Source organism: Xiphias gladius, chromosome 6 (assembly GCF_016859285.1).
Source record: "Xiphias gladius isolate SHS-SW01 ecotype Sanya breed wild chromosome 6, ASM1685928v1, whole genome shotgun sequence".
Lineage (NCBI taxonomy): Eukaryota > Metazoa > Chordata > Actinopteri > Istiophoriformes > Xiphiidae > Xiphias > Xiphias gladius.
The window spans coordinates 29,070,402-29,214,580 of record NC_053405.1 but is presented as its reverse complement, the minus strand read 5'-3'; the positions used below and the strand labels follow the sequence as shown (position 1 = coordinate 29,214,580).

At 39.9% G+C, this 144,179-nt stretch overlaps 4 protein-coding genes across 6 annotated transcripts; 2 read left to right on the top strand and 2 right to left on the bottom strand.

Annotated features, from left to right (window-relative positions):
- Positions 1-6,000: 6,000 nt before the first annotated feature.
- On the top strand, positions 6,001-17,809 carry LOC120791146 (leucine-rich repeat-containing protein 24-like). The gene is made up of 7 exons (XM_040129347.1): positions 6,001-6,168; positions 6,398-6,484; positions 11,524-11,715; positions 11,881-12,049; positions 13,179-13,441; positions 15,362-15,940; positions 17,399-17,809. The coding sequence occupies exons 1-7, from the start codon at positions 6,001-6,003 to the stop codon at positions 17,807-17,809; spliced, it is 1,869 nt and encodes a 622-aa protein (XP_039985281.1).
- Positions 17,810-26,785: 8,976 nt separating this feature from the next.
- ahsg1 (alpha-2-HS-glycoprotein 1) lies at positions 26,786-35,845 on the top strand. 2 transcript variants are annotated; one of them, XM_040128638.1, is made up of 8 exons: positions 26,786-26,861; positions 27,176-27,401; positions 28,368-28,478; positions 28,641-28,725; positions 29,882-30,051; positions 30,301-30,417; positions 34,283-34,360; positions 34,591-35,845. In XM_040128638.1, the coding sequence occupies exons 1-8, from the start codon at positions 26,848-26,850 to the stop codon at positions 35,134-35,136; spliced, it is 1,347 nt and encodes a 448-aa protein (XP_039984572.1). In that variant the 5' UTR covers positions 26,786-26,847; the 3' UTR covers positions 35,137-35,845. The 2 variants fall into 2 exon arrangements, with proteins under 2 accessions (XP_039984572.1, XP_039984571.1); XM_040128637.1 differs by having other exon boundaries at positions 34,588-35,845.
- On the bottom strand, positions 35,814-55,252 carry sass6 (SAS-6 centriolar assembly protein). The gene is made up of 16 exons (XM_040128636.1): positions 54,919-55,252; positions 53,563-53,623; positions 53,400-53,479; positions 53,171-53,275; positions 52,642-52,810; positions 51,323-51,400; positions 48,283-48,402; positions 47,367-47,558; positions 42,476-42,670; positions 39,974-40,063; positions 39,209-39,388; positions 38,352-38,433; positions 37,631-37,740; positions 37,301-37,404; positions 36,911-37,002; positions 35,814-36,202 (listed from the first exon to the last, which is right to left on the bottom strand). Exons 1-16 carry the CDS (start codon positions 54,978-54,980, stop codon positions 36,150-36,152), a joined length of 1,773 nt encoding a protein of 590 aa, XP_039984570.1. The 5' UTR covers positions 54,981-55,252; the 3' UTR covers positions 35,814-36,149.
- A 21,778-nt stretch (positions 55,253-77,030) lies between these two features.
- On the bottom strand, positions 77,031-142,812 carry nfic (nuclear factor I/C). 2 transcript variants are annotated; one of them, XM_040128822.1, is made up of 13 exons: positions 142,663-142,812; positions 104,416-104,586; positions 103,961-104,137; positions 101,744-101,927; positions 90,441-90,515; positions 89,548-89,622; positions 88,179-88,323; positions 86,256-86,377; positions 82,930-83,043; positions 82,683-82,840; positions 81,337-81,520; positions 79,782-79,870; positions 77,031-77,168 (listed from the first exon to the last, which is right to left on the bottom strand). In XM_040128822.1, exons 1-13 carry the CDS (start codon positions 142,663-142,665, stop codon positions 77,148-77,150), a joined length of 1,518 nt encoding a protein of 505 aa, XP_039984756.1. In that variant the 5' UTR covers positions 142,666-142,812; the 3' UTR covers positions 77,031-77,147. The 2 variants fall into 2 exon arrangements, with proteins under 2 accessions (XP_039984756.1, XP_039984757.1); XM_040128823.1 differs by having other exon boundaries at positions 104,416-104,547.
- Between the last annotated feature and the right edge of the window lie 1,367 nt (positions 142,813-144,179).

Below are 144,179 nucleotides of genomic sequence, written 5' to 3'. Positions count from 1 at the left end.
AATAGGGGCCAGTCCCAGTCTGGGAGGTCCCAGATCCTGTTCCTGCAGCACATATTAAGCCCCGGGTTAATTATTTTGTGATTTCAAGATAACTAAGCTTTCTTCTCTCGAGATAACGAGATAAATTCAATCATTATAACGAGAAAACGAGATTGTTATCTCGAGATAACAAAATAATATTGAGATATAGCATTAATTGAGATAACAGCATAAAAGAAATAATTGTAAGTACAGCCGTTCTCGGCTTCCATATTACTGTATATATTTACTGTAAAAATACACATATAGCATCAACACCTCTCAATTTCATAAATTATCAGCTATATGTAGTCTGCAGCTTAATCTTTTGGGAGAGTTTTGCTTCCAATCATGTTAGTATGTCCTGCATTCTTCTGGCCTTAAAGGTGAGCAACACCAAATACTTGAAAACTGGAAATCCTTGATATATGTATAGGTCCACACCCAGTATCTACTGAGGGAAAAAAAAAATGACTGACCCGAAATATAGTGCTGTGTGGGTTGGCCAATGGGGTGGCCAGCCCCCCCAGTGAGGTAACTTTTTGTTGCTGAATGCTGATTAAACAGGAGTGACAGCGTTGGGTCCTACAGCGCACCGGGTTTGTGTAAGGCAACCTCTAGTCTCCTGGGGTTTGCTGTGTGATCCATAGGCTGGAAATCTAGGGGTGGTCTTTGAGTCCGAGCGGAATTTCTTCCTTAGCTATATTAGGTGCAGTCATGAATCGGTTGAGTGGCTGTTTACATGATATGAACTGCAGCGAATTTTGTGCAAATGTGGGTTTGAGACGCAATTTAGATTTTCGTGCTAAAGGCTTTTATTCTGAATTATTCGGGGCGGAAGTGTTTTTTCTCGTTGCTGCTGGCGGAACATAGTTGACTTGACTGTGGTCCTCAGGGGCAGCAAAGTGGGAGAATTGGATGAGGGGGTCCACTGGAAGACAGGAGTGAGTGAAGCTCTGGATTTCGGGTTTAAAAAAAGACACCTGACCGGTGACATCCGTCTCTCACCGGTTTACACGCAGTGCTACGGAACCTAACGTTCGGGCCTAACGTCGCTTGACCCCCCCCCCCCCCGTCTGTTTTCATCGCTTCCTCTGTTTGGAGGATGCGACGGGCCCGCGGTGCTCAGCTCACCGTGAAAACATCCATCAGCTGCTGCTTGGCGCTCATCCTCAGCACCGAGGACCCATCTGAATAATCGGGAGCAGACAGGTAAGCGGGCATAAGAAAGGCGTCGTTCAGGGCAGACATCGCCGGCGGAGTCTCATCCATCCTTCCTCGGCGAGGGATGAAACAGCAATAAAACGCTGCTGGGGTTCTTTCTCCTCCTCTGCTGCTACAGGCACATGTGGAAGGTTGTTCTGCCCTACATTCTGCTGGTTTTTCTCCACTGAGGTCATGTACGCACTCATGGGCATGTACAGTGCATCGATCCGATATTGCTTAGCCTTCCTCTGTGTGTGTAGGTGGCCTGCAGCATCGCTGGATATTCAGCCGCCTCAGGTTGCAGCGTTACATTTGCTGTGACTGTAGCAACTGCTTTCTAACTTCGACCAGGAGACACATGCCTTTATTGTGCCGTATAACCATAGGAGTCAATGGGAGTGATTGCTGGGAACATGGTCTACCTGCAGGGCTGCACCTAGCCTTTAAAGGGCCCCAGCCAGAATTGTAATTTGAAACACTTGAATAAACTGTATATGAATGCCAAAATATAAACAGTATAGAGACATAGGATAATATTACTTATGTAAATGCTGGAATCATGACAAAATTGAGCAGATGATCCCAAACATCATGTGATACAGTAATTGTGTCAGTTTACTCCAAATTTAAATGACATTGAAACTAAATATGCCACATACACTCATTGGCCACTTTATTAGTTGAACCTGTACAGTCATAGTTACAGGTAGTGTTGTACTGGACTACTTTTCATATGGAGGTGTTTCAATCTTTTGTGTCTTACCTATTTACATGGATGAGGGAGGCAGAATGTTAGAAATGCCGCTCAATAAAATGCAGTCCAAGTACAGCACCGCTACCAGCTGTGACCTCGATGCTAAAACGTGTACTTGAATGTACAGGTCGGTGGGTATTACGGGCATCGTAACAGTAGAATTTAGGGCATAAAAAATAATTACAGGATAAAGTGGCCACTGGGTATATTTAATATGCATATAAAGAATACGATCAAAATAAGAAAAATAAAACTAGTACTAATGAAATGATGAGAAAATCATTCACTATCTTTTGTTCTTCATGCTATTACTTGCCTGCTCTTCAGTCTTTTTATTCTAGATACACTGATCAGCCCAAACATTAAAACCAGTTACCGAGTTGAATGTTTTGGCTGATCTGTGACTGGAGGCGGCATGTTTTCAGGGTGTCCCTCCATCCCATTCTCGTGAATGCGATATATATCAGGAACGACCTCAGGGAATTTTCTTCAAATTTGGCACAAACGTTCACTTGGACTCAAGGATGATTAGAATTTGGTGGTCAAAGGGTCAAAAATTCATACGCTAATTGTGACAAAATTTCACATAGATGTCTAATAGGATAAAATGATGAAGTGATTTCCTTTCATATCCAAAAGGTCAAAGGTCAACTTCACTGTGACATCGTAATGTTCAGCGAATACACTTTTCGGGCTGTAACTCAGGAAAAGGAATGGAGATTGCGACCATAGTTCACGTTTGGTCAGATACTGAATTGCTGACACTAATCTTGGGCGCCCACCTCGAAACTGTGGTGATTGTATAGGTCTTCTGTGCTGCCAGGTTGAAGCTTTGTCTGAAACATCCACGTCTCAGAATTGATAACTTCTTTGCAGCATCAACACCCATATTTGAAGCATTGTCTACTGACATGGCTTCTACTTTGTGTCCTATCAGAATCAGCTTTACGTATTGGCCAAGCATGTGAACACGTACCAGGAATCTGACTCTGTTTGTTGTTTCTCTCAACGAACTTACACACTAATATAGTAGACATACAGCAGGACAAGAACAGAGCTTAACAAAGCCAAATCAATTTTATTTATATATCCCTATACCATAAATCTTAAAAATACACTTAATACATTTTATTAAATTCTTTCAAAGTCTTCACTACACAAATTATATGAGTCTAGACAGACATGGATGTAAACTGCAACTTGACTGGTTGGAGGAGGTGTACAACCGTGGGGCAGTAATTCTAATTTTGTATATTTCTATTATATTCTCATAGGATATGCTTTTCAAGTTAGACCCTACCTCTGCTGTTGTTGTTGTAATTACGGGATGATTTACTTCCAACAGTTTTAAAGGCGCTGTATCTCATATCCCTTTTTGTCAACTAGCTTTATGTTGTTTTTGTAGGTTACATCCTGTTAGGATTTACTGCAGCATTTACAGTTAAGCTTTTAGCCTATGTCAGATATTTGAAATAACTGAAAGTAATCAAATGTCATTGCTTTGTTGATATTATTTTGTTGGTTTAAGGGATAGGAATTGTTAAGATTTTATTGATATCAATGCCATTATCAATTCCTGTCTGATTCTTTATCGATTCCCTTAATGATTCCTGATCAATTTTATGTGTGGAAAAGAAGTACGCCTACAGATATTTTCAGCGTCAGTGCAACTGTTTTATTATCTCTATATCTGAACAAACACAGTAAGAAAAGGTCATGCATGTGACTGTGCAAAAGCTCCTCTGTCTAACTGCTGTTTTCATTAGTCAAAGAAAGAATCTGCTAAGCCTGCCCAGGTGGTGCTAATGTTATTAAAATGACCATTTTAAAGACATTTCAACCAGCAATTTCTTCATCTTCCTTCACATTGGGCCGCTTCTTCCTATCCACCATGACTCCTTCTTGTTGCAAATTTCCAACAGCGTAGACTCATGAGTTTGACTTTATTGTTTTGTAATGTGCAAGTGTCATAAAAACATGCTGGTACAAATAAAAAGAATTGATACGCCCAAAGACATACAATTCTGAAGGTTCGGACAATTTGGAGCCAGTTCTCAACTGGAACCGGTTCTCAATTCCCATCCCTAAGTTTAAGCATTCACTTTAATCAAGTAATATAACAGCAGTCCACAGAGAAATATCTCTCAGGAAAACAGCAGCAGCGCCCTTCATTGAAAGATGCTTTGCAGGCATCCAGCCCCAAGACAAAGTGAGAAAAGGCCTTGATGATGGACCCTTGGATGTTTCCAATGTTGACAGTGATTCACAAAATGAGATGAATATCCAAAAGAGCTTTCATTTGTAGTGGTGTTATCAGTGCCCAGATTGTTCCAATGACTTTTCCCCCTCTATAATGACATAATCTCCCATGGAGCTGCTGTTATAACACTCTTTACTTCTGGCTTGATAGGATTCAGTCTTTCACAGTCAGGGAGCTATTTTCTGCACATTGACACTAAAATCAAACACATTGACAGTATGTGCCAAATCTTGAGCTCTGTCAGACCTGTAGTTTCTTTAGGGTTTCCAGGGCCTTATTTTACATGTATTAGTGAAAATCTCCATACGTTTCCATGAATATGTCTAAAGTAGTTGGGTCGGGGACTGGGAGTTCGGATCATTTATAATGCACTACTTAAAAGAAATGCACAGTTTAGTTCAACCCTTGGCATTGGTTCATTCAGTAATAACAACATTGTACTTAACAAGTTCATAGCTGAGATCTGGGAAAACAGTAACATAAGACGTCAGACGAGTCAAGGAACACGTGTAGTCAGATGATTAGACAGATTGCTAACGAACCAATTGGTTTCTCTTCCAATTTATCTGAAAGAAAAAATGAGGGGGAACAGTAAAATGATTACTCAAAAACTGTCTATTGCAAACATCCGTCACAGTTTACAGACCTACTTTAACGCTGACCTCCAGTACTTAATGCAGTTGTGTGCATACCGTTTACTTGTTTCCACCCTACCGTATCGTCTGTCTGCTTGTGTTTCCAGACCTGTCTGCATTCTTTTTAGTGACAGAACCTGCAGGTTGTATGTAGCACTGGGTGTTACTGGACTGTATTTCTGCTGTCAAACATATAATTCTCGTGTGACAGAAGCACAGCCTTTCAGTGTAAACAGTGTGATCTCAAGAGGCCAGGCTGAATTTGGCTGTGAAACAGAAACCGGAGGAAACTGACCACTGAAATCTATAAGAATACAACAGAAATCCCATTGAGACTGAAAGAGAAAGCTAAATGTATGACAGGGGGACATGACATGAATCAAACATTAGATCTGAGGTACAGTAGCTGCATGTATCAACAGCATGCCCATTAAATCTTAGATTTCACACATAACCTCTTCTCATAATAAGTCAGTATGGACGTAAGTGTGTGGTTTTAAGGGGCTGCTTCCCCTTCTTTCTTTCTGCCAGATCTCATACCTTACATTTCACTGAGTCTGAGTTTGGCTGCAATTCATTCTAGTTTCCCTGAGCAGGTACAAACCATTGCCACTGAAAACATTTTTGATATTTTGAATAGTTAATGACAATGACATAAAGGATTTTAGCACTAGAGCAGCAGTTTGGAAATGTCTAGGAAGTGGCTGCTGGTTAACATGTCATCTTAATGGGCCACGTTATAGTCTCTATTTTATACTTGTTCCTTTGTCTGACAACAGAAACAGAATAACATGTAAATGAGAGCAGCTTTATGTGAACTCAGCTGTATTAAAGTACTGTGTATGTGAGCACAGAGAGGAAGAGAGAAGCAAACAGATAAAGGACGGTTCAGTCATTGACTATGTTTTGCCCAATACTTTTATGTTTCCCACTTGAGCTGCTACACTAATACTTGGTTTCATGTTTTTTGTTTGTTTGTTTGTTTGTTTTATTGATGGACCAATCTGCTTGTTGCTTGGCTAAAAACAATCAAAAATCTGAGCTCAGTTGCTAATGCCGAGTGTTGTTCATGATTGACCTGATGGTTCACTTTTCTCTTCTCACTCCTAGTCGTGTCTGTCAGTGTGATGGCTGTGATGTTGGCGCTTCTTCTCTCCATGCTGCTGGTGTCCACCCACACTCCTAGTCTAGCGTCTCCTTCCTGCCCTGTGAGCTGTCGCTGCTACAGCCTCACTGTGGAGTGTGGCTCCACCGGCCTGAGGGACATTCCCAAACACATCCCTCCATCAACACAGGTAGGTTCAGTTTACTGAAAGAGAACATTCACTGACATTACTACAGCTATTACTTCGATCTTGACTGATAGTATGAAAGAACTAAAGAAATTTCAATAACAAAACAAAAGTCATGCATATGGAATTGTGAGATACAGTTTTACCATACATCATAATTCTTTGACACATTCACCAGTACCGACCAAAAGTCTCACCTTGTCCCTCTACATCTTGTCTTCTCTTCATCCAGACCATCTTCCTCCAGGACAATTTGATTGGTCAGATCCGTCGACAGGACCTCATTCTGCTGAAGCACCTGCACTACTTGTATCTGCAGGTAATGAACACACACAAACACCTACAGGGTTGGGTATAAAGGACTAGTTCTGAATTGGAACCAGGGATTATTAATTCCTTCATGCAAAGTTTGGAGCTCCTGAGCTTTTGTCTACATCGTCACTTAAACCTGGTATGTACGGTATTTGTATATTCTATGTATTTATACTTTGCGCGTACAAGTGAGGCTAAGCTTCATAGTAGTGATATAATACAGTGAATACAGTAAATGTAGTTACTGCCCAAAAATGTTTTGAAGTCTTTCTGAGATGAAAAATCATGAATGTAAAAATGCAGTATGTTTGATGTCTCACACACCTAATGCCCCCGAATCAACTAATGCTAGAACCTAACAATATTAATATTATTAATATAATGGTATTTATACCATTAAGAATATCTATTCACTTTTCTTTTTTTAAAAACAAAATCTCAAAATGCAGTGTCAATTATGACAAAAAACTGTTAATGATGGCCTAAATCTCCTGGAAATAAAGATGTTTTCTGCTCTCAAAATATTTTGCCTTCTGTTCTTACTTAAATAACATCACAAGAACTGAATACAAGAAAGAATTAAGCTGTATTATTACAAAAACGTGACTCAAAAATGCTATAATTTTGAGAAATTGCAGTTTTACAAAATATAACTTGATATAACAGAAAAAAAGAAAAATCTGAACAGTTCATCCTAATGAAAAAGTCTGAAGAAGAACTCCCACTCAAACTGAAACACAAATTTTATGAAACATTGATGGTTTGTCCTTGAGCTAGTAGGTCATAGCTTTCAAAGGCATGAGTTCTCTTATACTTTGATACCACTGCAAACAGCTTGGAGGTTTATCAAAAATCCACTGATGTAAAATTCAATTCAATTAAATTCAATTCGATTCCGTTTTATTTATATAGCACCAAATCATAACAGAAGTTATCTCAGGGCACTTTTCATGTAGAGCAGGTCTAGACCAGACTCTTTATAGGTATATGTACAGAGACCCAACATTCCCCCATGAGCAAGCACTTGGTGACAGTGGCAAGGAAAAACTCCCTTTTAACAGGTAGAAACCTTGAACAGAACCCGGCTCATGGGGGGGTATCTGCCTCGGCTGGCTGGGTTGAGATAGAAAGGGGGTACAACATAAATATGTATAACAATAATGAGACTAATAATAAAAGTAATAATTATAATAATAGGGTGAATAATAGTACTAATAAAACGAAATATAATAATAATAATGATTTGAAGCAGTGGGTGTTGAGCAGGATAATGGGGGCAGTAGTTGGTTTGCAGTCACAGATCCTGACTCTGTAGCACCAGGGGTAAAAATACCTGCAGAAAGCAGGAAGAGAGTTAAGAGAGACAAGAAAGCACAAAGCTACAGGAGAGAGAAGAAGCTGAGTTAGTAATGAGCATTCATGGGATATGAATGTGTACAGATGGAAAGGAAGAGGAGGAGGGAGGAGCTTGGTGCATTATGGGAAGTCCCCCGGTCTTCATCCCAGACCAAAACTGGAATCTGGTTCCACAGTAGAGGAGCTTGATAACTGAAGGCTCTGCCTCCAATTTTACTTTTGGAGACTCCAGGAACCACAAGGAAGCCTGCGTTCTGGGAGTGCAGTGTTCTAGTAGGGTTAACAGGTACTATGAGCTCATTAACATATGATGGTGCCTGACCATTAAGGACTTTGTAGGTGAGGAGGAGGATTTTAAATTCTATTCTGGATTTTACAGGGAGCCAATGCAGAGTAGCTAACACAGGAGAAATGTGATCTAATTTCCTAGTTCTTGTCAGTACTGGCGCTGCAGCATTCTGGATCAGCTGGAGAGTCTTTATTGACTTGTTGGGACAGCCTGATAATAAGGTATTACAATAATCCAGCCTAGAAGAAACAAAAGCATGATCTAGTTTTTCAGCATCTTTTTGAGACATGATGTGCCTGATTGTTACAATGTTACATAGGTGAAAAAAGGCAGTCCTTGAAGTTTGTTTTATGTGGGAGTTAAAGGACGTATCCTGATCAAAGCGCTTCCTGACAGTGGCGCTGGAGGCCAGGGCAAAACCATCTGGAGTAACTATCTCTTTAGATAATGTGTTTCTGAGGTGTTGTGGGCAAAATACAATAACTTCAGTTTTGTCTGAGTTAAACAGAAGAAAGTTCCTGGTCATCCAGGTCTTAATGTCCTTAAGGCATGCTTGAAGCTAGCTAAGTGATTGGTTTCATCAGGCTTTATTGACAAATACAATTGGGTATCATCTGCATAACAATGGAACTATATGGAGTGTTTCCTAATATGTTGCCAACTGAATCATATATAAGGTGAATAGAACGTTTCCAAGCACAGAACCTTGTGGAACTCTGTGACTAGTTTTTGAGTATATGGAGGATTTATCGTTAACATGAACAAACTGAAATTGATCTGATAAATAGGACTTAAACCAGCTGAGAGTGGTTCCTTTAATACCAATTAAATGTTTCAGTATCTGTAATAGGATCTGATGGTCAGTAGTGTCAAATGCAGCACTAAAATCTAACAAGACAAGTATAGAGACAATTCCTTTGTCAGATGCAATTAGAAGATCATTTGTCACTTTCACCAGTTCTGTCTCTCTGCTATGATGCACATTAAATCCTGACTGAAAATCTTCAAAGAAACTATTATCATGTAAAAAGTCACGCAACTGGTTGGCGACAGCTTTGGATCAAGTGTAGGCTTTTTAAGAAGAGATTTAAATACAGTTGTTTTAAAGGACTTCGGTACATAGCCTGTTAATAAAGACATATTGATTATACCTAATAAAGAGGTGCTAGCTGGTGAAGGTCGATGGGAGAAAAACAATCTAAATCAGGTTTTACAGCTGTTTCTAAGGTTGCTGTGTTTGAAGATAAATTGGTGCCAGTTGAGGGTTGGAGGTGATGAATTTTGTCTCTAATAGTTAGAATTTTATCATTAAAGAAGCTCATGAAGTCGTTACTATTGAGAACTATAGGAATATATGGATCAGTGGAGCTATGACTCTCTGTCAGCCTGGTTACAGTGCTGAAAATAAACCTAGGGTTGTTTTTATTTTCCTCTATCAAAGATGAGTAATAGGCAGCTCTGGCTTTACAGAGGACCTTCCTATATGTTATGAGACTATCCTGCCGGGCTAAATGGGATTCTTCCAGTTTGATAGAACACCATATCCTTTCAAGTTTTCACCTTGTTTGCTTTAATATGCGGGTTTGGGAGTTAAACCATGGAGCTAACCTCCTTTGTTTTATTATATTCTTTCTTAGAGGGGCAACAGAGTCGAGTGTCATTCACACTGAGGAACTGAAGTTAGCATAGGAGTTCTCTGTTACATTGTATAATGGCAGTGAATTAAGTGCTGATGGAATCAGTTCCTTAAATTTAGCTACAGCACTATCAGATAGACATCTAGAAAAGCTTAAAATAGTGAGTGGGTTTATTTACACTCTGAGTGAAGCCAGTTGATTCTAATAATGAGATAAACGCAGTTTTGAGGCTCATTATCAAAATCCACATGAATATTGAAATCACCTACTAAAAGTACTTCATCTGTACCAAAGCATAGACTTGATAAAAACTCTGAGAATACAGATAACAATTCAGAATTTGGGCCAGGAGCGTGGTACACTATAACACATAGACCAGGCTTTAACGTTTTCCATGATGGATGTGTAAGACTAAGAACCAGGCTTTCAAATGAGTTATAATTGAGTTTAGGTTTAGGCTTGATTATTAGGCTTGAGTCAAAAATGGCTGCAACTCCACCTCCTCGGCCGGTGCCTGGAGGAATGTGAGTATTAATATGACTGGGTGGAGTGGATTCATTTAGGCTTACATATTCATCATGACACAGCCAGGTTTCAGCTAGACTAAATAAATGAATATAATGATCTGATATTAGATCATTTACTAATACGGCTTTGGATTGGAGCAACCAAATGTTTAAGAGTCCATTTATTTCTCCTATTTTGTTGTACTTCTGCAGTGTTGGTCTTAATTTTTATTAAATTTCTGTGTACAACTCCTCTTCCGTTTATTTCTGAGTTAATTCATTTAGGTGGTCGGGGGGCAGACACAGTCTCTGTGGAGGTTTGGGTGGGTGACTGCTGTAATGGAAGTGCAGAGAAGTGTGTAGGACTGCAACACACGTCCTAGCACCGAACAAAAGAACATCAAGCAGCTTTAACATGTGGGGTTTACAAATGTTTGTGTTTTGATGTTTGTGCACTTCAAGCTTTTCATGTATGAAACAATCCTCATTCAATGGAATCTCAACATCTTGTCCAGTGTCAATCTCACAAATGAGTACTTATAACACAGTAGAACAATAACATATTTTCCTGATTTTTTTTTTTTCAGAATTCCTAGTGTGAATGCACCAGCATATATACTCTGTTCTGGTCCAAGTTTGAGGAACACCACCACTTACTATTCTACTGAGAAATTGATGCTACCAGTCATTTTCATAATGGTCTCACAATAGTCTCATTTGTTTATGCTGATTATCCCATGGTTTTACATGACTGTGATGTAATACCTTTAAAAGACACCTCCATCAATTTAGCATTACACTTCTATAACATTGTCGGACAATTAATGGAAAAAGAAAAGATCAAAATCGATGCAGCTGAAGCAGAGATATTATCTTTTTTATTTACACAGATAAATAAAAAAGTTTGCTCTTGAGATAACTTTTTTCACATATGCAGTAGTAGTCCCCACCTGGAAACCGACTTTGTGTGGAAATTTCGTGGAGTTCATGGATGTTCAAATTCACTGGTATCTACAGTATAGTATATGATGTATGGATGGACCAACAGACAGACAGATGAGTCCCACTTCATATTTTACTTACTTTGCTTTATTTTAAAAATGAAATTCTAACCAGGTCAGATGGCTGTTCCAGCAGGAAACGATCAAAACAGAAGAAACAGCACCAGCAGTAAATGGATGTAGTAGAAGCTGCACTTCCTGAGCAAAAACCAGCAGCAAAGGGTTTTGTCTGAACACTGGTGTTCCTCCTCCTCCAGAACAACACCATCTCAGCAGTGGAGCCTGGCTCTTTCCAGAACCAGGGTCAGTTGTTGGAGCTGGCTCTGAATGGGAACCGGATCCATCTGGTGACAGCTGACATGTTTCAGGGACTCGAACACCTGCGCATTCTTTACCTGGCAGGAAATGATATCACACGCCTGCAGGACTACACCTTCCGTGGATTACAGGTAAACCATTTAACAGCATGTGTATAGTGTCTACTACATTTTAATTTTATAAATTTTAATGATAAACCCAATACAGAGCTATGAAAGATACCTTCTCAGTTTCTGTCTCAGCCTACTGTATATTAAGCTCAATGGATCATATGCACCATTCTCTCCATGTGGCAGCGTCTGCAGGAGCTCCATTTGCAGCACAACAGTATAGACATGTTAGCGGACCAGGCTCTAGCTGGCTTGACTTCTCTGGCTCTATTGGACTTGAGCAGGAATAATCTTCACACCATTGGCCCTGCGTCCCTGCAACCTCTTGTGAGCCTGCAGGTGCTGCGCATCACAGGTGAGGTGGGATTACAGACATACAGTACATGTCAATGTAAATAGATTAGGGGGGGTCCTTAAGAAAACTTGGTTAGAGACACCTGACAATCACATTGGTCTTTTTACTTGTACCAATTGCTGTTTTTGCATAATTGCATAAATTGAGTTGTAAGACAGCAACTGGGAATAAGGAGCTAATTACCATCGTAACCACCATGTCCTACAAATTTAAGGGTTAAATTAAAGCCATGTGGTTCATATAGACTGAACCAAGCAGGCAGACCCCTCTTGACTGAAGACTGGTTATTTACAAACCAAAACAAGTTTCTTTTCAGCATGGAAGTTAGCTCTTGACTTTTGGGAGCAAAATACAGTGGCAAGAAAAAGTCCCTCTGGACCCTCTGGAAGGACTTGTTTGTTTTTTCTGCTTTCATCGATTATAAAATGTGATCTGATCTTCATCTAAGTCGCAAGTATAGACAAATACAATATGCTCAAACTGATAACACACAAACAATTATAATCTTTAGTGTCTTCACTGAACGCACCCAAAAAACATTTACAAGTAAGTGAGCCCTTGGATTTAATAACTGGTTGAACCTCCTTTGGCAGCAATAACCTCAAACCAGCGCTTCCTGTAGCTGCAGATCAGACCTGCACAATGTACAGGGGGAATGTTGGAGCTCATTCCAAAGCATCTTTGGGCATTTCCTGGAAGTGAACCCTGCACTCTGTTGTCAGTCCTTCGCTTTGTTTGTTTAAACCATCTCCCCTGACCTCCTCTCTATGATTCCTGTGCATTATGAACACACTATCTATAAAAGCAGGGTTACCTGTTTTATTACTCCTTCCAGAACTGTACTGAATCAGTTTATGTAACACTGCAGTTATTCTGTGTCTAGTCAATGCATATCTCTCTCTTTCTACAGTTATTCTCAAGCTTTCAATTCATTCTGTACAGTTTCCTTGTTTTCCTGAGGTCAGTCCAAAACCATACATAGACAGTACACCCTAGTCACTCATCTCAAAACATGTCTTTCAGTATACTGACATGTCTTCATCCTAACACAACAACAAGTGACTAGGACCTCAGCAGTTTCAGCATCAAGAGGTTCAAACTTAACCTTGCATCCTTTGCTCTGCTGTAGACAACCCATGGCGCTGTGACTGTGCTCTCCACTGGCTGAGGAGCTGGATTGATGAGGCGGGGCAGCGGCTGCTCAGCTCTGCAGAACGTCGGCTGGTCTGCACTGAGCCGCCACGTCTCTCCCACCTCAGCCTGGTGGAGGTTCCCCTCAACAGCCTGGTGTGCATCCCTCCGCTGGTGCAGCTGGAGCCCAGGAGGCTAGCTGTGCGCCTGGGAGAGAGCCTAAGGGTGTCCTGCCATGCCTCTGGTTACCCTCGGCCCCAGGTAAGGATACTTAAAATAAATAGGTACTGTATAACTTCCAGTAGATTCCACAATACTGGTTTTCTTCACCATTCAAAGTAGTCTAGCAGCAGTTTGCATGTCATCACCTGAAGATTACTCACTCTGTGTCCTTTAGGATTTGATGTCTGTGAAAGGTCTAAAGTGTGCCTGAATCTTTTATTAAAGAATAATGATTTTGAAAACGTTAAAAAAGTTTTGTTAAGACTCCATTACTGTCACCAAAGAATGGCTGGGGGACAAATAAAAGTAAACCCCACATAATGCGTGTGTAGGTAAGGTGTTGCTCCACCATGTGCCTCCAGAGCAGCTTTAGTGCTCCTCATCAAAAAAACCTCCAAGTCTCTGGACTCCACTGGAGGGAGGAACAGCATTATTCCAACAGATGCTCCATCATGTGGTGTTTTGATGATAGTGGTGGAGATTGCTGTCTAACACGTCGGTCCAAAATCTCCCATCGTTCTTCAACCGGGTTGAGATCTGGTGACTGTGAGGGCCATCGCACAGTCACATCTATCGTTTAAAATAAACTTACTTGACTCCAGTCTTTCATTAGAGGATCAAGTGACCAAGGTTTTTCAGTCATGCTCTCTCAAGATAAGGACCTTAACCAATAATCATTTTTAACTTTCACGGATTTGAGACAAGTGTCTGTGACGTGATCTCTTCTTGCCAGCTTATAAACAAAGTGAATTGTAGAACTGATTGAAGATTCTGATGATAACATTTGAGGTTTTGCATGGCCTGGCTCCCAGTTATTTTAAACATGTTGATCGCCTAAGACACACAATGCAGCCTGAGATCTTTGGGCAGGAACTCAAGGGGGTTCTCTGACTTCCATCCAGACCATCCTCTTCTGCTCCTGTAACTGTACAAAAGTGCAGTCATATAGCTTGATTTCTTTTTTTTTCTTAAAAAAGCGGCAGATGTGTCTTAATGCCATTAAGGACAAAACGGCTTCCCTTCCTCTACACCTATCTCTTTCCCTGGAGTTTTGCTGAGCTCATGCTGTGTCTACATGTTGCTTTACATTGTACTCAAAGGCAGTTTTCACCTCACTTTCTCTGGAGTGAACTGGAGCGAAGAGTGAAAAAGCTGCTGAGGCCAGAGTGAATACAGTGCTTTTAGTGAGGAGCACAAACTACTGCTCCACACTCACTGCTGCTCAGGATTTTTACCAGAATGAAATTTCACTGCAAAACCTGAGTTCACAAAGATTTGGGCTGGCTTTCAATGGCTTGTTATGGTCAAGGAAGCAACGTGGAGTTTGATAGTGACCCTGTACGGTATAAATGTATGTACAGCAACTAAGCAACTGTTTCAGATTTGTTAAGTTGATGATGATGTTTAGTTAGTGCGCTTAAACATGATCAGATCTCTGTCAAGACAACTTAAGTTTAGCAAAGAGCAAGCAGCGCTAACCTCTATTGTTTTTCCTCTACAGGGACCCAACCTCACGCCTCGCAGCATCTTTAGGTTAAAACAAATAGTCAAAAGGTGAACAAATGGTTTAATAAAACCAGAGATCTGTTAGGATGCTCTAATAAAGTGCTAGAATTATGTTTTTCTTTTCAAAGCTTGCAAAACCCTGCCAAATCACAGCAAGTGTAAGTTGCAAGTACAACAAAGAGTGGGCACAACAAACACGGCTACCTCTGCTTGACATAAAAAAAGAAAACATACAAAAGCGAAGGGGTCAGAATACTTTCAGCTTTGGAAAAATGTTAAGGTTTTCTTCAGTTTAATTAAAAAAATGGAAGGAGATTGTCTGACAGTAAAACCACAGTTACAATTCAGGTTGATAGCAGATGTTACATGATTCAGATTTTTTTTTTAATTATTTAATTGAAACTTCCGTTAACCTTAAGGCCACTGATCAGAAAACACTGAATACTTTTGCAGGTGACCTGGAGGAAGGCATCCCAGGGTAAAGTGGTGCTTTCTCCCAGAGGCCTGGTTCAGGAGCTGGGTGCTGGAGGAGGTGGAGTGGGCAGAGCAGAGGATCCCTCAGAAGAAGGCAGAGTCAGTCTGCACAAGACTGACGCTGAGCGCTTTGACCCCGACACTGGCAGTGGCATGCTGTTTCTCAGTAATGTGACTGTGGCTCACGCAGGTTTCTATGAATGTGAAGCCTGGAATGCAGGGGGTGTGGCCAGGGTGACCTTTCAGCTCGCCATCAACTCATCCACTTCCTCCTCCTCCTCCTCTTCCTCGTCCATCTGGGCCTCCTGGTCCCAAGTGTCCTCTCCATACTCCCCCGCTTGGCCCCGGCTGAGGAACCACGGCCCTGCTTTGGGCTCAGATGTGAGCCGCGAACCCCTGTACGCTCTGGGCAACATGGCCTTCAGCGCTCTGGGAGCTGCCACTCAGACTGCCATTGCTGTGGGCATCTCCCTGCTGGCTCTGACCGCTCTGCTACTGGTCGCCATGATCTACAGCCGACATCAGCAACGAGATAAGGAGGCCGATGGAGCTGAGAAAGTGTGTGTCTGTGTAAATAGCCTATTTTTAAAATTAGCCACCAAAAATATGTAAATCTCCAAAGTAATATTTTTTAGTTGGCAAGTGGCAATGGCTTAGGCTAGATTTTGGAATTTTGGCACAACAAAAAATATTATATACAGTATATACCAAACAATTATTTTCTGATACATTGAAATGTATCAGAAAGCACTTTATTCACAGTTTGCATTGATAATGTTAAAATTTAAACCTCTCCTTTGGTTCTGATGTAATATCTATGATCTGACAATAAACTGCTGTTAAGTGGAGTCACACATACTAAAGAAAAAACCTTACATATTTCCAAAAACAATCAGTGATATTGACCCTTTAGTAACATCTAATGGCAGCCAGTACAAACTACCAGCCCCGTATGTAGTAGTAAGTAATTAAGTGTGTAAAACTTTCAAAACCAAAGTTACAAATTGTATCAGTCACAGAAACACACAATAAAAGCAGAACAGAATAATATGCATCTGAATAAAAATTCAGCAAGAAGAAGAATAAGCAAGAATTAAAAAAAAAAAAAAAAAAGAGCAAATCAGGGCGAGGAAGCATCTATGAAATGCCTCTCATTATAAACATGTCTTAGTAAAACACTGGACAGTGTTGGTGCCCTGACCCTAAGAGGGAGAGTGCTCCAATAACTTCGACCCAGGACAGCAAAACTTTGGTCACCATGACTCACCATGAGTGAGGCAAAACCAGAAGCCCTTGCTTTGAAGGCTCGAGAGGTCCGGTAGACCTGTCTAGCATCACCACTTCACTGATATAGGGTGAGCCAAATTGTGTAAAAGTTAGATTTAGTTCTGTGAAATTTTGAAAAGTCTGATTTTAAACATAAGACCCTCTGTTTTAGTGTGATTTAAGTGTAGGGAATGATGAGACATACAGGCATTGGGCTCATTATAGCCAAATTTGAAAGAGAAAGAGAAAGAAAAGAGAGAGGGAGAGAGGGAGATCAGGATGAAAGAGAACATAGCACAATAATAATAATAAGACTAATGACAGAAGAAGAAGAAAATAATAGGACTATTGATAATGATAGGCCAAAGTAAACATAAACAAGTACATGCAAGTAGTTGGAAAATGGATATAGAACAATAGAAATACAAAAACAAAATGACAACAACATACAGCACAGTGTCTATATACAGGTCAGTTTGTTTTTGTAACATGTGTGTACAGAGTAACAGAGTAAGAATGCTGGAATAAGTAATGGATGGATAGTGAAATAAGTTACTTTATGTACATATTATATTACTACCTACAAAACTCTTCATGGATTAGCACCTTCCTAACTGGCTCAATAATATTGGACCAACATCTTACCTCTACTGATTCAGCACAGTTGTAAAATATTAAAACCTCAAATGTTTCCATTATATTGTGTATTAGTGTTCCCCAAAAGTTATGGATGTAAATTTTAACCTGCAGGAGGAGAGCATCCTGTACGTGAACGACTACTCTGACGGCCCCACCACCTTCGCCCAGCTGGAGGAGTACCGTGACGAGCGTGGCCATGAGATGTACGTCCTCAACAGGGCCAAGCCTGTGCTGCCTCCTGCTCCACCCACAGCTGTCTCCACCACTAACTTAGGTTGCCCCGCTCCGTCTGACACCTCCAGCCACACCCTCTCCTCGGGGCCTGGTCAGACCCTGACTCCCACTCTGGTCCCCAACAAACAGCAGCAACAGCAGCAGGAGGGTGACATACGGACCATGAGGAGAATGGCTGGTGAGGGGGGGGAGGCTGAGCCTGTGATCACATCAGAGGCTGAAGGGATGTTTCTTAACCACACAGGCCTGTTCATGGACTCTCAGATCGCCTACGAGATCCACTGCTGAAGGGCCAAGAGAATCCACTGCAACTGTGTGTGAGACAGTGTTTTACAGCAAAGCCTATCACATCTTGCCACTGCTGAACTGTACCAGTAAGGGACAGAAGTACTCATTCCTGTGGAAGGATTTAGTTTCTACAAGACTAATCCACAGTAATGAACTATTATTGGCGAAGGTTTATATACCTGACAGAGCTCACAGTCTGGTTTTTATCAATAGCACTGAGGCTTTTCAATGGACATACTGTGACCATGCATGTCAAAACATCAGTGGCCCTACACTCAAAGACAATGTTAAGTGGACTCAGGTATACAGTATACTGAGCTGCACAAAACTACATGAACATCTGGGTCAGCATTTATCAGAACTACTTTCTAACAGATCCCTTTCACCGTCATTGCTGTACAAGTGTTAACATCTGTCCTCTCAAGAACTCAGACAGAGCTCTTTGGTTATTTGCAGGGTGAGTATAATAAAGGGGGAAGTTATGAAATCTTCCAGTACATGAGCATGTGGGAAGCCTTGCGTGTTTTGTAACTGTTGTTAATGTCTTAATTTAATTTTCAGACAGTACAGTGATGTTGGGACAGCAGCAGCTGAATTTTATTACTATTTATTTAAAAGTGTGGGAACGTGTTAATCATCACAGAGAAATGATTTAAGGAACATTCTCGTTACTTTCAATCTTAGTCTTAATCTCGCAACGTGTGTCATTCTGATCAGTTCTGAATAATGTCCTATCCAGTTCCAGACAACAACATTGAAACTCTTGTGTCTGTATCACAAGGTGTGTTCAACTTTAAGCTGGCTCTTTTTGGCTCTCTTTACCTGGCTTCACTGATCCTAACATTGGTGACTGTGGATAACTGGTATCATGAAGTAGGTTATCAAATAGGTCAGTTACCCCTGGGTTTTTTAGTCCAGATATGAGCAGGTTCACATGAAAGAGGCAGAGTTCTTAATTAGAGGCCAATTGCATGCAACATCAACAGAGCAAGAGCAGAGTATTTCATATTAGATAACAGGACTGTTATACACAACTGCTAATTCAGTGGGGAAATTAGGCTTTTCGGCAAAGTAAACAACATAGAATAAAATGAAACATCTAAAATACAGTGACTTCAGAAAGTATTCAGACCCCTTCAGTTTTTGCACACTTTATTGTGTTGTAGATTGAATTTTAAATGGATACAACTGCAATTTTTGCCCATCAATCTACACTCAATAATCCATAATGTCAAAGTGAAAACATGTTTTTTATACAAAATTTAGCAAATGTATTAAAATTAAAAAAAATAAATCTCTCATTTACTACCTGTTACTCAATTGTACAATAAATACCTTTTTGTCATTTATTTACAAATATATACATATATGTATATCTAAGGACTTTGGTTGGCTTCAAGGAAGTTCTGGCCAACTGTCAGACAATTCAAATGACTCAGGAAGGGAAAGCGGGGCTTGGCCCAGACTTTTCAACAGGGGAGGATAACTGCAGACCCTGACTGATTAGGTTGGGTGGTGGCGAGAGCACTTTGAGGAACACCTGACCCCAACCAACAAGTTTTCTGTGGACGAAATAGAATCTGAAGACTCAGGACAAGCCTCACCCATATTCCTGGCAGATGTTTTTGATATAGTGAGAAGTTCCTCAGCAGCGAGGCACCAGGTGCGGATGAGATTTGCCCTGAGATGAAGTCAGTGGACATTGTTGGGCTGTCTTCACAATGTCACGTGGAGGTTGGGGGACGTGTCTGTGGCCTGGCAGATTGGGTTGGTGGTTCCCATTTTTTTAAAAGAGGGACCAGAAGGTGTGCTCCAATCAGGGTATCACACGGCTCAATCTCCATGGGAAAGCTTATGCCAGGTTGCTGGAAAGGAGGCTCCAACCAATTGGCAGACGTTGGATCCAGGAGGAACAAGGCAGATTTCATCCTGATCATGGAACAGTGGACCAGCTTTTCAGGTTGCTAGAGGGGTCACGGGAGTTTGCCCAACCAGTTTACATTTATTTTGTGTCTTTGGGAAGGCTTACGATCGTGTCCCTCGGGAAGCCTTGTGGGGATGCTGTGGGAGTATGGAGTATCTTGGCCTTTGAAAAGCAAAGCTTTTGATTTACCAGTCATCATAGGTTCCGACCCTCACCTATTGTCATGAGCTTTGGGTAATGACAGAGAGAATGAGATCGTGGATACAATCAGCTGAAATTAATTTCATCCGCAGGGTGGCTAGGCTCAGCTTTAGAGGTGGGGTAAGGAGGTCAGACATCCAAAGGGTGGTCAGACTAGAGCCTTTGCGCCTTCAGAGCCAGTTGAGGTGATTCGGGCATCTGATCAAGTGTCTCCTGGGCGCCTTTCATCTGTGGTTTTCCAGGCACAACCAAATGGTAGGAGGCCCCGGGGTAGACCCGGAACACACTGGAGAAAATATATATCTCCTCTGGACACCTCGGATCCCCCATGAAGAGCTGGAAAATGCTGCTGAGGAGAGGGACGTCTGAACTACCTTGCTGCTGCATGGCAACCTGACACTGGATAAGCAGTAGAAAATGCATGAATGGATGGCTGGATATATATAGTAAACACATAGACATACATACATATGTCCACATATACTTTAAGAGAAAAAGTTATTGAACTATGTGGATATATCATATTTAACAAAAATATTATATGTTTCATTGCCTAGTTTTTCTCATATCTAATATAGGTGCCGTGTTCAGATAGCTCATGACAAAGTGTCCAAAGTTTCTGATTTGAGTCAGTCCGTTTCTTCTAAGTTGTACAAAGAAAATAAACTCTTTGTCCATCTAATTGTCTTCAAAACAAAAAGGATGTATTTTTCTGCTAGATGAATCGTTTGTTCAGTCTTCCTCCTTATATAATGTTCAGTGTCCATCCAGAATATTTTTGTATAAATACAATGAAAAAACAGATGGCAAGTTTATTTTTCTAAACCACAGAAATCACAAGATTATTCAATATCCAGTCTAAACCTCTCGTTTTACTAGACGGTATATCAATGCACAAGATCCTAAAAGACACCTCTTTTACTGTATTATTTACACAATATTTATCACCAGTTAACCATATTTTATGTCAGTTCAATTCTCTATTAAGGGATGCCCCAAAACATTTCCCCAGAGAAAGAGCCAACCCCTGTATAATATTCCTAATAATATTTTTATTTGAGCATTTCTCCTTAATAATGTTAATTTCTCTTAAGAATATTCTTTTGCCAAGTGTATGTAGAGCTGAACCATTCTAAAAAAACGTCACATCAAACATTACTGCGTAGTCCTTTCGTGTACGATTCTCTGAACTTAGACTGCAATGGAGCAGGTTAACCATGCAGCGTATAGTGGCAAGAAAAAGTCAGTGAACCCTTCGGAAATATCTGGTTTTTCTACATTAGTTGGTCAAAAAATGTGATCTGATCTTCATCTAAGTCACAAGTACTCCATTACCATTACTGCCAGACAGGCCAACTGGTCAACAATATGTAATACAGTTTGAAGTTGAGGGTTAAGTAGAGCATCCCCCATATCCCAATCTTTTACTCTTTACCATATTAACCATCGTTCTGCAGAAAACACACAAACCTTCTCAAATCTGCATAGATCTTGCCAGTAACACTATTTGGCAAGATCGTTTGTGATTGGTTAAAATATTGGTAGGCACGATTCAGCAGCACCTTGACATGTCCCTACTGTTCGTACCCAAATCTAAGCCCATGCTTTCAGGTAATTTACCAATGTACAGAGCTAAGGTTAGTGACTAGTGAAGATTCACCACACTGCAGCTGAAAAGACTGGAATGATCAGAAATCAACAGCAGGCTATTTAGTTTATAAATCAACACAATTAAAATTAATATTTATTAAAAGATCCAACGCTGCTTCCCGTTGGCTGCAGCCAGTACCCCTTCAGTAATTCCAAAGGACACTGACTACTTCTTGCCACTGTAGGTAAGCATAGGGAATTACCCAGTTACCACGGGGATCTACCCCAGTTTAAAATGAGCCCACTTCATGATATCACAAAACCTGAGTTAAGATCAAAGATAGCTGCTTAACACATTAATCTCACAACGCGATAGAGGCTTGTGGTGTTAGCATACTTTGACTGTTAGAAATGTGAACATTTTGGAAAACCCAGGATTGGATGTTGCAGCCCTTTATGCCATAATCCAAGATGAACACTCGTAAAGAGGCACTAATCGGATTCTGAAGAAATGATTGACTACAGAGGACATCTGGCTCCGCTTAACACGGTTTGTCTCCACTTTCATACAGCTGTCTAGAACTGACTGAAAAGAGATGGTTCTACTGACTGAATCTGTACTTTTTGCTTTTTCTAAGACATTATTCTTTAATGTAATATGACATAGTTTCTGAGAAAACTGAATCCACATTTAAATGTTTAAATGTTGTTCTTGTCTTTTTTTATTATCATTTTATGTAATGAAATACAAATTAATATCTACCAAATTTAACACCACTCAGCACAAACATCTTGTTGCAAATTAATATTCCCTCATTTTATCCACTCAAGATGAAGGTCAGCCTGGCTGAGCTGTGACAGGTGAAATGGCATGACTATCTTTACTCAACCAAAAGAAGAATGTGGATAGAAATGACCCTCTGTTCATACTAAGTTCAAACTGGATGAAGCATTGTTTCTGGTGCATGAATGGAACAAAAGAGGGATGTTATTGCTCAAGAGGAGTGCTGAGACAGGGAGAATGGCAATATGAGAAAGCATCATCTGAATTTTGCATAATACATACAGTACTGACATTTTACAATGTGAAGTTTTGGTAAGAAAGAGAGATTCATTACAAAGTCTGGCAGCAAAGGGTCTTTACAGGTCTACTCATTTATGGCTGGATCAACGTCTTATGGGGCCCAGCACCAAAAGTTGTTGTTGGGCCCCTATTGACCCCCACTATACAGGGCAGTTTCATTATGTCCCTAGACACCCAGAAACCAACCAGTACTTTAAAGCTGAAATGATTTAGGTGACTAATCACTTAGTTGATTTACAGAAAATTTTGACTCCAACTAGGAGTCAAAGGTGGACGCTGTAGTTATGTGGTATTTCACCATTAAGATACCAAGGCACTCATATAAGTCATTTTTTAAAATAAAAATTGCCAAAGAGTCAAGATGGTATGAGCTTCCCAAATATGACTATTTGTTATTTTCCCAGTTTTTTGTGATAGTAAATGCCTCATTCTAAGGTTTTTGACTGTTGGTCAGACGAAAGAAGCAACCAGTATGCATTATATTAACTTGGGCTTCAGGGAATAGCGATGGGCATTTTTCAATTTTTTTGTCATTCTTTTCATTAAACAATCAATCAATTATTAAAGAAAATGAATTTCAGATGTATTGATAATAAAAATGATTGTTGGTTGAAGCTTTACTCGTCTATTATTCTCCTATGATGGAATAACATGACCTTGCCCAAAGTTTTCTGTGTAAATTACTTGACATAGACTAATTTAACAATTTGATTAAACACAAGTTTAGAGTGAATGAGCACAATATAAACTTATACGATTCAGATCATAAAGCTAGATTTTATTTGGACTGTCTGATCCAATCCAAATAGATCCAAGGATAATTCGAGCTGATCTAAAATGCTGCTGCCAACGCCCTTGTGCACTTTTTATTCAGGTCGACCGCATCTTAGTCTTGGGTTTGTGGAAAGTGTGTATCTATAAAGACCTCTATTCTGTCGTTTTCCTCAACTCTACAGAGCCTTTTAACCTCTTTCAGCTCATTGTTTTGGTTTTATGGCCAACAAATGTACTGTTTGGTTCAGTCTCAGTGATCTCATCAACTGTTTCCAGCAACAGCAGGCAGCTGTTTTCGGGGGAAAAGGGTCTGATAAACCCACTGCTGACTACTTGCTCAGCAGCAAACAGCAGACAGACCCAGGTGAAACCAGCTGGTGAATGTAGTGGGGCACTTAGCAGCTAAAGAGCCAGATATTTCCCTCAGGAGGCCTTTCATTGAAGGGAGAAAAAGAAAACACACCTAAAAGGAGTGTGAGTATTGGACTTACATTCATTTTCTTAAAATTAGTGTCTATGAAGAAGGGAGTCTAGCTGATGCTTTTGATGAGTATGACTTCCTCAGTCATTTTAACGACTGCAGCGCAGGCACTGTAGAGGTCAACTGTGTAAAAAAAAAAGATGATTCATGTCAAGTGATGAGAAAACAAAACCCAGGCAGTTTCAGTCAACAAATTGTAGTAAGGTATCTCAGTGGAGCGTCAGAGGATTTTTGAGTGGTGAAGAAAATCAAATTGATTTAATATGTAAGTGCTATATAGGTGCTATCACTATGTGTATAAGTAGCTGCTCAGGAAATCTGGGGAAATATGCAAACAGCAACTATTTCAGTTAATGGTACTCCAGCCACAGGTCTGCTGGATTCAGCTTGCACTTAAACTTTAGTCATGCCTTATTTGGTTCAAGCACAGAAGTTTGGACATGTGGTGGTAGATTAATGTGTTCATGGGGACAAACACCGTTATCGTACAGCTCATGTTTATCTAGAGGTGCAAGGTCAGACGGACTGTACTTTTTAGAGGTGGGGGATTGTACCAGGCTTAAGTCAACCAGCATTGTCAGGCCATGATGTAAAAATGCTGTTTAAGTTGCTACAGGACACCAAACCAGTTAACATGATTATTACTCAGTTAAGGGCAGAGAAGGAAATTGATCAGTCCACCACTCACACTGGCAAACTCAGTTATGGCCTACTTATAGCCAGTCAAAATTTCCTGTAGAAAGTAACGTCAGAAAAGAAAAGAGAAAACAATGAATGTGGTTAGTTGAATTTAATTGAAACAGCTAGAAAGGAGCAGCCTCAGTTACCATGGCCAAGCCAGTCAGCTGGAGAAACCTGGTGGAAGATACCAAGGCGCTCAGGATACTTGCAGAGAGAGGACCCAAAAGGCAGACCTGAATTGCTTTCAGAGCAATTGCCTGAACTCTCTAAAGCGCTTGCTGAAATCGGTATTTCAACCGCTTTCGGCAAAGAGGTTGAAATATATATATTAATTGAATTGTAATCTATCATCTTGTTTGCACATACAGTGTAAACAGTAAGGTTCAGTTACTATTTCGGTATCAGCTCCTCTAGCTAATGGGTGGTGCTAAGGCAGCTGGGAGGTCATGGGGTTGAGACAAGGGGAGATGATGAAGAAGAAAAAAAGTGAGCGAGCATGGCTGCATGGGGGAAGAGAGAGAGTTTGCAGGGATCGGGTAGAAATGTAATGATTTGTCTGATCTGTGTTTTGACTTAACTAAAGTTATGAGAAAAACCCAGAAATGGTTTCAACTGATTCATTCCTTCTGAGACGCTCACAACGCCAAGGCTACTAGTGCCTGATATTCAGAGGTGATCCCACTAAAGCGAATCAATACTCATCACTGCACAAATCCTGTTAGTTTTAATAGTTGTTACCCTGTCAACTATTCTCCAAAGTAGGAGTCCCAAAAGAAATAGTAACAGACCCAGACACAGCTTTTCTGTTCCAGACTTTACAAGGGATGAAATGGGGTCAGGACCACTCCTTAACACCCAAAGACTGACAAAGAAAGATTTAAACCAAACATTGTCTATGCTGATGGGAAACATTGGGATTGCTGGCTGCCTTGCCTGATGTCCTCTTACATACCAGTGCCCTCAAACCTATACAAGTTATTCTCCCTCTCTCCCAAGTCAGATGACCTCTTGATGTGCTCAGAGATGCCTGGGAGCAACCTGATGGTCCCCAGCCAGTGCCTGTCCTCCAATATGCCCTTCACATGAGGAGGAAAATTCAAATGGCTAAATTGGTGCATGATAATATGGAGAAAGTACAGGTGAGTCAAAAGAAAGCAACAGTAAGTATCCATCCAGGACAAGAGTTGTTGCTTTTTCTGCCAACATCAAACAGTACGTTTTCAGACCAGTGGCAGGATCACTTTAAAGTTTTACGGCAGATGGCTCCTGCTGTTTCTGAAATTAGAAATACTGCAACATAGGAGAAAAAGTAATTCCAAAACAGACCATACCAGCCAACAGCTATTGGTTAGGACTACCAAGAGGACGATCAAACTGACCAGCTTCTTCCCCAAAACACAGAAGACCGTTAGATTCATTTAGACTTGTCTCATTTGTCCCCAGAGATGCAGGAGCAGCTGTTGGCCATTGTTCCACTTAGTTTGTCCAAAAACAAACCAGGCTTCACCTACTTGGTGGAACACCACATCATCCTCAAAGAACTTCCCTCAGTGTGTCAAAGAATGTATCATCAGCACTTTACACCTGTGAAGATGCCATTGGCAGGTCCCCTTAGCTCCTGTGGCTAGACAGTACACCAACCTCGGAACTCCTCAGGGCGTGTTCCAATTTACTGTTATGCCATTTCGTCTAAAGGGTACCACCTGCCACCTTTCAAAGATGTATGGTCCAAGTCTTATCGGGTGACAGCTGGTAACCTTGATGATATTCTCATCTGCAGCCACACATGGGAAGGTCTTCTCAAAGAAATTCTCCAGTATCTTTATCAAGCTGCTTTGACTACTCAACACAAGAAATGCCCCACTGCACAACAGAAGACCAAGTATTTGGCTTATCTACTGGTCTATGGAATGATACGGTCCCAACAGGGGACCTGAGTAGGTGGTAGGTTCCAGTTGGGTGTGGCTGAGAGGGTAAAACACAATTCACTGGAACAGGGGGAGAGAAGAGGTGGCAGCTTGCTATGAGGCCAGAGTTTAGATTAGTGGTTTTTATTTATTCATTTATTTTGAATCTTTTTCTTGTTACGTCAGCCTAAGTTATTTTTTAGGTGAAATTCCTGGGGTTCATTTTTGCCTGTTTGATTAATGTTTTTGTAAATAAATGTAACCTTTTTGCATTTATTCCTGCTTTCGATCTGCTTCTTCAACATCCCCTTTAAAGCTTTTCAGTGTCAAAGATCATCTGCCCTGTATGCTGTGAATGCACGACAATGTCCTGGCCGAAACGACTCATTCGTTGTAATGGTGCTCTTACAGTATGTACAGCAAGTTCAACATAAAATGTTATGAAGCTTTGATTCAACTGACAGTTCCACTAATTAAATTTGTAGAAAGGCTTGTATTATAAACCAAAAAAAGGTTGATGGTAAGACAACTATGATGAAACTGGACATTGCAAAATAATCTTCACTGTTCTGGTTAAAGTCTCTGTTTGTTCTTTGACTTTGGCAATGCTGTGGTCTTGTTGTCATTCTACACCTTCTCCTGCCTCTTATGTCATTTATCCTCTCTCTCCCTCCCACGCTATTCTGTTAACCTGTCCATGTCTATATAACATTCCTGGCTGCAGTGGCTGCACTGTCTGTCTCCTCTGCATCATGAAGAGATTACACGTCCTGGCGCTGCTGTCCTCAGCGGCGCTGCTTTGCAGCGCTGCTCCAGCTTTGGAGCCAGTAACATGCAGTGAGGACGGTGGTGTTGCAGCAGCACGTCTGGCAATGCATCACATCAACAAGCACCATCACCACGGCTACAAGTTCCAACTCAGTGAGATCCTGGGCAACAAAGTGGAAAAGGTATTAGAATCAGAAATGGGCAATAACTGTGCACACTCGCTCTATAATTAAGCCTGATTTTGAGGTTCTGGTACTTTGAATATTTTCATTTTAGAAGACTACAGTTTTCTTTCGCTACAGCTCAGGTTGAAATGTTGTCTTTTGAGCACATTTATCTTACAATGAGGGGTTAATAGTTACTTTGCAGATTCCAATTTTAAACTCCCAATGAGATAAAAACTTTTTAACACTGAATAACAGCCTTTTTTCAGCTCAGTGAACTCTATAATATTAAGAGTTTTACACATTTTAACCAAAGATCCTTTTTTCCTTTCAACATCTGTTCCGTCTTTCTGTTTCTTTCAGTCCTACAGTGCTTTCCTGACTTGCTCTTTTCTTGTGTCCCTTCTTTTTCATCCTTCTTTTTACTCTTCCTTAATTGCTTTTTTCTTTCTCTTGTAAACTTATATATGAACTGAAACTGAAAATATGAAAATCCCATAACAGGTAATGTGTAATGAGTACATAAACACATTTTAACTGTTAATTAGTGCCTGACTGATACTGGATTTTTGAGGCAACTAGTGATCCATTCTACACCTGAACAGGCATTTCCACTTGTTTTGCTTGATTAATCGACTCAGAATTGTTTAGGCTAATTTGAACAATAGAAAAAAATGACGCTATACCCCTGCCGACAGAAATGGAACGAGTAAGAAGTGTAGGTGTATGTGTGTGTGAGCACATAAGGAGGACTGGGAGCGCTGCGAGAAAGTGTTTTGGGAATCCAAATGTTTCATTTTCATTATCTGGCCTTGAATCTGGCAGAACAACTAATGCACATATGCATTAGTTGTTACATTTTCATGACAAGAAAAATGCCTGTTTAGCAAAAACATGATGCTGTATTGGGGTGGTGTAGGGACATTAAAAACTCCATATACCTCAATAGTTGTGATTTATGCTCTTACTCTCTGTTGTTTCCAGGTTGATGAAGACTGTAATGTTGAGTTACATTTGGACCTTCTGGAGACAGTGTGCCACACTGTCAACCCCAAACACTTTGAGGACTGTGAAGTCCGTGGAGAGGCTGACGGGGTAAATGCTAAACAACTGTTTATGTAATCCAGTTCCCCCTTTATCAACCCTGCATCAAATTCATCTACAGCCAGAGAGCGGACGTACGGATGTTGAGATTTTTTCTATAACAGAGATATGAGGTATCTGCAGTTAAATGTCACTGTCTCTGTTTCTCTGTAGGTGGTGATGGCCAACTGCACTGTTACGATGGCTGTAAAAACCGGCGTTGCCAAAGTCACCAAATATGAGTGTGACACGCAACAAGGTGGGCTTCTCTTCTGTTATGTATCAAAACCTATCACCAGACAGAACAGTTTTGCAAAAACCCTGGAGCCTGTTTTTTTAGTTAGTTTGTTTTACATCCAGTGTCAGCATTTCTACAATTATTCAGTTCTACAACAATCTGCACATGGCAATTAAGGTATGGTTAAGGTAAAAAAAAAAAAGATATTTAGTATGACAAATAAACTATGGTTAAAGTGAGGCAAATAGCATTTTTTTTCAGTCCTTGTTGATGCTAACCTTATTGTTGGCCCGGGGAGACATGCAGACAAAAAATGTTTAAGAACATAATTATACCAAATTTATTCATTTGTACAAGTAGTTGCTACACCTGATTTATCATTGAGTGATGACCTTTCTTCAGTGAGACAGTAGCTCACACAATAAAAACTCACATTTCAGGAGCTCTCTATTCAGCTCTGCAATACAAAAAAATGACTGTAACCCTAATACAGCATTCGCTTGATCACATGATCTCACCTTTCTTTGACCAGTGGCTCACAGCAGGTCCAGTCCAGTGTGATATTATTGAAGCAGAAATCAGACAACATTTCAATTTAACAGAGATCTCCATCGGCAAAAATAAGGTTGAAGCAGCCAATGAAACACTTAAGTGCTCCTGTTAGATGTTTTTAATGTTTACAGCAGATAGATAAGGAGTTTAAAACTCTTACTACCAAAAGCCTTTAAATTCAATCCGATCTTATGGTTGAGCTGAAAATATGAGTCTATTTAACTAACACTTCTGAATATATTGCATCCCTACTGAGGGAAGAAAGCATGCTTGCAGTGTCTTGAACGGCATCTGATCTTATTTGCGGCACTTGCTGCAAATCAGATTAAGGCTCATTATCGCCTTTAGTCACAGTAATTACCCTGCTAAAAAAAAAAAAAAAAATGGATTGGCTTGGATAAAAATACATTTTTTCACTGGGGGGGGCAATGTTTGGGTGTGGTTCAGTTCTACTTAGAATACTGTATCTGTGGTTTCATTTGACTGGGGTTTAAGTAACAAGATGATGAAGAATGCTTCCGGGTTGAAAGAAACTCAACTCAACTCTCATGATTTGGATGATTATTCACATACTGTGGAGCCCCAGAAAGCAGGCTCACTCATAGCAACGATTCTCTGTGTGCAGTAAAAAATAACAGCGCAACGGTCACAATCTGCCCCAACTGTCCCATGCTGATGCCACTCAACAGCCCTGCAGGTCTCAACTCTGTACATGAAGCCGTGAATAAATTCAACCAGAACACCACCATCCATCACTACTACATCCTGCAGGAAGTGGGACGGATAAAATCTGGGGTAGAGAGAATCTCTCTATACACACGCACACGCAGGAGTCATGCCTTAAAGTGTTTTCTATTTTGTATGATTATCACAGACAGAGGGGGCAACTATTTTAACATGAATTTTTTGATTTTTTATTCTGGAATTCATGTATGTATGCGTCTGTAATCTGCAATCATAGTGATGTTTAAAGTAATATGGTACAGTAAAACATCTGTATTCCACTCCTTTCCCCGATTTGCTGTCTTTCTCCTCCTCTCTCAGGACATTATGAAAGCAGGGATGCGCTACTATGCCGAGTTTGCCCTTGTGGAGACTCATTGCCCAGTGGGATCCAAAATCATCCTAGAAGCATGCAAACCTCTTTGCCCTGACACAGCTGTAAGTACAACTCTTACATACAGAAGCGTTGGAAAGATTTACAGCCACACATTGACATGCTATGTACTGAATTTAAAAGGGATTATACAAGCAGAATTTTACTTTCTGTTCTAATGCAACTTTAGACACGAGACACGAGCAGATCTAAACAATTTGATGAGTGTAGTCTGGCTGCTTCTGGTTCCTTAAAGTTGGCTTGATGTGTCAGGGCCCTGTGGCTTGGTCTCTTGTCTCACCACCATTTGCTTCTGACAGACTTGTGTGACCTTGAGAGTGGCTTCAACAACACAAACTGGGGAACAAAAACAATAACCTTAAAGGACAAACCTGCTGTTATTCTATATGTTAATATTTTAATTGTCAACAATTCCCATCAAAATTGTGCTTGCAAGGAACAATGTGTAAGTCTCTCAATACTTCCTGACCTCCCTACCCTTTCTGTGGCACTCAGCTCTAATCGCAGTAGTTGCTCCTGATGATACACAGTTTTAACAATGGCTCACAAATATTTTGTTTTGTTTTAAAAAAACAGCTCCATTCTAAACAGCTGGCCATTGTAGTTTTAAGCAAACGTAACTTAAACAGGAGAAAAAAGTGACTTTCTTGGGGACTACTTTCAGCACCAAATTAATCAGTTTTTGGTGCTTTATATGAAAAATGGAAATTTGTTATCTACAATCAAATCCCTCCAAAAGCTTAAAGGAAAACTAATTTTCTCCCATCAATATTCAGTATTAACTTGACTCCAAAACATACTGAATGTTGACTGAACTCCTGCTTCAAAGTTTTTGGCCGTTGTGTATCCTCCATGCGCCATACACAGTTGATCACTCACATGTCTGTTACACAGATAAAACACAGTCTGTTTAAATCACAAAATCACAAATATTTCAATATGCTGATGGCTATTCATTACCATAAAACGTATTTAACTTATATATACATATATACACTTTATTAAGAACTTTATTAAGTTGTTCTTTATTACAAACACCTGTACACCTGCGTGTTCATGCAGTTATTCAATCAGCCAATCATGTGGGAGCAATGCGGTGCATAAAATCATACAGATACAGGTCAGGAGCTTCAGTTAATGTTCACATCAGAGATCAGAATGGGGGAAAAAATATGATCTCAGTGACTTTGACCGTGGAAGGACTGTTGGTGCCAGACGGGCTGGTTTGAATTTTTCTGAGAAATCTGAGGCTGCAGTGGACACAGGCTCACCAAAACTGGTAGGTTGAAGACTGGAAAAATGTAGCCTGGTCTGACGGATCTGGATTTCTGCTGAAGCAGCAGATGGTGGGGGTCAGGATTTGGCATCAACAGCATGAATCCATGAACCCAACCGGACTTGTGTCAAAAGTCCAGGCTGGATTGTGGTGGTGTAATGGTGTTGGCTCAGTGTGGGCCCCTTAGTACCAATCAATCATGGTCTGAATGCCACAGCCTGTCTGAGTATCGTCCCTGACCATGTGCTTCCCTTTACAGCCACAGTTTACCATCTTCTAGTGGCTACTTCCAGCAGGATAATGCTCCATGTCACAAAGCAAAAGTCATCGCCAACTGGTTTCATGAACATGACAATGAGTTCAGTGGACCTCAGTGCCCCCCCGGGGGGTGTTGGAAACTTTCCTTTCTCAAAGGAAAGTTTCCAACATCTGGTGGAATCCATGATACAAAAAACTGAGGCTGTTCTGAGAGCAAAGGGAGGACCCAGCCTCAGTGCTCCTTGGCATAGATTCTCCAAGTCTCTGGATTCCACTGGAGGGAAGAACACCATTATTCCAACAGGTGTTCCCTCATGTGGTGTTTTGATGATGGTGGTGGAGAGTGCTGTCTAACACGTCGGTCCAAAATCTCCCATTGGTCTTCCACCGGGTTGAGATCTGGTGACTGTGAAGGCCACAGCACATGATTCACATCATTTTCATACTCAAACCATTCAGTGACCCCCTGTGCCCTGTGTGGAGGTATCTGCAGAGTTCAGAGAGTTCAGAGTTTTCCTTTGTCACCTGTCAGTATATATACTGTATATACATACGTGCATAAATACATACAGTATATACATACATTTGGATCCACTTCAAATATAATGCTGCCCAGAGAAAGTTTGCAGTAGTGTCGGGAGAGAAGCCACGCAGCTACAAATTTGCTGTGAAGATTATTCTCAAACTGCTTTACTCAGAAATGGAAGTAACGTTAACGTGTTAAATAGAGTTACATTTAAAGCCATATTAAGCCAACTACTAAACGCAGTGGTGTAACATTATCTATTATCATCTCACAACATCGGGACACGGCTACATTGCTTGCAGATGGGGTTTTAGCCTCACTGAAAGTCAGTAGCCCAGCCAGCTACATTGGCCATCCTTTCGCTCAGGGGCAAGTTTGTTTATTTTGCAGTGTTAAACATGCTCTCCATGCTAAAGCATGCACAGCTTAATTGCCATATACATTTGATTGTTAGGTCTGTTTTTGGATGGGTCAATTCCAGCTGGTTATTAAAATTGACAGAATATTATGTAGAAGATTGGTTTTGGGCTTGAATAAAGTCTGTTGGGCAGTAGTTACCTGTCTAGTAATTAGCTTGCTTTGTGTAGAGATTCCAATTTTTTTTTTACCCACAATTTTATTTAAATGGTAGTGTTCAGCCTATTATGAACAATTACTGTATGAGAATAACACAGCCTAGTACATCACTTCCACCAAGACCTACAAAATTAAGAAATAAAATCAACACTTTTCTGGCACAGTCCTGACAAAACTGAACATTATAACAGACCATTTTCATTTTCTTTCAGCCTAAAATCAGTTGGATGAAATCTTATAAGTAGTTTGCTTGGGTGAAGTTGACTGAATATGACTAAAACTAACATGGACTTTTTTTAATCTCAGGAACTAAGACAAAGACTAAAATACCTGCCTAGGTTTGTTTGGTTTTTTTTTTTGTTGGTTTTTTTTGCTTTTTCCATAACTTTTGAAGGTTGGTCTTGTTAATTATGATTTTTCTTAGCCTCCCTCTATTTTTCTTCAACTGTATAAAGTCTTCTTCATTACCTGAAAGTTTATACATGGCCAGGGCTTTTTCTTGAAAATGAGTAGCCTCTAAAATATCAGAATTAATCCAGGACTGGACTTTGGCTTGATCCTCCCAGACTTGAAAGGGGCCACAGTGGCCATAACAGAGATCAACATATGTTTAAATTTACTCCAAGCCAAATAAACATCATTAATATTTAAGACTGGTGACTAGTCCAAAGTGTGAAATATCTCCATAAAGTTCTCAGCTGAGTAAGGCTTTAAGGAACGAAAGACCAGTGAAGCCGGCCTTTTACATATTTCTGGTACAAGTTAAAATGATCACTTATGCTGTGAATTAAAACTCCACTCTGCATTATATTTTCTTTGACTGAGAGTATCAAATTGATTGTGCTCTGAATTATGCCACGAATCCTAGTAAAACCTTGTATTAACTGTGTTAAGCCAAAACTCTTGCAGCACTTAACAAAGCCTCCATATATGGAGCAGGATTTTTTGTAACCACATCAGAATTAAAATAACCCATTAAAATACATCATCTCTTTAACATGGGAGATTCTCCAAACTTTCAGATAAAAAGGGTGATTATGTGGAGGACGATTAACTTCTACAAGGACTGGTCCAGACTTTGGTAGACATAGCCTACTGTATATCAAACCTTAAAATCTTCTCATTGTCAATACAATAATATCAGTTTATTCTATTTAAAGCTAGGCAGTCCCTTGTGTTCAAGGATGGTGTCAGTATGGATTTGAGTTTGATTTTGAATATTGTGGTCATTCGCTGTTTCAGTTTCCTATTTGCTCTCATTCTCTCTCTACAGCATCATGCTTTCTGCCGTTCATCTTATTTGAGTACAAACGGACTTGGGTCTGTTCAATGTGAATTCTATCCCCCATCGGTGAGTCCACATTCTAAACATAAGAATACAGTATCTCCACCTAATTTACTTTATCCCCACATTGACATAGTTGCCTCTCCAAAACACCAGATCTTTCTGTGAAGTGTTTTGATATACTCGACATTATTTATTAATTCTGTACCCATAATTCGTAAATCTGAGGTTATATACAGTTACACTCTGCAGAAAGACACTTCAACTAACTATGTTTGCTCTCTTCTAAACAGCAGACTGATGCCCATGGCCCTGGTGATCAGGAGCCCATATGCAGGCACTCTCATCCTGTGCACCCACCCCATGTTCATGGTCAAGGCCCTCCTCCCCATGCTCATGACCATGGCCACCCTCCTCATGCTGGCGGTGTATTACCCCCTCCCCATGCTCATGGTCAAGGCCCTCCTCCCCATGCTGGCGATGGAGTAGCGCCTCCCCCTGCTCACGGTCTAGGCCTTCCTCCCCATGCTGGCGGTGTATTACCCCCTCCCCCTGCTCATGGTCAAGGCCCTCCTTCCCATGCTGGCTGTGGAGTACCCCCTCCCCACGCTCATGATCATGGCCACCCTCCCCATGCTCATGATCATGGCCACCCTCCCCATGCTGGCGGTGGAGTACCCCCACCCCATGCTCATGGTCAAGAACCCCCACATGGCCACGGAAGAGTGCACCTGCTCCGACCCTGCCATGGATTACTGAAAAATATTGACCCAGCTCTCCACCCCATTTGCCCCTGGCCTCCTCCTGAATACCACCTCGACCCGAAACTGAGCCAGTCCTGAAACTGACCTGCCGTATGCAGACCACATGGCTCAGAAAGGCTTGATTTTTATCAGCTCATACATAGGGCTGCCTTTATGTTCTCAAAGCATCATTTTCTATGGAGTCTGGAGTGTATGATGGTGGTAATTATACACGTTTTCTGTGTTAAATTATAATCAATCAATAAATTGCTACATCTAAACGAGATACTATAAACTGAAGCATTTAATTAGCATTTAAAAAAACTAAAAAAATCTGCTTTTAAATGACTACTTACAATGAGTAGTCATAATTGTATTCAATGGAATTGCAAAATTCAAAAAAATTGTACTTATTCCATTTACTCATGTGTGTCTCACAATTTAGGGTTTTGTGCATTAACGTGTAGTTTGTATTTCATGATTGTTTTAGTAAATACAGCTCTCTGTAATTTTAAAAAGTTTTAGCAGTGTGCCACCTAAATCCCAAACACAGAGCAGAGCAGGAGCAAGAGCCACGACTGGCCATTGCTCCATGGGTTTGCCATTTCATTTTGAGTTGTCACACTTTTAACACTTAGATGACACTAGAATAAAAAAGTAAACTTGATCAATGTTGAATTTTTCCATTTTTACACATTTTTTATATTTGATTGGGGCTTAAAGTGAGATTAAATAAATTAAACCTATAGATACTTTGAAATCAATGTGAACACCAATTAGGCAGGAAAGCTTTTTATTAAAGACCACACAAAAATAGGAAAAAAAATATTTGAAGACATTAGTACATTCTCAATGATCTCTGGAAACTACCATAGAGTTTTAAGAGCATTTACTTGAACCACAAATTAGAAGACAGACATGTAGACCATTAGCACATAAATTAAAATAGCAACGATAGCTACTTAAAAACAAGTTTATGTCGCACAGCAGGTCAGTGACAGTTTTTTGCAGGAGCTGAAGACATAAAGCAAAATGGTGAGGATTTGATGGTTTTACTTCCACCTGAGGCTGAAATGAAAGCCTTTCTATCCTTAAATCTAGTAGCTTCTACTTCATGCAGAGAAGTAAGCAGAAGCTACGGGAGCCTTTGCTCGCTGAGAGAACTCTGAAAAGGAAAAAAAAAGAATGGAAGAAAATGAGTTGAAAACCATCACATTATCCTCCTCCTCTTTTCTATGCAGCTTCCAGTGTGTCTATTCAGAACAGGTAGAAACACTTTGCTTTCAGTCGTGGTCGGTTTGCTTGAACCCTTTATAGGCACTACTTTGCACTAGTTTGTCATATTTTTAATTTAATCATCTTGAATGTAAGGATGCATCCTGTCGTGTTGATCTCTCCTTTCACCCTGCCACTCAGCTTTCATAGCCATACTTGCCCTGTCTGAAGTCTTTGTCCTCCACATGCTCATATGCAAAAATCAAAAATACTCTTACAAAATATACATGACTGAAAACATTGTGTTTCATATATACAACATTGGAGAAATCAGGTTAATGCAGAAAGATGACTCTAACCTGGTTACTTACTATAACTGCATGGATTAAGGTACGGCATAGGTTAGGCAATGGCTGTGATGTCCAATAGGCATTTGTCCATTCTTATCCTCATCCTGATCTTAGCCTGTGCTCACATTCTTCTGCCCTGTGTCTTCCCTTGACTCACACACCAAACACTTTACCAGCCTTGCAGTATTAACGCTGCACAACATGACGTTGTCTGCTAAAGCAGTCAAACGAAACCAGTATTTGCTGTTTATGCTGAATGATCTGAAGCTTGTAGTCCATGCAGTACTTTAAATGTTGATCAGTTTTACCTCTGTGTAGCAGATTAGACGACAGACCGTAGATTGGGATGCTATCGTCTCTCCTCTCAAAGTACTTAGAATCCAGACCTGCATAGTCTCCACTGAGGACAAGTATAAAACACATGCATGAAGACCACAAAATGAAACACGTATCTTTCAGTCCTCTCGCTTACAGCTAAACAGCACTGTTCTAAAAAAAAATCCCCAAGACAAGCCAGACATGTTCAAAAGGAAAGCAGAATTTTCATTTAAAGCTTGAATTGGAAATATTTCAAAATAAGAAAACGTTAACAGAGTCAGATGCTAGATCCTCTTTAGACTGAATGTATTCCACACACCAGTGTATACTGGGGAAACAAATAATATACTTGGGGTAAGAAAGCAATCATCCAAACTCACGTCTGTCTGTTGGCTGGCTGCACAGCTCGCTGTTCAGCAGGAGTGACATCAGCAGTCACCCTAGGAGATATAGCAGGTTTGCCTGTCTGAGGATAAAACTGTGCCTGGAAAAATACAGTGATATCTTTAACTGGGGGCAGTGTTAATAGTAAAATCTTGTTTGTCACGTGAGCTGTGTGGCTACAACGTTACCCCCCAAAGACTGTGATATAAATAAACGACCACTAATATAACCAGATTCAGTTGAAGAGTAAAGTATATGGTAATAGTTCTGTTTGTGCTTGTGACTAAGTTTGGGTTAGTATGACTAAGCACAGCCAGGAGTCCTACCCTTAGTCCTGTTGTTGTGGATAAAACTGAAGGATTCTCCAAACATTCAGTAGACGGTGGATTTCTGGACAGCTGCTTTTCATTTAGCTGCTTGTTAAGCCAATTTATAACTGTGGTAAAAGAGAAACATTATACAAGATGAGAGTGGTGTTAAAAAAAAAACTGACAAAACTGATATGGCAATTTGATCCTCATACTGTAATTTACTATCAGTGTGATGTTTATAGTCAAGAATTATTTAGGTGTTGCAGTTTACTGTTCGGGCATACCCTCTTTAAAGTGTCTCTTCTTTCTAATGACAAGAATACACCATGGTTTTTTTGTCACAGAAGCGGTTCCAAAATCCATAAATAAATAAACTAAATCACTGAGTATTTCATTGCTTGATAATTTAATGGGCAATAAAAGGAGGAATTAGAAAAAGAATTTATAAATATTCATCAATAAAAGGTTCAAATTAAAAAGGAATTTATAAAAAGTAGATAAAACTGTCAAAAAGTACATCAATTATAATTTCATTAACGAATTCCATGCATGAATGAATCTCTTATCAGTGAGGGGAATGAGATTCAATTTTAGGAATTTTAACAAGGTAATTAGGTTTCACTTATTTAAAAAAAAAAAATCCAGCAATTGTTTAGAGTGTAATCTCCACTAGCTCCTCTAAAATAACTATACTTAGTCTATTTATAATAGAAATGAATGAGACAAGCATCCTCACCATTCTCATTTGTTTTTAACACTTCTCTGCTTTCATTTAGCTTCTGTACAGTCATTTCCAACTGCTCCTTTAATTTTGAAACCTGTAAAATACAAGCAATTTTGTTATCAAGTTCATATCAAATCAATTTCTTTTGTTTTGGACAAACAAACATAATAATAAGGATAATTTTTAAATTTAGATGAAAATCCTTTGCAACCAATGACTGGCGGAAGACTGGAACCCATGGACCAAATGCCGAGTTTCCTCCCTTCAGATTCTTTGCCAGGCCTTTTACTGCAGCTGCCTTCAGTTGCTGTTTGTTCGTGGGTCTTTCTGCCAGGCCTCAGTTTTGTCTTCAGTAAGTGAAAAACAGGCTCGGTTGGGTTGATGTCAGGTGACTGACTTGGCCATTAAAGAATATTCCATTTCTTTGCCTTGAGAAGCTCGTGTTGCTTTTGCAGTATGTTTTTGGTCATTATCCATCTGTACTGTGAAGCACCATCCTATCAGTTTTGCAGCATTTGGCTGAATCTGAGCAGGTAGTATAGAACTATACACTTCAGAGTTCATCCTGCCACTTTGTCAGCAGTCACATCATCAATAAACACCCAGCTCCATTGGCAGCCATATAAACCCATCACATAACACTGTCTCCACCATGTTTGACAGCTGATGTGGTGACTTTGGATCATGAGCCGTTCCTTTCCTTCTCCATACCCTTCTCTTACCATTATTCTGCTACAAGTTAATCTTAATTAATCACTGTCCAAATACTTATGTGCCTAACTGTATTATGCTTCATCAATTACAACCAAGAGAGGCCCAAGAGACTCTTAAATGCTTGTGTCTGCAGTTTCCATGATTTAAAGACATACCTGCTCATCCTTGGTGACGAGCTGCTCCTGAGCGGTCTGTAGACCCTTTTCAATGTTTTGAAGTTTTTCTGATGTGTTCTGAAGGACCTTCTCCTGTGACACAGTCACAGTGTTTTTGACTTTTATTTTTCCAACTAGGCCTCGAACCTCCCCTTGCAGCTTTTTAATGATACCATTAGCCTAGATAGAAAAAATGATTACATAAAAGGATGTAAGAAACTGGACTAGACCATATTCAAACATCAGGTGCAGTCATAAACTCGGTTGCCAGTTTATTAGGTACACCAACAGGTGTTTCTATTATTTTGTCCAACCCATTTATATCAATGAGGCTAGGCTAAAGGACAAAAACATCTCTCTAATGCAGTACAGTTCAACAGCAACACAAACTGCATCCTCCAAAGTGATCACAAATTGGAATCAGCACCTCTCTCAAACAGTTTCAACTGAACATTAGAACCTTCATTACTACTGAACCTAGTTTATGTCAAGCAACCAGAACACAGGAACACCTCAAAGTGGTAGTCTCAGCTTGTTAAGAATCAGAACATTAACACAACCCATTAAATGATCCCAAAAATCAAGTTTGTATGGACATAGGGAGATGGCTATTTATGGGTAATAGCAACAGTTACTCAATGACTAAAATAACTGATTTCTAATATAGTGTGGCCTGATGCTTATATTTAATTTATTCTTTCATATGCTCAGTTTTGGGGTTAAACTATACCAAGAAATAGCTAAATAGCATGCAGCTTCACAAACCTTTATCAGCTCCTCAGACAGTGACTTCACCGTTGCTTCAAGTTTTCTAATCTGAAGTTCTTTACTTTCAGCATTTTCCTCCACTGATTCCTAGAGAACAAAAAAATATAGGTTAAAAATGTATAAAACAGAATTAGACAGAGAACCTAAAAAGAAAGTCTGGTTTTATTCTATATTGTTGCTAATGGGCTATACAACAGAGAAGGAGAGATGGCCGTTTTACAGCCTAAGAGGAGAAAGTCCACGTTAACATTGTTGAGGCCTTCCACTATGGAGACACCACAGTCGAACTGGGAAAGAAATTCAGCCCTGGACTTATCGACCAGCCTGCACCCCGAATGAAAAGCACACAGAGAGGGCTGATAAAGAGACTGATGGGGCCAGTAAAAACTTTAAAAACTTTATGGATTTTTTTTAATGGTTCACTGGACCACTGATGTGATGGCCCACTTGACAGCCCACTGGGATTTGAGCTGGTAGTCCCAATGGCCAGTCCTACTTTGGTGGAGAAACTTCTGAGAATTGACTGGCATGAAGACGGATACGGAGGTTACTCTGTTTCAGCTTGACAGTTTGTGTAAAACATTTGTTTTGCTATGTTTCACAGAGCCAATAGGTCAGTATTGTTTGTCCTGTTTGTTATAGCTGATCACATCAGGTTAATTAGCAAGCAGGTACTGGTGTCACATATGTGTGTCCACTAATGTTAAATTACCTGCCACAGTCATTCGCCTTATTTTCTAATTTTGCCAAGATATTTTGCTGGTGTGATGTTAACTGTAGTTGCGAGTTGTGACTAGTGCTGTGCGCTGGCTCTGGGAAACTGTCTTGTCCTCTCTGCATGTTAGCTTCACAGCAGCAACTTTAGTTATAGTAATGAGTTTGGGGGGTGGAGCTTCTGAAGGAGCACTGAAGGGAGGGGTGTATTTGTTTTGCTGTTAAATTCAAATATCAACAGTCTTTGTCCAGATTATCTCACTCCACCTTTAAAAGACCAAAACCAACAATGTGTTCTCTCTGATTTACATACCCTGTCTGTGGCTGTCACCCCCATTAGTTCCCACTGAATATTGAATCCTTTGAAACAATTTGTTTCATGTAAAAAAAAAAAAAAAAAAACAAACAAACAAACACACAGAAAAGAAAACCTCAGCAAATTAATTTGAACAGCTGGCCTCTGTGTCTTGGCCTTACGTTACTCAACAGGAGGAAATAGTGATTTTGCTGGTGACTATTTTCAGCAGTGGATTAATCCACATTTAGTGCTGCAGTGAGTATTTTGAGCAGCCGGGTGTATGTGATATTGAGTCAAACTTAACTACAGCATGTGTTCATGATAATGAAGGTATATGTCACCCAGTGCAACAATGTGATTGATGTCCTTTTACTCATTTTTGGACAACAATAGAGCTCTATAGCACAGAGTGATAAGATATATTTGTCTTAGGATATATACACAATTAGGGATGCATGGTATATATTTTTAGCTGATATATTGTTAGCTGAAAATTAAGTTACTGTTATTGTCTCGATAATGGAATTTGCAGGAGGGTACAGACGTGTAGCTCGTTATGCTAATAGTGAATTGTGTTGAACAAGTTTATAACAAACACTAGTTGTAGGTTACGGTTGAGCTAATTAACCATGTGTCTTAAAATTAGCTGAATTCTTGTAGACTTTGAGGCTGCGACCAACCAGTCCCTCCCATTTACCAGTGGTACCTCTCCATTGAGTCTGTTCAGAACAGCAGTAGAGGAGGGGGACACAAGAGAGGATGAGGGATGCCACAAGTCTATTAGCCTGTCTGTTTAATGTATGCAAAATGCGTGCACCCTTTCTAAACAGTGGAGTTAACTTTAGGTATCCATTAAATAGTCAGAGAGTATGTAAAGTTATTCCAATGGTTTTTGTAGTTTATAAATGCTTGCCAAAAAGGAGGTCTGGCATTAATTAGCCTACATTTTAAAAAATAAAGGATATTACACAGGAGTTTACAATCAATTAATACATTCTTTATTCTAGGGATGATGGAGGTTCTCTAAATATTGGTGTCATACTGGAAAAACAAACTTGTCAATCTAAAAATATATATATCCATTATCCTCTTCACCTTTTTGCATTTGTAACATTAATATTATTGTTTATTGTATCATATCGGTCACAACAAACATAATTATTGGTTGTCGATATTGGCCCTGAAATTCCCTATCGGCGAATCTTTACATACACTATGACTATTTATCTTGGCCTCAGTTGGCCCTGCTAACAAGTAGGGCTACAATAGTATGGGTCAACCAAAGCCTGTGGAAAAATGCCCCCTAGCATCTCAAATAAGGAACTTAGCCTGTAAGAATGTAATAGACAACATGGATCTGATATTGTGTCTACCATAAGATCAGGATATGCTAATAGTGTAATGTCAGCTGAAGTGTGCTGATGTTTTTTTGTCATTATGGCTTTTCAGGTGATGACAAGAGAAGACAATGCATTAGTAGCTCTTACCTTCTGCTGCTGAGTGGCTTCCAGCACCTCTTTTGTGCGACGCATCAGCTGATCCTTATCTTTGATCTCCTGTTCTAAAACAGCCACTTTCATCTGCAGCTGGCTCACCAAACGCTCCTTCTCATGGACCTCTGTGTCCAAAGTGCTGTTCTCCCTCCTAAGAGACAGGACCTGCTGCTTTGAACGCTGGCACTCCTACACAGGTAACAGACATAACAGCAGGAAAACAATGGGCAACAATGTAAAAGTCAGAATTATATGTTTTTAGTTATGAATGTTGATTGTTAGCAAGAGTGGATGTGTAAGTCCCAGGCTGAATGCAAGTGCTAATGACATTTTGTGTGAATTTGTATACACATATACAGTAATTTAATACAGCTGAGTTCACATTAAGCTTTTCACATTTACATGTTTTTCTGTTTCTCTTGTCAGCATAAGTATGAAATAGAGACTGAGACGTGGCCCATTAAGACGACATGTTAACCAGCAGCCACTGCCAAGCCATTTCCAAGCTGCTGCTCCGAACTGCTAAAATCCTGATTTTATAACCACAATGTCTGACAGAATCACCAGACACATAAGTTAAAGACAACGACTGTGCTGTGATTTCAGCTTTATTTACCTGTAAAATGAACAGTCAGAGAGAAAGTTACGAGCTCATTCACGTCTGTGTCAGCTGCCATGTGGTCAGTTGAATGAGAAACTTAGAGAGGTGTGGCTGTGGAGGGAAAGCACAACCTTGCGCTCGTGGGGCAACACTGGTGACTCTCGTCTACGGAAAGTAGCTACAGGTTTGTCCAGAAAACCACTAGATTTGTCACTTAGTGACTTTTGTGAAGAAAAGCCGCTAAAAAAAAAGCCAAACAAGCTATCTGTAGGTTCCCTTTGCAAAGTATTTCTGTATTTTTTTTAAGCTAACAGGAAAGTTTATTCAATACTATGATTTTAAACAAGAGAAAAAGAAATACATGAGATTTGCCTGGAAAAAAGACCAACATAATGCAGTGCTTAAATCAAAATGACAATGTGTTTTTGATATTTTCATATTTTAAAATGCTGTCTTTGTGAAATATATATTTGCAGATGACCACATATACTGCTGATGTCATTGCTTTGGAAGAGTCCCATCCTGCTGTCCTGTCAGACTCAGATGGATGATCTTCCCGGTCTACACAACACTCATCAACTTAAGCTTTCAGTCTTTCTGAGTCATGCGGTGTTTCTGTTTTTTTTTTTTAAATGAGCTAAAAGAGGGATCTTTGCACGATGGTAATCTATTGTGAATCAGTACTGTCAAACAGCTTTATGTTATGCATCTAGATGGCTAATTGTAATGGGATATTTATGACAGATTTTAACAGTCAGAAATATTTTTTTCATGGTAAAATATCACTCTGTTCTGGGACATTCACAATGTCCCCCCAGCACACATTAAGTTAGTAGCAACTTTGTGTTAAATATTGGAAAAAAGGGAGACAGTCAGTCCCCATAAGGAACCACAACGCAGTGTGAGAATGTCCCCGAGCATGTTTTATTCAATATATGTGAAAGCAGACAGAGTTTGACTGAGCAGAGATTGGAGATATGTCTAAACAAAATCCATTTATTTAAATAATTTTCAGTGTTCATATCAATTTGAATTTTCTTTTTTGATATTTTCATATTTTAAAGCATTGTCACTGTAAAATATGCGTTTGCAGATGACCACATATACTGCTGTTGGCTATGGAAGGCTCCCCGCCTGCTGTCCTATCCGAGACTGAGACGGATGTTGGGGTATTGGTCCACACAACACTCATCAAGACAGCAGTGGAACAACTGAAACCTGGAGCAGGTCTTTTCTGCCAATGTTTGAGCATTGTGTGTTTCACTCTTTGCAGTTATCCAGCCACTTTTATTAATGCTTCTTCATGACATCCCACGGGAATTTGCATTAAAGCACCCCTATGCTTGTAGTATGTATGTGCATCTTTGTACTAATGCCGTGGGAAATACATAATAACCTGACAGGGACACAGTGAAACATTGCTCTGAAGTACCAATTGTGGTCAAAACATTACAGATTAATTTGAAAGGAGATATGTAAAAAGTTTGTTTCGTAATAATTTGTTTATGAATGAGGATTTCCTTTTTAAGACTCTGGCATTGAGTGTATGTTTATTAGTTTAACAGAAGTCTGCTTGTTTTGGGTTTGACTAGACTTCAATGGTGAGGTTTAACTCATTAAAAAGTTTAAATGTGCAATTTAAAATGAAAATTTGACTATTTCTTATTGTGACATTTACTTCGCTACATCACTAACACTGGAATAACATGTTCTATTCAAGACCCAGACTCTAAATTATTTCTGTAATATTTATACTACTATTTACTTTGGCCCACTGCAAGAGCTTCTACATAATAGCATATTGTCTTTCCTCTCACATACTTCAAAACGTCCTGGTGAGGAAAACCTTGATCCACAGGTCATATGCCTCATTGCTCCTGTTATTACTGCATTACTTTTACACATTTTTTAATTCAACCTTTACTTCAGGAAAAATTCCTTCAATATGGAAGGCATAGATGCTTCTGTTGCACAAAAATGATGACACTTGTGACTATCGACCTATATCCAAGCTTTCCAGTCTGTCCAAATGTATGTAACATTGCCATAGTCCAGCACAGACATAATGGTGGTCGCCAAAAGGGGGCCAAAAGGAGACTTATAAGTCTCCGTTTGGCCTCGATGGAACGGCAAGACTTGATTCTAAAATAAAAAGGCAATTTCAACTTCAGTTTTTTCATCAATTGCTGAACATGAGGCATAAAGGAGAGAAAATGGGTGATGCACCTAGGCGCAGCAAGTTTTCTGCATACAGAACTAGCCAGTCTCAGCCTTAACCAGACAGACTACCATTGGATTTACAGATCAGCACAGGAGTTTAAACCAAAACAGGTGTACAATGGTGGTGTTATCCAAACAATTTGCAGAATCGAATGGTACTTTTCAGAAGTACAATTCTGCATTTGCATTATTTGCATTTTCTCACGAAAGGACCAGAATCAATCTAATAATACAGACAGTAAGTATTGTATATATTATTAAAACTGGCCAACGAAATATATTGAGCTTTGAAAGCTAGGAATTTAAATCTTACCGTTTTCTCTCTGCTAACATTACATCCAGTATTGGCATGTTTCCCACTGTTCCACAGCACCCACTGACATCTGCCCATTCAAAGTTCAAAGTTCAGACTATTTTTACTGTAGAATGGTGAAATTGACACTAACATCGTTCCACAGCAGCCACACTGACAATGCTGCCTGCAAATGTGTCTGCCGACATTTTTTGTTAACTGGCCTTGTGAGCGCAGGTATCGACTGACGCCGGTTATCTCTAAATGCCAGAGATCAGCCCGATTAATCGGGCTTATAATTAAGTCCACCATTACCTCCAATCTTGTTTCATTGACTGGATTCCAGGTTTGCTAACTCCTGACTCCAATTAGATTTTGTTGACTTCATTAGCCGAGGGGTTCACATATATTTCAATATGGACAAGAACAATAAAATTGTGTTTATTATTTAAAATAAATTGTTTGCAAAATATTTTAACATAGACAGAGATCTGACCATAATTTAACACAAATGTACATAATTGCAGGTAATTCAAGAAACACTTACTTTTTCTTGCCACTGTATGTCAAGATTTTCAACAGCTACAACAGATATTTATATTATAATAATGTATGAAATGACAATGTGAAAACAATGTGTAAGGAATCGCTCATACTGCTGAACCTAAAGAGAATCATCACCAAAATCTGTAGCCTCCCTTATCTTTACAGAGCTTTATAGCAAGTTTCAGCTCATTGTTCATCTGTCTGGCCCACAACTTTACTGTTTTGGTTCATGCTCATTGCTCTCATAATATAGTTTCTAGCTGCAGCAGACAGCTGTTTTCAGCAAAGAAAATGTCTAAAAACCAACCGTACACCACCTGCTCAGAACCAAACATCAGACAGATTCAGTTGAGCAGAGAATACAATGGAGCATTTAGCAACTAAAGAATCCAATCAACTAATTGAGACTGATTAGTGGACTTAAATTCACCAGGTAGCCAGACACACAACTTCAAGTGAATTTTGGCTGCAAAAAATCAGTTATTGCAAGTTTAAAACTAGAGATGCCCTGATATGGAATTTTTAATGATAAAGGATAATTATGTTTGTTGTGGCCTATAGGATAACCAATGATATTAATAATATAAATGTAGAAATTTGAAGAAGAAAATAGTTACATATTTTAGATTGAAAAGTACATTTTCTCTACGCGTGTCTGTGTAAAACATTCCGGCTGTGGATAAGGAGGGGCACGGGAGTCGTTTGGGAGGAGCGGACGTAATTTATGTACTGCTTGTTCAATAGATGTTTGATAAACTACCTATACTGTCTCCCTTACTGGCAGATTTTGTTGCATTAATGGATAATGAGCACTGTCGTTGTCAGCTTGAGTAAAATGTAACCTAAAGTCGATTTCATTCTCTCCACTCTGTCCTATATGTTCTGAAGTCACTCTGCTGTCCACTCTGTGTGGGAAGCTCAGCCCTGCCCACGTGCAAACAAGCACTGACACAGAAAACAGAGGAGAGGAGAGTAGAGTAGAGGTATGAAAGGGGAAAAACAGAGGCAAAAATCCCCATTCAGAACGGGGTTTTAAGTCCCCAGCATGCTCCGCATTGTTGGACGCACTTTTCAGCTGAAAATCCATTATTGGAACATAATAATTTCTTACTTGTTAGCCAATAATATAACGGCCTCCAATATATTGTTGAACCCTATTTAAAACTAGTAACTAGTAAACTAACCAGTAATATGGGCCAAGTTACCCAGCCTCCACATTCACTTACCTCCTCTGCACCCACTAATTTAATCTTCTGGTCTCTGATGACAGACTCGTTCTTGTATTTCCTCTCTGTCAGCTCTCTGCAGGAGGCCTCCAGCTCTGTCACTCTGCTTTGAAGCTGCTGGCTGCTCTTCTTATGAGCACTCTCCAGGTCTTGACGGAGCTGCTCAGTCTGCTGCCGAAGCTTGTTCTGTAACTGAAAAACATAAAGACATAAAAAATAAATATCTCTAAGAACTCCTGTAGCATAATCTGCCTCTTTGCTGTTGATCCCTATGCTTGTTATGTTCCAAACACACGACTGAATCCTCAATAAAACACTAAATGCAGTACACTGTAAATCATTTAAGCTGGTTCAACTTAAAATATAAGTTTCCCTGCTGCTTAAAAAAATTAAACTGAACTTAATCTGAATTATTAGTTCAAAGTGATCCTAAGAGTTTTGAAAATGTAAAACCAATTAAATGAACTCAAACTTGAGAAAAACAATTTCAATAAACGTATGTTAAGATGAAACAACAGTTTAGTCTCACTCACAAACATTACAGACAGATTTGCTTTCCATTTACATTTTCACAGTTTGAGGAGTGAGTTCTTCATTCAACAAGGAGAACTTAGAGCTTCATCTGCTGCTGGAGACACTTTGTACCAGAGTTAGTACAGAGGCAACATGCAAGGCTACTCCCAGTGACTTTGTTACATGTTAGGGGGTTGGGACTGAATTCAATACTAACTTTCATCATGGATCGCATTTTCATTTTTATGTAAATAAAACAACCATGACTTATCTGTTGTGGAGAAACGGCTAACACAAGCCCTTTTTTCTAAGGGGGTCTTATATTTTAGATAGTATGACAACTGATTGATAATTTAATGTCCTTTAATAACAACCTCATTAGAAAGATAATCAAAGAACTCACCTCTACAGCCTTCTCTCTCTCTAATTGTAACTCCTGAGAATGACGGCCAGACAGAGAACTGGTCTGATTTGTCCATTCTGAACGCAGTTTGTCCAACTCTTTAGTCTTCTCAGAGAGAGTCTATGAGAGAAATACGGATGTTACAATAACTACTGTTTCTTTTTTACCACTCTGAGTTGTTGTTCTTTTTATTTTCATGATAGTGAAAACTTTGATAGTGATAGTGAGACAGATACAACTAACATCTCTTAGATTATGCCAAAAAACTTGGTGACAAATCTAAAACATGACTCAATTATAGTCTAGAGCTCCATGTCAGTGACTTGTTAGATTCAGTATCTGGGCTGTTGTGATTTGTTGTGTTAGACCATGGGGAAAATTGGAATTTTACAGTTACAGCCCTATTGTTGTGATCATGCTATGTCCAGTTTAAGCAGGGATCCAACATCTTTGGATTTTTCCTGACCTTAAAATTTTCTTTGCCTATTTGTGTGATATTCCATTGTGAGCAGTGCAGTTGTGCCTCACCATGCCATGAAATTGAGGACGTAGTTGAAAATTGTTGTGGAACTGCTATAAAAAACTACTTTCAATACGCTAATTAGCATATTCATGAGGTCATGTCGTATTTGCATTGTGCCTAGTTTCAGCTGGTTTGGGCCCTTTATCTGTTTGCTTCTCTTCTATTCTCTGTGCTCACATATACAATAATTTAATCCATCTGAATTCCCAGCTGTGTCAGCTGCCCTGCGGTCAATTCAAGACGCATAGAGAGGTGTGCCTACAGAGGGAACGCCCAGCCCCTGTGCTTACAAGGAAATACTGGCAACTCTCTTCTACGAAAAATAGCTAAGGTTTGTCGAGAAAGTCGCTAGATTTTTCGCTAGGTGCTTTTGTAGAAAAAAAAAGTTGCTAAATGGACCTGAAAAGTCGGCAAATCTAACAACAGAGGCGCTAAATTGACAACACTGACTGTAAATGCCCCCCATGATACAATAGAAACTGTTTACACCAGTTCATTATGAAAGGGCAGTGGTCAATAGAGAAACTCCAACACTCAGCCGGCCAACCAATGGTGTACCTTCATCACTCAGTCACGCAAAATTCAGCTGACCAATGATGTAACTTCATCGGTGAGTCAGTGACAGATGTTCAAGTTTATAGGGCTGGCCCTGCTGTTGCAGTCCAGCCAACAACAGGGGCCAACAGGGCTGTGTTTGGCCCTGCAACCTAGCGGGACCACAGCAGCAATGCTTTTGCTGCATTCATGTCATATTGTTTGGTGAAAAAAACTACACACGTCACCAAAAATGTTGACAGAATGACTGTAAACGCACTGGCAGTTACATCAGAAATAAATTTCCATATTAACACTAATACAATAAATTCAGCAAATTTTACATAAGCTATACACTATCTGGTTTCACTTGGAAATGAACTGCTAGAAATATGTGACATGCATGAATGCAGTATTTCCCCTTCTGTGAGTAGGTAGCTGAAACACGTCATCATAGCTTGGCTTGGTATGGTATGGTGGGGCTAAAGCAGACTGACCTGGCACATGGAAAAACCTCCTTTTTTGGTACTCAGTGCAGAGGACAAGGTGCACAGGTGGGATGAGAGAGGCTAAATACTTGGAGGACACAACAATGAATTAATGCCAAACTAACAAAAAAACAATAAATTAACAAATTTTATTAAACCTCCAACCAGTAGATCCATTTGAACTCTCATCAAAAATTAAAGTTTAATGTGGCTAAAGTAGTCTGCATTTAAGTATAAATTAATATGGGTGACTGTTAGAGTATCCTTTGTCCACACCTGCTTTAAAATGTAAGAAAAGATTCTCTTTCAGTTCATTAAATCCCTGCAGCCAGAAGAGTGCTTGGAAAGTGACCCATTGCAAAAGGTTGTAATATCTATTTCATACAAGTCAGATCGTGCAGCTGGACCTCCTTCCTTAGATCACATTACGCAGCAATGGGAAAAGGAACTGGGCTCACAAATATCAGAAATGTCTTGGCAGCTAGCTGTTGGTCTGGGTCATTCCTTCATCACCATGCACATGCATGGACTACTATAGTTTAGATTGCTTCACAGGCTTCATCTGATCAGCAGTAGCTTATCAAATTTTTTTTGGACAGTGGTTTTTGAAACCCCTTTTAAATGTATGTGGCGCAGTTACTGTTCCTAACCTACTGACATGGTCCCCGTCTGACTGAGGAACCACTTTGTTCAGGACTCTAGTTTCAAAATTGGGCAAACCCACATTGAGTATATAGTGTTTCTATTTTCCCTTTCTTTTTTTCATCTTTTGATGTTATGTATATTTGTGTGACAGCTGTAGGCTGGGGATTGATATGGATTGGTTTTTTGATGTTTATTTGCTGGTTATAAAACCATTTACATTTTTAAATCCTTGCAGCTACCTGAAGGCAGGACAGATATGTTGACAGAACTACAGCCTGTGATTTGAGAAGTACTGTGCTGGATGCAGTGAAAGTATGCACAGCTGTCTGTTTTACTATGATTATGACAAAGCAATGCAAATGACATCAGGCAGCTACAGAATAACCACAGAAACCTCTACGCACATCAGAGTAGTCAGCAGTGACTCACTATCCTATTATGTGGGAGATGTTGGATTAGTGGGGCTCATTGATCCAGTGCATTGTTGCCTTTCAAATGTTTCTGGTAAAAATGGCTTTTCATGTTTTGTTCTTGACATGCATTATAATGCATATGTTACATATGATGTTGCAAAAATAAAACAAGCAACATTAGCATGATTTGATCTGACTTTCAATATCTCCACAACCATAAACTAACCTATGAAAGCCTTCACTGGAATGATTTGCAGGGTGTTCACATCATGCTTCTCTGCTCCCTCCAACCAATGTGATTCTCTGGAGCAGCTGTTTCTCCATGATTGGGGACGCCCAAACAGTACATGCGTCTAAGACCTACCACTTTGCTCTAGTTGTTGCGCTTGTGCAATTAAAGTAGGGCTCTAAACACCACATCCAATGACAAAGCACACCTGTTGAGCGTAACTCAGCTGCCTGGACAGATCATCTTCAGTCTTCTTAAGCTTCACCTCTAGGGCCTGCTTCTCTACCTGAAAGATTGGGGTGACATGTCTGTATAAATATCATGCAGGGAAAAAACAGATTCCAGCTATACAGTGCATTCAGACAGTATTCACACCCCTTCATTATTTTCACATTTTTGTTATGTTGCAGCCTTATGCTAAAATCATTTAAATTTATTTTTTTCCCTCTTCAATCTACACTCGATACCCCATAATGACAAAGTGAAAACAGAATTGTAGAAATTTTTCTTAATTTATTGAAAAGGAAAAACAGAAATATCACAGCCAATTCTAAGCATCATGTCATGTCTCCTCACGACATGACGCTTAGACTATGGACCTTCAATGCAGCGCAATTTTTTGTAGCCTTCCACAGATTTGTGTCTCGACATAATCCTGTCTCTGAGCTCTGCAGGCAGTTCCTTCGATCTCATGGTCTGGTTTTTGCTCTGATGTGCATTGTCAGATGTGAGACCTTGTATAGACAGGAGTGTGCCTTTACAAATCATGTCCAATCGATTGAATTTACCACAGGTGGACTCCATTGAAGGTGTACAAACATCTCAATGATAATCAGGAGAAATGGGAGGCACATAAGCTAAATTTCAAGTGTCACAGAAAAGGGTCTGAGAATACTTATGTAAATGTGATATTTCATGTTTTTTCTCCGTAATAAATTTGCAAAAATTTCTAAAATTCTGTTTTGGCTCTGTTATTATCGGGCATTGAATGTAGACTGATGAGGGAGAAAACAAATTTAAACAACTTTTAGCATGAGGCTGCAGCATAACAAAATGTGAAAAAAGTGAAGAGGTCTGAGTACTTTACAAATGTGCTGTACATGCTACCCGAAAAACATAATGATGCTTTGACGCAATAACTCCACTGAAACCATTACTTTTAGGTTAATAAGCTTAACTCTACATCTTTCTAAAATATCCACATGAAGGTTGCTTGCCCTATTAGAAGAAATGTTCTCTCACTGTGTTTTTTGCTATGACCTCTTAAAAAGTAGTACAATACATGAGTTTCATTTCATTGAACTGCTTTAACGTACCTGGCTGAAATGTAAAAGAAATATAAAAACAATGTGAACATTAAACTACTTCAACAAACACCAGAGTAATAAAACCTTTTATATGATTTAATGTCTGCCTTTGCAGAAGAGAACCCCAAGACAACCACAGTTCAGATAAAATATTTCTAATGAAAGCTAGTATTATGAGGACAGTATTATGATGATGATGAATTATGCTGAATAAGCAAACCTTCAGAGATGAGAGACACGCTGCCAGATAGTCTTTAACCTCTTTGTCAGAACCTTGAGCGAGACGTAAAGACAAGTGATTCAGGTGTTTGAATGCGTTTGTCTCTACAACACTCAAGTTCACGGGGCCTTCAAGCACTGGAGACTGACATGACAAGTGTAGGAGAAACCTATGGAAAAAGATAATAACCAATCATTTAGTGTGCGTTGTTGTTTTAGTGAAGTCCATTATAATGAAAGGTGTCTCTAATATTTTTCCACCCTACAAGTTAAACTTTATAAGTTGATAAAAGCAACCGCATGCAGGTAATGTTCTCTCCAGGAATTGGCGATCAGTCACAAGCATAAAGGCAAATCCACTAATCTCAGCATTATTTGCAATTATACAGGTTGACAATTTTGTCTGTATCTCACAATATGTAAAAAAAACCTGAAATTATTAGGACTGATGCAGATCAATATATAATGTAAAGCTGAATTTATTTAGTTGAAAAATGTGATGTCGTGTTGTGGTTTGCATTTCTTCGTACCTTGGATTGTCTGACTCTTGCTCAGAATAGCAAAGATTAAGCAGGTCAATGAACTTCTGAGGAAATGATGCAAAGTCTATCAGAAGCCCCTGCTGGACTTTCAAACTATTTAAACAAAGACAGAAAAACAAAGAAAGAAACCAACAATTAGAGCTAAAGAAAGCTTGTTCACGACATCCTAAATTCAAACACTGAGCAGTGTAATATATTGAATTCTACCACAATTTACCTTTGGAAATCTTCTTCTGATATAGAGAGGTTGAAGAGAAAATATGGATCTAAATCATCTGTTAGTCGTACTAGAAGATCCTAATATGAACAAAAACAACAGGTTAGCCACCAGGAAGAAAGTCTGTCTTTAGTTAAATGACTTATGCAAAAAGCCTACTCACCCTTTTGTGCACTGGACTTGTTGTCAAATGAAACTCGATAGTGACACGAATATTTGCTTTCCTACAAAATTAAACCGTTAAACATTACAATCTGGCTTCAAACCTCGTGTATGATATTTAGACATATCCGAGAAAAAGATATTATTGGCACAGTCATTTCAACCCCACCATCCATTATAGTTACCCTTAACCTGATTATGCTAATGTGATTAATGGGATAAAAAAGAAAAATCAAATACTTCTCTAGAGATGCAGATGGCTATAGAGGCACTGTTTACACGTACGAGAAGGTGACTGCACTTAAGGGCCTGGTCTCAAGCTTTGTGGAGGAGCTGGTTGTATAGAGGCAAATGGTGTTTAACAAGGGATGATCATGGACGGCATCTCCCATCCTTCACAAGACACACTGGTCAAATGGGGCTAACAGATTTGCTCTGTGGCCTTGGACAGTTGGGATTGTGTCCCCTTCTACTTATTTACTTACTTTTTAAATGTACATCCTTATTTGTTGTTAGTAAGCTAACAACAAATAAGGATGTACAATAGCTTATTAATAAGCTTACTATGTATACTGCACAACACACTATATACCTATACTACATTTGATAATGAAACTTACTAATTGTCTACCATCTGTTATTAAAATTATTCACTTAACTATCCCAGGTTCATAAACTCTACGTACATTACCACACTTTACAGGGTTAACTCAGTTGCTGAAGTGCAGGGTAGCATTCAATGGTTATCAGTCATTGCAAGCGTTATCGTCAGACATCATCTAATCTGTCTCAATTTCAGCCGACAGCAACATAGTCTATGAGACGGTTACCGATGAATACACTTGGATAGGGACTCAATACTAACGCGATTCCCTCACAAAAATCGCCACACTTACCACACTCTCAGATCAAGGCTCACTTTTCAACCCATCCCTAGAGCACAAACACGACCTGTCACCACTGATAAAACTGTTATCTCCCATTTTCCAGCAGCCTATAATGCGCTTGATGGCGGAAAAAATGTCACAACGTCCATAACAACTACAAGCAAGCAGCCGGTTCGTCAAAACTGTGGTGAACCGGCTGCTTCACTGCGTTGAACTCATCTACCGGACGACACCTGACAGATGAAACGTTAAACTAACAAGGCTGGTAATCATTGCTTTTAATAAACACTGTCTCCAGGTTACAGGTTACTCCCAGGTAATTATGTATATTAATATTCTGTCTTTTGTGTCGCACGAAATAGACATAACTTGTCGCCAACATGGATACATCACAAAGACCTTTTTACCCTCGGCTACAGCTGAAATATGAGACGCTGGCGAACCCCGCGTCAACGTCGGCCGTTCCTCACCTTTCCTCACAGTCCCTGCACCTCACGTTCACTTGGGACACTTTGCTGAAGAGTTCCTCCATGTTATTTGACTAGCTGCCGCTATGAGAGTCTTTTACCGGGGTAGCAAGCCGGTTCACGTCAAAGGCTGAAATGTGAGGAGAGGCAGCTAACGCCGAGAGGCGTCGGCTTCCATCACACGGACCCTGCAGGCTTGGACTGTTTGTTCCCTCGGTGTTTTTGATTTGTTGTTTTTGATTTGGCGCTTCTCAGCCGCCAACCGATTCGCCCTGGAAACGGAACCCGAATTACTTTTTTCTTCTTCTTCTTCCCGGCGTTTACCTGCGGTCGGCGAACTAGAAGCCCCCTTTACCGCCACCTACTGACGGGGAGTAGATCCACACGTGGAACTTACAGTTTTGGTGGGAAGGGACGCGGAAAGAGTCGTATATAGTAGAGTTCCGACCGCAGCCAGGGAGGTGGTGCGCCTCATCCTTATTATGATAACTACTGATGATAGCAGGAGAGGGCCGCATTCAATAGCGAGAAGTCGCAATTACAGCAGAGGAAACCTTTCAATAGCACACACAGTTGCACGGTGTGTACTCAGGTATACGCTGTGCAATCAACCAGAGGTGATTTCAATAAAGTTCTCAGTCCATGTCAGGAAATTTAAGAATCCTTAACAAGAATAAAAGAGCCTATGGATTATTTCTCTCCTGTTAACAGCTGAAGGCCTGGAAAGTCAGCTGCAAGAGATTACTTCTTCCCCTCTCCATTACATCAGTCCTTTTCACCATCTAGCCTTTACCTTATCTTGTAATCCCCCAATTCCGAACATTCTTGACTCCAAAATTCAACCCGTTATTTCCAGCGGTCATGATACCTCTATTCCCACGCCCTTCATTTGGAACCGTCTATCAAATCCTCCCTCAGAGGGCACTCTCAAAATGCCTCAATCACAAAGAAAGGAAAGTCATATCTTACTCTTGTCAGAAGAAAAAAACAAGAGCAGAGAGTACACAATAACTTCAAAGATAAAAACAAGGAATTAACAGACTGTGCAAACTCCGCCAACAGACCGGGAATAACTTGCTGTACAAAATCTCAATTCCCAGCTTGACAGCATTTTGGTTAAAAGTCCCAATTTCTACTGTAACAACCCAGAAACAATAACATTGAAATAAATCCAGCAAATGTCTGGCTCAGCATCTTCAACACAACAAAGAATCACTCAAAACAAGGGAATGACCATTTTACTGACAGCTGGTTCAAAGCATACCTTTCTGGTAGAGTTCAGACAGCCGTTGCTGAGGCATCCAAATCCAGGCCCCAGAAAGGTGATTAAGGGTCAATATTACACCCCTCGCTATTTATGTTTTTTTCCAACTAAGCCCTGCAATATCTATTTTTATGTCGACAAACTCATCTTGTATGCCATCAGTTCTATTGTAAACCAGGGCCTCTCCAGGTTACAGTCTGCTTTTGACGACCACCAGATTTCAGTTGTTGTTAACTTAAAGCTTGTTCTAAACTTCCAAAGGACATAATGCGTGCATTTCACAAGGGGGTTTCAATTCTAATCCAATTCCTCAATAAATACCTAGGAATTTGTTTGTTTACTTTTATTTATCAGGGACAACAACATCAATACGGTGTAAATGTTTCTGATTAAAACAAAAGGCAGGTTTACATCCGCAGTCCCTCAGCAAGTTTGTTATACATAGCAAAAAAAAACCCAAGACATCCAAACAGTAGCTAAAACATCAAAGCATCTATAAGAGAATACAGCATACAGTAAAGGTAGCCAAACAGCACATTGTTGATTAACCTGGATAAAGGAGATATATGCTCATGCTACTGTCACTACCCTTAAAATGAATGTATGTAACTTTTAAATGTACGAAAAATAAATTTGTTCCCATAAAAAAAAAAATCAGATTTCCTTGCAATAAATACAATGCTCTAAACCAATTGTTACTTTCATTTTGGCTGATACTAAATCCTACTTTCTCTAACGGTGTGACGAGTTTGTGCGTGTGCATGTGCGTGTGCGTGTGTCCAAACAAGGTCCGAACAAAGGTTACGATGCCAAAGTAAAGTGCATCACAGTAATGAGTCACTTATAGAGAAGACAAGGATAGCCCAGTCCGACACTAACATGTGGCATCATATGTGCACTAAATAAAAAGCGTAAAGGTTCAGCCGGGATATTTCCCTCGAAGTGCAGTGTGTCAATTATCTTATTAAATTAAATAGAAAAACACTCCAAATTTAGAAAAAAATAAATCATGTGGCCACGACCAAACAAGTCCAATAAAGCAAACCACACAATCCGACCCAAGCATGTGGTGAATTGAGGTGGGCCCGTATTGAAGAAGACTAGCACGATGACTCGTGAAATCGCAGAATTGAGGAGAGGTGCTTAGCTGGGAGGAGAGTGAAGCGTGTTATTTATTACACATGTTCAGCTCATCAGTAGGCAATTCTCACAGGCGCGCACACACACAGACAAACACACACACACAGAACGGCATCTGCTTTACTCAGCCGGTGTGTGTGTATCTGTGTGTGTGTAATTACTGCTTTGCGTGAATTGCCTTGTTATGATGTTGTATACTGTGCGTAATTTGTTCTCAGTTGTGTCTCCTCAACAAGATTTTGATGTCAATTAAACTCCCTGAATAATGAAATCTTGAATAACTACCAATTAGGAATGCCTTCCAAAAAGCACCAGGACCAGTTGAGTTCCCAGCCGAATTCTTTGAACAGCTCTGGAAAATACTGGCTCTGCTAGTCCTCAGGACGGTAACTGAATAAAAATAAAGGCCAGTTTTCATTCACAAGAGCAACGCTGCAGTGCATGATTTAAAGCGGACATGGAACCTACTCTTCCTTCCAGTTACTGCCTCATATTATTAGTCAACAAAGACATAAAAATAATTTCCAAAGCACCACCGGGTCAAAAACTTTAATTCCACCCTTAATCCACAGTGACCAAATTGAGAGATTATACTTCACCCGTATGAGAAAACTTGAAATTCCCATCAATATATCAAACAAAGACAATATAAGTTACACGAGATGCTGCAAAGCTTTCAGTAAAGTCAAGTGGAATTTACTTTTCAGTTTTTCTACAAAAAAATCAGCCATAGAGAGTTGTTCATTCACGGGATCAAGACCAGTTCTCACTTTCACAGAATTGTGAAAAAATGCACAGATTAGTTGGATGTTGATAGTAGGTCAGTACAATATATAGCCAGTAGTGTGTTGTTGAGATTCTTGTCTGAGAATCTCAACCACAGGTGTTGTATTTGCCCTTTATTTGGACAAACTGAGTACACATCCATTAAACTGGATCTTTGGCCACACCATCAGTCTCTCAGAGGGTGAAGCCTCTGCAGTCAGCTGTGAACTGTATGTCTCTGACAGGGGCTCAACATGTAATAGGAGAGTGAATGATAAGTCTATCATAGCAAAGCACAGTCAGACACACAAACATATTACCTGCAATATGTTGATGTGTCGGTCTGCCCTTGTGTATCATGGGCACTAGTGGTAAATGAAACAGGAATCGCAGCAAGTCGACGCAGAAAGTGTAAGCAGTCTGCCCTGTCACATGCGTCTGACAGTACCACTGAGCAAACTACAAAGTCCCAGTAGCCCAGATACCACAAAAGTCATGAAAGGAAAAGTGGATCAGCAAGATACAGATGCACAGTTAGAGTAAATGTGTGTGTTTTTTTCCATGAGGCACTATGTCCAGTGTGTATAAACTGGGTATGAGTAGTAAAATTGGAATAAATAAATATTGCGCAAACTGCTCTGAGAAAGTAAAGCATCTGCCAAATTTGAAAAACTGATAAGTGTCAGAGAAAGGACGTGAAGCAAAATACCACAAGATGATTAGGCAGATGTTGGAGACAGAGATGATGAGGATGAAAAGGAAACAGTGAGGAAGGGGGAATTGGGCAAATTGTAGGGCTCTGGGCAGGTGTGGGAGTCATGCAGAAGAGGGACAGAGATAAGTGAGAGAGAAAGGGTGGGAATGACGAACTGGAATTGGCCGCATCATGAATTATTTTCTGTCCATCAAAAAAGCTTTGATGATTTACGTTATTTGTCATTTTTTCATTCGGGAGTTCAGTTGAGATTCCAACAAAATGTGACTATTTTATTTTATTTGAATTTATTTGAACTTTACCTTTTGAAATTGGAGTTGCACTATGAAAACCAGAAAGCTGAAAAGGTTAAATGCTAAAGATAACACAAAAAGTTACGGTTACCTCCACTGTGGTTCCAGCACGCAATAAAAGCAGACTGGGCATGGCAAGAGAAGCACATACATACAACAAGTAGGCTAATAAAATAATTCTATAACTGATACAATACAGTACACAATGACAAGTAGTCAGTTGATCACAAATCAAAAATTTGTCTCAGGCGACTTAAACTTGTCTCTTTATTGGTTAAAGAAAAAACTATATAAATAGGCTACAGAAATAAAATACAGAAATGCAAAAGACTAAGATGAGATATTTTAACAGCAGTAACAACAACAACCATAACAACAACAACAATAATAATAATAATAATAACAACCTACTAATGACATAAAAATTGATACATACTACTATCCTACTAATAAATAAAAATAATATAGAGAAGAGGAGAATTTTGGGAAAACTTCCAAAAGGGTAAAAGGCATTCATCAAGCGCAGAGCATTAGCTGGCAGTTCAGTCAGCTGACACTGACATTAGGCCTCTGACAGAAAAGCTGCTACTATTTACACAAATTCATTACTCAAATAAGGGTGAATAAGATTTTGAGCTTCTAAAGTGATGTTCACAAATAATTCCAAGGTTTGTAAATCAATCTTTGTAAACCTGTAAAATAAATCAAGTTTTGCTTGAAAGCTGAAGATTTTCAAGATGGACGGCAACTGGTATCATTTTATTAATCATGGTTACAGTAACACTGTCAAAAAAACAGCCTTTTAATTTCAAAAGAAATGTAATGTCTCCCCTGAACCGCCAGTCAGTGGACACTGTGCACTGAAAGTGGGCAATGATGGGTACCATTTGATGTGCAATTGTGCATGGACTGCAACAAGGGGCCAGGCATATAAATGCAAATGTCTGTGACTGACTGACCGACTGGCAGAGTGTTGGAGTTTCCCCATTGGCCACTGCTCTTTCAAAATGAATTGGTGCAAACAGTTTACAAGGTCATCAGGCAGTGTTGCCATCTTAGTGCTTTTGTTACTAGATTTACTGACTTTTCAGACACTTTAGGGTCTTTTTTTCACAAAAGCAAACAGCGACAAATCTAGGGACCTTCTGGGCAAGCCTTAGCTACTACCCTTAGAAGAGTCGCCAGTGTTGCCCTGTGAGCGCTAGGTCGGGCTTTCCCTCTGCATGCACCAATCTCTATGCATCTCATTAAATTGACGGCAGCTGACACAGCGCGAATGAGCCTCTAGCTTTCTCTCTGACTGATCCTTTTACAGGTAAATATACCTGAAATCTCAGTACAGTCGTTTTCTTTAACTTATGTGTCTGGTGATTCTTTCAGATGACATTGTGGTTATAAAATCAGGATTTTAGCAGCAGAGCAGCAGCTTGGAAATGTCTTGGAAGTGGCTGCTGGTTAACATGTCGTCTTAATGGGTCACGTTTCAGTCACTATTTCATACTTGTTCCGTTTTCTGACAACAGAAACAGAAAAACATGTAAATGAGAGCAGCTTTATTGGGAATTCAGATGGATTAAATTACTGTATATGTGAGCACAGAGAGGAGGAGAGAAGCAAACAGATAAAGGGCGGTTCAGCCATAGACTAGGTTTTGACCCAGTCTTGTTTTATAATCAAAAGGTCCAAGCCTTCAGGTGTGCAAGGACAAAAGCGGAGAAAAGAGGAAGAGGAAAAGAAAGAACAATATAGAGGCATGTCGTCTTATGTTAACACTAAAATGTAGCAATAGCAGCAATAAAGCTAATGCTAGATAATGATGTTATGATAGCTGCTAGACTCAGATTCAGATTGAAGGATATAAATCTGAATTCCAAGAAGTATTCAGATCCTTTGCTTATGTACAAGTACGAATACGGCATTGTAAAAATACTCCATTACAAGTAAAAGTCCTGCAAAAAAAAAAACTACCTAAGTAAAAGTGCATAATTATTAGCAGCAAAATGTAGTTAAAGCATTAAAGTAAAAGCACTGCTTTGTCCTGTCTGACTGATATATTAGTATATCTTACATCATTAGAGGATTAATACTGAAGCATCAGTGTGTCAGCAGGATGTTACTGGTGGAGCTGCTGGAGGTGGAGCTAGTTTGAACTACTTTATATACAGTTTTATAAACAGGAGCACCAGATAAATCTGAATGGTTGAAAGATCATTCATGGGAGAGGAGAGAGAAAAAAAAACAAATCTGTTTTCAGGTTTTGGACTTTTTCTCTCATCTTTCGTTTTTGAATATATTGATATTGGATATTTTGCACATTTATTGAAATTGAAACACAGGAGAAGTTTAGAGGGAGAAATCACTGTTTGGTGGAGCTGATAACAACTCACAGACATCTGAAATGTGACCCTGACTGCACACTGCTGTTTGTAAGACGTCAGAAGCCAAAATAGTTGGAAACCACTGGTTTTATTTTTAACACTGTTGTGTTTTAAAAGCTTGTTATATTATCCATTGTGTAAAATCTTCATCTTAAAAATAACAAGTAACTAAAGCTGTCAAATAAACAGTGGTGGACGAAGTATTCAGATCTTAGTACGAATACCACACTGAGAAAATACTCCACTATATGTAAAAGTCCTGCATTCAAAACCTTACCAAAGTAAAAGTAAGTAGTAAGTAAGAATTATCAGCGCAATGTACTGAAAGTATAAAAAGTAAAAGTACTCACTGTGCAGTAAAATGGTCGCTGTCAGTGTTTTACTAGTATATATGATGTTTCCGGATGAATATTACTGCTGCATTTAATGTGTATGTTGCATTTGACTGCTGTAGATGTTTAAGGTTCAGCTATTTTTAACCACTTTACATACTGTTGAGTAACATAAAGTCAACATTTCATGAGCTCTGAAAATCAGCCTGTTTTCAGCTTTGTGACAATGCATTTTCCAGCTGATCCAAGAGGGTTTTTCAAAAAGTTTATTTAGCTTAAGAGGTAAGAGAATTTTCTCAACCCATAAAGGGTAACACTTGGTCCTTGAGTTTATCACAAAGACTCAAAATCAACACATTTGGAGATAATGTAATCTGAATCGCAACTAGTAACTAAAACTGTCAGACAAATGTAGTGGAGTAAAAGGTACAATATTTGCCTCTGAGATGTAGTGGAGTAGAGGTACAAGTACCTCAAATTTGTACTTAAGTGCAGTACTTGAGTTAATGTACTCTGTTAGATTCCATCACTGCAAATCCACCAAATCCTAATCTCACCTAGGGCATCAAAATGGCTAGAGCTGGCCCTGACCAGACATCTCAGTTCCAAGAGCTTCTTCTGTCTCTGTGTAGCTCCATCTGCTGTTCTGCTGCAGCAGCTGTGATAAACACACAGTCCAGCTCAGTATGCAGATACATCTGCACTTCTTGTTCAAGTGCAGCTCTGTCAGGTGGAGCAGCTGCTGGAGCTTGTGTGTCCCTCATGATTTCTCAGTCTTCTTGTTTTTTTCTTTTCTTGCTTTGCTGTTGCTGCTTGTGTTCAGTTAGATGCTGCTTCATTATTCAGGAATGTTTCAGTCCCACCAGTTTGAACATATTCCTCCTTTACACTGTGTTCAGGTCATAAGAGCTGTGAAACCAGCATGACAAAGAAAGAACCTGTTACAAAATTCAAGACAGACATCTGTTCAGTGAAGATTTTTGGTAACACTTTATAATGGACCCATTTACCATTTAATTTTGCTGTATGAATTAGGTACCAATAAAACACTTACCAGTTTCCTTCTGGTGCTTAAATGGATGTAGAGTGGCGGCAGGGTTGGATTAACAACCGGGCAAAGTAGGCAACCACCCAAGGGCCCCAGAGGGCCCAAAAGCCCCAAGTTTACTCCAATACATTTGAGTCTATATAATTTGATTAGTTGCAGATATGTAATTGGCCCCACTTGACGAATATCAACTCTCACAGGTCCTCCATCTTCAATCGTGTAGTGTTGTCTTGTAGAGGGACCCTGTGTCAAAATCTAGTTTTAAGACCTGAACTGTTTCAGTTTACATTGAGCTCATTTGTTGTAAATTGTTCCCATTTTTGCAAATACTAGTGACAGGGTAGAGGACCAGGAAACAAAGCTGACGTTTGGAAGAAAAATTGTTTTTTTTTACTGTTTTTTTACTGTACTACAGCCACACATTATATTACAGCCCACATACCTTATTCTTATGATGTTATGTAAAACACATGTAAAAGAAAATACAGTAAGTTCGGCTTCAGCAGACAGCTACATCCACACTCCAGGGATTTATGTCACATTTATTTCTGCTACTGCATTATAATATTTGCAATAAGGACAAGTCAAGAAAAAGGTTTATACTTTTGAAAATTTGCTTCTAACAGGCGAGTTTGTCCACCACTGCAGCTGGAGTAAAATTACACTTCAAGTCTACACGACCTGTGTAGACAACTGGACTGGACTGAAAGTTGTGGCTAAAACGCTCTCTGTGTAGATGCGCCTTAAGAAACATACACAGCGCAACATACCATTGGGGATACTGCCAGTGATGTCATACATAATCTCTATGATGAAGCGATGGAGTTGTCTGAGCCATGAAATAATCTGGCAACGGATTGGGGAAAAAGGGCTGGTATAAATACAGGAGAGAAAATGAGGACAAAGAGGAGCAGGTGTGTAGGTACGCAGGAAAGGTCAAGTGACTGGAAATGGGAAAGAGGTGAGCAGGTGGATCTGGGAACAGGAGGAAAGTCCGAGGACATCTGGTGTGCGGTTGGAGTACAGCAGGGGATGGAAGCAGAATGGCCAACATAAACAGGGCTGAGACAAGAGTCATGACACTGTGGGCATCAAGCCCGAGACACTATGCAAAGCGTAGCATAGTGCTAACATGTCTTTGAATCCTACTCTCACCCAAACAAAGAAAGGCTACTCAGCCAATGGACCAGGCGCTATATCTACACTGTATCTGTTTAGGCTACATGTAAACTACGTTGGTTGGCTAAACTAACTTGATAGGAACGCCACGGCCCGCTCAATTGTCCAGCCACCATCAATGTTTATCCAGTTCTACTAGTCTTACAAATAGCCAGTTATTAGCCACCCTTCTGCATTTCTATGCATGAATCATTTGCCCCCTGACTTTCCAAAGAAAAAGGTTTCAATATGAAGTTGTATGTGAGTGTGAGGGCGCCTTCAGACCGACTTTAGCTCTGTGTGAAAAATGCAGCCCACTCATTCGTTTGAATGAGGCTGACACAGCTGGGGTGCCGATCCAGAAAAAAAATGACACCGGATCATCCGGCAACTTCTTTGTAACACGAATACTTTCTCATATGTCCATTGTCTACCTCGCAATTATCGTTGCAAAGGATAAAATTATTGTCTCTGTGATAACTTTTCAGAGTTGTAAAATCCTGGCTCATATACCAGTGGTCAGTCTCATGGATCTGTTACTCAAATTGGCCTTGCTGGATTTTTCAAGTCTCACCAGTACCTGAAACAACACCAAGGCAGCCCCCTGCACTGTTGTAATGTAGGACTGTTTTCTGTCTGATCCGCCACTAAGAATGGTAAGTATACAGGTTCATCATGATATGAGCAGATATGAATGAAATGAACAAACAAGAGGTCTGTTGGCTGAGTTGTGGTATAGCTTGTTTATTAATGGTATATTTTTGCATAGGGAAACATACTCATTTCCAGTAATGACTTCATCAGCATTTGCTGATAGCAATGGCTAAATATGATTATAATGACATATTATTAAAGATGTTAATATCCCCCACAGCAGATGAACAGCATTAGATCACAAACACTGGTTCAGACAGCTGTCCCTCAAACTACGATACATTCAAACAGGAAAAGAAGGTCCAACCTTTAACAGACAACTGTCAGTCCATGACGTCAGGCATAACTATGCCACAGTGTTGACATTATTTCCTGTCTCTTTCTAAATGTTTTTTTTTTTTTTTTTTAAAGGAACAGTTCACATCATGCAAATAAATGTAGACTATTGACATTTGCTTCAGCTGAAAGACATCCATAGGAAAAAGTACTGAAAGCTTGTTAAAGCTGCTAAAAACTAAATCCAGTTCAGAGCAGCAGCCCTTTCCACAGTGAACATCTCAGGCCGAGGTTAATGTCAGCACTCTGGCTCTCCCAGTCTGGAACATAATAGAGCCAGCATAAGAAGCACAACTTGCCTCCACCCCATCTATTATTTTGTTATATTGGGATACCAAGTTGTGCATTATTACATGTTTTTATTGACTGTCAATTAAAATTACACAGCAGGACAAGTTAATTACTCAAGTTAGACAAGAATGTTCGGGTAAAGTCATTTGTTGGACTGTGAGTAACCCTGGCAATAGTACTGTTGCTGTTCTTTAATGTGTTCTGTAGGAAGTGACCATGGTATATGATAATGCACTCTGAAGTGTTCCAATATAAAAAATACTAGACTCATGAGAGGGGACGCCACTGCTTCAGCTTCAACCTATCTATTGTTTTCAGGTATTAGAGGACCTCATCATGTATGAATGATTGACAGAATACGATTTAGTGATATGCCACGCCCACTGAACTATATAATGGCCTGATGTACATTTAATGTGAAAAGGACTATGGTCTGTGTGGATTGTAGCCATGCAATAACTGATGAAAGCTGTTCATGCCTATGCTCTCTCTGATGTAAGGGATATATATCTGGAAGCAAGCAAAGCAGACCTTTACTATAATATCTGAAAAATTATGAGAAAAAAACTCCTAAAAATATGAGACTGCATTAAAATGTTCTCTGAGAAACAACTCTTTCGTTCATTACAAACTGTCGCCAGCACATGGAGTAAACAGTGTGCAGAAGCAACATACCCACAGATACAGAGAAGAATCAATATGGCATCACTGTCACAGGAAAACTTGTAGCTCTACAAAATCTGATTTTCAGTAACTAAGATAAGTTTTCCAACTGCTGTGAGTCTGAATGACAGAAAGGTTTTGAAGGGCCATTAAAAATGAATTCCTTGCAATTCAAGTAAGAAAGAGCAAAAACAAACAAAAAATTGGAGTTAGAAGGTTTTTAGGTAACAGCAGCAGTAGGGTAGAGTGTTGAGTCATATTAATAGTCTATAGAAAAGAGCCCTCTATGAAAACATCGCCCCAAAATTTAACTGTTTAGATATCCAACAGTTCCCTTTGTTCCACACACAGCATTCAGTTAGAGAGCTGATCAACTGCAGCTGCTAAGCCTAGACGCAGGAATCACCACCAGCAGTAGTACTGTTCAGTTACAGTTATAACTGCTTACAACACTAACATTAACCCGCCGATCACAATCACAAAGCAGTTATGATTCTGACTAATATGCATCTTAGCAGAGTCGTCCAGAAACTTTGGTTGTTCTCTGCCAACAGTGGTCAGAACAGCACTTGGTTTGTACCACAGTGTAAAGAAAAATCTAGAGGGAACTTGGAGTAAGACCAAAATCTATCGCAATGAATAACATCGTAGTCAACACGTAGCCAACAAAATGAAAAAATCTGTGACCACATACTTCTGTAGAAACTGGGCTACAGCACAGTTCCACAAACGTAAGCAGTATTTTGGATTTTTCCACCTGTGAACCTGCCACCAAGACAAAACTACAATCATGTCAGTTTAGCAGCTTCAACCAAGTTAAAATCTGTGAACACTTCCATCTCAGTGTTTTCAAGCATCAAGTGGATCCAGTGGTTACTCAATTAACATTGGGGATACTGTCAATTGTATGGGACACGCTGGCTCCAAATTTAGGCAAAATAAAAGTGGTAGTAACACTAAACTGTAAGGTACACAAAATCCTAAGTAGATCTCAACTGGTATGGATGACATTACGAAGCGCTATTGAAAGCATAGTTAACTAATAGCTCCCAAATGAATCAAAGATGGTAAATTAGAGAGGGAAATAGTGCCAAATATGCTGATGAGCCAGTACATAAGGATTTGTTAGATAACTCAAATGCTGAAATAATGCTGAATCAAATGCTAAATACTACACAATCAATATCTAAACACTGCATCTTTAATATGTACATATTTTTGTGTCCCTCAAGTTATGTAGGGCATTATATTGACTTGTTAATTTGCTCATATTATTGTCTGCTAGTTGATGATATGATATGTGGAATGGAGAATTAAGGTAATTGTGCACTGAATATAATGCAACTGATCAATACTAAGCTCCAACCATTTTCCTCAAAGCACCATTCACAGCTAAACACAAGCTCAGATAAACTTAGTCATCTTTCTTGTCTAATGCTTCAACTGCCAACTGCAAGCATTTACGCTATACAGTATGTCACATACCACTGAAGCGGGTGAGAAGATGCGCTTGGGGACAATAGTTAGAGTGACACTCAGTATCCTGACCCTGTGGACTGTTTTTATTGCATCTCCGAAGCCCAAGACTATCGGAAGGTAGCTAAAGATGTAGTCCTCGCCAAACGGTTGACTGATAGTTGTTCGACAATGCAACAGTAAATAAAGGACAGGGTTATTTCAGGCATGAGGTAATGGTGCTTTCTCTGTAAAAACCTACAAAAATGGCAAGTAATGGTGAACTAATGATCAAGTAATGATGAATTCCAAGTACAATGTCAGTATGATGCAACAATTTATCATAATATATTTTACTATGTTAATTAATATGCCTGTAATAATGATGTGTGATGATCAGTTATGTGTTATGTCCCACTTAGCACCTGATTTAGAGTTCATGAGCAACAGGCCTTTTTCACAGTAGATATTTGCACTTGTCATGATAGGAAAACTAGAGGTGTTACTAATAACATTAACAATGGCTCCATTCTTCAAGTGTCCCGCTAAGCCATGACAATACCAGGACCCTGAAACTGAAGCAGCTAAATTATTCATTACACCTGCGCTTTCCCAACTCTGACATGTCAAAATGTCTTCTGCCTACGAGGTCAGTATGCAGAGTTAAAGATAAAGTAGATAAAAACACAACTTATCATTAAGACACTGGATCACTACTGCTAATGCCTCAGCGCTATTCAGAAAACACTCTAGCATTAAGTTGCTGATTCGTTACCTATTCTGTCTTTGGTAACTGCTCAAATTGTTGTACCTTTTTGTTAAGTGATATAACCACATTTACTAGCTGCATTTGGAATTTGACAGCCTTTTTCAACTGATGACGAAGAACCTTGAACCATGAATCCACTGAAATTCAGTTTCCCCTAAAAATGCAGATAGTCTGTCAGTGTTTCCTCTAGATTTTCTTCAACTCTTTCAACTCTTTGGGTTGTTTTATGGCTTGTCACCTCAGGCCCTGCACAGCCCATCTACACTGGCCAGGACTGGTGATGTTCTCAATACTGAGCACCAACCCCTAAGCTGAAGTGTGTCACACAACCATGTAGTGTTTGAATACAAAATGTACTGCAAAGAACAGAATACAAATAACTCAAATTAAACTAGCAGTAAAATGGTAGGCACTGCTTGTTGAAATCATTTTTGGTTGTTTATTCAGTTTCCATGCTGTTGACCTGCTGGTTTATTGGAACAGAGCAGAGGACGTGATAAGTTTGCATGAGGGGCTGAACTATTCCTTCTCCAAATTCAACTTTGTGATGAAGAAATTATTCTCGCCTCATTAACACTCTTGACTTGAGGTATCCGGAATTTCCAGATATCCTGAACACATGGAAGTTTATCATAGTTTATTCATCAATAGGACTTCTAAACAGCTCCCCTCTCACAAGAGTTGAAAGAAATCTCCACACTGATTGGCAACAGTAATACCATGGTTAGTGAGAGCTACATGGTAATTTACCTTGGCTTGACTCTTCTTAATTCATTTGGTAGAATGGTATGGAGAGACATCACACCGCACAAGCTTAAAACACTTTCAGCCGAGCCGGGTCAGCTGACAAACCTTGAGACCACAGTGGATTAGTCTTCCACTTAGCTGGCTGGTGTTAAGTAGGGAAGCTATTTAGCTTTCTTTGACAGTCACATTGCTTGTTAGTGACAGAGGAGAAGCAGAGAGAAATAGAAATGAAGTGGACTCACACTTAATAACCTGATTCAACACAGAATCAAGCATCTCCCGACATCCAAAATATGACAAAAACTCACGGTTTTTAATGTGTCTGCATTCAAATAGTGCATGCATCCTCTCTACAGGTGAAGGTTTAGAATCTAAATCAGTTTTATCTTGTCTACAGGTAGAGCTTCTGGTAGACAACATGAAGCAGTAATAAGATTCCTAAAGTACAATGTGCACAGTAATCTTGGTCATCAGATGGAGGAGACACAACAACCACAAAGCCACTACACTATTCCGTAATCCACTACATCACCTCTAGAATATACTGTACAATACCTGTGCACGTCCTACAGTATTCTTTTACCAGCTAAGTAAGAGAGGTGTAGTACTGTAAATGTATGGCCATTTTTGGCTCTAGTTTTTGGTGTTGTATTGGACTGTGCAGTAGTAAATTGAACTGGTTTTGGTGTTATTGTGTCCATCCCCTTAAATTTTACCTGGAGCAATCAAACTAGAGAGACTTTATCCTCTATTCTGTCCTGCCATCATTTTTTTTAAAAAGTGGCATCTTTTTTCTGTCTGTGGGCCCAGAGGTTCTCCCTTTCATTCCTGTAGTTACCTAACCACAGAAACATCACAGCTCAGCGAACCACAGTCAGTCCCATCACGGGCTAATGCTCTGCTTTATCTTTTTTCATATTTCACAGAAACAACCTTTATCCTCCTGCTTGTAGTTTTAAGTGGCAGCCATGTGAGCATCACATTGCAACTTCAAACCTGGTGTTGCTGGTTATACAGTCTTGGGTGTATCAGCATGATCATATTATTTAGGACATTATTACAGCCAAAAGTATATTTGATTGAAGGAGGAGTTGGCCCGGTATCTGGGAATCTAGCCAATTGCTTTCAGGGTTAATGATCACAGTCAGTACAAAAATTCACCTCAAGCTGCTGTTGCTCTTCAGCAGACATAAATCTCAGAATATTTACCTCTGCCAAGCAGCTTCTGTTTTTGATACTGCACATTGAAGAGATGTCAATCCAATTTTGTGGAAAGAAACAAAAGTTAGTTTCAGGTATGTATCTGGAGCAATAGTGCCACCATGTGGGCATTTATGAAGTACTTTTCACTTCGAGTCATAATTTCTAACAGAAGTCCTAACAAGAGCTCCCCATGAGTCCACTGAGTTGCTAATATCCAAGACCTGATCCTTGACCTGAGACTGCCAGGTCTGGTAGGGTCCTGTTGTATTGCTGCAGGTCTCGGGTGGGTGTGTCAATTTGTCTAACACAGGGATCAGAGCAGACTCTCAAACAACTCTGAACACATGGTGTGTCTTTGTCATCCCAGGAGAAAAATGTGAAGTGCAGGAAAGATGCCATGTACCTGCTATGATGCTGTTTTCTCTTTGTTTGGGTCTGTTCAGGCCCACCACATTTTGGATTGGATCTAATGTCCTTGGGTCAGCTCAGAAGAGGCCTGACTGTCCTTGGGTCCATTTTGGATTGCGTCTAAAATTATGGAATGCTAAAAACCTCTACTTCTAACTTCTGAACCATGATTGTTGGGTTAAAACAGATCTACTATCGGTATAGCTTATGGCCATTTTTCTATCTAAACAGATATTCTGCCATTTAAAATAGTTGGTAAAATGCTTCTTACCACTCCCCTATTTCATTCCATTTCCCTCAAATTTGCCACAAGATACTTGGATGGGCAATTCATTTGCTCTTTGAAATGCTATACGGCCTATTTGACATAAACTTGCATAACTATTGAACATGTGCAATTACAACTTAACTTAGTTAACCTATCCACAGGAACTGCAGCCATTCTGCAAAACACAAGGGCATTTTCCAAATGGGTGATGCTACAGCAAAAAGAAACATTTAATTGGTCATAACTCAGTGTGTATCTTTGCACAATTCATCCATTCCCATACAAAGCTCCAACATTTCAGGACAGGATTTAGGTATTCTAAAAATGTTGCTGCCAACAGCTGGCCAGTGTGACATCGGTATCCATCACTGTGTACTTGACTCAGAACCAGTAACAGACTTTTCTCAATACTGTCTGTTATTAAAATAACACATTTAGAGGATTGTGCAGCCTTGGCAGAGGTATGCACTCTTTGGGTGCATTCTACTTCATTCTACTTCATCCTAATTTAACTTCCACTTGTCTCTCTCCCTCTGCCATTTTCACTCATCATCATTCATCATCCCTCACAAAGTTTAACTTTACTACCAACCCACCCATTTCATGGGTCCTACATTTTGCGGCTTGGCCACTGTCTTAAGACAGCCACAATAAAAAGCACAAACATGACAAACAAACATTCTATACATATTTTTTATGAGTCCACGTTGTACATATTTTTTATACACACTGCTGTGTTTAAAACTATAATGCTACAAGCAACATAACGATAACAACTCAAGAAAATCATTAAAAATAACCTAAAAGCCAAGTTGAGTAAGAATAGTGTTAAGTGCATGCATCCATATAAAACTCAAACTTATCCATGGCCTTTTGTAGTATCTTGTCACATGATTACTTACATGGTCAGAGTCATCATACAGGCAAATGGACGGTGTTCTAATGGCCAATCATAGAGCTGCAGTCTTAAAGCCCAAACCTGAAGATGTTTAACATGTGGCTTGGCCACATTGGCTAAATTCCTGACAAAATATTCACAATATGGTCTAAGACTTTCCCCTGCAATAAATACTTTCAAAGGTGTTTGATACTTAATATTAAAACAGGATGTAGACAGAACTGAGCAAAGTCTCTGAAAATGGCTTTTGTTTGTATTGTGAACATTTAAGCAGGACTTATCACCAGACTTTACTTTCAGAACCAATGTCTTTGCTCGTGTAAATTGCCATTTTCAGATTCAAGGTGGCCATACAGTAACCACACCCTAAAATAGCATTTAATTAAAACACACTGGTTACCACATTTTGGGACAACACACATCTAGTTAAGGTTCAACACTGTGTGCGTGATGTCAATGTCAATTTAGCTCAGTCCACACACCTATCAGACAGCACTTCAGCTTTAAACAGCAGAGCCACTGAACCAGATCAGCTCTCTGAGTGCAATCAACACCTGGTTCTGGCTAAAGTTGTGACTGACAATCAACACTTAAAGGAACAGTCCAACATTTTGGGAACTACAATTCTTTTCTAGCTTTACCCAGAAGTGTCAAGTTCATTCTCGACCTTGGAAACAGTAGTTTGTCAAGATAATCTTAACTCACTTTTCACTTACTAGCTTTTTCAGAGCTTTCTCCGTTTGCTCAGCTGTCATGGAGACGGTTCAGTTGTAACGTGATCAAATGAAGTAGGTGTTTGTATCTGGAGGGTAGACCATAACCCCTGGTGCCATCCTTGAACCAGAACAGCAGTTTAGATCTCACCCTATATATGACCACTTGTTATCATGTCACCAAAGTTCCATACTTACATTACTGGATGACACCTAAGCCAACTCAATCAGCTGATGAAACCTGTGAGATGTGGCTGAAAAAAGCCATGAAAAAAGCTAGTAAATGGACCTTGAGTTAAGATACCTGGGGCGAGGGTTGGGTTGTGTTTAGCTCAACTTAGCACAAAGCTTGGCTAAATATGTCCGCACTGTGTTTCCAGTAGACAGATATATTGTCCTTCTCATGTGACTCTGAGTATGACAGCAAACTTTGTATTTCCCAAAATGCCACACTGTAAAAATTAGCTGTCTTTATTTTGTTGAACGGTAGCAGAGGATACACGCTGCCCCAGCCTCTGCTGAAGCTAATAAAAGCTTTCATTGAGCTTTCACTCAAGCTAGTAGCACAGTATTTCATTGCCACTGTTTAACCTAATACTGTCTACCTGCTAAACTGGTTAATGTCAAGCAATCACACATGCAGCTTTTTTTTTTTTTTTTTTTTTTTTTTTTTTAAGTGCTACCAGCTGTACCATGAAAAGTATGATCACTTTTCCATTATGTATTATTGTTCTTTAACTAAAGGCAAGGCACATAATGTGTTTCATGATATATCGTGCAAAATAGAAGTTTACCAACAGGGCAATTATTAAAATTCAAAGAAATAGATAACCCTTCCATCTATTGTCCTCTGATGTAGTACAGAGTCCAGAGGGGAGAAGGGGAGGAGTAGTAGGAAGAGCAGGATTGAGAGGGAGAGGTATCATTAGTTTGAGCCATGCATTCTTCAGGTCAGCACAGCGACCAGGGCAGCACCATGCAGTATACATCAGCTTTAAGCCAACTTTAACCTTAAACCTTGCCCTACCAAAACCCAGCTCATGTCAGCACCTTCGGTAGAAAATCTGAACCCCCAGTAGGCACAGACTGTTGTCAACGTTAACCCCAAACCCATGGAAAGGAAAAGAAAAAGACAGACACCTGTGTTCAGACTGAACGCAAAGCGAATTTTAGATGCAGTCTGACTGCATACAGTGTGGGCCAAAACGACGTAATTCCTAGGCGGCGCAACGCGCAGACACCTCTGGGTGAACCGAAAAAACGTCCCTTTCAGCAAAAAGAAATGCTTGACACTAAAATTTATAAACACAAAGAAACAACAGGAAAAAATGGGAAAAACTAGAGGAAAATATCAAAATGGTCTGAGCTCTTTACAAATGGAAATGGTGTGTGCGTTGCAAGCTAGTGAGGGTCTGTACAGTCTGTACACTGGCTGTTTGGGTAGCATTCTCTTTGTAACTTCACCACAGACTCTGAATGTTACTCTGTGAACCTTAGGGGAAAAGTCAAAATGTTATCTTTTCCTGCAGCTGGTTGCATCTTCAAAGGTATTTTTGTGATCACACAGATGTCTGCTTTCCGCCTGGAATGATAAAATGTTTTTCCCGGAGCAAAAAAACCAATGTATGAAACCAATGTTTCCACTGAGCTCGCCACTCTGCCCTACTCCCCTCCTCACTGGATGTTCACTGCTCAGGGCAAGGTGGTGGTCATAAATATTCTATTCAAATAAAAGAGCATATTGATAGAAACAGCTTTGATGTCAGGTCACAAAGATAACTTTCAAGATACAAACCACTGCTGACTAACAAGCAAAACAACAATGTTTTGACTTTTCTCCTACTGTGTCCTTAGGGAACACGAGTCACCAAATCAAGGAGTAATGTCTGCAGACTGTAGAAACACTCCAGCGGTCAAATTCATGTGAATAACGTGAGGCAAAAATTCGCTTGGCATTCAATCTGATCACACCTCAACACAGAAACACCAGTCCTTTCACTAAATACACCCCAGATGTATTTAACAAACTTAAATAGACTGCTTTATCATCGCAAAGCCTCAGAAATAAAATATGGCACCAATTATAAAATATTTGCCCCTAAAATATATATTCAGTGTTTAATCTCCAAAGAGATGGTTTACAAAATATCAAAAGGCCAGGGTGCATGTGTTCTACCGCTATTGTGTTTGGAGTTTCCATTGTGATATATTTTCAAATTCAATTCTGGATTTTATTCTGTTCCTATCCCTTGAATTGACATCATGCTCTTTCTTATTTCTATGAACTAGTGGTTTTGAGATGTCACAAATATCGCAGACAGAGATTAATGTTTGGATTCTATTAAACGCTAAATTTGTCAAATATTTAAGAGGATTATAATTAAAATTAAAATTCAGGTAAGGTTTTAAGATATTAAATGTCTTTCAAAAGATTAATGACTAAATGAAGCTGTGAAAAGCCAGCCATAAGAGAATATTGCTTTGCCTCTCTAAAGCACTGTCATAATGCAAATATTGTGTCAAGATTGGGTGCAGAAAATCAAGCTCATGACCTATAAACTCTGGTTTTAAATACTTGATTTGCTTGTTGCCATTGGTAAACCATCGAGGTTTGACCTGAACCAAACCCAGCACTATGGCTAACCTGTCTTTCTGTTCATCTGTCTCCAGCTCATCCCAGCCTGAACTCCAACCCAAACCCTACTGCTACGGTTCCGCAACAGATTGTTCAGGTTGGGTTGGGGCTGAGCCAGTGCATAACTTGTCAAGGACACCTTCTAGACCACCAATCATTCTAGAGCCTGGATTCTGTGCTCAGTTCAAGTCAGTATGCACATGACCTGCTGTCATAAGCATCGATGACTTCAAGAAAAACACACTACAGCCTTCCAGCTTGATAACATGCCACATCATCCCACTTTTCTCAAAAAGAAATTTTAACATAATCATAGTGCAATGGCTGCTATATGTCTTTCTAACCTACCTACATACAAGTACAAAACCCGTCACTGTGTTCTCTGAGACACAAACAAAATCTCCTCAAAACAGAGCAGGGATGAGTGTGGAAAAGCAGGGACCATATTCACATACTAACACACACACACACACACACACACACACACACACACACACACACACACACACACACACACACACACACACACACACACACACACACACACACACACACACACACACACACACACACACACTCTCTCTCTTGTCTTACATTATTTGTGAGGACACTCATTGTGACAAAGCCTTCCCTAGACCCTTACCCTAACCTCAACCATCACAACTAAATGCCCAACCCCAACCCTGACCCTAACCTGACTCTAACCTGAACCCTAAAACCAGGTCTGAACCCTCAAACAGCCCTTGGAAGGTGTGAGGACCGGACGAAATGTCCTCACAACAATGGTTTCAAACCAAAATTTGTCCACACAGCCATAGAAACACACGCTCACGCACACACACACACACACACACACACACACAAACACAAGCACAAGCACACACACACACACACAGACCACATGCTACACTTTGAAACACATTGAGTTCAGCAGCCAGTTTACAGCTGGCTGTGCTGCCACTTGATCCCGGTTTTAGTGTGTCTCTGTCTTTTCTCAGTTCTACTGAGCTGTTTCCGTCTGGCCGGTGCATTTCTTCTCCGAACATTGTGCCTTTGGCCGTTTGGATAAGCACTGTCATGACAAAATGATCAGCAAGGGAAGGAAGCAGCAGGATATTCATGTAAAAAGATGCCCTCTGCTAAAGAGATACTTAAAAGGCCCAGTGTTACTGGTTACTCTATACTGGTGTCCAACTGTAGCATTGTGTGTTGTGTTCGAGGAGGCATGAATATAGCTCTTATATTCCACTATTTCTCATTGTTTTCTGATTTAAAAAAAAGAACAATCAGTCTTAGAAACATGAGCCTTGCAAAGCAACTTAATGGTTTTAGGCTGATGATTGTCAATAAAAAAGACGAAGCCTCTGTCTTTTGGTGGGAAGAGAGAAAAAACCTGCGTTGTTTCAACTCTTAATTTTCTTCAGACGTATCGATAACATATCAAAAAGTGCAAAGAAACTTTACATATTAACAACAGGATCTCTCTTTCTGGTTGGTTCAGAAAATAAGGGAGGCTTATTTGCATATATTATAAGCAGCACCTGCAGCGGAGGGGGCATTCTGGGTGTTGAGGGGGGATGAGGTCTATGTCTGTCCCACGGAAGAGGCCTTATACCGGACTTAGTGTAGAGAAGCAGGGTGCAGGGGTAAAGGCTGACATCCATCCCAGGGAAACAGGCCTCATCCTGGGGACACAGTTAGGTTATAGGCTTCTCAGGATCTGGTGCGTTGAGGCCTGGTTCTGGTCTGCAGTTCATCTGGACCAACCCGACATCTGCATCAATCCATTGCTTTCACTTGAAAATCACAACTCACATCAGTGGCCATTTGTGAGAACCATTTAGTGTCATGTAGCATAGTACATTCTGGGGCTGCAAAATGGCTGAGTGAGAGCAGTATACTTCTTCCATCCAGGCTGTCTCTTCTGGGTGCATACACATATGTAAATATATTTCACTGTGTATTTATATATATGTATGACCACACATTATGCTTCTACAAAGCTGAATATATATTTTCCTCTGGCAATGTCTTGACAACATTGTTTCCTTTCCTCCAGGACAGTACTGCCATGACAATCAACCTTCCTCCAGAGTCACTCAGTTGCCCAGATACCAAGACTGGAACAGAGACAAACACACAATTAAAATTATTTTCAGATGAGTCAGATTATAAATGTATGACCCCAGCCTGCATTTCTCTCACATACACCTGCAACAGGTTTTTGATGATTTTGGATCATTCATCGTTCATTCTTGGTAATTAACGCATGTCTAAACAGCTTTAGATACACACTGTAAATTAGGTTATTAATAAAAGCTTTGACCCTATATCAGAACATTATACAGTTTTGAAAATGCCACCAAAGCAAATATACATGTAGAAAACCATTTAACAAATGCATTTTTGCACATTTTAAAATAAGATTAAATAATTACAAAGAAATAGTATCTTTTCTTCAGGTATTTATATATGTAAACAATTCAAACTGTAATACAAATAAAGGTTCTGTTTAGTTGATTGGTTTATTTATGAGCATCGCTTCCTCACTTTTTTAAACATTTTAAAAGAACATACAACTTTGCTGATTTCCCTTCAGTCGGTAGCAATAATAAAGTGAGAGGCTGTTTTTCATCCCTGGAGTTAAAAGAGTCCACTGTGCTTTTGTGCTGCGGTGCCTTGAGTTAACTTTGCCTCTTACTCCTCTGGCATCCACCCAGGTGTCAAAGCACCCAGTTCAGCCGTGTTCGCTCAGCTCATCAGCCGCAGGCCTGCAGCCTCAACCACCGCTAGCTATTTACGGTGACCTCTATCATGACCTCGATTGCTGGTGATTTTGCCATCAGGTTTGTCAAGCTCCTCGGTGTCACAGCGCAATGTAGACGTTTTAGAACTAATTCTTGTGCTCATAATGTTCATCCCTCAGTCCAAACTTTAAAAATCCACGTGGGCACCAATCAAATCACGTCAAGGCAATCAATCAAATCACAAAATGAAGTTGAGTCATTTGCCTCTGTACAAGAACTGTGTCCTTTCCTGACATACTCTCATTTGAGCTGCACATTCCTCACATTTTAGGGCCAATTGTACACTGTGGGCCATCCCAGATGAAAGCTGACAACCTCAAGAGAAAGCTGGTAAACTCTCTGGTCATCAGTCAAAAATGCTGCCCCTACATCTCACTCTCAGACACATCCACTGACCGCTGATTTTTAGCTGTGGTGGCATTCTGCTACGATCAACAACTAAAGACCAACCAGTCCGGAAACGGCATGAATTACACTGGCCAACCGCAACAGTTTGTAGTACACAGTAACTGTAGATGCTACTTGTGAATATAATTCCCTAAAGCATTCTAAGCCCCAATTGCTGAAGAAATACAAAATGCCAGTGTGATGTGTGCACATGAATGATGTGAGTTTATTACATGTCTGTGCTTGCATACTATTTACATCACTGAGCTACCATTCACCTGACACAGATTGAGTGTGACATGCAATGAACCTGCAAGCATTGATACTCTTTTGGCATTCAGCACAAACAAACTTCCCCCTTTTTTTTTTCCTTTTTTTTTTTTCAGTTTGTTTCTTTTGGATTGAACATGGTGAAGCTGCTCTGTAGTATTTTACTTCAGGGCCCTGTTTGCAACATGCAACTTGTGAGTTGTAACATCCATCCTCCATTAACATTGACACATTTCACTAATCAAAGCCAACATAAATGATGTGAAACCCTGGCTGGATTTCAATCACATTACAACCTACTGAGAACTTATTAACTCTCACTATGCATTTAGTTGTGACAAACTCAGACAGAGAGAGAGAGAGTGAGAGGAGAGAGAGAGAGAGAGAGAGAGAGAGAGAGTGACAGAGAGAGAGGGAGAGAGAGGAATCCTGGCTCAGTAGTATTAGCTGAGCTGTTTCTGGAGCAGTGGAACTGCAATTCAGCAGCACAATCCAAACACAATCCAAAGTTAACACAGAAGGCCCAGCTCTACTCTATATCAATACATACTGTATACTGTATATGTGTTTCTACCGTCCACCTTCACCACGCATCTACTACACTACACCCACATGTCTGCAACGTCCTACTCACTAATGCACTTACCTTTCTTACAGCTGCCTGACTGATCCAATGTTTTCACAGTTCAGGCCACTGAGACAATTCTATTTTTAGACTACAGCTGCCAATCAGTGATGATGTCTCTGTCAATACTCACTGTCTGCCAACTAGCATTTTAGTGTCAGATAGATTTTAAATTTGATTTATCAGATTTTGCAAAAATTCGATCCTTGTTGGAGTATTTAGACCTTAGAGAGAGTCAGTAGAACAGACAGCATACTCTCCAATGGATGAGTTCAGAAACATAACCCTTTGAAGAAAACAAACCATGGAGGAAAGAGCAGCTTTACAAAGTCTAGAGTGGATACATGAAATCATATTGAGGCATCCTGGTTCAGCACAAAGGGAGAGACCAAAGTTGAGATGCAACTGTTGTCTTTAACTGACTTTTGCTATGTTAAAATATTGTATAATAATCCAGGCTTTGAGCACCACAAACCAAATGTTATTCACTTTTCTTGTGTTTCGATAGCGGTTGAAGTCAGATATACCACTCTGAGTAAGTGGGAACTGATTTGTTTTCTTAACCCTTCAATAATCTGGGATTTGTGGGCTCAACTGAATCCCATTCAAACTGAATTTGACAATTTCAAATAAACCATACGAACCTGGGCTTGGTAGAGTCCACCTGGGTCTCGAGGGGTGACTCCAACAAAGGAGGAGCGATTGGCGGGGGGGGTCCCAGGGGCCGAGTATGCTGAGGGTGATTGTGTTAACAACATAAGTCTCATAATATCTCTCAAAATTCCATGTCACTTGTAAAGTATCATGAGGCAGCACTTTTAACAAAATCTTTCCATCTCACACAGGAGCTACATCAAATTCCCCTCACTGAGTCACTGATTCATCCTGTCTGCCACAACTCTGACCGAACTCTGGCAGGAAATAAGTTGACTTCGGTAAGTTGACTCGTGTTCATCTTTTCACTCAGTGGATAAAACTGACATATTATTTTGTAACAGCAAAAGAACAGGGGGAGTATGTATGGGTTTGTGTCATTAAACTTGAATTTGAAATTGACACTAAACTTGAACTGTGAAGTCTCTACAGGCAGCAACTGCACCGTTCTTTCTTTTGATCAGACGTTACAGTGAGCAATGTACCTATGTGTTAACATCACTGCACCCTCTCCACCTCTAACCTCTGCTCTCCTCTGAGCTGCTGGACCTGCCACTCTACCCTGATCTTTGTCAAACTAAAAGCATGACGATAAGTTCTTAGTGGTTTGTGACGACCACTAGGTTGTTAGGGATATTTAATGTGAGTGAAACCTATGCAGCATTTCAGTCATTTAGTTACAGGTATAGGATACATCTTATTCCATCTCTTTTTAAATTTCCCATTATGTTTGTTCGACATGTTATCCATTAGCAATGTAAGTGGTCCTAAAGGTTGTAATATTACAATTTTATTAGTAATACAGTTTAACTGTGGTCACAATGTCATTTTTGTATTTCCCAAACTTGTTGAACTTGCAGAAATCCCACCACTGTGCCAACTAACCTCTACTTCCCTTGCAGAGTGAAGTGGCTCTGAGGCTCTGGCCGAAAGGCTGACTGTGTAATGCTGCCTCAGTGAATCACGTGCAAAATACACTCGACTTACAACAGCATGGCACTACTCCATTCTCTTAGTAAATCTGGCCCTTAATATTAATTAGATGTAAATAAAACCATTGGTGGCTGTGATAATGACAGGGCATATTCAATTTTGAAAGCACTCTACAACTGCAGTTTACATGGACACTTAATCAAGCTGTGCATACACAGATCATACATGCTAGCAGGATCCGTTCATTGTTATGTTGGGTCTTTTCATGGGATTTGTTGATCAATACCCAACTTTATAGTTATATAAAAATTGCATGAACTATGCCAGCAGTTTTATAATATGCGTAATGTCAGTCTGGAGTTCCGCCAAGGAGTATTTACGCTAGTAAACCTTCAGTGATATCTAACTTCTGCACTTCCATCTCAATATTTTCTGTTCTTGAATATCATATATATATATATAAATATATAATAAATGTAGGACTATAAATGATAAAATATTATATTCTAACACCTATCAGAAGGTTATGTACTGTATATATATGTATACATCATGTGTCATGCCACACATCGGTACTGTCATTGGAAGTTTGTTAGCGTTTTGAACACTTACTGGGTGATGTGGGGGAGTTTGCTCCCCCATCGGAGGAGGTGGTAGTGGCCTTTGATTCCGTAGGAAGGGTCGGCCTAGGGAGGGAGGATGGGGGAGGAGCCAGGGAGGGTGCTGGTCCAGGAGGTGCTAACATCTGAGAGGAGATATAGTGACTGGGCACTTTAATCTGGTTGCTGCCATTCAGCTGGAAAAAAAAAGACAGACAACCAGATTTACTCATATTTAACATGTGCTGCAATACTGCTATACTTGTAACTATGCAGGTGGTCAGTGTAGTCCTAAAGTATATATCCCAAATATCTTCTAAATGTATTCGCTCTCTCAAGCTAAAAGCCTTTTAAAAGCAATTTTCACTGAATCACTGAAACTTAGTCTATGATTATGTGTGGATGTGAGCTCACAGGGAGTGGCACGTACAGTGCATGCACCGCAATGTGCATGTCCAATGTGTGAGAAAAAACTAGGTGCTACTGACATTGACACTAAGTGGTTGCTTATACTAATTGTATGGAGCCTCGTGGAACTGACTTGTAACAAACTCACTCGTTCACTTTTAGCAGGCTTCAGATTCTCCACAAGGGGGAGCTGTTACATCTTCATCAGACTAGTTCTATAAATGCCAACCTGCACCATCTAAAGGAAAGTAAAGAGATAGGAGCAGCAGTGGAAACCTGCAGGTGTAGACATTTCTATGTTGCCTCAAGAGTCAATGCAAATGATTGTGCCACGCTAACCTCTAGACTCACCTCTCTCCAGATAGTGAATACTTAAACTGTTCTTCTAGTTGTAAAACAGGAAATTTCAGCTTTTTAAGATTTTGCAAGTGAATGTTTCATTTCTTTCACTTTAAAAGGTCACTGATGTGAGCTTTGTCAAGTCTGTAGAAATTTGTAGAGAATTTCCAGGTAGTATCTATTCAGAGCCAACTGACCTACCAATAAACAAACTGTTTTCAATATGAGTTCAATATAAGTTTATGAATAAAATTTGAACACAGATTTTAGTAAACCAACATGGTTCATTTTTTTTATTGTGTTGGTTTAGCTTCTGTCAAAACTGTAGCAGCTTTTACTTTCTTTGTCTGTAGATGGTACACATTGGCACTATGGCAATGCAACTGGCTGGTATTTATTTTTCTTCATTTTACAGAGCAAGAAATAAATAACTGGAATAGAGGTGAAAAACTCTCTTGTGTTTAATTATCTATCTCCAAAGACTTAAATTATTTGTGCAGTAAAACGCTAGCTGTTAGCCAGCTAAAGTAGTAGTGGAAAAGGGGAACAGTATTTGTAGTATTTCTGTGATGTACTCTTCTTATAGCTGACCTTTTAACTGTTTGTACTCACTGAGCTGGGGGTTTGATTGGCAGGGTCGCAGGCCAGTGAGACCAGATCTTTTAGGGGGTCCTGGGCCAGGTGAGGAGGATAGCGGATTGCTCCATGGGGAAAGTAGGAGGAGGATGGGAAATGAAGAGATGAGGAGGGATGGGTACTCCGAGACAGACCTGGATAGAGACAGAGAGGGAGAGAAGAAACAATAAATTACAGTACATGTTTGTGCGTGTATGCGCGCACGCACATCTGTTCTACTGACCACTGTGAACCGCTATGACTGGCCGGTGGTGCTGAGTGAAGGAGCCCAATCTTGGTGAGTCTTCCTGTGGAGAGGGACTGTCCAGCTCTGCCTTCTTCACTGGAGGAGACAGACCTAAAACACACACAAAAACAAACACACACACACACACACACATGCAGACATATTTATTAGTGCAAGCACCAAATGTGCCGGAACTCTGTCATTTGTTAACTTGTTGGTTTAAAGAGCAACTAAACTGTAGCTGTAGATATTGTTTTGCAGCCACTGCATTAATGGCCTTCTATGCCAGTTCACCACCGTGAAACTAGATGCCTGGATGAACGGAATTTTAAATTAATCTGGACTCAGGCCAATGCCCATCTTCAATATTTAAAGAATATTAATATAAATAATAAAACATGTTTCAAAAAATGCATATTATTGGAGGAAATAGATTGCATTATTTTGAAATAGTACTAAGCCACATAACAAGAGAGTACTTAATAAGCTAACAATCAAACTCCAAACATCCTACATAAAAGTGGGAAGCCTTACCCACTCCACCACTGGGTCCACAAAACCACACAGCTACACACTATACAGTCAGGTGTGAATTGCACTGCATTGTGTTGGCCCAATTTGTAAAGTAGCCCAGTTGGAAAACTCCCAGAACTCCTGACAGCCTGTGTGCCATGCTCTGAGCATTGTGGATTGCAAGCTAGACTTAAATTGATAGTGGTTATCACCGTTGTGCAGAGTTTAGCAAGGTGAACACTAAAGGGAAAAAGCTGTTCCTGAGCCTGCTGGTCCTGCCACAGAGAGTCTTGTATGTAAGTCAAAGACTCGGGTGGACTGGGGTGAGAGGTGTCCCTGACGATGCTGAGCGCCCTCTGCAGATCCTGCTTGTGCTGGACAGCCTCAGTGGTGGGGAGTGGAGACCCGGTGATGCATTTGGCAGTTTTCACCACCCGACGGAGTGCTTTTCGGTGTGGGACAGAGCAGTTGCTGTACCAAACTGAGATGCAGTTGGTAAGAATGCTCTCGATGTTGTGGCAGTAGACGTTCACCAGAATCTAAGGAGACAGATGAACCTTCTTGAATCACCTCAAGAAAAAGAGATGCTGGTGAGCTTTCTTGACCAGGGCTGAAGTGGTGAGGGTCAAAGAGAGGTCCAGAAACTTGAAGCTGGAGACAGATGAAAGACAGATAGGTGTGTGCGTATGTGTCACCTTTGGCATTTCTGAAGTCCACAATGATCTCTTTGGTCTTCTTGGTGCTGGGGGCCAGGTTGTTATCGGCGCACCATGCAACCAGCTGCTGGACCTCTTCCATGTAGGCCAGCTCATTGTTGACGCTGATGAGGCAAACTGTTGTGTGAGGGTTGAGGAGGTGCGGTTGTTTAAACTAACAGACTGGGGTCTGTTGGTTAAAAAGTTCAGTATCCAGTTGCAGAAGGAGGTGTTAATGCCCAGGTCACTGAGTATAGTGGTGGATGGTGTTGAATGCTGAACTGAAGTCTTTGAACAACATTCTCACATAGGTATTACTGTTGTCTTAGTGGGAGAGGGCAGAGTGTAGCGCTATGGAGATTGGCGCCCTCCGTACTCCTGTTCTGAGAGTAGGCGAATTGGAGGGGGTCCAGTGAGGGTAGGCAGGTTTTGAGATCAGCAAGGACCAACCTTTCAAATCACTTCATGGTGGTGGGCATGAGTGCAACAGGGTCAACGTCGTTAAGGCTCACTTCAGTTGGGTGTTTAGGCACTGGCATGATGGAGGCAGTTTTAAAGCACATGGGGACACTTGCTTGGGCCAGTGACAGGTTGACGATGTCAGTCAAGACCTCAGTCAGCCTGTCCAGCACAGGCCCTGAGCATGCGTCCAGGGGGTGCCATCAGGGCCAGCAGCCTTACATACATGAGTGTCAGGGCCTGGTGGTCTGCAGGGCGCACAGCCTTGATGGCTGCGTCCTGGTTGTCCCTGTCAATGCGTGCATAAAAGCTTTTAAGCTCATCTAGGAAGGAGGTGTCGGTAGTTGGTCGCGTGGTGTTGGTGGGTTTGTAATCCTGAATGGTGGTCAGTTTAAAAAATAGCCGGGAGAACTCAAGAATGTTAAAAAGTGCCTTGAAACCCAGAATAACCTTAAGTTAGTACCTTTAATATTTTGCTGTGTACGCTGGTGCCCAACATCAGCTTAATTCTTTTGTGGTCAGCCTCCATTGTTGTTGCTCTTTCTTTTCACTTTGTGTGCTAGTGTATATATGCAGCTGAGCTCTCACTATATAAATGATTACTCAACACCCATATGACTGCTGACAACATCCCCTTCTCCTGCCCTAACCTCGATCATCATCATTCGTCAGTGGTGGAGGATGACTCTGTTTTTTGTGTATTTTTTGTAGTTTGAATTGAATTTGTGAGGTTTCAGTTTTACGATTGCAGACCTCAGCTCATATTTTGGAACAAGTTATTGCTCCTTGTTCCTGTTAATTAAAGCAGAATTTTCATTATTAGATAAAAGATAGCTGCGCACACAACTTTATGTATGCACTTAATCCATTAAATATTGTATGACTTCATTTGGTTATTTGAAATAACGCCTCAGCATTTCAGTGAAGCAGCACTTGACAGATTTATATTTATGTTGGTGGATTTGAGTTTTTGTCTGTATTTTGAGATGCCACTGTTGGATATTGCTGGGAAGTTTGGGAGACAGATCTGTGTATTTAGTCAGTGATGACTGATTGGCATGAGCTGTCAGAGGGATTATATCTGAGAGAGAGAGGGTTAACTTCAGTTACCCACGACTGCAGCACCCTGTCTGGGAGTGGTCTGGGCTCAAAGGTATTCGTTAGTGTATTGCGACTGAAGTGCAAATTGTGTCTGTAAAGTGAGATATTTTACTTACCTCTGTTATAGTGTTTAGTAAGTGTTAGATCATGTTACACAGAAATATCTCCCATGAGTGCCTTTCAGAATGTGTGAGTTCATATTATCACTGCACATGTGTTTGTGTCTGCATTAGCAAAGTGTTGTAGTATTTCTTCTTCCAAGTCACGTTAAGTGCTAGTGATACAATGGCAGAAGGATCCAGTTATAACAGACACAGGTATGGTCCTTGATATGGATCTATAAGGACCAAAAGTTGAACTCTGTTCTTTATCTTTTGTTCTTAGCACACCATGGGTAGGGCACTAAAACAAAGCTGGCAGATAATGATTTCAGTATTTAAGTAACTTATTCAGCTATGCTCATGCTTTAGTGATAAATGCTGTGTGTCTCCTAGGAGAAACACAAGAGTCTGAACACTACCAGTCTTAGTCTTGTTCTTATTCTTATTCTGTTACCTCCTTCCATGTCATCAGTCCAGTTCCTGGAGCTGCTGGCAGGAGAGGAAGGTGAGTGGTAATACTCCCCTCCTGGACTGTCAGCCTCCTCCTCCATAGAGCCAGACTTATGACGCTTACTCCTGCAGACACGTGAAAATACACACATACAGACACTCAGAAAATTAAGTTCTTTTTAAAGTATTTTACAAAGTGTGTTCTTAAGAAGTTTTTTGGGGTCAATGGATAAAAGTGCTTCAGCAACTAGTATAAGTACAAGAAAAAGGTTGGATGGTAAAGAGTGAAGTAAGGCCTTTGGTTAAATACAGATTCAGTTCCAGAGATCACTGTGCATAAATAAATCTCCAGAACTGTTTAACCTAATGCATTTGATATTAAAGGATCACTCCAGCATTTTAGTGTTACACTTCCATAAAGTTGGGGGACTTACAAAAGACAGATTTTGAACAAGAACGGTCAAAACTGAAGCAGCAGAGGCTAAACATCCCAACCCTTAATACCTGATATAGCGTCGGGGTTCCAAAAATAAACTGGATGTGGATATGAGGATCCCATAATGTGTCCATCTGTTCATTAGACACTCCATGCCTGGTCAGTGGCCACATCTTTCAAACTTCACAGTGTCAGTTTGAGTAGAACTGCAGTAACCATGACCAGTTAACTGAACCTTATGTGTCAAATCTGTGAAGTGTTCCTTTGAACAAATTGCCAGCAGCAGCAACGTGATTACTGAATGAATTGTTTTCTGAGCTGCTTCTGCTTTGAATGACAACACTTTATACATTCCTTCTGAACCATATTATCAGTAGCTGCAGCCATGGGCTGTGGGTGTGCACTAGTTAAGGCTAGTTAGTTCTCTGCACTGTGTTATTACTGGCTGTTGTTGTGGCTGTTAATGGGACAGACTGTAGCTATCTTTGTGGCAGTAGGTAACCAAACCCATGGCACAGCTATTGGCATTACTATGACTATGGTTGTAGCTATGGTTATAGCTGTGATATGATTACCAAGTTGTGACACATTACTCCATCTGTGTAGCACAAACAACATGCCAGGATTGTGCGGGTACAGTGAGATGACATTGTTGTGTTGGCTGAGCCTTATGGTAAAGTTATGCCTGAACTCCTGGGGTGCACTGATCGGTAACAGATGTGCTATAAAATGCAGCCAGACAGCCACGATAACAGCCAGAGCCACAATCAACAGACTCAGCTTTAGCAATTTCCATATCTGCAACCACAGCCAGAGTCACAGCCCCAGCTATAGCTTCAACCATGGTGATGTGTTGGGTATTTTAGTGGCCAACACATCACCATGAGTTAATAACATTTAAGAAATCATGGGTCCTCATTGGAGTGAAGTCATTATTTGAGAAATTACTTGATGAAAGTAAGGCTATTTCTTCATTTGGAAGTAAAAAACTGTTGACAGTAAGGTCAGTGGATGATTCAGAATGGCAGTGTATTCACCTTCATTGTTTTGGGGTGGGGGTAGAACTCTCAAAACCTCTGAATGGCAACTTACCACCACAATAAGTGAGAGGATAGGTTTTATTCCTAATTTGGATGAAATGGCTCTTTAATGTTAGGCTACTAAAACCCCTTGGCTAAGGTTATGGTGATAATTGTAAAGGGTGAATTTCTACCCTGTGTAACCTGTCATTTTCTGCATCTAGCAGTACACTAACTGAGTGTGGCAGAGAGTTTATCTGTATTTTTTAATGTGGCAAGTAACCACATAAAATTAGGGTTTCAGTGTCTCTCTAGATCTTGTAACTGGGGACTCTGTCTCATTAACTACCCCTCCAGCATGCGTGGGGAAAAAAATGCCAGTGTATGTGTGTGTGCGAGTGTGCGTGTGTGTGTGTTTGTGTGTTTGTACGTGTGTGTGCGTGTGCGCGCGCACGCATTTGTGTGTGATTACCCGCTGGATGAGGTGCTGGCCAACGATCGTCTGAGGCTAACCGGCTGGTTGACAGACTGGTTGACAGACTGGTTGAGGTCATAAGCCAGGTGGCCCTGGAGCTCCCCCACAGAGAAACTAGGTCCTACTCCTGTGATGACTGGAGCTACACACACAGGAAGAACACACACCGTGGTCATGACCTACATACTGAAAACTGAATATAAGCCTCTCGAAACTTGTGTTTCTATTTTTTGGCCAATTTAATGCAAAATGCCACACACATACTGCCAGTCAGATGTCCTAACTACCTAGGCTGACATGACGAAATCTGCTGTGTTTTTTGGCTGGACCACAACAGTGGGGTCAGCCCTTTCAAACTGAATGTCCGTGACTGACTGAGTGATAAAATTACACCACTGGTTGACCATTACTGCCTTTGTCGCTACATTTACAGACTTTTGAGACCCTTTTAGTGAGTTTTATTCCCTATTAACCTAGCGACAACTATAGCGACTTTCTGGAGAGTCACCAGTGTTGCCCCCCGAACGGAGGTCATGCTTTCCCTCCACAGACACACCTCTCTCTGCGTCTCATTCAATTGAACTCAGGGCAGCTGACACAGACCTGAATGAGCTTGTAACTTTCTCTCTGACTGATCATTTTACAGGTAAATGCAGCTGAAATCATAGCACAGTTGTTGTCTTTAACTTATGTGTTTGGTGATTTTGTCAGATGACGTCGTGGTTATAAAATCAGGATTTTAGCAGCAGAGCAGCAGCTTGGAAATGGCTTGGAAGTGACTGCTGGTTAACATGTCATCTTTCAGTCACTATTTCATACTTGTTCCTTTGTCTGACAACAGAAACAGAAAAACATGTAAATGAGAACAGTTTTATTGGGAATTCAGATGGATTAAAATAATGTATATCTGAGCACAGAGAGGAGAAGAGAGGCAAACAGATAAAGGACGGTCCAGCCATAGACTAGGTTTTGACCCATTCTTGTTATTTTTTTTTCTTTTTTGCCATTTTGTAAAAGTGTGTAGCGAATCAAATTGTCATTATCAGTTTGTCACTTCAGAGCAGCAGAAAGACAATGGATGATAGCTGAGATGATCACATTCAGATGTAAAGATGCTGCTGTGGTCAACCCAAAACTGATGCCAACATGAAAGCACTCAGCTCAGAACACAGTGAAGACACAGCCTTTACTATTTCTATAGGTTCAGTATACTAGCTGTTACCATTTTTAAACAATTTTAAATTGCATTAAATTTTTTGGGGGGTGCACTGTGTGCTTTTTATGACCCCTAAATGTTTAAGACGTGGGACTCAACTCCTGGTACAAAACTCTAGTCGGATGTCGCATCTGATGTACAAGGGCTTACTTCTTGAGACCTGGACCAGCTCAGTGACACTGAAAACTCCTGATGTCACAAAACTCTCCTGGAACTCTGGACCATCTGTAGAAACACAACAGCAGTTATATAATTATATAGAGACTGATGCTTTTATAGACTGTATTTCACCTGTATAAAGCTATGAGGAATTTCTATCAGAAAACTGTGTGCTTTTGATGGCTTGCTTTCACTGTATGTTTTGTTCTACCTTTTTTCCTTATTTCTATGTTTCAGCGTGTGTTGGTTTTACATTGTGTAACATTATAACCATGCCAAGAATGTCTCAAAGAGGAATTTAGCACACTACGCACAATAATGGCTATGGAAAAACATATATACATATGTTGAAAACCTTAAAATCTAGCAGGATTGGTCCTAAGAGGAAACATGCATTACTGTTGGTCTTATCACTTGAGCCTCTAGTGCAGAGGATAAGAAACAGACAGGCAGACAATGATTCAATACATGTGGATGACCTGTTACTTGTCTTGATAACAATCCTCCTTCTCTTCCAAATGTTTTGATTATCCTTAAGGAGTTGGAATTCATTTTTGGTTACAAAATGAGCATATCATGATCATATCATCTGTTACATCAAACAGAGTGGATGGCCTGTTAATGTATTAGGTCATTATTGTACTTTTATATGTTATTGAACAAACTAATCTTTGAATCAAACTGTCTTTGAACAAAGACAGTTCAAAGACAGTAAATTAAGAACAGGAAAATTTGTTTATGCACAGACAAAGAATGTAAACATTATGCATGTGCACGTACATTACAAAATAATTTGTAACAAAGTGCATCTTCTTCTATAACAACTGTACATAGACTGGAAAATGAATGAATGTTCCTCTGTAATGGAAGATCCTTTACAGTACCCATGGTCGTGGTTCGACTGTCCTCTTGATCGGAACCCACTCCTGTACGACTTGGGCTGCTGCTCTGCTCTGCCTCTGGAGAGAGAGAGAGAGAGATTTGATTTTTTAAAACACTTTTTTTTCATCAATTAATCAGGACAATTTTAACAAGACACAGTTATCAGATCAGCAGTCACCAAAAGAAAGGAAGAAATAATGAAAGAGAGAATAGAAAAATCTGCTGATAGTTGAAGACAGGCAAGCCAAGGTGAAGAACACCTTCAGGATTTATCAGACTGCTCTAAGTAGCATTTTGGACATAAGTGAAATTTAAAATTAAAAATCCTTCACTTTTACTCCCACTCACAAACCTACAGTATAAAAACTATTCACCAAATTGCTTCTGACTTAAAAATGCTCTTAAATTTTAGAGAGCTGCTGAGGTCTTTTATACTACTTACATACATTGTCTACCAACAGCAGTACGTCCTGCAGCAGAATTTAGTTTACATTTCAGGGAATTATTTCATCCCTATTTATATATCGATACATAATAAATACATTGGATTAATGTTATTATTAAAGTATTTTAATTTATTAAAGTCATTATTATTCCCAGAGATCTAAGTCCTGCACTCAATAAAATTCACAGTTTTAAACATATGTATGTTCTTGCAGAATAAACTGCAAAAAGGATTTTTTTTTTTTTTTTAATGTACAGTATGAGAGATGTAGGGTCAATCTACAGTATTTCTGTGATTGGCCATTCCTTGTCCAATCAGACATATGATCAATCATGTGATCACTTGAGAGTTTGTGACTTTTCCACTTGGCTGTAGGTAGGAAGAAGTCACTGACAAATGGGTCTTATTGCTAAAACTCAGCCAAAAACTTTTTCACTCTTAAATTGGTACTTTAGAGCATTCTGTAGTGTCATTCTTAGAGGTTAGACAGAGCAATTAGGGTTCAGGATTAAAGGTTTCAGTTTCAGTTAATTACGACTTTATTATTTATCTTATTTTGTCCATTACATCTATTTGCAATTATGACTAGACATAAATTGTGCACACCGGGACAGTCACTTATTCAGGCTGATCAGAACTGTGCTCAGGCTGAAGCTGGGCGGAGCTATGCTGGAAATTATGATGTAGAGAAGAGGTCTAGTCAGGAACATCAAGTGAAAACACCTGTATAAGTGGAGCAGGAGTGTGTAGGGCCTTTAGCAACCTGTCTGATGTCTGGTAGCTTGTGTTTCTTGCCCTATTGGACGAAGTTTTAGTGATATCTTCATGTTCGCAGTTGGACAACATTATGAAAGTAGGAAACCAGGATTTTCCTTTAATCTCAGTGAACCAAAAAATCCTGAGAGATATAGGTTAAAAAAATTATCCAAATAAATACATGAATAATATAAATAGTTAGAATAAAATAAAACATTATAATTTCTTGAATCAATCAGAATTGTCAAGACGGGGCGTCTAGGTGGGCTGTGGTCTTGGATGTATACAAAAGGACCAGAGTGTCCCAGTTTGCTTGCGATCTGGTGCCCTCACAAATCCTTATATAGTCCCACTATGGTACAGCCAGATAGCAGCTAGCCAGTCAATAGCAGCAGTCACTTGACACTGAAAGCTTGTGGTTAAGTGGCAACAGAGGAAGTGCAGCAGCAGACAGTGGCAGCGTTGGAACCATATGAACAAAGCTGATGAATGAATCACTGGTATTTTTGGTGTTTGGGAATCTTATCTGACATTGTCTGGTCTTCATATCCTCCAGCTTCTCGCCATTGAATTAGCTGTTGTACACACGTTATGCCAGTAGAGGGCAGAGCATAGTAATAAATTTTACTATTATAGACCATTTTCTTCATGGCTGACATTTTGACTTGTAAGGCAGGTGAAACCAATCACATTAATAATGGCTACTTTTAATTAAGGTGTGCCAGGTAATGAGTAGGTTGGCTCACTGGCCTCTTACTGGGACACTTGAATCAAATAGAGCCTCGGTTAATATAACAACTTTCATTTGTATTATTCCTTTTATAGTGTCTACTATATGTCTAAAGTATGTCTCCACTAGTACATTACTAGCGTGTTGCAGTGTTTTACAAATCGTCACCCACATTTCTCCAGGCTGAGTTCACTTTTTTAAAACTCTTCACACAGTTCTCCTCACATCCAAAATGCACCAAGGCAACCAAAACACACTTTTTCCTCACACATCTCATGATGTACCAGAACACTGGTATTTATCTGCCAACAAGAAAACTTTGTCGCCGGAAATACACAGACCTAAAAAAAAACAAAACCCAAACAATAGGGAGCTTTAGAATATGGATCACTTTGTGTCTCTGAAGTATTGTTTTGCTTGTTGATTTATTTGGCATAAACCAAGATAACATTACAACATAAAGAAGGGGACTTCCTCACTGCATGGGCTGTGCTGCTTTACAGTATATGTCACAGAAATCAATCTGAAATGCCGCAATATGCTTTTCCCCCATTAGTATAGAGTAATTCCAAGTGCCCAATGTGAAACTAAAGTAATGCCATACAAACCCATACATATTCAATATATATATATATATATATACTTGTATAGGGTAGTTACAGATATAGGAATACAATACCCTGTCTGCTAAATTTGGCCGCAAGTTCTCATCCACATCACACCCTATGTCTCTGTGGAACTGAGGAGTGGAGATTAAGGTGGAAAGAAAAGTGACACCAAAATAAAATGGGCTGTAAACCAGTCTGTGACTGGGAGAGAACGTTGAAACATCACATTGTCCCATACAATTACAAAGTGTTCGGAATTCAGCCTCACCTGCCCCCTTTCCTCATCTGGCACAATTCTTTCATTCAGTAATGGTGTGTTATGGTTTTCAATATAAGTTTTTACAAAAGTATGTAAACATGTGCAAAATGGACTGTAAATACCCAGATTTGTGTTGGCGGTTGTCTTTTAGAGAGAAAACAGTTGATGAATTCTGAAAGATGTGGTCATTTCATGTATTTTGTACCAAATCAATGAAAAGTGAACCACAGTCTAGTCCACACAGACTGCTGTTGTGCTGACTGTGTGAATAGTCCTGAAAAAGTGAACTCAGTATGAAGAAATGTGTGTCAGCAATTGTCAGAACCTGTAGTAGTTAGTCACCAGTATGCAAATCAAGTAGTCTAACTACCAACCAAGTTTAGAACAGCAGGAAACCCAAGATTTGCTAATCCTGCCACAACAATAAATGCAGATTATCATGAGACGAACGCTGAGTATACTGGTTTCCACCACTGAAATACCTAATAAATACAAATACAGAATACGTAGCACAAGGGATGTGCAAGAATAATCTTTCAAACACAGAACCAATCAACAAGACTTTGGTTCAATAAGGTCTCACATCTTCTGACCAGTATCCCATTAGACTTCAGTAATTTCAGCTGCGCAGAGTTATTGCTGCGCATGGTTACTCTGCTGTTTCCCCATTTGATCAGCAAAATGATCATGAACCTTGGCCAAAAAAAAAAAAGTAGGACATTTTCAAAGGCTTGTGAAAGAGATCATGGGGGAAGCTAGTAATTTGTGACTGTGTAGCTCTGCTTGTATAAAATCAGGGAGGAAATCAGGCTGGTCAGTCAGATGGACAAAGATGATTTTATAAAGTAAAAGTGTTTGGGATCTGGACCATGATCCACTAACTAAGCATGTGGGTAAAAATAACTTCCAGTCCTTAAGAGTGGTAGAGAGCAAGCCTTCAGTCAGTTTATAGAGATACACAATCCAACAGTGTCTCCAGTGTACTTTCATGTCAAAAAGTTGATTCACTCTATTTAAAAGCTGACTGTTACTAATTACAGCAAAACTGTTATTATAATCAGTTATAGGAGAACCAATGCTGTACTACAAGAAACAAGGGTTACAGAAGGTTTTCACATTTCGAGTTGAGGGCAGGAGTGCTATTAGAAAGAGTATGACATTGAAGAAACAGCAACATATCCTTTTAGAGCACTCTTTGAGAGTGTGTTGCTGAGTCACAACTGTCTCTACAAGAACAATATTAAAACCACAGTACTGACACTGTGATACCACTATGAGTCAGAGCTCGCCCTCAACAGATCCTGCTGCAAAACCTCTTCTGCTCCCTTGGCTGGCTGTTGATCGTGTTTATTCTGCAGTCAGTTTATATTTTATTTACTGTTGTGGAGACCTGGTACCACTGGTGTCACTAGTCACTGGTGCTGTTGCATCTGTGCTGTTCTGTCCCATCAAACTTCTGCTTCATTGTGTTAGTGAATGAGCCTCTTACTGCTCTTGAAGCCACAATATAAAAACCAGATGTGAATACGGAATTTTCTTTCAGTTGTTTTTGGACTCAACTCGTAGTTGCATTACATATATTTATACAAATGGCTTCAACTGACCAATGAGAAAGAAAAAATGAGAAAGATAACTACTGTGTCACTAACAACAGCTCTGAATATGATTTAAAAACATCCACAGCCCTTTGACAATCTTCTAGAACCACTTGCTATGACAAATGTAGCTTCTTAGAAGCATGTACTTTATTCTCTACATATTCTTTCAAAATTTATATGAATAATCACATCAAAAGGTGACTTTCTGACCTTCTGTTAAGCCCCACGGTTGGGACAAAATTTCCCTACAGTTCCCTATTTTGGTTCATGACAAGGTACATCGAAATATTGGCTGGAATTCGGTTGAATTTGGTGTGGATATTCCTGGTCCCAAATGGATAAATCCAAATGTTTTTGCTGACTTAGTGACTTTCTAAAGTGCCTGAAGTGTCAGGACATTTTTTTTGGTCCAGAATGAAATATCTTATCTACAACTGCTGGATAGATATCCATTATCCATTCAGTACATTTATGGAGAAAATTTATAAATCCTCTGGATTACAACAGGGTTTTGCTTACTAAAATATTGTTCACTCAAATGCACTGTTGCCTCAGTTTGCCCCTCCCTGGATACATTTCTTTCCTTTGTCTATTTATGCAATCGCATGTGCTTATATTTTACCTCACTAGTCTTGTTTACTTGTACACAAGTAATATCACAATCTAATTAGCAAATTTCTGCAAATCTTACTGCACAATTCTTCTCCATAAACAATGATCATTTCCATAATGAACACTTCATCAACTTTCTTCTTGCACCACCTTCAGGCCAAAATATCTCATAATCTAATACGCAGATATAAGATGATCCTTTTGAATCGGAAATTGACATTTTTTAGCCCATTTATTAAGCACGATTCTTAGAAAATAAGAATTGTTCATATATTGTTTTTCGCAACAAAGATTTTCCTATTTTAGGGTACAAAGAACATTGCAGACTCTAGGGGCTGCTAACAGAGCTTTGAATATTTAATCCTGTTAAATCTAAGCAGTTATACAATATGTAAAGGTACCTAAGAACATAGCTATCAAGTAACCCTGTCCATTTGAAACTCAAAATTATGTGCTGCTAAATGGTTTTGCCAAAAACATTTTTGAAGAAATGTAGTGACTACATGGTTTATGTTCGCTGCCTATGTGTTTTCCAGTACAAAAATTGCAACTTTTGTTCCACACACAAAGTGTAGGGAGGTTGTCAGGTACATGGCGAGTGAAGAGAGCACTTTGGCGCTGATTACTGGGGTTTGAGTCCTGAATCCAGTGTGTGGTTAATTAATCATCCCCATTAAAAGACCAATAAAGAAACTATAAGAAAGAAATTTAAACTGAATAATGGAGTGGTAAAAAGATGGTTGTTGAGTCAAACCGTAAAGCAGTCTCAATAACTGTTACGCTATACCAAACCTTGCCCCTTCTGCAGCCTGACTAGCATGACCATCCATCTCTACTAAGGTCAAGCAAACTTCGTAAAACATCAAATATTTCTTTGAAATCTCTGATAAAGTTTCCTAATGCCTCCTTCCCGCTGCTATATTTCCACTCCCCCTCCTTCCTCCTTTCTTTTACCAGTCCTTAAGTCATGTGCACTACTGCCTTTACTCTTGTTTTTTCTCTAAATGTCCTGTGATGTGGAATAGGGAATTTATCCTCAAATGCCCTTGGTTCAATAATTACGGCATGAAAAAGTTTGGGTGCCCCTGGTCAAAAATTCTGTTACTGTGCATAGCTGAACAATTAGAAGATGAACTGGTCTCCAAAATTCATAAAGCTAAAGATAATACATTCTTTTCAACATTTTAAGCAAGATTAGTGTATTATTTTTGTTTTGTACAATCTTTGTGAAAAAAGCCAAGGAGCATCATACAAAATTTTGGGTATCCCAAGAGATATGAACTCTCAGAACTTTCATCAAGGTCTCAGACCTTAATTAGCTTGTTAGGGCTGTGGCTTGTTCACAGTCATCGTTAGGAAAGGCCATGTGATGCTAGTTTCAAAGCTTTATAAATACTCTGACTCCCCAAACATTGTCCCAACAAATAGCAGCCATGGGTTCCCCAAGCAGCTGCTTAGTACTCTGAAAATTAAAATAACTGATGCCCACAAAGCAGGAGAAGGCTATAGGAAGATAGCAAAGCGTTTTCAGGTAGCCGTTTCCTTAGTTCGTAATGTAATTAAGAAATGGCAGTTAACAGGAACGGTGGAGGTCAAGCTGAGGTCTGGAAGACCAAGAAAACTTTCAGAGAGAGCTGCTGGTAGGATTAGAAAGGCAACTCAGAACCCCCGTTTAACTGCAGATGACCTTCAGGAAGATTTAGCAGACTCTGGAGCGGTGGTGCACTGTTCTACTGTGCAGCGTCACCTGCACAAATATGACCTTCATGGAAGAGTCATTAGAAGAAAACCTTTCCTGTGTCCTCACCACTAAATTCAACATCAGAAGTTTGCAGAGGAACATCTAAAGGAGCCTGATGCATTTTGGAAACAAGTCCTGTGGACTGATGAAGTTAATATAGCATTTTCTGGCCAAAATGAGCAAAGGTATGTTTGGAGAAAAAAGGAGCAGAATTTCATGAACAGAACACCTCTCCAACTGTTAAGGACGAGGGTGAATCAATCATGCTTTGGGCTTGTGTTGCAGCCAGTGGCACAGGGAACATTTCGCTGGTAGAGGGAAGAATGGATTCAATTAAATACCAGTAAATTCTGGGAGCAAACGTCACGCATTCTGTAAAAAAATTGAAGATGAAAGGAGGCTGGCTTCTACAACAAGATGAGCAACAGAGCAGTATATGCAAACAAGAACTGAAAGACTCTTAGCTGCTGCAAAAAGTGTTTACAAGCTGTGATACTTGCAAAAGGGGGCGTTACAAAGAACTGACCAAGCAGGGTGCCCAAACTTTTAGGGCTGTACTCTCCCGGTCGACGAGTCGATTGGTTGTTCGATATTCTCTCGTCCGACCAAATTCTCATTGGTCAGTGTTTCTTTCCTAAGTAGAAAAGCGCCTTCCAGGATTAATCCATTACTTACTGTGACAGTGGGAGGGACTGACTACCTGTGACAACAAGGGGGTGTTCTGAAAACACCCCTGTGTTCACAATTTTGAGCTTGCCCCACCTAATGGAGACTGCTAGGTCTAACTTTTATGAACGTTTCCTCGGAGTCGGCTCCAAACTAAATGACACCATGTCTTAGAAGTCGTTGGTGTGGCTTCGTTTTTTTTCAAACAAATGACACAAAAGTCGAGTGTCAACTTTGCAAACAGCAGTTTTCATATCACAGCTCAAAAACCAACATGGCACATCATCTAAAAACAGTAGGCTTACTTGTCTGCATTAGGGTTGTCTACGACTGTTTGTCGTAGACACCTCTGTTCACGTGAAGACTGACATGTGTATAAAGTCCAGTGTATAGGAAACCCACTTGAAGCATCCCAGTGGGACTCCCTTACGTGGCTGAACTATCAGAACATACAGAAAGGAGTCTGTAAGTCACAGGGAGTCAGCATTTCCCACAAACCATTCAACCCCATAAGATCTCTGGTACACCCTAAAGACAGGACCCCCCCTGAGAGGAAGAGCGGAGTGGTGTATGATATCATTGTGACATAACGTGACAGCTGTAGGGAACACTGCACCAGTGAAACAGCAAGAACCCTGGACACCAGACTGAACAAACAAGGGAATCAGACAACATCATCTGTCTGTGAACACCAGAGCAAAACCACTCTGCATGTCCACTGGGGAGAGGCCAAAGGTCATCATCCAGGAGTCAGTGGACGGCCCGAAAAAATTTCAAGGAGGACATTCCTAACCGATCCCTGAGACCATCTACCATCTCCCCCCAACTGTTATCACATGACTGACATTCCATACTTTGGTCATTTGATCATTTGCCAATGAAGATTGTGGAATGTGGCTGAAAGCTTTGCAAATGTGGAATGTGTCAACCATTTTTTTCACTTTTTTGGTCCAAAATGAAAAGTTATTTTCATGGATCAATAATGTATAGGAAGTGTGTAGTTAAATGTTGGAATTAAAAATGTTAATGTGAAAATGCATTTGTTTGAGGATGAAAATTAGAGTAGTTGTTACCAGAGTTAACTTTTACTGTGTTTGAAGATGTCTTTACACTAGCCAACTGTGGTATCTTTGAGGCCAGCAAGTAGATGCTGCAATCATAAGATAATCATAATAATCACCTTATTATTATTATTATTATTATTATAAAAACCTCACAATTTTAACTTTTCAAACAATTATATCCTGACTTTGGTCTACGGGTCACTAGCTTCACAGAAGAAACAACAGATAATGTGTCAGCAGTGTGGGCCAGTGCAAACATGAGAACACACACCACCACAGCATTATCGGCTGGCTTGGTGTTTTCTGAGTGACACTTGTATTATTTACTAGTGTATCTATACTTGTGTATTTTAGCACAAGACACTCAAAATCGACCATCAGCCACTGCCTGCAACCAAAACTTTGTGTCCTTGGTTAGCTGAAACAACTGCCAAGAATCACATTATTTACTACTGCTGTACTGAAAGAACAGTTTCTCATATTTTATATCATAATTATGTATGGTATTAAAAAGATCACAACCATTCTATATGAAAAAAATACAGTACTATTAAGACCTCAGTATGTCGGTGAAGATTCTCAGTCATCCAGGTCATGTATTCTGTGCTATGTGAAGGCAACTGGACTTGCTTGAAGTTCTGCTTGAAGCTCTTGAAGACGTTTCGCCCAAAATACACAAGTAGAGACGTACACAAGTATAGAACGTTTCCTCAGAACTGAAGAATCGCCTCTCATCTTCAAGAACTTCAAGCAGAACTTCAAGCAAGTCCAGTTGCCTTTGCATAACACTTCCAAAAGACCTCCCTAGAAAGTAAATGACATCATTTGGCTTTAAATAGTATAGATGAGTATTTAAATAGTATAAGGGAGAGAGAATCTAGTTAAGTACGTGAGGGTAGTGGTGATAGTGCATATTTATGGTGTATGCACATTGTGATTATACTGTGTTTTCTCACAGGATTTCAAACAGCTTCTGCTAGCTTCTCTTAATGAACAGAAAGTCAGTTGTACAGATCTAGGTCTTCCATCACTGTTTTCCTGGTCTGAGACATGTAGCAAAGCTAAAAAATAACGTGGAAGCCCACATCAACACTCACAGTACTGACGCACACACACACACACACACACACACACACACACACACACACACACACACACACACACACACACACACACAGTCTGTCAAATATCTGTTAGTGAAAGACAGAAGAATTATATATAATCCTACGAATAAATGCCTGTCTGTCTGTGTGTCTGTCTGTCCGTCTGTCTTTCTGTGTGTCTGTCTGTCTTTCTGTCTGTTTGTCTTTCTGTCTTTCTATCTGTCTGTTTTTCTATCCATTTGTCTGTCTGTTTTTCTGTCTTTCTCTCTGTCCATCTGTCTGTCTTTCTGTCTGTCTGTCTGTCTATTATTCTGTGTGTCTGTCTTTCTGTCTGTCCTTTGATTTTCTCGACAGCTGCTCATCCCATCGACTTCAAACGTCACGTGTGGACCCATGGAAGTGCAGTGTTGACTGTGAAGGGTTTTGGATGATTGGTTCTCGAGAAAGCCTCAAACATCAATTTTCTACATGTTGCATGACGTGAAGAAAAAATGAACACGAACATAAATAATGATGTCACATTAACAGTCAAGATGAAAATAAATGCCATCCAACCATCTACCCTCGTGTATCCATTTGGATGACCCGGTACTGTTTCAGCTTACAGTAATATTCTTTGACTTGAATAATGATGAGTCTGAAATTGGCGAAGGCATACAACATTTTCCTCATCTTTCATCTGTTTAGGAAACTTGTGAATGCTGTGATTATATCACAAGTAGGGAAAGGGGAGTTCTGTAAATGGATATATTTGACATATTTGTTCTCATCCCTGTGGGAGATGCCATTGCTCTTCAACACTGTATTGGCAATTTTGGACACATCTACAGCAAACACAGGAAGAAAAACTACGCATGATGCCTCATTCTTAAAACTTTGAAAATGGCCACATTTTATTACTGTACAGTTTGGTGCTGTTGTTTTTCTTCTACCTGTTTCCTCGTCCTTTTGTCTGTAACAATTTCTTTGCTATCTTGGTGAGAGGAGACTGGTCCAGGCCTTGTTAGAGTTCATGCATTGATTCATTCTCTGCCTGCCGTTGCCATTATCACTAAGTCTCCTGTCATTTCTGACCCTCCTGCCCTGCAGTAACCCCAGCCCCTCCCGCATTTCAGCTTTTTGACTCCCCCCCGCACACCTACTCACCTGTTCCCAATTCCCTTATCCTTTTCTGCCTATTCTCTGCCAGACGATTGCTTGTGCTTTCCCCACCGTAGCTTTCCAGCCTTCTTACTAGTTTTTAGCTGCCTTTTTTGACCGCCTGCCTCACCTTGGACTTTGATTTGCCTGCTCCTTTTGCCTTTTTTTGCCTGGTTAATCTGCCTCTCTGTTGCTGACAACTGCCCCATGCCCTAACTTGGGCTTTTTGTTTAACCTTTGCTTGCTTTCGTCTGCTGAGCCTAAATAAAGGTGAACTGTTTTGGACTTGTATCTGTGTTTCTGAGTCGAGCATTTGAGTCCTTCCAACCCTGAGCTGTGACGGTACTATTGTCTTGTTTTTCAGACCCAAGCAGATCCATTTTATACCATGGAAACGTGAGACGTGATCAATTACCTCTGCCACTAGTTCTCAAAGTGCCCGTCAGTTGTGTCTTTCAACAAGTCAGCCGATCATTCCAATGTAGTTAGTCAGTATTTCAGTCTTACCTGAAGTATACTGTTTCTCAATTCACAAATGAAGGATAACATAAAGAGCAATATTACCGTGTGTGTTGTTACATACCTCTCTCTTGTACATAGTAAGCGAGGTAAAGGTCAAGCTCTTTGACAGAGACTGAGATGTGTCGAGGCTGGACACAGAGGACTGGATTGGAGCACTGGCCTCCCTTCACAAGCCGCTCTCCATCTGTGCTTTCCAATGGGATTCCTTTAAACAGGATGACCATCACCAGGTCCAACCTCCACACCTTGAAAAAGAAAAAAATGTTGAATAAAAACAACATGAATCTAACTTTTGCCAAGCTTAGTGTAACACAAAACACACACACACACACATATATATACACATACACACACACACACACACACCTATGTATATATGACGGTATACACCAATCATATATGTACTGTTGCTCGGCGTATAGCATGTGGAAATACTGATTCATTGAATAGTTTAAAGTCGTCTATACTGGCCAAAAGTTTGACTGTAAATTAATAATTTGATTACTTGTCAGCCAAGCCAACTTTTCTAAGGCTAAAAAAAAGGAAAAATGGGAATTTGCATTAACTGAGATGGAGCAAATAAAATCCGATGATGTCTACAGAGGGATTTATGAATGGTCCTCTGTATTTGTGTTTGACACCAGGGAAGCTTTTGGTCTTCAAATGCTGTGAACAAAATGGATTAAATGAGATCCAAACCCTAACAACAGCTTACATAATGAAAATCAGGAAAAAAAACTTTACTAATTTAATCAAATGCTGTGAACATAATGGATTAAATGAGAGCCGGACCCTTCCTTTGACATCTTGTCCATATTTAAAGCCTAACTGCAGTGTCTATATTGTCAGACAGTGTAAAATACTTGCAACTGTCGTCTGATAAAATGAGGTGACTTTTGATCAAATGTTTTACCTTCACTCTTCTTCCGCTAACCCCAACAGTTGCGAATCCCTGTGTCCTTTGTGACTCGACAGCTCTTGGACCTTGTTTTACACCTCTTTAGTTTTCACTCTGTTGTGTTCACCCTGACCATGGCTTTACCACTTTTCTTCACTTCCTTTAACTTGGGGACTTCTACAAAAATGATTGGGATGGGGAGTGGGGCTGAATGTTTTCTTTCAGTTAAAAAGAAAAAAGAAAAAAACACAAAACACTTCCAATCATTACTAAACCTTACCCTCTTATCTCAAAATAATATAACATTACTGAGTTGGTACAATTTCTGTCACCGATAATAACTAAAAGTGTAGAATTCATTAACACACAATAATTTTCACAAAACACACAAAAACTAGCAACTGCCAAAATTAAAAAACAAACATAACAATGTGGTGTGTCATGTTGTAAATAAATCATAATCAGATCAGATGATATTGTAGCCTGATATGTATGAAACCAGATGTCTGTCTGTCCTTTACAACTAATCCAATTACATGATGGCTGAGTTGCATAACAACATGTGATGGAGACACAGAAGGGACTGTTATCCAGGCAGCTGTGTCAAAAAGGGAACGGTTAAATATCAAAACACGTGTTAATCACCATCAATAAATGGCTGAAATTCAGTGCTTACTCGCTTCCATATCAGTACGCTCCAGTTCTGTCCACAGCTGATTTTTACCCACACCAATAATAACTAGAAAACCTCTAAATGTCTAGGTAAGGGTCTGCTAACTGTTGAGGACTGGGTGATAAAGTGCGTGTGTTCACATTAGTTTGTGAACTACAGAAAACGTGTTTGCAATGTGTAAATAGCCAAGACAATTATATATGGAGGGATAATGTTCAATTACTAATCAATAAGTTCCACGTGAATCTTGTTTTGTAAAGACATACTGTTCCTATTAGCTACTTGTTTGATGTGAATTCAAAAAAATAAAGCCATGATATAGAGACATGATTGTTGCATATGGCAATATCTGCATATGGCAAAGTGTACCTTTATGACCAATGAAACAAAAAAATATTGCTGATAAAACCATTATAATGTTACCACTTGATCTTTACTCTAAATGTAAAATTTGAATCTGGGGCGGGGGAAAAACAAACAAACAAAACAAAAAAAACCTACTTTCTTCTCTTTAGCCAAAAGACAAAAAAACAAAACAGTGCCCTATGCACGGTTGCATAGCTGAGCTTGACTTACGTTCGCCTGTACACCATCCGCTCATTCATCATCATTAGCTTTTACTTATTATCCTGGCTTGCTGATGCAAACATAACTGTGCAACAGAACTGCTGGAATTGAACATATACTGTTAGAAAGAATTATGTTACCTTGTCAGCTTGTCGAAGACAATCTATGCGTCTCATTTTGCCTTTCTGGTCAGGGTTGGACAGGACACAACACGCAGCTTTCTTCCCGGTGACTGACAGGACAAAGTCTTCTCTGCATTCAGGTCTGATGTCCTTTCTTAGCTTGGCCAAAAGACGGCTGGCCCACTTCTGTTTCACCTAAGAACAGAAGGATATTGTGAAGAGAGCTATTTCAGTGAATGTATTGAATAATGTGTACTAATAGCATATTAAAATAGCTTTAGGACCAGTTAGGGTTAGGGTTAGTGTCATTTGGGAATTTGAACATTAGTACATTAATATGTTGTAAAACACTGGTTTGTCTACATATAAAATGACTTCACTTTAATCATCATGAGTTAATTTGAGCTACTTGGTTTGTAAAACAAAATATATGTTTTTTTTCTACTATCCACTACTCAACTAATCCATCCCACCTCTGCCTTCTCCCCCAGCAGTTCATCTTTAACAGCTCTCTCTTCTTCTTTAGTCATCCTTTTCTCATGTTTTTTGAAGTACTTCCGTTTCCTGGCCTGGAGGTTGAACCATGTGTAGGCGAAGGCACGGACCTGGGGCAGCAGAGCCTCAATGAACGGATGGAATTCATCCTACGTGACAGACAGACAGCTGAACGTAAATACACACACATGTGGTACAAACACAATTATCAGTGACCAAACCGACTTTAACCACTTCCTCAGGACATGTAGCAAATTCTCCCAGTACTTGAACAGCAGGACCACGCAACAACACAGCAGAGCTATGTTTTCAGTCCTGGTCTTTATAGAACCTTCCACACTGCTGGGTTTGGTTATCCTTACTTGGGGGAGGGGGGCAGTTAGATGAAGAAACATGCTGTTTAAACCAGACATGTTTCAGCTCTTTAGTCATCCATCTGACGGCGAAGATACACTTCACTGATAATCAATACACATTTCACTCCTTATTTATGCACATAACAGCAAAGCAAAGTGTCTTTTTGGGCTTCAAGTGTACTCTGTTCAGATTTCTGCATGTACCTACAGCTCTTGTGTTCAGCTATTCCACTAGTAGGTTTTATTCAGCAGAGTCTACATTTATTCATTTCTTACCATACAATTTCCTTATCAGATGGTAAGAATGGCCGCATGTTATTGTAAATAATTCATACAGCACATCGTTATATTTCTTCACTTGGAACCTGTCAGGGACCAAACACAGCTGGCACCTACTGAAGATGAAACACAAAACCATAATTCAAACATCTAAGAAATACTTCGCTCCTAGACCCAAAATAGTCTGACAGGCTGATGGATTTTGGTGGTATGCGGGTGAAAATGCATCTTCCATAAAAACTGACATAAATTTTGTTTTTAAAGTGCTGTTTTTTAGAAAGAAAAAGGCTTCAAAAATATTCAGCGTCTATATTCTAACATGTAGTGTATTTAATTATAGTCATTGAAATGCTTTTAGAAACTGTTAACCCATATGCAACCTTTGTTCACCAAACCAAATGTGGCCCAGTTTTAAGACTTCAAAACTTTTTCAGATATGAGTTGTAGTAGACCACCAACATTAGTGCTCATCATTCAAAAAGGAAGATGAAGTGCCACACAGAGAAAGATGCATTAAAAGAGGTTTACATCAAGAGTAGTAACTATGATAACTGCTAGTTTCAGAATAATTTGGCTTTAAAAGCTCTTCATACCAGCTCTGAACTTGGGAACACTGGCCTCTAGTACTTTGCACCCTACTGGTATGAAATGCAACACAGCTTGAAATTAGAGACACTCGTTCCCCTCAAGGACTTAGGGAGTTTCGTTAGCTTGTATTTTCTATATTTGTCCATCCACTCATTCATTCATCCATAGCTATATCACTTATCCCTGAAGGGTCGCAGGTTGCAGCCCAGCTGACATTGGGCGGGCGGGAGGTGGGGTACACCCTGGACAGGTCTCCAGTCTATCACAGAGCCGACATACATAGACAAACAACCAGTCACACTCACATTCACACCTACAGCCAATTTAGAGTTGCCAATTGACTTCCATGTCTTTGGAATGTGAGAAGAAGCCACGCAGGCATGGGGAGACCATGCCAACTCCACAAAGGGAAGCCAGACCTTCTCGCTGTGAGGTGACAGTTTTAACCACAGCTATAATATTTGTGATGTTCTTAATAAGTGTGTGTGGGTGAGACTGTTTTGTGTGAACGAATTGTCTTGTTGTGATCTTGTGTATATGTATTTTGTTCTGAAGTCTCTCTTACAAAAGAAATTTGATCCCAATGATCAAAGCTCAACTAATACAACATACCTCAGATTACAAAACTTTCTAGCAATAATGTGTGAACACTGCTAATCTAAGACATATTATTCTACATCTACATATAGTAGGTATGGAAATAAAACAAGATATTTACTTTTTACTTTTTTTAAATGTTTTGCGGTCAAGTTTACACAGTGGATTTACACATTGGTAGAGTCTTGACTAACCAAGACATTCCTTCCATTTAATGGTGCAATGTGATACAGTAAATTACTTAAAAACTTCTTTTACTGGATTTACCAACAGCTGACGCAGCCTAGCCGAGCTCTTTGATATTTTTAAAGCAGACTCAAATTTATCACGTTAGTGTTTGAATTGAATAATGCATCAAAATTCCTGTTTGCATTGTATAACCCTTAGTTTAAGCTTTTTAAAAACTTTATTTAAGCTTCACGTGTGTGTAAGATGAGCCTTGCACCATTCACACCAGCTGCCCTGTACAACCATGTGGAGGACAGCATTAAAATTCAAACGGAAAATGGGAAATTTTATGAGAAAATGCTAAATAACCACTGTAATACAAGCATGCAATATGACAGTGTTACATTGTACTACTCAGGATAATCAGGCCATGTAAAACAACCACAGTCTGAGCTGTTGACCATCTGGCAGAGCAAGTGCCCTAAAGCAAGGCACTTGCTTTAGGGCACCTCTGTGGTGTCAATGATGGGACAGCAGCACAATTGCAATGGCATCTCTGCTGCCACACAATGTGGAAACCCAAGGTCGCTTAACGTGACTATTTTAGGTAGGCATGATTCTTGAAATTTAACATTAAATGTCTAAATATAGACAAATCAACCAATACCTAACTAGGTTATGTTAAGCTACTGCCCATGGCAACATTTTACTGCTGCCGCCTGGCTCGGCCTGGAGTCTGTCCACATTAAATTCAGAAAAAAAATTATGATGCCATGGTGAAATATGATATCAACCTTAAAGAGAAAAGTGCCGCTGTGTTGCACAACAAAGACCATTCATCTAATTAGTGAGACAACGGTTTAGACTGCCTTGATAACTGAACTGTTAGTGAGATATGGAGCTTCAGGATGTGTCTGATTCAGCTCAGCAGCTGACAGTGATAGATCGATCGCATTGTACGCTTGCTATGTGCCTATAATCTAGAGCAGCACTTTGCAAAGTTGGGGAAAGTGAATTTTCTGTGTTTTTCTAAATTTAGAAAGTGAGAGGCAAACTGCTCATTCAGCTAAATGTGGTGCAATGCAACTGAAATTTTGATTTCTGGCAGAGGAGAGCCAAATGGCACTGCTTATTTACAGTAGATAGATATTCCTCAAAAGGATTCCTGTCTTTATGTCCAGTAAGTCCATGTAGATGAGATGAATGACTGTGTTTAGAGAGCTATTCTGCCTGTATGTCTGTATCACCTTGACAGATTACAGGAATATTGTAGATATGTAGACTATTTTACCATTGGGAGAAGACAATATATCACTTACTGTGTTTTTATCACCTTTTTTTCCCAAAAGAACATTACATTTTGTTACGGTATAGATAGCACTGTCGTAGTGGTGAGTATTACTAATATGCCTAAACCTTATTTATTTTATTTAATTCTTAACAAAATAAACACTTGGATATATTGGATATTTACATGAACAGGTAATACAATAACTGCTGTAAAGTTTCACAAAAACAGTTTGAAAAATAAAAGGAATAAAAAATTAAGTTTCATTTGGCGAAGGCAAAATATTTTGGTACTATTCAAATGCCTTTTATCTTTTTTTTAATTTTTTTTTATTTTAAGCTTAATTTTACTTAACTTGGTTGAGCTGTGTCACAACTGGGAAATAAAATAATTATTTAAATCTTCAACAACTAGTGGGAATAATAAGATAATATTAAAACAATATATCTTTTTTGCTGGACAAGTAGCTGTAGTTGAGACTCTTGACCTCTGCTTTGTTTTGAGCAATGTTTCAAAGGCTCTGTAGTAAATGGTGAGTATTATTCAAATGCTTTTGCTGATTAACTTGATGTATTTAAACTGGATTTTCAACACTTTCAAAATTCCTGGGTATGAAAATGTTCTTATCAATTTCTGAAATAATAATCATTAAAATTTTGCTTACTGTGTGCTTAAATTGCAAGAATATACATATTATCTGATCTATTACTGTAGGTCCAGGTTCCTAGTTAAAACTAAGTCGGGTTAATCCAAAAGTCCTGTAATAAATCCCTTTTCATGAAGGTTCTAATGTTCAGTGTTTGTTGAAACTGTTTTAAAGAGATGTTTCTAATATTTAGTCTAACCTGACTGTTCTAAATGGGGTGTACTAATATTAGAAATTCCTCTCACTATATCTCAAAACAATTCAACAGCAGCACAGACTCCATCCTTCGAAATGACCTGTTGAAGAGACACCTCTTTTTTTTTTTTTTTTTTTTTTTTTTTTTTAAATTGTATTGATTTAAGATATGAGCTGTGCAACTTCATCTGCTGAGGAAGATCATGTGATACGATTGAAAGCTCCAGAACAATGACCTTGTGGATCTATAATGTTTGTGACACCGTAATGCGTATTTTTTCAACTTTAATTCACATAAATGGGATGGACAAAATGTTAGGTATGTCTCGGTATAACCCAGTACAGTTCAACAGCGCCAAAAATAACAGCCTCCAAAATGACCATTAAAAGGACATCAACATTCTCTTCAACAGAATCAATAAAAACTGAATGTTATAATCCTCATTGAGGGAGGATTTATTGCAGGCCTTTTGTATTATACTGCATTAGTTTTATCTAGAAGTACCTAATAAACTGATAAGCGAGTGTATGAGTCACGGCAGTCCTTTTGAATATGTGGTCCAGTATTTTCTGATCAGGTATCTGACAAATAGGGTCTATTATTATTATTATTATTAATATCATGACACAGCAGTGACGTGGAAATTAGATGATGATGATTGGATGATTGAGAAAAATATTCAACTAGTAATGAAATATCAAGGACTTTTTGAACGGGCACTGCAGTAGTTGTTTGAAATTTACGATGTAGTGCATAGCCACCAAATAGGATTTTCCCTTTATCACTGCTTAATGTAAATGCTTAAAAAAAGAAATGTATGTTTTCCAAAGCCAGGCATTTAATACAACAATCTGCAGCTATTCACTCTAAAGTGATACAGCTTTAAGAGATTTCCTTCAGACTGGAATGAGCACAAGACATCCCTCTATCCAAATGGAGTACTTTTTTAGAGCTACTGTGCCTTTGCTGATCTGGGATTTTTACCTGTTTCCACTTTTAAAAAGAACAAAATTCGGGATAGTTTTCTATAGTTGTGTATTCTAAAAAGAAGTTGGTCCAATGATTAATATTTACTGAGGTTTCTGATTTTCAGCTGAGAGGAATGGTTTTTTTGGCGACATATAAAGAAATGAGTAAGCCTTTCTTGTACATTTTTGTGAGTTCATTTCTGAAAGGCAGAATTCTGGGGGATGCTGGGATTCTTCAATAGTGCGCAGAAATGATTATCTTTAGATCCCACTCTGCATTGTGAGCAAGTGTCTGTGTTTGCTAGTCCCATTTTGTACATTGTGTATATAGAATTACACTCTCAGAGCACTTTATTATAAACACCTGTGCACCTGCTTATTCATGCAGTTATCCATGTGGCAGCAGTGCGGTGCATAAAATCATACAGACACAGGTCAGGAGTTTCAGTTAATGTTCACATCAAAGATCATAATGGGGAAAAAATGTGATCTCAGTGACTTTGAACGTGGCAGGACTGTTGGTGCCAGACAGGCTGGTTTGAGTGTTTCTGAAACTGCTGATCTCCAAGTCTCTAGAGTTTACTCAGAATGACGCCAGAAACAAAAAACATCCAGTGAGCAGCAGTTCCTGTTGATGAGAGAGGTCAGAGGAGAATGGCCAGACTGGTTGGAGCTGACTGAAAGGCTACGGTAACTCAGATAATAGCATCTCAGAATGAACAACATGTTGAACCTTGAGGAGGATGGGCTACAACAGCAGAAGACCACGTCGGGTTCCTCTCCTCTCAGCCAAGAACAGAAATCTGAGGCTGCAGTGGACACAGGCTCAACAAAACTGGACAGTTGAAGACTGGAAAAAAGTAACCGGGTCTGAAGAATCCGGATTTCTGCTGAGGCAGCAGATGGTGGGGTCAGAATTTGGTGTCAACAGCATGAATCCATGAACCCAACCTGCCTTGTGCCAACAGTTCAGGCTGGTGGTGGTATAATGGTGTTGGCTCACTGTGGGCCCCTTAACACCAATCAATCATGGTTTGAATGCCACAGCCTGTCTCAGTATTGTCCCTGACCTTGTGAGTCCCTTCATGGCCAAAGTTTACCATCTTCTAAGGGCTACTTCCAGCAGGATAATGCTCCATGTCACAAAGCTAAAGTCGTCGCCAACTGGTTTCATGAAAGTGACAATGAGTCACCAGATCTGAATCCAGTAGAACACCTTTGGGATGTGGTAGAGCGGGTAATTTGCGTAACAGTGAAGGGGAGTACTGTGAAGTTGGAAATCAGGGCTGTGTCAAACAGGATTGTGTTTACACCGTGGTGGAACAGAATTAAAAATCTGAAATGACTTTCCACCAACCTGTCAGATTTTTGGAAATTCAGGTAGTTTTGTTAAAGTGATGGTGTTTGATGGTTGTGTTAAGGAAAGGTAATCTGCGTGTGAAATGTTTTTGTATTACGGTTGCTCTAATTCTATCCATGGGGTATTGTCGTTGGTTTGATGGATCCATTTAGCAAGATATTGTAGTGATTTGCCAGGAAGTAGTACAGGAAGTTTAGAGCGTCTAGCCCGCCATGACATTTACTTTTTTAAGGAGTGGACAGTTTGATTTTTGGCTTTTTATTTTTTCACTAGAATTGTGTGATTAAAGAATCAGTATTTACATCCTTCTACCTGAAATCAGTATTTAAACCATTTATCTAATGATGTGGCAGGTAGCATTGAAAAGCAATAGTTAATATGGGGAGGTATTTTCATTTTCACACCTGCAATTCACCCTATGAGAGAAACAAGTGGGTTCATCCAGCGCCAGAGATCATCTTCTGCTGTTTATAGTAATGCAGCGTAGTTAAGACGAAACGACTTTAGATGAGGTGTATACTGTCCTTATCCACTGGATGAACAACTCCTTAAAGCCAAATTTGTAGAGTGTATTAAGTAAAAACGTCCACTTTTTCTGCATCTAATGAAACAATTATTGTTTTCACTAGAGTTTGTTATGAAACATTTATGAGAGGATGACGCTAGGACTTTAGTAATGATTTTTAAGTCAGTGTTCTTTAGTGACAGCAGGCGGTAGCTGGCAGGTTAAGTTGGATATTTATCGTGTTTCAGTAAAAGTGATACAGTGGCTGTATTCATGTGCAAAGGAGTTTGTCATGTATTTTCTATTCCTGATGTCAGTCTGTAAAATTGTGGAGATATTGTGTGCACCAAAAGTGTTTACGGAATTCAGTAGGGAGGTCGTCTGGTCCAGGTGATGTGTTATTTGGCATCTGATTTAGGGCTTTGTAAAGTTCATCAAATGTCAGTGGTGTATCTAGGGTGTCTGCTGCTTTCTTGGATAATTTGGGGAGGTCCAGGTTGTTAAGAAAGAACTGCATCTCTGATGTTCATGGGTCCATAAGTAAAACTTAATGTAAAATGTGCAGAAAATTTAATTAATTTCTTGTGGGTTTTAAGTTATTTCACCCACTGAATTCTTTATGGCTAGAATTATTTGCTCTTCCTTTTTAATGTGGTAACTAATTAGCTAAATACTTGCATACATATTTACATAAACACATTTTTTGGTTTTTGTTATTATATTTAAGTTGTTGAATCAGAAATAGTGGTTTTGTTTGTTTGTAATTCCTTCTAACTGAAATTTGGCATTTTGTAGTTCATTTTATATTTGTTCATTGGAATTGTTTGAGTTCTGAACGGTTTTGGGGCGGCTGTGGCTCACATGGTAGAGCAGGTTGTCCCTGGCTCCTCCTGTCCTCCTGTCCGCATGTCGAAGTGTCCTTGGGCAAGACACTGAACCCCAAAATTGCCCCTGATGTATCATCAGTGTGTGTAGAAAGCACCTTATGTATAGAAAAGGGCGCTGTATGATTGTGTTTGTTAAAGGGTGAATGTGGCATGTGTAGCGTAAAGCGCTTTGAGTTCCTTTTTTTCTTGTTTGCTATATAAGATATTTTTCCCCTAATTACTGCCTTATCTGTTTCACATAGGATCTGTGATGAGAGTTACGAGGAGTTGTTCAATTTCATTAAGGATGCCCACTCTCTATGTACAAAAGCAAAAAAAAAAAAAAAAGGGTTTGGTGGTGCATTCACTGTTTAAGGTAAAGGATACTGGTGCATGGTCACTATTAAAGATTGGATGTATAATGGTTTCTAATATGTTAGTAAGTGAAAAAAGAAGCCTAACCGAGAGAGTAGGGCCAAATAAGAATATTCTGTACATGATGGGTTTCTCATTCTACAACCATTGCCAAGCCCAAAATCTCGCATTTATCATTTTAATAATATGGTAGAGAACCACTTTCCTGAATTGCCAGTTCTGCTTGAACTATGAATTGTGAAATTAACTACTTTATTGAAATCCCTATCACTTATGATATTTGGTGGTTCCCGTTAATGAAAGAAAAATGTGTGAAGGAAGGATTATCATTTCTGGGACCTTATACGTTTGCAATTGTGATTTTTTTATTATTGATGGATGCAGTAATTACAATATATCATCCTCCAGGGTCAGTAATTGTAGAATGGTGAATTAGAAGGATTCCTTTGTTAATTAAAACAGAAGCTCCTCTTTGTCTACTGGTGCTGGGAATACTAGATGAAATTGTTGTGATTTTTGGTTATGTAATTCTGAATGTGACAAATTAATCTCTTGTGATAAACATATGCCTGCCTTTAATTTGATAAAATGATTATTACTTTTGTCCTTTTAGTTTGACTACGATTGCACACACATTCCATGTTATAAAGATGAGTTGTTGTGTTGTTATGTTAGTGTGAGTAAGTCATTATTAATACTATTTTTGTCTGTGTGATTGATTTGTGTGTGTATGTGTTTGGAAACACACTTCTAATTGGCAATATAAGCATTTGTAATGCCGTATACATTAACATGTATATGGCATTACTTTTGTCTCTCTAATTTTTACTTTTGTTTAATAATAATAATAAACAAGGAAATGTGATTAGGTAGAGGAGCTCTGAAGACTGCATTGTGTGTGCTCGCGAGAGACAGGCTGAGTGTGTGTGTGTGTGTGTGTGTGTGTGTGTGTGTGTGTGTGTGTGTGTGTGTGTGTGTGTGTGTGTGTATGCCTTTCTGCGTGTTTGGGCAGTGATCAGTGATGTTTGCGTACCTAAGTGCACTTGTGCTGAGCGATTAAAGAAAAAAACAAAAAACAAAAGGAAAAGCAGAAAAACAGTAAATAATCTGTCCACGGTCAGGTTTGCTCATTATTTTTTCTGCTCTCCTTCAGATGGGGCACAGTACTTTGCAGTGCTAATTTGCTATTGCAAGGAAATTAGTTATTTAGACCAAAGTTAGTTCCTTTTAGTTCTTTTCCTTTGCTTTTGATTAGTTCTTTCCGTTGACAATGTTTAAACTTTGCTACAATTAGTCTGAGTCCTTTCGTCAATGGTGTGCTGAGACACTATCCTCGATGAAAGTTATGTTTTTTACAGAGTCTGGTGGAAGTTTAAGCTGAGCTTTCATGAAGTCTTTCATCTTTGCCTTGGGGAAATCTCACATGCTAAAAGTTTGCTGGTCCGGTGTGGTTTCTTTCATTATTTTCTCTTCTTGTGTAACATGTTTAGTCTCTTTGGTTCAAATTTTAATGGATGACTGTGATGAGTTTTTTACTTTTTGGACAGATGTGATGTGATAGTGGGCAAATTCCAAACTAGACCTTGGCTCTTTTATTTCTTCATGAAGAGATACAAGATGTTTTTTGTTAATGTGTCTTTAAGTAAGCAGTATTGGTGGATGAATCTCAGTTTTTTCTTTTGGAAGATATGGTGGATGTGTTACTACCAGTTTTGGCATCCATGTTGTTTTGTTAATAGTAGAGATGATCAATGGCCTCTATGTCCACTAAGCCCTCCACTATGAAGGTAATCCGTTCCACGTAAGCAGCAATAGATTAGTCCAAAAAAATGTAGCCCAATGGCTTTTGTTTTAATCGATGGGCGCGCTATTGGGTCGTGTCTAAGATTGTCTTGCTGCCCCACATCTGGAAACAGGGCGCTGCCATGTTCACTCTTACCTCCGATGTCTGCCTATTTTTGGACAACTGCCTGTTGCCTGCCCCTTTTGCTTTGTTCGCCTTAGAATTTTTCCTGCTTGCTGCCAACCTCTGCCTGCCAGCTGACTTTGTCCCTCACCATTCCCCTTGCCTGCTTTGCATTCCTTTATTTCCCTTTATAAAGGTGAACGGTTTGAATTTTTGATCAGTGTTTCTAAGTCATGCATTTGAGTCTTGTTTATTGTGAGCCATGACACTCGGCCCCAGATCCGCAGGGGACCAAAGGCTTCACACTCAAATGCGTTGTAACTGGGGTTAGGGTTTGTGGTACCTTAATTGAGGGCAAATTTGTTTACTATACTACACTACTTGCAGTAAGGAGCAAAAATGGATATCAAAAACAGAAATGACAATGCAACATCTATTCACTCTCAGACGACAGACCCATGTAAGATGTGGGTTAACTTAATGTTCCTTAACAAGCGTTAAGCATTGGAACCTTTCATTAGACATCTGTCAACCTGCTTTTCTCTGTCAGCAGAGACTCCAGTCTGCAGCGTCAGTTAAAACATTTCACTTATTAACCTGAGAATTTCACTGAATTACATTGATAAAAGTCAAGTTTCAGTTTCACCCCTTTGTCTGTCCATCTGCACACTCACTCTCTTTTGATTGCCTCTTTGTGCTTTCTATTTATTTCTCTCTCCGCTCCTCTCTCCCTCTTTCTCTCCCGTTTTCTTTTTTTTTCCCGTGGGTTCTGTTAAAAGACATTTAAATGTCAGTATCATTTCATTCATTTCCATTCCAGGCAGTAACCCCACTTCACCAAAGCCAGGGTAGCATGCAAACTATGTCCAACCCTGGCTGAGAGCAGGGTCGTGAAGGACAGTCAGCTGACGCGGACCGCCCCATAGAAATACACCCCTGACATGGGTTTAACCGGCGTTACTGAGTCAGTCTGAATGGGGTCATACATTACTATCTAATCTTAAAGCCATGCCTTGGAGAGGGGCCCTGAGTTAAAAACTACTTCTAAGGCCTTCATTATTTCAAGTTTCATGCTTATATGGTGCATTATTCTAAATATAACTGCTTAAACAATTTAACACAAACTAACTAATACAAAAACGCTGTAGACAGAGCAAGAGAAAGGGGGTCAATAGGCGCCTCATGACTGCCTCTTGAGGGCCACCTAGTCGGTATATCCAGCTGGGCTCAGTAAGTGTTCTTTTTGTGGTGCACTCTATACATTCTGGTATACAAAGCCACTGTTCTGCTCTTCCTTCATATCATTAGTGGTAGTAGTAGAATTAACACTGTCTGTAAACTCATCGTTGTGACTCACTGTGTGACTGCTCCTGAAATCAAAAATACAACTGCTATTTTTGACACGTTAGGCAGCTAGTTTTCACATTTTACATAATTGTAACCTAAAACTGCACGCTTAATTATTTCATAAAGACAATAATCGTAAGATTAGTTTTGTTTATTACATTTGTTTATCAGGGACCATGTCCAAAAATTTACATTAATCTCATGCAAAGAGACCAGATGCATTGTACCAGATTTAGCTAATAGCTAATTTCCATCTGCAGTCCCTCGGCATGTAGACAGAATACAATACAAATAGAAATTCAAATCACAAAACAGTACATACTAAGTAAAATCATACAATCAGTAATACAAAATCCCAAATCCCAAACCCAAATTAAATTTGGTGACCAAAATGTACTTTGGCTCTGCAGAAAACCACAGAGAGAGCGAGAAGTTCTCTGGTGTTATTTAGAGGACGTGGACACAGTTGGTATTTTACAAGCGCAGACCAGGTAAAGAACCCCCCCCCCCCCCAAATTCTAAGGGCTTGTGACTGACAGGGGCCCTAAAAAATTATAATAACATTAGAGAGAAAAGAAAGGGTGACAGTATGTCACCAAGTTTTTCACAAAGAAAGGTGGGTGTAGTCCGTGAGTGGCGGAAATGAACCTGTTAGCCCAGTCCATAGTGAAACAGGCTACTTTTTCTCCCCTAACATCAGTTACTCAATATCTTCACAGAAATGTTTCGCTCCTCTTTTAGCCGACATTTAATCCACGCAGGCAAACATTCAGCAAGTTTTTCATACTAAATCAGTTGTCCCTGCCCCTGCCGGATGCCAGGCCCAATAGATGCAGCTTCAGGCTCAGCAGCCCTGTCCCCCCATCCCCATACTCCTACCAATGAACGAGCCCTACCCACAGCCGAAGAAGGACGTGAGCAGAATTTTGTTGAATGACATATCAATTGGCATAACTGCAGAGGGGTCTGTGGGAATTTCTTCTTTTAATATTATGAAAAAAAAGAAAAAATGATTCAATCCTTTTCACTGATAAGATATCAAACACTAATTATTTTTCTACATAATCTTTCATATAATGATCATGATGTAACACAAATTCAGCCTATAGTCTGTTTTGGATGCTGGATTTGACCTTTCCTCTAGCACCACCGTCAGGCCCTTTCATTTCCATTTTGTCTTCATTTTCCATTTCCACTTTTACAGCTGCTTATTTACTAGTTGGTGTTTGAAATATGCTGTTATCTGTTTCTTATATCATTCTATAGATAATAAATTTAATTTATTCTAATTGAAGAGGTTAAGGTATATCTGAGTTTTATTTATTTTAAGTTATTCATTAATGTTAAGATAATTTACCATTAAAATGACATTTAAAGTGCAAAAGATGGCCTTTAGTTCATTTCTTATAGAGGGAATCAGTCTTGTATCAAATAGTGAATTCCACTGTGTGCAGAATGTTGCTTGCAGGTTTGCACAGTGTTAGATTTTCAGGGATAGCGGGGTCTGTGGTGGTGGGGTGGTGGGTCCCAATGTGATATCTTTTTCATGGGGCCCAAAATCCTTGATGGTGCCCCTGGGAGTTGCATAATGACCTCTCCATTCAATAGGGAACACAATACATTGGAGTTATTAGCTGTAGTAATTGGCTATACTTTTCATGGTTATCAGATATAATACTATATATTAGGCATAGAAACCCATATTAATGAATTAACCTATGTTATTTACTATACACTCTGAATAATTACAATTATCCCCCTGACCTACCAAATGCAGACTTCAAGTTTGCTATTTGTTAGCAACATGTCCAGATTTCATATGATTGTGGACTAAAAAAAACTCTAAGACACAAATGCTGCTTCACATACATATATCGAGAGGAAAATGACCAAAAACTTATCTTCACAAATATCATTGAAGGAGAACTTAAAGGACCAGTGTGTAGGATTTTGGGGGATCTATTGGCAGACATGGAATATAATATTCAGAATTACGTTTTCATTAGTGTGTAATCACCTGAGAATAAGATTTGCACCACCATGTTGCACCACAATGTTGCACCACCATGTTTCTACAGTAGCCCAGAACATTCAAACCAATCACTGGCTCTAGAGAGGATCTTTTGCGTTTTTACGTTACCTGAAGGCTACCGTAGGTTCTCTTACAGGTATTCAGTTGGTTGCAATGTGCAACCTCAACACTTTATGCCTCTAACTCCTACACACTGCATGTACGTCCATGTAAACAGGTGTTTAAATGTAGTGTTCAATGTTACACCTCGGACAGGACTGTGTTTTAAATGGGTCAACAACAAACTCTACACTCGGATCACAAGCAGAGATGAAATTACTAAAAAATGGAGTACATATGATACTGAGATAGTGATTTGTAGAGTTTTTCTATGCAGAAAGACTTGATTGTGATTAACTACCCTCTGCTCGCTGCCCTCCAGTCTCCTGTAGTCAATGTGGCCCATGAAAGACTGAAGGGGGCCCTCCCCTTATGGGTGTCGGTATGTCCTGACACCGTTAAGACTAAACTAGACAAATAGATTGAATAAAAACTAGACTCCTCGAAACTCTTTTAACGTTAAAATCCTTAAAAAGTCTGTCCTGGTCGATTTGACCACATCTTTGGATGTATTTTTAATGACTGAGTGCAGCAGGGTTTCCTGTGGTAGGTGAAAGTCAGATTCCACAAGTAACAATAAAAACTACTATAATTACTGAATGCTATTACATTGACTATACATGGCAACTGTAGGAAAAATGCCGACCATGAATAATATCAAATTGGGGTTTGAAATAATTAAAATCTTAAAAATTAAAAAGTCTGTTGAGACATTAAATGGTGATTAGAATTAACTTAATTTGAAATTGCATCTTTTCTTCTTCACTGTAGCGTTTTGCCCCCCAAAATGTTGCTTTCCAAAAACACTTTCAGTAGTGAATAAATCTTAAAATGCTAGTGAAGCAGTGTTCGAATTACAGAGGATCCAGTCTGCCTTTGGTGTTTTTGTGCCTATGTGTAATTATTGTGTAACTTGTTGTCAGATCAGTGATTCTCAAACAACAGGCAACTGGAGAACACCTCCACGTTGTGCATTCAGTTCACCAGCCTCTCTCTCATCTCATCAACACCCTGCCATAGCCATACTTCCACACAATGACAAATGAATTATAAAACAAATCAGTCATCAAACTAGCAAGAGCCCTACATTTCTCATTATGTAATGAGCTTTTTATTTTTCCTTGTAATATCTGGTATAAGATGCACTGATGATGAGAGTCTATATCAAACAACATTTTTGATCCTACCGACAAGTACTATGTGTGCATCCAGAGCCTGATGTGTCTTATTCCTCTGTGCCATAGAGCTCCACTGTTTTCAATGAGCCACACTGTTGCACTGGGTGCAACATGAATACACACACTGTAGTGTCATTTTGGCTTCCTCCCACATATACCAACTAACTGCTGGAAATAGACACCAGAGCACCAAATGTGTATTAATCCACCACTGAAAATAGTCAGACAGACCAACAGACAGACTAACACATTGTTGTGTTGGTCTTTTCATAGGATTTGCTGATAGTAAGAAAAATATAGACTTACACCAGCTATGTCCCTTAAGAAACCAACTGTCTGTTGCCTCAACCTCTCTCTGTGGCCACTTATTTTCAATGCCAAAGCATAATAAATGTCCACAGTGAAAAGAAAAAGTCAGTGGACCCTCTGGAATTACCTCTTTTTTTGCATTCATTGATTATAAAATGTGATCTGATCTTCATCTAAGTCACAAGTATAGACAAATACAATATGCTCACACTGATAACACACAAACAATTGTAATCTTTAGTGTCTTCACTGAACACACCCATTAAAAATTTATAGTGCTGGTGGAAAAAGTAAGTAAGCCCTTGGATTTAATAACTGGTTGAACCTCCTTTGGCAGCAATAATCTCAAACCAGCACTTCCTGTAGCTGCAGATCAGACCTGCACAATGTACAGGAGTAATGTTGGACCTTTCTTCCTACAGAACTGCTTCAGCTCTGCCATATTCTTGATGTCTGGTGTGAACGGCTCTCTGATCTCATTCCACAGCGTCTCTTTAGGGTTAACATCTGGACTCTGACTGGGCCCTCCACAAGGTGGAATTTTTCTACTAAGTCCATCTGTAGTAGATTTATTTTGATGTTTAGGGTCATTGTCCTGCTGCATCACCCAGCTTCTACTGAGCTCAGCTGTGACAGCCACCCTGACATTATCCTGTAAGACACCTTGATAAACATGGAAACTAATTTTCGCCTGGATCATGGCGAGCTGTCCAGGCCCAGAGGCACCAAATCATGATACTCTCTCCACTGTACTTCACCGTTGGGATGATGTTTTCATGTTGGTGTGCAGCGCCCTTTTTATACCATATGTAGTGCTTCATGTTCTTCCCAAAAAATTCAGTCTTAGTTTCATCAGCCCACAAAACATTTTCCCAGCAGCGTTGTGCAGAGTCAAGCTGCTCTTTGGCAAACTTCAGGTGCACAGTGATTTTTGGAGAGCAGCATCTTCCTCCGCGGTCTCCTGCCATGGACACATTGCTCCATGCAACCATGAAAGACTCATGAAAAGCGATGTTAACCAGCTTCAATGATTCCTTTAAGCCGTTAGCTGTTACTCTGGGCTTCTGTTTTTTACCTCAGAGTGTTGTGCTTTTGGAGTCATCTTAGCTGGGCGCCCACTTCTAGAGTAGCCACAGAACTAAACCGTCTCAGTTTATAGATAGTTTGTCTGACTGTGGACTGATGACTATCTCAACCCTTTGAGATGACGTAACCCTTTCCAGCTTGACAAAAATCAACAATTGATCCTAAGTCTGCTGAGATCTTTTTTGTGAAGCATGGTTCACATCAGCAGATGCTTCTTGTGAACAGCAAACTCAAAATGTTTTTTATGAGTCAAAGTAGCTCTAAGACACATCTCTTATTGGGCTTCACTGACCAGACTCCAGTTAGCTTCTGTTGATGTTATTAACCAAGAGGTTCACATAATTTTTCCAACCTACACTGTGAATGTGTGAATGATGTATTCAATATGGACAAGAACAAAACAACCATTTGTGTGTTATTAGTTTAAATAGATTGTGTTTCTTCATAATAGTAACTTAGATTGAGATCTGATCATATTTGAGGACAAATTTATACATAATTGCAGGTAATTCCAAAGGGGTCAATTAATTTTTCTTGCCACTGTATGTTGGCAAATGACTTTTCAAGTGTAAAAGTGATTTTTCTACAGTCTCAGCACAAGAATGAATTTGCATCTCAGTTAACAGGCCATGTTCTTGAGCTGTGATTAAATCTGTATTTTATTCCTGGTTAAACTTTGTCAGTGAGAACAACTGCATTATGTGTGTCTAAACTGAAACATAATTTAAACGATCAATGAGAGTGGGAGACGCCAGATTAGAGGTTATTCTTAGCAGAGTAGCTGATAATGCAAACTGTGTTGGCTTAAAGGCTAGGGACCAAGTCAAGAGACAAGCACAACTATCACCAACAGCAATAGATAGAGTCCCAGGTGCAGCACAAACTAAAACAAGCAGCTTTTTCCAACTGTTTCCAACACCATAAAGAGTGATTGAGCTGATCGGGGTGGGTGATTGAGCTAGAAGGTATGCCACAGAGACATTTCAGTGACAATGACAGAGTACCACAGCAAATTAAAAATCACATATACAGTGTATCTCACATAAGCTCTCCATTCAGCACCACAACACTATAACACAAGCCAAAACACAATAACAATTTATCACTCAACAATATAATTCGAAAACTAGATTGGTGTATGACATCATGATGATATCACGAGACACCCGTGGGGATCACTTCATCAGTGAGACAGCAATGACCCTGAACAAGAGATTGACTGAACACTGGAAACGGATAACAACAGGGCCCAGATGTATAAAACTCTGGTGTAGATTCACAGCTAAAAATATGTATATGAAAAAAGACAGAAATATGCATAATGTACACATTCTTTTCATTAAATTTTTAAAGCCGCACATATGCTTAGTTTTATGCATCTGGCCCTGGGTCTGAGGTATACGTGAGATTTGTACATTCTCCCTGCACATTCTTCTTTTATTAATAAAACTGTATGTGTGGGAAATGTTGTGCTGTGTTGTGTTATAGCAGTTCACCTGATGCCAGGGTGCCAATCAGAAACAGGTCAGACAAAAGTGTTATTTAAGCTTAGAGCAAATACAAAACCCTTCGTACAGCCAAAATCTAACAAACCAATGCTCTTAAACAGATATATACAAAATACAAGCAATGAGGCAACACACACATAGTCCACCACAGCGTTTTATACAAACAGTGCATGATTCACAACCTCCAGTTTCAACCCCCCAGTCATTTGCTCAGTCTTAGTTATTAATCACAAATTCTCCTTTCAATTGAGGACTCCACAAAAAAACAAGCAGGTAAGTGTTTGAATTGGGCCCCAAAATACTGACAGTAATCCCTCTTGCCTTAGAGACTGCTATTTAAATTGTTCTCTAGAACCTCTGGAGTTTCCTCCAATAGACCAGTCCTTAGTTGTAACAAATTCCCAGGAATGGAAAGCCAGGATGAAAGGCAGGCTGCTAGTGAGTTAAGTAGAGAATGGTCCAGTTTGAAAGGATGGGTAACCTAACAAATAGCAGGCTTTTTGGCTCGTTGTAAGGGGTTGGCAGGCTCACAGTTATCATTCCCAGATGGACTGGCCTCTTTCTGCGAGTGATTGGAAGCACATATTGTGGTTTAAATCCAACTTGCCTATTGTAAGTGGGTGTCTTTGACGCAGGGATGTGCCTTCTTAAAAGGCACCCATCCTAACAGTGTGTACACATCATTTAAACATCCAGCCCCAGCTGTCTATGAACACCAGGCCAAAACTGCTCACAGCCCTCAGGAAAGGGTCAAATGTCATCAACTAGGAGTAAGTGGATGGACAGACAAAGATCAGGAGGGACATTCACACCTGACACCAGAGTCCACTTTATAACAGACAGAGGAATTACCATCTCCCCCAAATGTTATCATGTGAGTTAAGTTCCACACTTAAAGGGTAAATACATCCTAAAACTCTGCAACCCTCTGTTGCTAAAACCCTCCCTAACCCTCCCTTTATTGGAGGGAGGGTTCTAGCAATAGAGGAAAAAAAAGAGGAACCAGGGAGTAAAGACTGTAGAAGACATGGCCTCATGGCTAAGCAGTGTGTGACGTGGAGGGTCAGTGTAGCACGGAGAGCAACGTACAGCTATTATTCAAGAGTTTTCCAGCCATGGGAAGCTACTGTTAGACTGGAAGCTTGTTCATGGTTCTCTGAGAGTTACAGTGTGATTACATGTGTTGTAGCTGGGCTACCGACTGTATTAGAAGAGGCACTCCCACTGTGTGTGTGCGTGTGTGTGTGTGTGTGTGTGTGTGTGTCTGAGGGTGAGTGTTTCTCAAGGTTAACATTACTGTTTATTTTTACCTAAATATCTTGTCTACGTCTGTCACTGCAGAGAAATAAATCTTGTACATGTACAACGTTGTTTTTCCTCCGGTGCTCAACCAGCTTCCTACTTCTAACGGAACGGTATGGAACAACAGTTAGCCAGTGTTCTGCTTTTCATACTTGGCACTACGGAGGTGTTATGGAACAGGCCTCAAAGTCTTAGCTATTTCTTCATGGTTAGGGAGGGGCAAGAGAATTTGGCTGAGCCAAACTTTCAAATCTAAGCAGAAACCTAAAATGACATTTTGAGCAGAAAAAAAACTGGTTTTACACATGTATATTGTTGTAGAAATCTATCTAGCTTCCTGTTGGCTCAGTCAGTGTTAGCAATCGCCTGTGGAAGTTCTCTTAATTCGTAATTGTCTTTTACCGCGCTTTACATTCTCTTGAATGACCTTGTAAGTGAAAAATTAAGCAATCCACATCTTCTTATGTTGCTTTGGTGACTTGCTTTGGTGTGCCTAGTCGTGCATCGTGGCTCAGTGTTCTCACACGAGTAACACAGCAGCGTCCACCGCAGCTGGCAGAGATGATCTGTTGCGATTCTAGCCAGTGTACTCATGTTCACTAGATGTGTGAGTGAAGCATCTCACTTGCAGCTCCTTTGTTTACTCATGCCAGTGTACTTTTGCCAGAAAAAGCATGCATCTCTGAAGCCTGAAATTACTTGTGTATTTAATGTCTACTGATATGAAACAGGCATTTCATTGGTTATTAACTGCCATCTCATTCATACAGCAAAACATAACTTTCATGTTTTTGTTTCTGTCACTTTGAAGCAGGACAAGGAATCATATGGTTACATGGCTTTCTGCTGTGAAAAAAAAAAATATGTGAAACAACTGAGGAACAGACTGCCTCACACTTTGCTTCTGAAACATTTTCGATGGACATCTGAACAGCAACAGAGGGATAGCCGATTTTTATCAATTTACACGTGCACTGCAACATTTTTAAAGTTTTAAAAACACCCAAGATCACCCAGATTGTCATCATATCTAAGACATTGACACTGACATCTGTTTGTGTAGTGAGACTGAGCATGTGTACTGTGCAGAGACTATCCTGTAAAAAATAAGCCCACAGGTCGTATGAGCAGCAGCTTCTTACAACCGTAGTCACATTTTATTGTTATGTGACCACTAGTGGTCGTAGTAATTACAATGACAGCAAAGGAGGAAGTCAGGTGATGTAGTATAAAGAGCGACATAGTCCACGTTAGGAGTAGAGATTGGGTGGATGGATGGATCCAAAAAACAAAGGATTTTGATACAGTACACCGCTGTCATTTTCCTTCTTTTCAACAGTCATCGTTGTTTTTTTATCCATGACTGTCCCACTGGTAGACCCCATGTGTTTATTATTGTAACCATGATGACAAATGTCCTCTAACCTTAAGGAAGTACATATTTGAACCCAAACCACGATCTTTTCTAAACCTAACCAAGAGGTTTTTGTGCGTAAACCTAACCAAATAACCTTAACTGTGTTTTTATTATTGCATCCATAACGACAAAGGTCCGGTCAGCAGCTTTGCCGTAGAGGCAGGATTTCAGGAGACGCTCCTATGGGTCGTATCGTGAGGTAGAGACAAACGACCTGTATATAGTCGTTCAGGCTGGAGGACTTGTTGAGTGCAAGACAAGCCAAAACCATGATTTGGGTAGTCTAGAATACTGGATTACTGGATAAAATTGGACACACTAAGTGTCTGCTTTTCATGCAATGTCAACATTACGTGAATAAACAAGTGCCCACTTTATCGAGGTTAATCACAAACATTTGTGATTTTATTTTTTAAAGGTACTGTTGGTTTGCACACTTGCTGCACAGTAACAACAGGCAAAAATGTATTCAATTCAATTCAGTTCAATTCAGTCTTATTTATATAGCACCAGATCGTAACAGAGGTTATCTCAGGGTACTTTTCATGTAGAGCAGGTCTAGACCAGACTCCTCATAGTTATATTTACAGAAACCCAACATTCCCCATTACATTATTCTGCACAACACTAGAGTAAAACAGATTCCACCTGAGCTTTAGAGGTAGGATTTTGTGGTATGATATGAAGAAGTGAAACAAAACCAAACGGCCAAAAATAATGCAGCTGTGGACAGCTGTGCAACTCCATTAATACCACTGGAAGACAGATACTGTGAATAAGTTGTGGGATGAACAACATGGCTACCTCTGGAGGTGCTGCTGAATACTGTTGAAGAAGCCACATGCAGTGCTTTGTTGTTATTACAGTTGCAACTACAGATGTATCAGCAGCATTTTCTTCAAAAAAATCTTGCCAAAGCATGTAACTTTATTTTATGTTTGAGTAACTGAGTGAGTGTGCATACTCATTACACTGTCTGTTACTCTGACTCAGCTTGGTGGATCTACTAATGCAGACTCCTACTGTTCCCTAACATTGCCCACATCCTCTGGCCTCACCAGGCGGCATGCCAGGAATCGGTGCCAGCATGCTGTAGTAAATACTCACCTGCTTTCCGCCCTTGACAAATAGAGCATCAACATGAGGAGGCTTAACACAAGGCAACTGTCCATTCATTTCCAATCTTTGCATAAAAATTAACTAGTATGTCACAAAAATGACTAAAACAAGTGTCTTATCTAAATATGATGCTAATTATTGCAATAAAACATGCAGCATTTTGCTGTTTGACCAATCACTGTTTAATCTCACAACAGTTTATTTCAAATCCTCGGGGAGGTTTTCAACATACAGAATATGTCTGGTCATATTTTTCATCAGCAAAGCTTCAATGAAGTGTTACGTTGATAAAGTGTAATTTATTGTAGTCAGATAAAGCAGAATGATTTTTGTCATATTTAAACAAGTTTAAACTGTTAAATGCCCTTGTCAGTCCAAACTCCATTGACCTGCTCTGAGACCTACAGCTGGTCACATCTCTGCAGTGAACTGGGATCAGATAGCCGCAGGCTGGACCACAACAGCAGGTCCAGCCCTATAAACACAAATGTCTGTGACTGACTGAGCGATAAAGTTACACCATTGGTCAGCCAAATGCTGCATGACTGAGTGCTGAGTTTTCCCACTGGCCGTTGCTCTTTCAAAATGAATAGAAACAGTTTCAATTGCGTCATCAGGGGGAATTTACAGGTAAATGCAGCTGAAATCAGAGCACAGTCGTTGTCTTTAACTTATGTGTCTGGTGCTTCTGTCAGACGACGCCGTGGTTATAAAATCAGGATTTTAGCAGCAGAGCAGCAGCTCAAAAATGGCTTGGAAGTGACTGCTGGTTAACATGTCGTCTTAATGTGCCGCATTTCATACTTGTTCAATTGTCTGACAACAGAAACAGAAAAACATGTAAATGAGAGTAGCTTTATGTGAACTCAGCTGTATTAAATTACTGTATATCTGAGCACAGAGAAGAAGAGAGAAGCAAACAGATAAGGGACGGTTCAGTCATTGACTAGGTTTTGACCTAGACCTGACTGCATAACTAACACACAGCGCTGTTTTAAATTTCTGAGCACCTTAATAAATGTATTATATTCAGGATTATGTTACAAATCTTGAGTCATTTCCAATTAGTTATATTGATATAATAAAATTGAGCCATGTTGAAATTATGAACTACAAAATCATCTATTTTGACATTTCAGAATGCCAACATTTGACCTACAGTCAGGTCAGTACTATGAATAAACTGACACTGTGAAACTCAGAGTTTAATTGATTATTGATGGTCTCCCAGAAGAGATAGTTTTCCTAATTGCTATTCATGTAGGGGAACCATGTTTCTTGAAGTTTTACTGAGCTGTGAGTAATCTAATTGAAGACCAGAATGTGCTGTGTTCGGAAGTCTGACCTCTGACTGAAACACTGGGAATGAATAACCTGCACTTTCTTAAGATGTGTTAATCCTGTGTTTATGTGTTTATTCACTTCATTAAGTAAAAATTAATTATAATGTCACTGTATGTATTGCTGACTTCTCTCAGATAGAAGAAACAAGCCAGGTTGTTTACTCCATCACTGATTGCTACAATTCCTAAAATAATTGATAGTTCATTTCTGATTGAAATGCATCAAATGCAAAGTCCCATCATCATCTTTTTTTTATAGTCAGTTAAGGAATGTGTAGATGGGCCAAGACCAAGACCAACAGACATATATATACTGTACTTCCAATAAGCAAACCACATTTTTATGTTACAGCCAAACTTAGAGGCCAGCTGTCTCTTGGTAGGTTAACTTAGGGACACAAAAAGCTCACTTGTCTTGTGCTCTGAAACCTCAGCAGTAGAACAAAATGTTTTGTGACTTATGAAACAGATGTCTAAGTAGCATTGTAACATTAAACCCCACAACACTTCATCTAATCCAGTAAAGCTCCATACTGTATAACCAGCAAAAGTTAAATAGTCTAGGTACTGTATTTTTTTACAAAAAAATACAATACCCAATATCCCCTTTAATTACAGGGGACCAAAGGCAATATGACACAATAAGATAAACTATAATATGGTATAGTTTAGATCTATGGTCCATTGCCATTAGACATAGACACTTGCTATATTCCCTGGTGATGCTTTGCCAGGTCTGCACTGCAGCCATCTCTGGAACCTTTGCCCTCAGTCTGGTTTTTCGCAAGTGAAACACCTGCTCAGCTTAACTGAGGTAGGGTGACACAGCTGCAAGTCCTGCAATGTTGAAAGTCCACGTCGTAGATGACTTCACCGAACAAACAAGAAGGGTCCAGCTAGGGCCTGTAGACCAGGGAGCGCAGACTGGGGGGGTGCGGCGTGAGCCTTCAGTTAAACCCCAAAACCACAAAGGGCCAATGGAGGACAGTGACATCACTATTGGATCTAGATCAAAGCTCATCAGAAAAGAAGAAGGCATTTGAGCAATGGTGCAGCAGAAGCGACAGGTAGGTAATTACAGCTCAGTGCAGCTAAAGTTGAACGTATGATGTTATTGCACAAATAATTCAAATTAAAAACATTTGAAGAAGAAAAGTTATTTATTGCAGCTGTTTAACGTTAGCTATGTTAGATGCAGAAGTAGTGTTATTTTTGCAACGAGAGTAAGCTAACATTAGGTTAGCCTGCCAGCATAGTGTGTGTGTGTGTGTGTGTGTGTGTGTGTGTGTGTGTGGGAGAGAGGTATTATGATGATATTGTCCAAATAGTAAGCATGATTTAGCACAGTATACATGAGCTGCCAGCATGATGATCAAGATACAGTTTGTGATACTGTACAATTCACTCAATCCTGTATATCGTGGCCTATTCGAATGTTCTCAGTGAGATGGACATACTTGGCTGGGACTTGATGGAACATTTGGATGAGAAAACCAAACAAGAGCTGAGAAAACAGAGGAAACAAAATGAAGTGTGCACTGAAGTCCCAAGAGTTCATAAAGAGACCCGGGCACCAGACCAGAGTTCTTATGGTTTTTCATTTTTAATTATTTTTATTTTGTTTTAGATTTTTGTTTTCTAATTCAGTTTAGTTTCAGTTAGTTTCCTGAGTGAATTTGCTCATTTCAGTTGAGTTTTTATTTAAAATTTTTTTTATTTTTTTTTAAATTAGTTTCAGTATTAGTTTTCATTAACATATTTGTCTCGGGCAAGATTTAATAAAATATATGCACCAATGCCTCCTCATGCTTGTTGTGTTGTTGTTGTTCCTTATTAGTGCCTGCTTACTATGAGAACATACAATGTTTTGACAGCCTGGGACAGTTAACTGTTAATACTGAAGATTCCTGTTACTGCATGCATACCAATTTGTCCTAATTTGTACTAATGAAGATAGGAGTTTAAGTTTAAAATGTTCCCAGGCCTTTGTGACATCAAGACATTTATTTAGTATTAATGGCAGAAATTTACAATGTTAATATTTTTTCATGTCAGTTGTATAGTTGAATATTTTACATCATACTTTCCCAGATCTATAGCAACTTTTAGCTTGTGGAAACAACAACGGTGAAACTGAGACTTTCATTTTAATTTCAGTCTTAAATGAAGTAAAATAGTTGATATTCGTCATGATTAAGACACACAATAAGATCCATCCATCCATTTTCTAGCTGCTTATCCAGAACAGATTCATGGTGGGTAAAGGGCAAGCAGAGCAGCCCAGCCATTATTTTCCTGAGCCACTTGCTCAAGTTCCTCTTGGGAAGTCCCCAAAAGCTCCCAAACCAGCTGGGAGAGTTGATGAAGCGTGTGTGTATAATGTATGTTCCCCCCAAATCAAGTTTTTTAATTAAACAGAAAATATTAAATGAACTTCTGTCTCATGTATACATTAAACATAATAGCACCTTTTTTACTTGATTTTTATTAGAAAGCCACCGATATGTCTAGATTATTTTAAAGTGACCCAAATGGGTGTGAAAAGAATCATTTTAAAATTACAATAATTGTCTAGTTTTGAAAATCAAAAAAATATTTCTATAATTTAGCTTTTGCACAGAAATACATCTACAGAAAAGTTGTTTCAGTGCAATATGGCCACAGGATGTCAAAAAAATTTGACAAAAAGGATGCAAAGTAACCAAGAAGAAAAAGTGGGTGTTGTTGTACCTCACAGCCAATCATAGCAGACTCTACTGAAGGGGGGCACAGCTTGAGGTGCTAAAGGCCAAAGCCAGACGTTATTGTAAGAAGCAGGCAGAGGGCTTTTATCAGATTATTTAGAAAATCTCTCTGGGCTGAAGTCTACATCCACACCAACAATGCTGCTGATATACATATTTGTGATCACATAGACAATAAAAAATAAACAAGAAATACTTGTTGTAACAACCCTAAATCCTTACATTTGGACTTGCGAGAGTCAGAATTTGTAGTACACTGTAAAATGTAGACTAAACAGTACAACTGCAATTTTTGGGACTAGCTAACTCCTACCATAAATAGAGCCAGCCACACAGGCACACAGCCATTCATTACCTTTATACTTTGATGCTTACTGTACAACTTCTTTCCTCCACACTGTATAGTGTCATGGTCCCATAAAATTATTGATCATAGCTCAGTGTGAGCTCAAAGAATCTGTCATAATTAACTGTGAGCCTAACTTAACAACTACAGTAGCATCTTTGATTATCAAATAATATTTGATTCTGTTGACCAGCTCTTAATTTAGTCATTGTTATAGTGCACAGATTTAAATTGAACGTATTACCGACAGAGTGTTTTGTTACTGTTGCTGCGCAATATAGCTCGCTACCTGCTAGCTACAACAGTTAACTAGCTACTCTGACAATACACTTGGAAAAATTATGGACACGAGTACATTAATTATTCATTTATATTTTCAGCGAAGTACACAGCAAACACAAAAAGTTCGACTCACTTGAAAGGGTCTTAAACCAGAATTTGCGCATCTATTCTCATAGATTTTTATTGGCATACAGTGTATGATGTTAACATTATATAACAGGTAATTTTTCCAACAACATACATATTTTGTGTAAAAACAGCTTTTTTTGCTCAAAATTGGCTTGTGTCTGTCTGGATTTGAAAGTTTGATTCAGCGAGATTCTGTCACTTCTCCCTAACCATGAACGAAATAGGCTAGACTCTAAGGCCTACTGACGTCTCCTGACTGCGTTAGCAGCTGCCACACCATGTAAAATGCAGAACATTGGCAAACGGTAGCCCAAGTTTATGCCTCTCTCACATAGCTGATTGCGTTAGCAAGGCTGATGAGCACCAGCGGAGAAACAAAATTGTACATTAACGAGATTTATTCGTCTGCAGTGGCAGACAAGACAGTGGCAACACAACACATGGGCACACCAATAACTGTACTTTATTTGGAGATTAACAAGATATATAGGCACAAACAACAGATAGCCTCTCATAGATGAGCTGCTAGGCCAGCTAATACTCTAAAAGGGCCACAAGCGTGCTTTTAGTGACCGTCAAAGCTCCACTAGACTCCCTGTCTTTCCAGGGGAGAAATGTAGAGTAACTTCTCATGGCTGGTTAGCTCTAACTACAAGCTAACTCATAACTCAGCTTTTGACACCACAGTGCTGTCCAGACTCGTCATGAAGCTCAGAGAACTGCGCACCGGTTCCTCTCTATGGAGCTGGATCCTGGACTTCCTGACGGACAGACCACATGCAGGGCTATTCAACAATGCCATCTCCTCCACACTGACACTCAACACCGGTGTCCCCCAGGGATGCGTGTTCGGCCCCCTACTTGTCTCCCTGTTCACCCAGGACTAGACACTACACACAGCTTCAACGCTGTCATCAGGTTTGCTACGACACCAACATCGTAGGCCGCATCACAGATGGAGACAAGTCTGACTACAGATAGGAGGTCTGAGCACTGACATTGTGATGTCAGGATAGATGTCAGCAAGACCAAGGAGCTGATCTTGTACTACAGGAGGCTACAAGGAGGAGGGCATGCCCCCATCCGCATCAAGAGAACAGCGGTGAAGTGGGTCAGCTGCTTCAGATTCCTCAGAATTAACTTCAGCGAGGATCTGAGCTATGCACACCACGCTGGTGTGGTCGTGAAAGCAGCGGGACTGTTCCTCCTCAAATGGCTGAATAGGCTTGGCATGGACTCCAGGATAGTCAACAACTTCTACAGGTGTACCGTCGAGAGCATCCTGACTGGCAGCATCATGGCACCTGCTCCGCCCTTAACCACAGAACTCTGCAAAGGTGGTCAGATCAGCACAATGCATTACCAGCTCTGAGCTGCCGGCCATCCAGGACCTCTACAGCGAGTGCTGCAGGAGGAGGCACAGCGGATCATCTCTGACTCCAGCCATCCCATCCACAGACTCTTCATGCTCCTGCCGTCTGGCAGGTAGTACAGGAGCATCCGGAATTGACCCAGCAGGTTCACAGACAGCTTTTACCTGTAAGCCATCAGGCTACTGAAGTGCTGACATTTACACTTGCACACACACCATACACAGTAACACAATGGAATACACATACCACAATGATTGGACCCTTAACAAAAACTTTACAAAAAATTTACACACAGTTAACACTAGCCACTTAAATTTCTATCACTATTTTTATTCTTTTTATTATATTTTATTTTTCTTTAAGTAAATACTTTTTATATTATTTATACTACATTGCTTCTTTGTACTTCAGACTTAAAATTACTATTTATATTACAGTTTGTTTTATTCACTTACTATGCCCTTATTTTACTTCATATGTAAAGCTGAGTTGGTTCTGAGACCAAGAATTAAATTACTGATAATGATATTTGCATTGTTATCAAGTATATACTTGATGATACATAATAATGTATTAATAATAATAATTTATTAAAAATTATTTTCAACAAACTTGAAACCTGAAACTTCTACCAGCATTATATTGATTTACGTCCAGTGAGACCAATAGAAAAGCGTTTAGATGGATCCCTGTTAGCTGAATGTCTTGCATTCTATTAGGTGCCACAGGATTGTTTGAGCATCTATTATCTTCCTCCCGGGATGGTATTGGTCTTTTGATGCTGCCTTTGTTTTTCTTGTTTTTCAGTTTCAGATAGGTAAACTATCAGATATCCTAAAATGCAAAGCTGAAAGGGCAGATTCTAATTTCTGAAAGGACTGTGTTGAATGTCTTTAAAGAAAGTTTTAAAACTTTTGAAGACACAGATTTGTAATATTGTAAGCGTGAATTAATTATTTCAGAAATTCAAATCTTATTTTAAAATGTCGGAACCCTGTTTTTTCAGCTTTAAAACCATAGTTTGCACTTTCAAAAATAATTCAGATTTTTTCTCTTTTCCTTTTCTTACTTTCTTCTAACAGATTTTAGCATCACTTTTTACAGACTCCTCCAGAGGAGACTATAGGTTCAGGTTCAGGTTTATTGTCATTTCCACGCATGCTTGACAGACATACAGGGAAATGAAATGACGATCCTCATGGACCTCAGTGAGACACAGAACAGACATAAAAACATCACACAGTCCTAAGGGTAAAAGTGAGCAGTCTGACTTGACATGTTGGGGGAATTTCAGCAAAAGTCTTTAAATTTGCATGACTGAAGTCACCAGCGATGATGAAAAATCCGGCGTGGTGTGCTGTTTGTTGATTGATCATGCCGCTGTACAGCTGTCGCAGGTAGACTGCTACAGTAACAACAGCGATGAACTCCCTCTGCAGATAGTACAGCATTCGGGCACCTTTCCTTGTAGATATAAACGAACAGTCCACCATCACGAGTCTCACCAGACAATGATGATTCCTTGTCGGCTCAGCAACAAGTTAGCCCCTCCAGCTCAATGGCCGTGTACAGAATGTTACTGTGTAGCCATGTTTCAGTGAAAACAAAGACGCAGCAGTTGGGTAGGCTGGATAGTCTATCGTAATCACTCTGTCAACCTCCAAAAGATCCTGGTGGCTGTAGGTGACTTTCTCTGCATGAAAGGTGCACTTGTTTTTGACAAGAGCACTGAAATATTTTGATCTGCAGGTGACCGCTGCGTCTACAGGTGCCGCCACAGCAACCAAAAAAAAACAAAAAAATATATAACTGGACATACCCCCTACCCAAAGCAGGCTGTTTTTTTCTCTTTTTACAATTTAGGTTTAAAGCATTCATTATTCATTAAAAATGCTATTCATTTTTTATTTCAACGACATTGTTGGGTGTAATTCAGGCATAAATTGATTTGAATTAATTTAAATGTTGTGAGGGCTGCTGCACCTGTTGTATCATGATCCTTATGCAAGATTCACATGCAGGTTCATGAAATTCCTGCCATTTTGCAGCCAAACAACTCACACATATTTGACTGCAATGTACAGAGTTGTGTCAGAGAGGACTGACAGTAAAATTGGCCACTTTTTCACTCGTGGGGAAACAACAAATCAGACTCAACAACAGGTAAACACCAGTGATCCATCCATCCAAAGCTGCTGTGCCATGTATCAAACTTAATTATGACTCACAGCTATCTACAGTCACACTGAGATTGTCTTTATGTTATACAGGACACGGTATTTATTGAGCATTGATCATATAGCCTGTCACACATTATAAAACAACAAATCAGCCATAAACATGAATGCGCAGTCAGACTGAGCTGTCTCACCTTACACAAGGTGATTTTTTTCCTTTCCTTTATTCTTGATATGTCTCCAGGGCTGACTTTAGGCCTATGCCACCTAGGCGGTCCCCAAGGGTGTCACCAGCTGGAGGGTGCCAAAGAGGAGGAATAAATATTTTTTTCCTGATCTACTTTTAAAAGTCTGTCACTGATGTCCAGTGCGTCCTTTTAATTGTTGAAAAAAAAAAAAAAAACACTGCTCACACTGCACTAAATAGCTGATACTGAGAGGAGACTACGGGCTGCAGTAGGACACTCACATAACCAGCCATTTTTACACTTTTCCAACCCTGCAATTCATTTGCTCACACCACTGTGTAAGGATCACATACGAGTAGCCAGGTTACTTATGCTCCATGCAAACATTATAAAATGAACCACACTGGGATAAGTCATAATCTGGATACGGATAGTACTCAGCTCTAGTCATGTAGTCAGTGAGTTTGTAGGTACATTGAGAAAACTATTAGGCTACCCTGAAATTAAAATTATCTCATTAATGTCGCAAGGCAAGGAAATCCAGGCATTGTGATATAGGAAGCCTATCATCTATAAATCCAGATGTTTGCTCTTGGAATGACAGCTGTCAGAATTGCCCCACTGCACTCGATTAAAACACTGAAGGCACTTGAGAGCAAATGACCCACTGAGCCACAAAATCTATAAAAAGAGCATTAGCTTCAGTTTCAGTTATATAACAGCAGAGTGAACAAAGCAGGCGGTTGTTTGGCAGCTGTTTCAGAGATATTTAGCAGATGAACACACCTCTACAGTGCTGCTGTTAGTTTGGCATTTTGTTAACACTGAGGTTAATGAGTGTGTGTCTAAATCCTGTCCAGACCTTCCTGCCACAAAAGATTCACACTGACATGTTCTCTCTTGATGTGGGCCTATAGTTTGCACTGAAAGTTGTATAATTAAGAAAAAAAATAAAATTAAAATGAATATTATAAATCATGGTCAGGACAGCCATAAGTGAAAGTTTCATTTAATAACACCTGCTCCTCAGTATAATATAAAGGCATCAAATACAGACATGAACAGTAACCTGATAATGTTAGAATCATAGAGATATGAATAATCAGGTTATGTTCTATATCATATCCTGAACATAGTTAAAACCTGAATAATACATAACAGGGACTAGTTTGCATGGAGGGACATGAATTTACAGAGGATTTTGATGGCATGACATGGAATGGAAGCTGCATAGAGTCAAATGCGAAATAATACAGTGTTATAAAATTATCATAATGGTCAGGAAATATGCAAATAAAAAAATCTGACTCCTCAGGGGTACTAGTGCACCAAAATGTCCAGAGACGGCCCTGTATGTCCCAACTTAAAAACTAGTGCTGTGCTGTCCAGCATTTTAAAACTCACTGGATTAGAAAAATAAGTTGGTGTACACAGAGCTAAAACTAGCTTATAAGTCAGATGATTCATTCTCCGCTGATACCGTGTTTTGTGGAAAAACACCTGGAGCCCTGCTTGCTCACGGTCTGGTCCAGTTTAACCTCCCCGCTTGGCACTCAAAACACAGACCCAATTCAGCTGCCGACAATGGCAGCTCAATAGAGGGCACAAACACGCTGCTCTTCCAGTTTCAGTCAGTCTCTGTAACTTATCAATATAGATACAGTGAAAAGTTTCAGCCTGGAGTTAAAACTCCTGCCACTTTTGTGTAACGACAGGTCTGACTGTTCTAGTCACGGTTCTAGTGGAGCTGTTAATGCTGGAGCGTGAATCGCTAATGCTAACCCAACATTTCCGGTTGCTACTTCTTCACATTGAAAGCATCCCATTGTCAAATCAACCAGTGGCTGTTATTGTGAAGCTTCCATGGGAAATGCAAGCTATCTGTCACCAACTTTAGCCCGCTATTGTCTGGGAAAAGAAAATACTTTTTGGGCACTTTTTATGGGTGTATCTGTTTTAATGATGACGAGGAGGAATGTTAGCAGAAGAAACAGATACAGTGAGACTGCTTTTCGGTTTCATGGAGAAGAAATTGCACTGTGCGTGGAGCAGCAGGAGATCAGATTTCACTTAGCGCAGGTATCCCAGTTATAGGAAAAGTCAGTAGCTATTTTATACCTTGCATGCTTGGATCTGTCCATCACTAAAACAGATCCATTCATGTACTAGTTGTCAATAAAACATCTTATCTGGTAATTATACTACCAGGAGTGACTTCAGTTTTAACCCACATCAGCAAAGCTCAGCAACCATGTGTTTCATCTCCCCCTCAGACTACGGCAGCAAATGAGCTGAACACAGAGTGGGTGGGGGAGGAGCAGTGCAACCAGATGAGTGTGCTGTTAAAAAGCGTCCCCAGTGGAGCTGAGGCAGTGGGGAGAAATGGTTCCACACAAGAAAAAAAATGAAAAACCTGATATATGGTACTAAGTGGGTACTAAGAGCCCCCTGGCTCTGCCATTGTCTGTTCATCCTGTACCCCATTGCCTCCAAGTTCCCATTAAGACCAGTGCAAACAGCAGATCACAATGGCAGCTGTGTCAATATGCTGAGGTTATCTGATTAAACGCGACTTTATAGGTAGACTGTAACCACAATGTAAACAAAAATAATAAAGGTCTTAAAACTTGATTTTAAGACAGGACCCCTTTACAATTCTGGGCCACTAGATTAGCTAATAATACAGGGCCCACTTTATTCGATATTGTACTTAAGTGGTTCAAATTGCTTGAGCAATCTCCATTTAATCATATTACCAAAACCAACTGACATACATAGAACCTGGGAATCTTAAGCCCCCCCTTGGGATCTGGGGTCGTGGGGCAGTTGCCCGCACTGCCATGCTGGTAAGCCAGGCTTGGCAGTGACAGTAGTTTTAATAATAGCATGGAGTAATCGAAGGTGTAGCTGTAGCAACAGTGCTAGCGAGAAACTTTGCAGCAAAAGAAATTTCAGACATACCAGAGCTAAATACTAGTACCATTGAAATACTGCTTTAACAGTATAAAGCAGCAGCTGTGGTAATAATAGTAGTACCAACAGGGAGTTGGTATGGTCATGAGATGTTTTGAAATAGGGCCCAGTAATAGCACTAGTAAAAGCAGAAGCTATAAGTAAATGTAGTAGCAATAGTGCCAGAAGTACTAGCAATAACATTGCCAGCAGCATTGATAGGCTGTAACATCATCAGCAGCATAGTGTTTTCATCCTAAGCAGGGGAAGCTCTAGAGAGAAACCTGAATATCTGAATGTTTTGTCGTTTTTTTGGTATGACAGTGGTCAGCTTTCAAAAATAATGAATGCTGGCAGTAACACACATGAGCAGCTTCATATTTAGAATATTGGTGGCGGCAATCAAAAACCAAGACCGGTTGACAAGTGATCCTCGCACTGTACTCCACCTCTTCTCACTCTCAGATCTCACATACTACAACAGTTGTCCCACTTTCTTTAATCTGCCTGCATAGGTACAAGCAGTTGCGCGTATTCAAACTGTCTTTGGTATTTTGGAGATGGACATAAAAATCTTTCCCAACACGTGTCACACACACACACACACACACACACACACACACACACACACACACACACACACACACACACACACACACAAAGCATACCGTGAGCAGACAAGCTGACTAACATACTGTATTGAAGATAAATCTAGTGCAGGCTTTCAGCATGCTCCAGCTGATAACCACATGTTAATCCAAGTCCCTATTCAACAGGCCTGGTGCAGTCGGTGTGATTCAGCTCTCCACGCCTTCCCTCTGTGTACCTGCTCCTGATGTTCATCTATGATTCATATCGCCGCCTGTCCTATTCTGCAACAGCTGAAACAGTTGAAACTGTCTGAATGAAGACATTCGCCGCTAAACTGTTGTCTTTCATGCACACCCTGCATCATCAAATCAACACAGCATGGTGGACAATTAGTTAACTACATTATGGCTTCATTTCCCTGTAGGGTTGGCTCTCCTCTGGCAGCGCAAGTGTAACAACAGTGATCAAGAGGCTCAGCGAGGCGGAGTGCAGTTTTACCTGAGACAGAGAGAGAGGAGAAAACATCATTTTGATGAGGAGGAGCTGAATCAGACCAGGCTTTACGTTGACATAAACATCCCTGGGCTGAAAACCTTCATTTCCACGGCGTCATCATTTCTTTTTGGCGGATTCCGACATGCTCTCAGCCCCCCCTCCCCTCCCTCCTCCTCCCCACTCGTTCAGTTCAGAGCAGCGTTACCTCCGGGTTAGAGGAGGCGATGCATTTCCTGGGCCGCTGAACTGAGTTTTTCTAAAGAATCCAGAAATGAGCGAGCCCCGGTCGCCTCAGATGACTCTGCCGCGTTAACTCCAGAAATGATGACACGCCAGAAAAGTTGAGGCCCTGGAAAAACGGCCCGCGGGGAGGAAAACACAGAGAAAGTTCGGAGTAATCATTCTTGGGAGAATATGGCCGGAGGTGTAACGGAGCACGGGGGCTGTGTCATTTCGATAGCGAGGGAGATGAAGGGGCGAAGAATAAAAGGAAAAAAAAAACTGAAATGACGTTATGAATTCAGCCCATCCCAAACGACGGGCTTAAAGCCGCAGCAGCTGCGGCGCTCTGCCTCTCCACGCTGGCCTCGTAACCCTCTCCGCCGTTCGTGTGAGGAACGGGTTTTACAGCGCGAAGTACCACCTCGACACCCCGGGCTTCATTTTACACACACACACACACACACACACACACACACGACAGCGAGCCCGAGGGGTTCCGTGGAGTGGCGAGACGGGCGCACAGATCATCGGTGAACGCGGGCAGCCGAGCCCGGAGCGTGGCCTCGGCGGCTTGTTGCAGAACGAAGGGGTCCATCTTCCGTTTCTGAACGCGGCCCGAAAACAACGCAGCACATTATTTCCGCCGTTGGACACGGTCCGGCCGTTACTGCCACGGCGTTGGTCCTACACCCCATTGTGTGCCTCTAAAAAGTTGTGGAATGTAACTTTAGTACAAATTGAAGGTACTTTAACATGGATTATGTCCATTTTAGGCTCCTTTATGATTCACTACAATTCAGAGGGAAATGTTGCACTTTTTACTCCACTACATTATTTTGACAGTAATAGGTACAACTTAGGCTGGAAATTAAGATTTTACATATAAAAATCCGACCATTTCATATAATATGATGCATCGTTTTAAATGAAATTGCTCAAAAAATGCTGAAAATTAGCAACCTTTATAAACTAAAACACTAAAATGATCCGTATACATTAATGCAACGGCAATAAGAATCCAATAATATAACTGTGCACACTTTTCGGCTCTCAATACTTTCACTTTTGATACTTTAAGTACAAATGTTCAATATGTAGGCTCATGTTATGTACCTTTTACTTGAGTAACATTTTCAATACAGGACCTTTACTTGTAACGGGAGCCTTCTCAAAGTGTGGAAGTGCACTGAAGTAAAAAATTTGCACCGCTGCTAAAACCAGATACTGTACGTTGTTTTAACATTAGACCATATCCAACTTCATTGTCTTCGTACACAGTAAGTCCCATTACAATGAAATTGCAGTTTTGTATCTGACACTGCAAATATTAGCAAAGTGCATAGGCTATATGTACACACCGATCAACCACCGCATCAAGACCAGTTACCGGTTTACTGTTGTACATATACAGTATACAAATACAGGCAGGTGACAAGTTGAGGGAAAAACTTGAAAAATGAGTGGAGAAACAGGATGACAATGCCCCCATCCGAAGGGCAGGAGGGGTCACTGAATGGTTTGATGAGTAGGAAATGATGTGAATCATGTGCGCGGTCACCAGATCTCAACCCGGTTGAAGACCACTGGGAGATTTTGGACTGACGTGTTAGACAGTGCTCTCCACCACCATCATCAAAACACCACGTGAGGGAACAGCTGTTGGAATAATGGTGTTCCTCCCTCCAGTGGAGTCCAGAGACTTGGGACAATCTATGCCGAGGAGCCTTGAAGCTGTTCACCTTACTAAGACACTTTATGTTGGTTTTTCCTTTAATTCGACACTCATCTGTGTGTGCACGTAAAAGGGATGTGACTGCAACATTTACAAAACAGTGTAAACAAATATATAAAAATGTACTCTATAAGGAATGCAACTGATATGTCGCTAATGTAACAATGTACATTAAGGACAGAACCAACTGAGGCTACTTGGTAGATAATTTGAAGGCTGAACTTATTATGCAGCGTGAACCCTATTTTATTATCATATAAATTAAGTTAGTAATTTATTATTACTGATCCAGCTACAGTAGTATTGTGTGAACAGTTTTATTACTGGTGAAGGTGCAGCTCATTTTTCTGCTTAATGTAGCTACTGTTGGGTAGTTTAATCTTTCAGACTCTGTTGCTGAACTACAGACCCCATTTACTGACCATGGGATAAAACTCTACCACTGCCTTTTTTTAGGCAGGCGGTGTAGGTGTTTATACACTGGTAGGTGGTAAGAAGATAAAGATATATCATGTTTTTTAAATATGACATATAGGCCTATGCGGTTTAACAGTAAAACCAGCTAGAAAATAGGTCATCTTTTAAAAATGGGGGGAAGTTTGGGCCATATGCTTGTATTGTGATCAGTCTTTTGACTCATTGCTCTCGCTGTCATCGTTTTAAGGGTAATTTTTGCTTGAAAAAGAGACTTGTATGAGCCTTCAACTGCAGCAGTGTAAAAAAATAAATACTGTCACATCAACACATCAAGAGCAGCCTAATTTTATTTCAGCTTTGCTGGTACTGTCGGTTGGGATCAGGAGGATTTAGTCACAGCGGTTAAATAACTACCGTCTATTCTCAAGTTTAATCTGTCACGTATCGGTACTGACGGTGATGGAGGGGGCAACATTTGACTGCTTTCTTTTCTATTGTGGCGACCGTGCTGTTGTCAAGTGGCTCACTGCCCACCATGAACTCAAATCTTCCACTGAGCGTTTCCAGCCAGACTGCGGGTACAGCAGCGCTGCCTCGGCCAGCTGCAACTCCTCGCTTACCGTAGCGGCTCTCTGCCCCAGCTATGTGCCGGGACAGGGGGCCCTCTGTCGGCCTGCCGTTCTAACTCAGCCCGCTGGCTTTAACTGCGGCCATTTTCTGCTGACTAACACACACACACCCACACGCGCGCACGCACGCACACAGACCGGGAGAAGGAGGCTAAAGCTGAACTTTAGGTCGGCCTGGTGCCGTCCCGCGTGACGACCGGAACTGAGCCGGCGGGCCTGCTGCTGCACGCTCTGCCACAACATCCCCAAACTCAACAACTTTCACCCGCGCATCACGCGCCGACAGGACACACACGAGTGCATGTTGGCCGCTTACTCACTCGCCACCAGGGGTCGGGAGCCACATTCGCCGGTGGGATAAAGCCTGTGTAACGCCAATACGTCTCGTTCTCCGAGACAATGTTGCTCCAAATTGCATTCAAAACTATAGGAGTCTAACTTGACTTGTTTTATGACAGACATACTTATCGGCTCGTTTGTGACTTAAAACCCGTCTCCTGCTTGAAGGTCTTTGGGCAAATTCGGCACATGTATAATTTTCAGAAAGACCCTGATGTCAACAAAATAGCAAGTTTAATAACCGCTTGGTACTGCTGGCTTCCGCCCTGCACGGAGTGTTTGTCGGAAGACGCCAGTTGAAGGAGCGCTGGAGCCGATTCTAAAAGTTAGGATTTTCTTGAAGTACGGCGTGTTTGGCGTGTCCTGTCTGTGCCGAATTTAAGGGTAGACCCTGACAATTCAACCCCGTTTTCGAGTCGTGTTGTGCCGGGTGTGTGTATCTGCCGGCGTGCAAGGTGAAATCTCATTTGCCAGATTTTTTAATGAAATGTAGCGACAGATTCACTCCACAGGGAAACGTCACCTATCGGACTATAATGTCCAGACGCTTCTACAAACTAAAAGACCGAGAGAAACATAGCGAAACGAAGCTTTCTGACATTCACAGAAAGCGGTGTAACTACCCGCCGTTCTCTGCTCCACTTTCCGCTGCGTAGCTAATGTTATTCATTCAACTCCTCGCATTGCGTCTTTTTTGGGAAGCACGGAACAGCACAGCAGCAGGAAGGTACACTCTGGTATATTACTGTACCGGAACACGTTTTGTCCTACCATTTCGAAGCGGAGCCGCCACCGTTAAAGGTGATCTCAACGCCTGCCCATCTCGCGCTGTCGGTCGTTTTCATTCCATAGGCTATTCATTTCTGTCATCGTGCGCGTGCCAGCTGGAGTAAATCCGCGGTGCTCGAGACCAGGAACGTCCCGCGTCAAGCTTCGGGCTCCACGGCAGTAAATCCCCCCCCCGCCCCAGAGGCTGCGGCAGAATACAACAGCGCTACATTCACCTTCTACCTCTCTCTTTCCAGCCATTTACGTCTGTTCTCCTCTCATACTGTTAGCCTGTTCTACTCTCTCTCTTCTTCTAGCCTTTCATTTCTTTTTCACCTTTTCCTTTCTCACTCGATTACTTGGTCCTCTTCACTCTTCCCTCGCACATTTGATCAGTTTCATTCCCTCTTCTTTTACTACAACTTTTTGTTTTTCTGCCATTTCTTTGTTGTAGTCAACCCTTCCCAGTCTACCTGGAAATTCGACAGCATGTTGAACGGGGCCCTCGATTTAAGGTGTCAGAACCTTGATGCAGTGTCCTGCTGGGTTCAGCTCTGACCCTGACCTATATTCACTTCCTGCCAAATACTTCAGCTTTCACGGTTGTGCTTTTTCTCATGGAAACAAGTTTATTAAAGCATCGCTTGCTCTGATTAGTCACTAATAGCCTAAATAAACTCACAAGGGGAATATGGAGTTCTGGATTCCTTTTGGGACCACTGTCTCCCTTGCCCTGCAAATGTTTGCAATTGCATGATTACAATGTTAGGATTAAAGTTTTTGTCATCCATCCGTACAGGTTAAAGAAAAAAAAAAAAAAAAAAATCCAAGTAGAATTACACATAAATACCAAAATGACCAATGGGTTTTCATTAGGGTGGAGGGGCAAGCAGAATATTCAGCGAAGAAGCAACATTAAGAACAGAGGTGAGAGGTAGGCCGTGGCTCACCATTTTCTTCTCACAGCTATGAAGTGATTATGCCCCTGAGAAATTAAAAACTTCTTTGCAGAGACAGCATCATTTCAACCATCCTGGGGCAGCTGACTTGGGAGCTAACACTGAATTGCTTCTTCTCAGCAGTGCTTTTATAAGTACTTCAAATATCGTCTTTTTACGATTTGTGGGTTTAAATATATCCATTCTATCAGTCACAAACTTAGCTCACTCAAGGTCGACTTGCTAGCTTTTTCTGGGCTTTCATCCAAATCTCATGATCTTCATCATGTAATGAAGTAAATAAAACCCACTCAGGTTTCATAAATCTAATCTCGTCCTCCCATTTGCTGATGAAGACAGTGAGATGAGGTTGAAAGCTGATTAAAAAGCTGGTAAGTGGACCTTGAGTTGATATTATTTTGTCACATGCTGTTCCCAGGGTCAAGAATGAACTTCCATGCTAAATATCCACTGGATTTGTTTAATTATGATCTGTACTTGTTTCCTTGTTTTGAAATAAACTGAAGCCTTGGCCAAGTGTGCTTCAAAACAAAGACACAAAACAATGGCAACCCTCCGAAG

What these genes read in the sequence shown, in the direction of transcription:
- LOC120791146 (XM_040129347.1), top strand. Translation starts at nt 6,001, where the DNA reads ATGGCTGTGATGTTGGCGCTTCTTCTCTCCATGCTGCTGGTGTCCACC. An exon ending in TGCACTACTTGTATCTGCAG is followed by an intron (nt 6,485 to 11,523) that starts GTAATGAACACA and finishes CTCCTCCTCCAG; the next exon opens with AACAACACCATCTCAGCAGT. An exon ending in AGGCCGATGGAGCTGAGAAA is followed by an intron (nt 15,941 to 17,398) that starts GTGTGTGTCTGT and finishes TTTAACCTGCAG; the next exon opens with GAGGAGAGCATCCTGTACGT.
- ahsg1 (XM_040128637.1), top strand. An exon ending in TGGGCAACAAAGTGGAAAAG is followed by an intron (nt 27,402 to 28,367) that starts GTATTAGAATCA and finishes TGTTGTTTCCAG; the next exon opens with GTTGATGAAGACTGTAATGT. An exon ending in TGAGTGTGACACGCAACAAG is followed by an intron (nt 28,726 to 29,881) that starts GTGGGCTTCTCT and finishes CTCTGTGTGCAG; the next exon opens with TAAAAAATAACAGCGCAACG.
- sass6 (XM_040128636.1), bottom strand. Translation starts at nt 54,980, where the DNA reads ATGGAGGAACTCTTCAGCAAAGTGTCCCAAGTGAACGTGAGGTGCAGG. An exon ending in AGAGAGAGAAGGCTGTAGAG is followed by an intron (nt 47,559 to 48,282) that starts GTGAGTTCTTTG and finishes TATGTTTTTCAG; the next exon opens with TTACAGAACAAGCTTCGGCA. An exon ending in AATTAGTGGGTGCAGAGGAG is followed by an intron (nt 42,671 to 47,366) that starts GTAAGTGAATGT and finishes TTACCTGTGTAG; the next exon opens with GAGTGCCAGCGTTCAAAGCA.
- nfic (XM_040128822.1), bottom strand. An exon ending in GTCTTCGACAAGCTGACAAG is followed by an intron (nt 101,928 to 103,960) that starts GTAACATAATTC and finishes TTCTTTTTCAAG; the next exon opens with GTGTGGAGGTTGGACCTGGT. An exon ending in GCCAGCACCTCATCCAGCGG is followed by an intron (nt 86,378 to 88,178) that starts GTAATCACACAC and finishes ACGTGTCTGCAG; the next exon opens with GAGTAAGCGTCATAAGTCTG.